This window comes from Peromyscus maniculatus, chromosome 21 (assembly GCF_049852395.1).
Source record: "Peromyscus maniculatus bairdii isolate BWxNUB_F1_BW_parent chromosome 21, HU_Pman_BW_mat_3.1, whole genome shotgun sequence".
NCBI classification, from domain to species: Eukaryota; Metazoa; Chordata; class Mammalia; order Rodentia; family Cricetidae; genus Peromyscus; species Peromyscus maniculatus.
In genome coordinates this window covers 35,723,582-35,845,015 of record NC_134872.1, presented here as the reverse complement: position 1 = coordinate 35,845,015, position 121,434 = coordinate 35,723,582, and the positions used below count along the sequence as shown (strand labels likewise).

At 42.6% G+C, this 121,434-nt stretch overlaps 1 protein-coding gene across 2 annotated transcripts; it reads left to right on the top strand.

Moving 5' to 3' along the window:
• Positions 1-19,952: 19,952 nt before the first annotated feature.
• Slc9a4 (solute carrier family 9 member A4) lies at positions 19,953-83,768 on the top strand. 2 transcript variants are annotated; one of them, XM_006980408.4, is made up of 12 exons: positions 19,953-21,062; positions 27,088-27,551; positions 44,692-44,951; positions 46,454-46,671; positions 50,240-50,442; positions 51,021-51,107; positions 53,446-53,516; positions 55,263-55,424; positions 69,435-69,531; positions 74,181-74,312; positions 75,074-75,161; positions 81,256-83,768. In XM_006980408.4, exons 1-12 carry the CDS (start codon positions 20,756-20,758, stop codon positions 81,612-81,614), a joined length of 2,448 nt encoding a protein of 815 aa, XP_006980470.3. In that variant the 5' UTR covers positions 19,953-20,755; the 3' UTR covers positions 81,615-83,768. The 2 variants fall into 2 exon arrangements, with proteins under 2 accessions (XP_006980470.3, XP_076413456.1); XM_076557341.1 differs by lacking the exon at positions 19,953-21,062 and adding an exon at positions 21,706-21,806.
• Positions 83,769-121,434: the final 37,666 nt, after the last annotated feature.

Genomic DNA, 121,434 nt, shown 5'->3' with positions numbered 1-121,434 from the left:
TGAGCCATTTGCCTGCTTAGGGTGGGTGATCCCTCTGCATGCACAGTGACTGAGCCGTCTTAGTTTCAGTCTTCCTTGATAACAAGATGCGCTTAAGGGCCAGCCCGTCGTTTTGGTTAGCAAGGCGAATATGATTCTCATAAGTTGGTCTGCAGCTAAAATAGGGTTCCAGTTTGGTGCAGATGTTTATGACCTTTGAACTCCACCTTCCCTGTCAGAACAGGGTGGCTGGTCATGGGGGCAGTAAAGGACAGCATCTCATGAACTGATTCACATGTCATGAGTCTCATCCACTGGGGACCGAATGAGATCCACATGCAGAGTGGGTCAGCTACTGCCATCTGGCCGCTTGGTGCCTATGTGAAATGGCTCTTCTGGTCCTTCTGCACAGGAGCACCACATCATAAGAACCACTGTGGCTTTGGCGCTAAGCAGCATCCTTGCTGGAAATCTCAGAGTTAGAGAGGAGCCAAAGGGTATAAATTATGCCGGGAGGAAGCTTCTTGTGGGAAGGATCCCGGTGGGGAGGAACCCACACTTGTTGAACCACTGTGCCCTGGCTATGGCCGCGTTTCCTGGGTTTCCTGCCAACCTCTTTCTGAGATCACAGACTCAGAAACCTCTTCTGGCCAGTGCAGCCAGGTTTATCTTGTTCCAAGATAACTGTGCTCCCAAGAATTCCAGAGCCTTCTCTGCCTTTGGCTTCACTGTGTCTCATGACTTGTACGTACACGAAAGCAGAAATACCCAGTCCTTGTTTATAGAATGTTCTCTTTCCCATAGCTAGGTCCAGTGAAGATTTGCAGTTACGACAAAAAGTTATTTACCTCATGCATATTAGACAAAATAAAGAGAATAATCAAAGCAGATTTCCTATGTAGGAGAGACCGCAGATGAGCATTGAGACTCAGGAGAGTGAGAGCAAAGCACTATTTTCTGACTCACCATGTAGACAAGGTGGCCATGTATCCTGCCCCTTGTTTTGTACATATTGAGCAAAGACAATGGTCACAATGCTTTCTTTCACTATAAAAGAGCATCCCTATTTAAATTCGGGTGCTGTCCCTCCAGGACACACTGCCAATCTGTCCTTATCCACCCTGTGTGGTCTTCCAGACAGTTCTCACAGACAGTTCTCAATAACCTATTATTCCCAGGTTGACATGTTGAGTAAGATGAAATAAACACATACAATCCTGACTGCTTGTTTTATGTCAGCTTGTTATAAGCTAAATCATTTTGGAAGAGGGGACCTCGACGGAGAACATGCCTCCATCAGATTGGCCTGTGCCAAAGCCTGTGGGGCGTTTCCTTGATTGATGATGGATAAGGGGAGGGCCCAGCTCACCCCTGGGCTGGTGGTCCTGGATGCTGTGAGGAAGCAATACCTCCTCACTGCTGTGCTTCAGTTCCTGCCTTTGGGTTCCTGGCTAGTACTTTCTGGACAATGGACCTGAGAATTGTAAGCTGGAATAAACCATTTCCTCCCCAATTTGTTTTTTGGTCATGGTGTCTCATCACAGCAATAGAACCCCTAACTGAGATACTATCCTTCCTGTTGCGGCCATAAAACCTGGAGACACGCCTAGAAAACTCACTTTGAGGGCTGCTGAGATGATGTAGTAGGTGACAGCACTCTTAGTGCACCCGATGACCCAACCTCAACCTCTGGAGCCCACATAAAGTCAGAAAGAGAGTCGATTCTCAGAAGTTGTCCTCTGACTTCCCTGCATGCTGTATCATAAGCATGTGTGCACACTCTTTCTCCCTCTCCCATACATTCACCCAACAAGGATAAATAAAATCACATTTCAAGAGGGTGAAAAATCAATTCCAGGGCTCTGAAAAGTAAACCAGAACAAGTGGGTTAGAAAAAATAAGTAATCCGAAGCTTATCAAAATCTCCCCCACCCCCACTTTTGGTATCTACTGATCTAGACCGTGAGTTGGTCCAAGACTTCTAAGTGTGTGAAGTCTAACCAAAGAGCTGCAGGTGAGGCTTGAAGACTGAAAAAGGATTCCTAGCCTTCTTTCCTCTTATATTTTCTCATCCCTTCCCTGGGTCACTGCCCAGAACTTAGAGAACCCAGTGTCTGAAACAGTGTCCTCAACAAAAGAGTGTCACTAGAGATACTCAGGCGCTTATTTCTCTAAGGACCGAGAACTGTCCCTGTAAGTATAAGGAGCTGGGGTCCCAACAGAGTGTAGTGAACTCATATTGATATTTTTTTCTCTGACTTTTTACAATGTGAGATGTGCATAGAAGGATGAGGTTAATAAAGCCCCATCCTGGCTAGAAAACTGCCAAGAGGTGAAGAGGGGACCCATGAAACTCAGAAAGAGTATAGATGTTTCAGACAGAAGCATAGGGAAGTAAAGCTACAAAACTGTTTATAATTCCAGGGATCATCAGCAAGCTGACGCTGCTGCTAAATGTGGTGCCATATCCATTGAGAACTGAGCCACAAGACTGCCACCCTTCCAGACAGGCCACTGGGACAGCATGTCATGCATGTCTTTGATCCTAGCACTCAGGAGGTAGAGACAGGTGACAGGTGGATCTGTGTGAGTTTGAGACCAGCCTGGTTTACATAGTGTGTTCTGGGAAAGCCAAGGCTAGAGAGTGAGATCTTGTCTCAAAAGGGGGGAGCATTGGAAGATGAGTATGGAAGGGGTGGTCCCACAACAGAAATACACTACAGCCACAGATTGGTTGAAGTTTGTGGCCTTCTTCCCAGTTTCCTGCCAAAATAACAACAAACTACTTGAAGTTGAAAAGCACAGTATAGTAAGGACAGTGCACAGAAAGTCCAGACAATCATGAGGGCATGGGGATATCTCAGCACACAGTGCTTGTCACACACGGGAGAAGACCAGTGTGGCGGATAGTCTTATGTCAACTTGACACAAGCTAGAGTTATCTGAAGGGGTGGAACCTCAATTGAGAAAATGTCTCTATAAGATCCAGCTACAAGGCATTTTCTTAATTAGTGATTGATGGGAGATGGCCAATCCCATTGTGGGTCATGCCATCATGAGTTGGTGGTCCTAGGTTCTATAAGAAAGCAGTCTGAGCAAGCCACGGGAAGCCAGCCAGTAAGCATCACCCTTCCACAGCCTCTGTGTCAGCTCCTGCCTCCAGGATCCTGTTCTGTTTGAGTTTCTGTCCTCCCTTCCTTCCATGATGGACTGCAATATGGAAATGATGCCCCATAAACCCTTCCCTCTCAACTTGTTTTTTTGGTCATGGTGTTTTGTCACAGCAATAGTAACCCTAAAGAAAGACAACCAGCATTCGAATAGCCAGCACCCATATAAAGGCTCGGGCACATATGGTAGCTACCTGTAATCCTAGCCCCCTGGAGACAGAGGATCTCAAACAAGCTGGTAGCCAGGCTAGCTGGGATCAGAAGGCTACAGATTCAAAGAGAGACAGCCTGCCTCAGAAAATTAAACAAACAAACAAACAAACAAACCAGAGATTATCAAGAAAGACTCTAAAGGAGAACTCTGAACCTTCACACACATATATGCACATATACACAAACGTACATAGGAACATGCATGCACATATGCCTGCACACATGTGTGTATGTATTATACAAATGTGAACATGTAAATAGACATGAAAAAAACAATTACGATATTTCTGAGAAGATTTTTCAATGTAGGTATAGATATTTAATTGTAACACAGAGGAGCCAGGGCAAGGCTCTATCTAGTTATAAGTTATATATATGTATCAGTTAATGTAGATGAAGCATTGACTTCAGTTAAACAGTTAAAGTGGTGAAGCATTGACTCTAAGGAGAATGAGAAAGTAATACTTTATTATGCTTTAATTCATTGGACAGCCACTAAAAGAAATCAACAAAAATCTGAATATTGCTAAAACATGACAGATGATGGGATGCTATTCGACCCACAAGGAAGGAATTTTGGCACTATATCACAACATGGATGAATACAGAGAGCATGTTAGGTAAACAACAAACAAACAAACAAACAAAACCAGGCATGAAAAGACAAACACTAAACACTTACATCACTTACATGAAGAATCTAAAGTGGTCAGATGCCTGGGATCAAAGGTTGGGATGGTAGGTACCAAGGCTTGGAGGCTTGGGTAGAAGAGGAGCCATTGAAAGGCCGGAATGCAGGGTCAGTCCAGCAGAAGGAATGACTTCTGGAGATGTGCTTTGCCATGATGCACATGTAGAAAGAAACAATGTCCGCACACCTGGATTTGGTCAGCTAGGTACAACTAGTGTTTAGTGTTCACACTGCAACAAATTGTAAAAGATTAAATAATAAAAATGTCCCCCAAAAAAACCAGAGGGAAAAAGAAAATAAGATGGGGAAAACAAGGAAAGAAACAAATACGGCCAGAAAAGGGAAGACAGAATTCATGAGTGCTAACATTTATATTAAATATTATGTGTCTACACAATAATTAAAAGGTATACTATTAATAAGACTTTTAATGAAACAATTTGATATTATTGTATGCTTTTCTTTATAATGAATAGGTGAAAAGATAGATGAAATATAAGAGGCTAGATATAAATATATGATAGATATAAACACATGATAGATATAAACACATGAACACGAACACATACTTGAAATGTCCACACTGACATCAGTTAGAAAATTTCTCAGGATACAGAAGGATGTGACATTATGAGAACAAGATAAAAACACAACAATATTAAACGTGATGCACCTAACAACTGTGTTTCAGAACACACAAGACAAAACAGTGACATGTCTGAAAAGAGGAGGGGGCAAATCAGCAGTTGTCATTGGAGACTGAAACTCCTCTCCTGAGTATCCACAGAACTGTAAAAAAGAAATCTTGTTGCAGACACAACCAGACAACAGAAGCGAACTGGCATTTTCATACATCGACTTGACAATTATAAAGCGCTCACTCAACTATAGCAGAAGGTACATTCTTTCAAGGTGCATGAAATCATTTTCCAAGGAAGGCCACATTCTAGACTGTAAAACAACGGTTACTAACAAGCCTGAAGAGCCAACTGAATACTAAGGCTAGGAATAGTGATGCATGTCTGCTAACCCAGCTCTGGGGAGGCAGAGACAGGTGGATCCCTGGAGCTTGCTGGTCAGATAGCCTAGCAAATCAGTAATCAAAAAATAAGGTGAGGAATGGCTGAAGAAGGCACCTAGCATTGACCATCACTTACAGGCAGGACCAGAAACAGACACAGACACACATAGACACACACAGACACACACAATTCACACAGACACAAACACACAGATACAGGCACACACACACACACATAGACAGACAGACACACACACACACACAGAGACATAGACAACACTGACACAGACAGACAGACACACATAGAGACATAAATATAGACACAGACATACACACACACACACAGGCACAGACATAGTGAAACACACAAATAATTAAAAAACTTGAAGTTATACTCTCTATGATTTTTTTTTTTTGGTTTTTCAAGACAGGGTTTCTCTGTGTAGCTTTGCGCCTTTCCTGGAACTCACTCTGTAGACCAGGCTGGCCTCGAACTCACAGAGATCCACTGCCTCTGCCTCCTGAGTGCTGGGATTAAAGGCATGGGCCACCACTGCCGGCATCTCTATGACATTTTTAAACTAGAAATTGTTAGCAGGAAGATGTCAGAAATATATCAAAGCACTTGAAATTAAACCATTTCTAAGAAATCTATAGAAAAAAGAGAATGGCTCATGGGAAATTCAGTATTACTTTCAAGTGAGGGAAAATGAAAATGCAGCATATCAAAATGTGAGACTATTTGGAGCTGGGCTGTATGTGTGTGGGAGTGTGTAGTATTAATGGTTCTTACTAGATATGAGAAATATGAGGCTGGAATGAGGCCTTTGCAACTAAGGTCACTTATTACTCTTGGAGAAGACCGGAGTGTGTCTCCCACTACTACAGTCAAACAGCTCATGACCACCCGTACCTCCAGCTCCAGGGCATCTGATGACCTCTTCTTGCCTTCGCAGACATCTCATTCACATGTAGGATCAACTGGATATCATCATTATATATTATATACAATGTATCCTGTATTGTAGCTGTGACATGCAAAGAAAGTAGATATTATATGATGAAATGACTCTCATTCCTCCTACAAAACTGAACTCAAAATGGACTATAGATCTCAAAAAAGGAAAAGAAAGAAACCAACCACAGATATATAAACTTTAGAAGAAACCCCACCTGTTCTTAGTCAAAGACCCCTTAGGTACGACACCAAATCATGCTTCATAAGACAAAAGAGGGATGCATCGGAGATTTCTACAAAACTGAACACTTTATTCTGAACTAATTGTGAAAAGGCAGACATCTTTGAAAATCATACACATACCAGAAGAACTGAATCCAGAATGTGTAGAGGTCTCTTGAAATTTACTCTTACTAAGAGAACTTCAATTTTCAAAAAGGAAGCCAAACCTTTAATGGCCACTTCACTGGAGGCAATTTCTGGATGGAAAGAAACATGTGAAAGGATGTATGACATGACCAGCAGAATGAAAAACCACCAGGACAGAAAAAATTCACACCACACAAATGGCTAATTTTGCAGGGGGTGTGGAGGAAGACCCCCTACAATGCTATTGTTCTTCTGCCAATGTCAAGTGCAAGTGAGGAGTGACAGGAGTGCATGGAACAGGCACTCTGCTCTGCAAAAACAGTTCAGAAAATCCTCTACTTAGCATATGACCCCCAAACCCACTCCTTAATATTTGCCATGAGGAACTAAAAACCTATGTTTAAAACACAAAGACATTCGTGGCAGCTTCCTTTCTAATCACCCAAACCTGAAATCACCTCCTTGACTGTTGTCTGGTATATAGAAGCTTATGTCCAACCAGGAGACAGAAATCACACAGCGGCCTGTGCTATAGTTCTTTGTCAACTTGTTGCAAGCTGGAGTCCACTAAGAAAAGGGAGCTTCAGCTAGGAAAATGTCCCCATCAGACTGTAGGCAAATCTCTGAGGGATTTCCCTGATTGATGATTGATGCAGGAATGTCTAGCCCACTGCGGGTGGTGCCCCCTCTGGGCAAATGGTCCTGGGTGCTATAAAAAAGCAAGCTGAGCAAGCCAGTGAGAGTGTTCCTGCATGGCCTCTGCTTCTGTTCCTGCCTCCAGGTTCCTGCCTTGAGTTCCAGCCCTGACTTCATTCAAAGACAGAACTGTGATGTGGGACTGTAAACTGAAACAAACCTGTTCCTCCTCCAGTGGCTTTTGGTAAAGGCGTTTTATCACAGCCACAGAGAGCAAACTAAGACTTACAGCAACTTAAAAATAGAAAGTTTTGATCTAAATAAATAGTTGTCTCCCAATGATAAGGAAGTGATTTTAAAAACAGAACCCCAAGGAGCACCTCAGGGCTGAAGGAGAATAGAAAAGCCAACTGGAAAGGGATCCCATCCCCAAGACCATCATGAACTGTGCTGTACATCCCAGCTAAGGACTGACATTCTGCTCTTCCAGCTGTTTCCCGTCTTCTGGATGACCTCCCATTTGTCAATAGTATCATCTGAAGGTCACACACCAGACATATCTTTGAACTTGAGCTAAAGGGTGAAAGGTCACTCTTCCCAAGCACCAGACAAAGCTAGTCTCTGTGAGATACCTCCAGGAAGCTCATAGACTCTCTTATATAGATCGCCAAGGGTAGTAACTGCTGGGCCAGTGTGTACCCTCAGCAAGTCTGGCAGGGGACATGGGGGTTGTCTACAGCCCTGTGATAACACAGAGGACTCCTGCCACACTTTGTTGTTAAATTTATGGCCTCTGTGAAAGCTCAATTTTCAACTGGAAGAGCCCTACTTAGCAACCGATTAAACTCTCCCCCAGGTAAGTGTGTGTGCTCTAGGGTCACTTCGAAGCCAGCCACCAACAGGTAGGTCTCTAAGTAGTTTGCACAGTTAAATATCACCCACTGGCTGGTCACACGATTCAACTCAAGTTCACTTCATACCTAAGAGTTCTCCACAAGGCTCTTTGCTGTAATCTGTTCTTTGAATAGGTAGATGTGGCTAAGCTATTTTAGGGAAACTGATTTTTCTTCCATCGTTCCCTCTCTGTGCTCCCGAGTAAACCTCCTTCACTGCCCAGGTTCAGATCCCATAAGCACCAACTATGTATGGGAGATGGGTTATTTAATCAGACATGGTAGAGACAGTAGCATGCACTCACCAAAACTATTTTGTATTTCTGGGCAGAACTATCCATTTCCAGCCTCCTTTGCTTCCTTGCGTGAGCCATTTCCTGCACCTTAACAAGTATCTGAGATAAATCAACTTACAAAGAGAAAAGTTCACAGTTTTGGAAGCTTCTGTCCACAATTACTTCATCTGATTGCTTCTGGGCCTGTGATGAAGTGACAAGATGTAGGAGTAAGAAAGGTGGCTCATCTCATGGCTGAGAAATGAAAAAGAGGACCAGGAAGGGCTGGGGTTCCACTACTCTCTTCAGGGGCCTTCTATAGATGTCCAGAAGTCAGTGTGACTCACCTTGGAAAGCATCTGTGTCATCAAGTTAGACCACAGCCTTCCCTCGTGGGCCTTTGGGAGATGGCAATCTCAGCCAACCACATGAATCACTCCCCAAACGTAGGTATAAGTGGCATGTAATTTCTAGACGAAAGCAACTTGGGACATTGTAACTTTTACACACCTTCTGCTGTGTCACTGTGACCTTGGCGGCCACATTGTGAAGGATGGCTTTCCAACCCTCACCGAATTGTAGCAAATGAGAAACTCTGCACCATTGGGTGTGCTGCAGTCTACACTGTCCAGACCCTCAAAAGAGAGATGTCTCTCCCCTCCCTTTACACGATGCACACTTACCCTAGGAAATTGCCACTGGGGACTCTCGAGCATTCCAGCTAAAGAAGTTCACATTGAAGCAGTTCTGTTTGAATTGTAGTTTGAATGTTTATCCTCTTCCACAGCTCATTCTGAAAATGGGGTCTTATTGTGGCAGTATCAGGAAGTGGAACTATCAGTGGATTCTTAGATGAAAAAGGTGTTTCCCTCATCCATAAACTGATACCATTAGAGCCAGTGGGTTCAGTGTGATCAGAGCTGGTGTATCTGTGTGTGTGTGTGTGTGTGTGTGTGTGTGTGTGTGTGTGTGTGTGTGTGTGTGAGCCCACGTGTTATATGCATGCATATGCAAGTAAGCAGGGGGTGAATTATCTGTACATGTCCATATGGAGACCAGAGATATATGCCAAGTACCTTCTATTTTAGCACATAGCATGGGATTGCAAACATGTTGCCCCACCTGGCATTTTACATGGGTTCTAGGCACCCGAACACAGGTCCTCAAGCTTGTATGCACAGCAAGCTCTTTCTTTACCAGCGAGCCAAGCCTCAGCCACTTGCCTTATCTCCTCTTGCTCTTTTCTTTGTCCTTCTTGGTCCACCATCAACTGTCTTCCAGATGTATAACGCAACAAGAAGGTCCGCACCAGCACCCTGATCTTGAGTTTGCAGATCCTAGACCTGTGAGCTAATTCATTTTGGCTCATTCTAAATTACTCAGCCAGTGATATTCTGATACAGCAACACAAAGTAGACCGAGATAATCACAGTATTTCCCGGCATCTCCTTAGCCTATCAGTTGCATTTATCCAAATATCACTTCTTCCGGGTAAACAATAGCCTCTCCCAAATGCCAGCGTATGTTGTCTACCACCTTAGTGAGAATCCACCCTTCTTGAACTCTAATGCCCATTATCACTTTGGGTGAATGGGGGCACAGAAAGATGAGGATAAATCATCTCAGAATCAGTAGAAGACCCATTTGACACTCCTAGCACGGGGGTCATGATGAAGGGTGAAATAAGAGGAAGAAGGGGAGGGCATCCACCCGGGAAGAGCAGCAAGATACAGTTCTGAACTCAGCCTTCTTGCTCAGGGTTCAGCTGTCTTTGTGACTTGATCTCTGAATGAGGGTAACTCATTCATCAGCCTGGTAACTATGTGAATGGGGAGAGTAAGGTGATAGGCTGCATTTGAAAGCCTTTGTACTTGCTGTTTTACTCCATTTCTCCAATAAATTGTGGTTTCATTGAGGACAACTTATTAGTTATAACAGCTTATTAGTGTGGTGATATTAAGGAATATAAAATGTCTACTTATATGGCATTTTTTTTGACAATGAATATTATGTTTGGGTTATACTTACTGTGGACCAAGGGTTTTTCCATGTTCTGTTATGCCACTTATCTACAGCCTATCTTCAAGATAGATGATACCACCACCACCAACACCAACACCACCACCACCACCGCTTCCACCATCATCACCATCATCATCAAAATGCAACCAAGACTAGAGAGATATTTAAAACATGCCTAATATCATATAGCTTCAAGTTCCTTTTTTAAAAAAATGCCAAGTGCTCTGGGGAGGTTGTCACATTAGACTTGTAAGAACATGGCATTAAAACCCTGGTGTGGAGCTGTGCCTCTTTTTCAGGACCATACTCATGTCCATCCTACCCACCTTGGTAGGTCCTCTTCTTTTCCTGCTGGGGTGTTTCTGAAGTTGGTTATCACCAAGTTCGTTTCTATCTGAACTGTGGAGGTTTGGCTTTGACTTTGGATGGCAGGGACAGAGTTCATCTTTTCTGTCCTGAAGGCAAGGTCAAAGCTATTGACTCCTCTCCAGTTTGGGATGAAGACTTTCAATTTAGGGAGATGATATACCAGACGTCGATCCAAGGCCACACAGTTTAATTGCTAGCTCAGGGCTTGGAAAGCAAATTATCTGGACAGAGCTAACCGGTTCTCTATCATGGCTCCTTCCCCCCTTTCTTCCTAAAAAAAGACTAGAAATTTCAGCTTCGACAAAGACACAAGAGCTCAGGGCCAATGTCCAATGCTTAGGCCCAGATACACATGGCTCAAATACATTCTGATGAAGCCACTGATGACTACTCACTGTGGTGAGGTGGGAAAAGGGGTGTTGGGGATTTTGTTGAAAGCTATTTTAGGAGAAATGTGCCTTTCAAGTTTATCACATGGTCATGAAGAAAATTATGGGAGGCTTGCTCATTTTTTTCTTTAGGAATGTCTCTGAAACAAAAGTCACCACTGGGTCTAAAAGTTAAGAAAATAAAAAAAAGGAAGACCCTCCCCCAAAATCACTGCTTGTCATTGTACAGCTGAAGCCCTGAAGGATGTGAAAGTTCCCCACATGGTATACCACGTTCAATTAGTACCATGAGGGTAGACAGGATATGGTAACCTAAATTATAAGATATGTAGCAGACAGGCAAGTCAGGCTTTTCCTTCTTCACCACTGGACCCCATGTGTAGACCAGTTTCCAACAGCATATGGCAAGGATCACAAGGACTCTTAAGACTGGCTCCCAATGGGGTCAGAAAGGGCAGGCTTTTACTACCAACAGAATTGTCTTCTTATGATTAGATTAGGCAATTTCAAAGCCTAGTGCAGCATCAAGGTTCAGATAGATATTTTATTTATCTGCTATGTACATGATTTTTTCCAGTCTCCTTCAAGTCAATCCTCATTGTCATTTTACCTGGATTTAGAATCACTTAGGAGACACACTTCTGGATACGTCTGTGAGGGTGTTTCCAGAGTTGTTTAAAGGAGGAATGAGAAGATCCACCCTGAATGTGAATGCCTTTATTCCATGGGCTTGGTTCCAGACTGGATGAAGAAGGGAAGAGAAGAAAGGGTGAAGCATTAGCATTCACCCCCTTCTTTCCTCTATAAAGGCACAATGAGACAGCTTCCATTTGCCCATCAAGAAGGACTGTACTCTCATACTATTACAGGACTTAACATCCAACAGAAAGAGACAGAAAAGGATAAAAGTTGCCCTTTCCATTGCCAAGGTGAAAGACACATTTTGTTCATCGGACATTGAGAAGTTGACAATGAAGAGGAAAGATTGAATGGTTACATGCATCTACTAGAATCACTTCACTCTGGGGACTTCATCTTTCCACTTCCAGTGACCTTAGCACCTTATGTCTCTATTTAGTGAAGCAGAGACTTTGCTTCTGACTCTTGAGAGAGATGCTTGGTAAATTACTCCACAACTGATGCACTTCAGGCTTTGCATTTCTTTTAGTTTGGAGCCCTGGTTAGTTTCTTTATGGACCACTTTGATGGTTTTGATGACTGGCTTTGTCTTTCAGAGTCCCGAGCCATTTGGATTACTTTTATTACAAGAAATTCTAACTTCTTGGGGGAGCGCTGTTTCAATCCTCTGATATCCAAAGGGAGGGCCACGGCATCTCTTTATAATGTCTGCATTCCTGCCCAGGTGGCTACAAGCTCATCCATAAGCTATCGCTTATATTACTGTAATTAGTGAGAAATCCCATCTAGGCTGCCATGTGTTGCCAGGGAGACTCCTGTCTCAGGATTCTTACTCTCATTAATAAAAGAGTTTAAGATCAGACACAGAAAAAAGTTCAAGAACAATTTTATTAAAAAGTTTAAAAGAAAAAATCACGGGTCAGGTATGCTAGAATCCCATCTGCTGGGGAAGGGAGGTGTGGAAAAGGAAGGAGGAAAGCCTTGGTTTTTGTCAGACATGACAGTTCAGCAAGCAGCCACATGGAAAGATGAGAGGTAGCTTCAGAGACAGTAAATAAGAAAGAGTAAAGATCGAGAAAGTGGATTTAGGATCGGGCCAGTATCTGAAGAAATGGAAAGAAAACAAGAAAAAGAAAAGGTTTTGTGTTTCTGAGTTAAGTCTTGAGACGTCAAGCCTGGCAGTGATGACATAACCTTTAATCCCAGCACTTGGGAGGGAGAGGCACCCAGTCTCTAGATTCAAAGCCAGTCCGGTCTACAGCTCGAGTTCCAGGACAATCAGAGCTACACAGAGAATCCCTGTCTTGAAAACTCAAAAACAAGCAAGCAAGCAAACACACAAACAAAAGACAACAAGACTTAGAAAGGCAGACAGGGCTTCAAGGCAGGTCCATAATCCCCAGGGTAGGATGTTGGGAAGGAAAAGTACTTCATCTTATTAAGGCGTAATTATTCCTCCCATCTCTTTAGCATATCTTTAGGCAAATTAGCCTCTCTGGGAAGTGGTCCTTTGTCTAGGTGATTGACAGACCCAGGTGGATTAACTCTTGTGTTTTTAGGAGCTTGGGATATTAGGTCTCCACCCAAGGCTGGAAATAGATTCCATTATCTTAACCAGTAGGGAATAGCTTTGCCTTAATGGGCATCAACAGAGCCCAATCAAGGCTACAATAACATTCCCTTTTTCAGAGGAGGTAACTCTAAAGTCATTTATGAAATTGGCTGAAATTGGAATAGATATATCCCTGTCTCCACAAAGAAAATCTGAAGATCTAATTCTAAAGCTGTTTATCAGGGGGTATTAGTGTCTGGACTGGAGTTTCAGTTATACCTTCACATATAGCCTCCAGGTGAAGTTACTCATTTAGGAAGATCAGAAATCAAAGCTCCCTTCTGGTATTTCTAACCTCAAGCAATGATACTCCTGAAGCCACTCCTTTTGGGTTCCTGGCCTTAAGCTGCCTAGTCAGATCCTGTCTAACACTACCAACACATACCATTTATGTGACAGGCTCCATCAAGTTGATGACTCTTCTATAAATTTGGTATTTATCAGGTCCAAAGGAAACTCCATTTCCCCAAATTCCAAAAGACAGAAAAGATAGATGTGGTATCTATTAGTATAGCAAACACATGCCTGCCTCCATGTTTCCCCAGTGTCATAAGCACCTGTTACACATTTCTTCAAAGTCCATGCTAGTTAGCATCCTAGCTCTTCTCATTTCCTCTCCTACCTTAAACTCCCTCCAGTGTATTGGCTTTCCTACCCACAGTGACTCATTCTCCTTATAACCCTGCTATTTCTTAACATACTTGCGGGGCGTTTACCCACCAACCCCACAGCTCCCCAGAGTTTTCTTGAGTGCGAGCAGCAGAAAATATTAGATAGAAGGATTTAGATTGTGGAGATAAACAGATAGAAAATAACTGATAGCCTCTAGAGGGCCTGGAACCTATTCCAACAAGCCCTGACTGTCTCTGCCCCCAGGGTATTTATAGAGATGCCAAGGGGTGGAGCAAAAGACACCCCCCCCCAGCACAGCCAAGTGTAGACTATCTCAGACACCTGCACTCAGGACCATGGTCCTAATCATCCTCTCTATGCGGACCTGCTGGGTAAAGCCATGAGGAACCTGAAAACGCACTACCATACATACTGTCCCCATCTCCCCCCACCCCCCAACTCTGCTCTTGCTTCTCTTCTGGCAAGATCCATTCTGCTGGTCATGTTCAGTCTACTTCTTTCTCTTTCTGCTCCAGATTCCTCCAGATGCCTCTGGCTGTTCTCTCCCTCACAATCGACAATAAAAACCTTCCTCCTAACCATACACCATGGAGTGGTCATGTTGATCATGTCATCGGTTTACACAGTGTTCTGTTTCTGTTGAACTATTTGGGTGGCTGCCGTAATAGGAAAGATTAAAATGTTTGCCCTTTTGTGGCTCTGTTGAGCCATGTCAGATAGAGAAACAGGGGTGCTAAAGAGACCTTGATTGTCATTTGGGTAACCAAGGAAAAATGTTACCTGCTATCTTAGTACTTCCCAGGGAGAATTCTGCCTAGTTATCCTTTTCTAAACTTCTGATGATTTCTAAAACAGCAAAAGGTAAATCTGCTTCTAGGGGTCCTGAAAAAAACAACCCTCAATAGCAAGCATCTGGCCACTTCATGTTTACATTTGTGTTTTGAACCTGTTGTGTAATAAAAATTACAATTCTTGACATGCCTAATTTGAAATGTGTGTGGTGGGGGAGCTTCAGGAAGTGCATACTGCTCTAGCAGAAGACCTGAGCTCTATTTCCAGCACCCAAGTTGGGTAGCTCTCTATTTACCTGTAACTCCAACTCCAGGAGATTGATACCTTCTTCTGGTTTCATTAGGAAACCTTCACTCCTTCATTCACCTGCACATACCCCTACACACACACACACACACACACACACAGAGAGAGAGAGAGAGAGAGAGAGAGAGAGAGAGAGAGAGAGAGAGAGAGAGAGAGAGGGAGAGAGAGAGAGAGAAATAAAATATACTTTAAAAAAGGTATAAAATGGAGGGGGTGGGGCTGGAGAGATTGCTTGGTGAATAAGAGTGCTTGCTGTGTAAACAAGGACCTGAGTTCTGGTACCTAGCACCCACATAAAAGCCAGATATGGCCACATAGGCCTATGCTCCTAGCATGGGGCAGCAACAGAAACAGGAGGATTGCTGGGACTTACTAGACAGCCAACCTACCTGAAATGCAACAAGCTCCAGGGTCAGTGACACACACTGTCAGGAGGGTCTAAGGCTGAGATGATGAAGCTGGCATTGGATGTACCTCTCTGGCTTCCAAGAAGGCCTGTGCCTCCCACATCCCCCTCACATGTATCACATGTTGTATGTGAATGTATGAAAACGTTTAGGGATGACCTGGGCTCTATGCTACTACATAGGGGCTGCTGCTTCTATTTTTTCTCTCTTCCTTTAATAAAGCTGTTTGCTTCTCACACTTGATCATTGATTATAAAGTTTGGAATTGAAGAAAAACTGAATGCACAGGACTTTGTCTCAGTCAAACTTGCTGAAAAGTCATCTTCACGCTCTTTTCCTGGTGGAATGGTTTAGTTCTGGAAACCCGAAAACAGGGTGAGAAAACAAGAGGTACCGGGGCTTCTAAAGCCACTATTTTAGAGAGATAATAAATATCTAAAATGCTACTGACAATACAGTTGGTTTATTTTAAACATTCATTAGAGTCGTAAGTTTTTTTTTAATTATAAAATTTATATGGACTGCATAGATTTTTAAGAATTGTCATGCAAAACACTTTCTTGATAGTCAGCATAACAAAAAATAAGTATATAACAATATCCTCAGAATATTTCTAACATGAACTTTACTAGATAAACTTAAAATGCAAATTTAAAGGATCAACCTTAGGATTAGCCTGTAGGCTGAGAAACTTCACAAGATTTCTGAATTTTAGCTCATATAAAATATGCATGAGTTTTATCAGCACTGAGATGTGCTGATTTTGTTAGGATAATTGCTGACAGATAATACATTTTGTTCTAAGTGATGCTGAGATCAGATATTTTAATACCTAAATTTGTTGTGTATGTGGACTGTAAAATTATCAGGAGTTTGTTTCTGAGATGATTACTTATGTTTTCTACTAATTTTTGTCAAGTTTTTGCCTACTTAGGGAACCATGTCTAACAAAATTGAGGTTCATTTAAGTTTTTGTTTATGTTGGCATCTTTTAAATGGCCACTTTTCAAGCAACTATCTTAAAATAGTTGTATTTTATTTTATTTCCTATGACTGGAAACATATAAAACTCTATGTCTAAACTTTATATATTTTGCAAAAGTTTGACATGTAAGTTTGTTTGTTTGTTTTTGGGAGAAGGTTTCACTTTGTAGTGTTGACTGGCCTATAACTTGCTATGTAGCCCAGATTAGTTCAGAGATCCATCTGCCTCTGCCTACTAAGTGCTGAGATTAAAGGTGTGTACCAGCATGCTGGTAATATGTAAGTTTAATACATGCAAAAAATACATGCTATTTATTCAGTATGCATCATGTTTAGACTGTCAACATATCAAATGAACAATAAATTCTTTTGACATTTCTGCTTTTTAAAAATCAGTACCAGTAAGACTCAAAACCTACCATTTGAGTAATCTTGCTACTTCAGACCTTGGGAATAACTTTAGAAGTAGGTGTCTGGATTTTCATGGTGGAAATGGGTTATATGTATCTTCCAGTCTCAATTGATCTACTAAATGATGTTTGGGTTACTTCTTCAGAGGGAAGGGTGTTACCGTGGTCCTGAAGGACATCAGGGCTCCGTTGAAGCCTAGCAAGACAAAACTATTTACTCCTGCTCAGAAGAATAGAATCTGCCTCCAGTCCTGAGTTAAGATAGGACATATCATTGTCATTGTCTTCTCCCTTAAGAGTTAATTTTGGGCTAGGCTCAGTAGTTAATGGTGCTTGCCTTCAAGTTTGAAGACCTGAGTTTGGTCCTATGTGATAAAAACAGAGAAGAGACTCAAATAAGTTGTCCTCTGTTCTCCACATGTGTGCAGTGCTGTATACACACGATCACTACTCTACACCATGCAAAATAAACAAATAAGTAAATGAATTAAAAATGTTATTTTAAAAAATTAATTTATCTGGGAGTATTAATCACTTGTCTAATCACCCACCCAATGGACCCTGTCTCAGAAAGACTAATTCACCTGAAGCCACGCTGAAGAGATGAGAGGAATAATTATTGCTTCCATGATACAATGGACTCTTCAGTTCCAGAGAAGGATAGTGGCCAACTTCCAGGCTTTCTCACTCTTTCTCAGAAGGAACCCCAGTCCCTTCCACTTTACCTGCTCGTCCGCCGTGGGGTTGTCTGCTGAACCCTGTTGCTGAACGTGGATGTCTAACTCAAAAGCATGGCTTCTCTCTTCCTGTTCTCCAACTCTCTTTTCTGGGCAGCTGCTAAGATCCCCAGCTTAACGCCCCCATTGCTTTTCTTTTAACCTCCTATCAATTTGATTTCTCCAGCTTCCTTCTTATTAATGTGACTAAGAACCCAGGGAACCATAATTTCCTTGGTAACATATGGCAACCCAGATAGGATTTCCTAAATTTTCTGGTAATTCTAATTCTGGTAGTTTCTAACTGTTGTTGGCTCTTTTATATGTATTTCTGCCTCTTGTATTATATAAATCCTCTGTTAGATTTCTGAGGCGGTGTATAAAGACAGAACGTAGAAAGGGACCAGAGTCTGACCTCAGCAAATGACACTGTTAATTTTAAACAAGGAAGCACATGGGATGGAGGTCCTGTGGAGAGAAAAACCTAGCTGAGACCCTTTATGGAGGTATGGGGGTTCTGGAAATGAGGAAGCAGATACAGCTTTGGGGGCTACCTGTGGGTCTCTCTGTGGTCTCTCTTTCCTGGAACTGTCAGCTTCAGGCAAGCCCATTTATCTTGGGAGAAAGGCCGTTGCTGCCAACTGTCCTTGCTGGGCTGAGCAAGGTCAGCTGCCATCTCATAGGGGCCCTGGTCTTACAAGGCAGCCTATCACCTTCTCCCACGCAAAGCACAGGAGCACACTTCTGATATTCAAGCTGAAACTGTTGGTGGGGGGTACGAAGCGTTTGCAGGCCTGTGTTTACGTGTTCCCACTTGTAGTATGATTAATCACACGAAGCATGTAGAGTGAGACAGGCCCTAACGTTGTGAACTCCAAGCAGTGCCTTAGAATAAATAATTAAAAGATATCGAACACTGGCTATGTAAGAAGTACATCTGTAATCAGGTATGAATTCGTAAGAGACAATTGTGCCTGTTTCCTTGGCTATCAGTCACTGGAATTTCCCCAGAAAGCTCAAACTGGGAGAAGAAAAAGGCTAAAGCCTGGTGCCAGGCAGAGGAGGAACTTGTTTCCAGGAAAAGAGATTTCACACCTCAGGCCACCTGCGGGGAGACAACTGACAGGTCAGTTATGGGCAAAGACTCCGCTGATGGGTACTGCTTAGTGATGAATCCCAACATCATGTCAGGACCCCAGAAGATGGATGTGGTGGGTGGGTGGGGATCACAGGACCACTTTGTCCTTTTCCCAACATGGCCATGTTGACTAAATCTTCTCTCCCGGCTTTTCAGTATTGCATATCTAATTGGCATAGTGAGGACAGGTGTCTGAGCCTACCTCTTCAAGGCTGCCAGGGCCCAGGAACTGGTTCTGATGACTCTGCTCACAAACTTCTTAAATAGATCTAACAGATTTTTAGTCAATTATTAATGATTTTCCATTTAAAAAGATTGCATCACAAGCACATAGAAGTAGTTTTACTTTCTCAAATCAACCCGGGTATTCCTTTCTTTATTGTTTAATTCCGCCGGATAGAACCTGCTTGGGGGTGTTGTAAGACCAGGGCAAAGTCTTTAGTTTTTGACCGAGAGGTAACCTGCTGCCTGGGAATGCTATCATTTCAAGGCATATCCCTCTACTCCCGTTTTTAATGTCTGTTTTAAAAATGAAAACATGTTGGCTTAGTCTCATATGTTTTGTGTCCGTTGAAATGATCTATATGACTTTGACCTTCATCCTACCACACTAAATGGTGTTGAAATTCATCCAATTTTTCTACCCGGAGTTAACCTTACTGTGTAAATCCATGCTTCAGATTGTTATGTATCTTCTTGAATGATTGACCTTCGCATTTCTCTAGTATACCGTCCCCCTTCTCCCCGCTTCCAGCAATGTTAGTTCCGCCAAAGCTGACCTTGGAGTTATTCGTAAAACGAATCCCCCTTTCCGTCCACGCTCTTGGTGTGCTATCTCCTCTTCCATTCTGTTGCTTTCTATATTCCATCTTAAAGAATTTCCATTTGTAAAGGAAATCAGAAGGTTGTTCCGTAAGGCGCACTGGACAAGAGAGGATGCTAACACGGTAAGACTCAAAGGGACACACACTGTGGCCCTAGGCACAGCTTGTTTGTTGTTTTTAACATCCTTGCTTCAGCTGTCTTTAGGAAAATACATAGTAAATCTGTGGGAAATTTTGGCTCTTTTCCAAGGTTTTCTCCTTATTTATCTTATTATTTATTGTCCTATCTGCTTTATGGAATGAATACAAGTAGGCACTCCCAGATAAAGAACCTTTGACAAAACCAGTTCTGAACCCTACAGACAGTCCATGCAGACACTTCTTTTGTACAGACAGACCACAATAACGAAACGGTTAACTGCAGGTTTGGGCATTCTAGAACATTTTCTCAACTGGGTTTTCCAATACATTCACCCAACTTCCTATTTTGTTTCTTCCTTTTGCAGAAACTGTCTATGAAGTTTATGAAGACTGGGAGCCTTGTTTCTTCCATACATTATTGGCCAGGAAGTTCAGCGTTCATTATCTTCCTGGTCCTTGCCTTGCTTCCGCCTCCCTTGTCTATGAAAACCGTCTGATAGGTCTTCCAGGACAGTCCCATTTTCTCCTCATGGCTTGGTTTGGATGCTAACTCCAAGGTCAGCAACTTGTCTTTACCAACTCGCAAAGGGTGCCATGCTGCAGGTGCCCACTAGGTGTCAGTAGCGTAGCCTGCCAAGGATCTTCAGAGCAAGCATTTCATCACAAAAATCAAATCAAAGCAAATAATTAAGTGTGGATCAAGAGCTACCTGCAGCTTTGACCGGTTCAAAACAGGTGAGACAGAAGCGGGAGGTGTGGAGGATCAGGTACACTACAGGTGACTCCTAGGATCCAATAGGGCAGGAAGGATTCCCTTCCTTATTAAAGGACTTCAGTGATTCACGGAATGAGTATCCTTTCCAATTTACACTCACAAGATGAAGCCGGTGTTCAGTGAGTGAGGAAACAGCTTTGAATTAAGAGGGATTTCTCTTCATAGATTTCTCTTCAATTCACAATCGGGTGAAGGTCCTGCAGGTAGATTCCCGTTGGAAGCCTACATTTATTTGATCGAGAAGCTGAGCTGCCTGAATTGACAGATATCACGAAGATTTGAAGGCATGTACCTGCAGAATCATCAAACTGGACTCGTTTGGGAATGACTTCTGGATTGCACATATATTACCTCTCATCTGGGTAATGCGGCTGGAAACCTGCCCTGCCTCAGATGTATGGCACACATCAGCTCCCAGGTGAATATAGTAAGAGACCCACAGGCATGGGTCTGGCATTGCATAAGGCTTTTCGTTCTTGGAGCTGGTTGCTATGGCTGATGGTCCTTGCATGTTCGGAAGCATCATCGTATGTGAATGAATCCTCAAATTCCACTGCCCAACAGGCACCTGATGCTCGGTTTGCTGCTTCCAGCTCAGACCCTGATGCAAGGATATCTGTGTTTGAACTGGATTATGACTATGTTCAAATTCCCTATGAGGTCACCCTCTGGATATTGCTTGCATCTCTTGCAAAGATCGGTAAGTGCTCAATATATATTTAAGGGGGGATTGTGTCTTACCTGAAGTATGACATATAAAACTCTCTTATAAATAGACCATGGGTTAAGTAGATATTAACTGTTACTTGTGGTGCATTAAAATTATATTCCCTGAAATCAAGAGAAAGTCATGGCTTTTTAATGCTTCAGGATTGTGTTGAAATTTAAATGCATACTTCTACGCCCTTCATTGTTTGGACTTTGTAATTCAAGAACACAACCATGTGACTTATCTGTCATGTAAAAATCTCATGCTCCATGTTTTAAAAAAAATATAAAATATAAAGTGTCCAGAGCTTGGGAAATGCCAGAGACTGAATAATATTTCTTCTTTTTTAAAATGATCTGCCTTCGTTCCTAGCCATGGACTGTGATTTGTTCCTTATTTAGCTTTAGTTATTTATTCCTTCTAAGAGACCCAGGTTTCTTTTGAAGTGACAGGAGAAAATAACCACAGGTAACTCTCACATCCCAGCAATGTGGAGTGGGGTATATGAGACAATACCTTTTTAGTAAAAGTATAGCTTTCCTCCTAGCTCAAATGGGGCTGCTGGCCACCTCTGCTTTCCTTTGTAAATGGAAGTGAGCCGAAGCAAATGGATTAAATTCAAGTCAGGTGCTCTTCATACAGCAGCCACAGCAGTGGTTCACATTCTATGACCAATCTGCCGCCCCTTCTCTCCTGAAAACAGCTTACTCCAATGAAGAAAATCCATACAATTTTGTGAGTTACTGCGTATAATGTTGCCTTTGTCTCCTCTATGATGAACTGTAGATAATTTGAGTGCACAGATTGTCTTATTGATGTAGAAACTTTCAAACATTTTTTATTTTCATATACATACATATATGCATATATATACATATATGTGACAGATGTGAAATGTAGATTGAGCCATGTGTAGTCTGTAGTGAATTTTTATGGGCTCTCGGCTATCTATGTAATAACTCCTTCCTTCCCGTGGACTGGGGGCCTCAGGTATACTCAGGTGCTTCTTTAAAGCAGCCTTGTATTTTAAGCTATGAAAATATTAAAATGGAATAGAAAGGGTTGGTTGGGAGAAATCTCTTGTGATTTGCTAAATGGTTAGCTTACACAAAGGATACATCATTTTAAAGGAGTATTTGAGGAAAACTGGCTCTGTAAGTCAATACTGTGCTCAGGCCAGAGCAGGGGCTAGCAACTTTCATTTAGCCAGACGAATAATGAGAATTTTCAAAGTTGTCTCCCATGATACTTTGGTGCCACTCGTAAACAATGGGGAGTATTATTTGTCTCCATTGATCCCTCTCCCACAGCTTTCCTTCCTCTGGATAGCAACAGCTGAAGTTGTCTGGGTACTTAGAACACAGACCTTTTGCTGACCAGCTGGCCCCTTTATCTATCGATAGACACCTAGAAGCAGAGGAGGGCCCAATTTATCTATTTTTTTTTTACATTTGCATAAGATGTTGGTTGTTATTTAGATGTATTGCACGTGCTCAGAATTCACTATCAGGAAATATGAGGAGACCATTGGGGACACTTTTGTTCAAGGGACTCTCAGTTAAATGTTAGTGATTTTCATGATGATGTAATTCAGTACAATTTCAGAAAGGAAAATTACTGTCAGAGATTATCAGTCGGAACATACTTATTCAAAAATGATTTTATAATGGTTAGCCTTAGGAATCTAGATAAGTCTGGACTCCATAAGCATTTGGGAAGTGAAAAGAAAAGATGTGTATTTATTAAATGCATGTTATGTGCCCAATATTGTGCCTGACATTCTGTATAATATGATGGCTTATTTACTGAGAGATAAATAGTAATAATAGTAAAGATGATGGTAACTATGGTGGTTTCTAAACTTTAACACTTAAGGAATGCCTATTAGTATTCAGATTATAAATTATGAATAATAACATAATTTTAAGCCTTATTATTGCCATCGTGTATTACTTCTCATTCTTTCGGGCACATTTGTGGAGTGCACATGCTGTACCTGGAAACAAGTGGGTTGGACCTTAAGGGACGTAGTTTAACAAGGATAAGAGGTGAACCTAGAACTCCCTAGTAGGCACTTTGATGGGAAAATATCAAAATGCTCTCCATTCCTTTTAAATACCTAACTCTGAACTATAACACACAGGTACTATAGAACAAAGGTAATTCAAGTCACTTCTGGCTTTGTGAGTTATCTTTTCGTTCCATCAAACTTCTTGGAATGTTATGGGAACCGTTCCTGGACCCACTGGGAAGACTAGCATTGAAGGTTGTCTCCCATTTCCCAGGACTTTAGTGTTTCTTTCCATTTCCTTTTCAAGCACTGGGATTGTAGAAGTTTAAAGTGACTGACTTTGGGATTCTGCTGTCCTTCATGAAAGGGCACAACTGATTTAAAGTGTAAAATGCATTAAGTCCTTCCTATTGCAGTGCAACAAGCATGTGTGGCCTGTTGGTGCCACAGCTCTGCAGGCCCATTTTACTTTAAGGCAGGTAGATCCATTTCACAAACCTCAGTTCAAGGGAACAGAGCCAGAATGGCAAACCATAGATCCGGAGAAAACACACAGGCTCTTCAACTTCCATGGCATAACTTAGAAGTTAAGTTTGATTAAACACTAAAGTGAAAGACAAAAATAAGGAAGGTGGAAATGAAAATGAGGAGGTCAAAAAAGCTGTGATTAGAAAACTGAGAATCCAGGCTTTAGAAGGCCTTGAACTGGTCTTGACACTAGTGAAGCCTAACTGGGAGTATGAGTGACATCCTTTGTGGATAACTATGCTCAACTGTATCAACCTGCATATATACATATATACATGCATATATATATGTATGTATATGTATAGATACATATATGTGTATACACATATATACATATATATACATATGAAATGATCTGCTGTATATATACATACATATATGTATATATACAGCAGATCATTTCAAAATAGTGCCGAGAAAACCCATATCTTCTTTTTATACGGCTAAATATAAAACGCTCCAAAGTGATATTCTCTGGTTCCCCATAGCCTCTGGAAAGAAATCTACCTCAGTTAATTTGAAAGTCAAGCTCTGTCTTATGTGATACAAAACTATCTTCCAGCTTTTACTCTTCCCAATTCAAACCTTGTTTAAGCCAGGTGACATCTCTCAATGAGGTAGCAAAGTGTCTCAAGTATCTGCTAGGATCATTTCTACCTTTTTATTCCCCTGGTCTTGACATTCCCCTCAACCTAAAATGTTCCTTATTTTATTATGTAACTATCCATATCTAAGCCATTTTCCAAGACACCCAGCTTCCTTCTATATGAAAAGCATCTCTGATGACCATTTAGCCCATTCATTCACTCATTCATTCATACACTTTTAGACCCAGCTATTATACAGATTTAGCTGTTGATATTTGTTAAGCAATGTAATGATGTAAATTGCTAAGCAATATAATGATGTAAATCATCTACTTAATTTTGGGGGCATTTACAGACTAATACAAATAAGTCATGTACAAAAGTGGGAGATAAGAATCACTGTTACTAAACAAGCGTTGTAGAGATAAATTGTTTGATAAGACATATTAATTTTTGAGGAAGACATATTAATTCCTCTGGTGGGAAATTGGAAAGGCTTAGCCTCAAATTCTGAGCAGGGCCTAGAGACAAAGAAAAAGGACGTTTTAAGCAGGGAAAACAGAGCAACAAGCCCGGAAAGGGGCCTGCTTGCAAAGGATTTTGATTGGCTCTATTGAAGGATGGATGCACTTGGGGAAGGAGGTGTGGCTTGAGGAACCCCATGATGATCCACTGAGTTCTGATGTCTTTGTAGTCTTTATAGACTACTTCATGTACATTTTACTGAAGTCTCATGTGTCATACTATTTCTGTCTTCTCATTTATTCGTGTCTTACTGTTAAAATTTTGCCAACAGCAGGAGATGCAGTATAATTCCTATCTTTGGCTTTCTACCTCATTAAATTCAGTAGTACACTGTTCTTGACAGAAGAGTGCTTAAATGCTGTTAGCTTAAAATCGGTACAGTGCTCCGAGTGCCTTCCACATCTTAGGTGGAACTGAGACGATACGATACCCAGGGCTGGAGAACACAGCTTCTTAAACAGTGGCTTGCAACCTCACCCATGGTCATACGGTGGAATGTAGGGTTATGAAAAATTTAGCAACAACCATAACCAAGAAGATTTCTGAAAAACCGGCCAACAATCAATCCAAAATTCAAATGTGTAACGAGGTCAGGGTGTTTTTGTCTGTGATTAACCGTGTTGCACCACAAGGCTTCCACGCAGCCTTGGTTGTGAGCACACAGTGTGTGCACAGCTGCTCACGTAGGGAACACTGCCCAGGATGCTTGGCTCTTACTGGAGACAGCTGTAATCGATGACGCACAGTGCTGTGCCTTACACATGGGAGGTTTCTGATCTTACAGAAATGCAATGATTTAGTATAGAAAACAAAGACTTGTGGTATTTTCCTACCATCATTCCTAAACACGTCAAATTCCTCCAGCTTTGAATTGTGTTGTGTTTGGATGCCTGACTTTAAAATTGCTGTTTGAGGTGTTAACATAAATTCTATATATGAAATAAAACTTAAATGCATTTTGGCTTAGGATCAGAGCAGAATTTACAGAGCAGAATTTATTACAGTTTCTGAAATATCCCTCCCTAAACATGCTTCTTCCCCGTTGTAGGACACATTTACACAAAGTGACATCAGAATTGATAATTATGATTTTCCCCATTTTTTTTTTTTTTTTTTGGTTTTTTGAGACAGGGTTTCTCTGTGTAGCTTTGTGCCTTTCCTGGAACTCACTTGGTAGCCCAGGCTGGCCTCAAACTCACAGAGATCCACCTGCCTCTGCCTCCCGAGTGCTGGGATTAAAGGCGTGTGCCACCACCGCCCGGCGATTTTCCCCATTTTATTTATTCTTTTAGTATTTATTGCATGAATGTATAGCATTTTGATCGTATTTACCTCCCCACTCACCTCTTCCAACTTTTTCTGGATACTCCTGAGACTGCTTCCCAACTTCATGTATTCTTTAAATTTTTTTTTCCCTTTTATAATCCACGGAGTCCAACTAGTGCGTAGGTCTGGGGCCACCACCTGGAGCCAGTCCACCAGGGCCCACACCCCTAAAGAAAACCAACTCCCCCTCTCCTAGCAGCCATTGACTTTTGATAGCTCCTCAGCTAGGAGCAGGTCTGGTGTGTCCCTCACCCACTGATGCTAGAATGTTGACTGGCTTGATCTTGGGCATGCCTTACGCCAGGAAGCACAGCTCTTGGGACTTTACAGGTGCAAAGGTGTTGTCAGTAAATGTCTACCTATAGCACGTCCTTAGACATGAGTAGATGAATAGATTTTGGAGGGACATTGAAGATCCAAACTATAGAAGAGTTAAAGAGAGCGATGCAACCAATAGCATGAGAAATGTAAGGACCCAAATAAAGGCCCTGAATGTAGAAACTCGGGAGAGGAAGGGATGGACTTTAGGGACGTTAATGAGAATAGTGATTGAGGAAATCTGGGTTGACTCCATGATTGGCCAAAGTGACCAGGGTCGTTCATGGGACTGTGACTCTATTGCCTTCTTCCATGGGTCCAGTTGGCAACATTACTAGTTAAGAAGGGGAGACAACATAAAGAAATTTTATCCCTGTGATGTGGAATAAGTATAGGGCAAGAAGAGATCTGGGGGCCAGACTGTGCCTGAGCTATGCACTGGGTTTTGCGTGAGTGCACACTTTTCACCCAGTCCTCTCCTTTTCCCTTGTGTGCCCTCTGGGACTCTTACGACAACCAGGAAGCAGGGAAGGAGGGAGCTTGTAAGCTGTGACTGGTGCTACTGATAGTCTTTGATCTTATGTGAAACCGCCAAGCTCCTGCAGCAGATGGGATGTGTGGCTTGGAGATGCCAGCCCCGTAACCACTATCCCAGCCTCCTGACTCTAGACCTAGCCCGGTTCATTGGCAAAGATGAACGTCCTGTCTTCTCTGTTCCCAGGTTTCCACCTTTACCACAAGCTACCCCACCTCATGCCAGAGAGCTGCCTCCTCATCATCGTGGGCGCGCTGGTGGGTAGCATCATCTTCGGCACCCATCACAAATCGCCTCCCGTCATGGATTCGAGCATTTACTTCCTGTACCTCCTTCCGCCCATCGTTCTCGAGAGCGGCTACTTCATGCCCACGAGGCCCTTCTTTGAGAACATCGGCTCCATCCTGTGGTGGGCGGGTCTGGGGGCCCTGATCAATGCCTTTGGCATTGGTCTCTCCCTCTACTTCATCTGCCAGATCAAGGCCTTCGGCCTTGGTGACATCAACCTGCTGCAGAATCTGCTGTTTGGCAGCCTGATCTCGGCGGTGGATCCTGTGGCGGTGCTGGCTGTGTTTGAGGAGGCGCGTGTGAATGAGCAGCTTTACATGATGATCTTTGGGGAGGCCCTGCTCAATGATGGAATCAGTGTGGTGAGTCCCCCAGATCGTGTTCCCGGAGGGGTGGAGCTGGGCTGGCCACAGAGGTCGGGGCTACTTCTGCTCTCCATGTCATGGTTGTGGCCCGAATTCTGGTAACATTCAGAACAATCCACTTTGTGTATCTAACTTCTCATTAGTTGATTTAAAGAGAGGAAAGGAATAAAAAACACGTAATTCAAACTTACATTTTAATTCAAGGATTTTTTTTTTTTATTTAGCATGGAGAAACTATTATTTATAGCCATTCTGGGTACTCAAGGTTATCAAGACAGTACCTTTGTTTCTAATATATGTCTCTATACATATTAAGCATACATACACATACACATACACACACATTCACACGTATATACATATATATCATGAGACATTAGATGAAGTTAAATAAAATTCCTCTGGCCATTGAGACATGACAGAGCAATTATAGAAATAAATCAGCTTGTATGGTGCTCAGTCACATATCATATGGAAAATGCTTAGAAATTCTCTAGAGAGAAGCAGAGGAGGATGAGTAGGCTAGAAAGAGCAAGGCTTAGCACCAAGCCCCAGGAAATGTTCACAGCCTGGGTTGTTGTAATATTCACCACAAGTCATGCTCAGTGATCAGTTGCACTAAAAACTACAGCATTTGCCAGCTGTTGGCCTATAAGAGGTGTGTACACCCTTTAATGGCCTTTCATTACTTAAAACTTACATTCCTGCACATAAGCAACACTAGAATACATTTCATTGTAAAGGAGCCAGATAGCACAGAGGTATGAGTCATAAACAGAAGCTTCCATTGCCTTCTTTCTCACTATTCTTTATGCAAAGAGCAAGCCCTTGAACTCATTTGCGCCTTTCTCTCCCTGTCTTCACTGTGTGCATTCACACACCTGCACAGCTGCAGATGCACCGTGTTTTGACAAACACTGAGGGATCATACCATATCTGTGGCTTAGCTGTAGCCACTTCAGGTCCTCCCACGTCTCCTCAGCGGTTACACATTATTTTGTAGATTAAGTTAATGCAATTTGTTTCACAATTTCCTCCATGGGTGGTTATTTCAGTGGTTTCTAATTTTTTTTTTTTTTATAAATAATGTTACAATAAACTATGCTTTCTTTTTTCTTCCTGGACCTGTTTTTGCATTTAAAAACAATATTTTGTTAGTAATGAAATGTCCAGGTAAAGCAATATATAGATTTAAAATTTGATACATGGGGCTATTTTAATCATTACTGGTTCACCCCATTGGTAAAGAAGAGGTTATCATCCTAGAGTTGTAGGGAATGAGCAAAGACATGATACCTGTGTCTTAGTTTCTTTTCTCTTGCTGTGACAATAGAACACCAAGACCAAGGGTATGTCGAAAAGAAAGTGTTTAATGGGGGCTGGAGTCCATGATGGCAGAGCAAAGGAAGCTGAGAGCTCACATCTTGATCCTCAAGAGGGAGACAGAGAAAATACTGAAAATGGTGCGAGTCTTTTGAGATCCCAAGGCCAACATCCAGTGACACACTTCCTCCACCAAGACCACACCTCTTAATCCTCCCCAAACTGTTCCACCAACTAGGGACCAAGCATTCCAACACATAACCAACCCTATGGGGGCCATTCTCATCCAAACCAATACAACCTGAAACCATACAGATGGCTCCAGCAGCAGGTCATTAGAACGTGTAAACACAGTTCAGAGGAGTGGGACATCAAATAACACCCAAACCATGTGGCGTGACCTAGAAAAAGAAAACACCAGCAGGGATTGAAGGGGTAGGCATGAGGCTTAGAGATTGAAGGGAGCAGGGTGGGGGATTGAAGAGGGCAGGCAGGAGGCTGGAGCAACCTTGGTCCTCAATGATGCTTTTGAATTGTGTGGAGAATTTTGCGGACTAGAAAGGGTAAGCAGGAGCACTGCCTGGTCATTTTGCTCAGGAGAATTATCTGGCTGGGGCTATTAAACCTAGAGCAATGGGGCTAAGAGGAATTTGCAGCTTGGCTGGGCACCTTTGAATTTTTCCAAATGCCAAGGTAACTCATGACATTGAACTTGGGTGACCTCAGCTGCTAAGCTTTTCCAGAAAGTCTTTATCGGCTCTTGCTTCTACAGATAGAGTTGACTTCTTTAATGTGCCCAGAACATTCGGTCTCTTTATCAGGCGCATAATCATGTGATATGCAGAAATTCTTGCTGAGAAATCATCTGTATTCATTACCAAAGCAAGTTCTTGCCTGCTGCTGCTGAGCGAGGATCAGCTCTCACCCTGAGGTTTCTCTTTAACAGTTTGTCTAGAGCAAACCCTATCGTGGTTTCCGGTGCCTATTCCATCACTGGTGACATTTGTTTGACTTTCTCAAGGCTAAATTGTGTCCATGGAGATGTTTCTAAAGAATGATCATTTCAAAATAAGATTGTAATTGCTGAGAGACTCTATCGTCTGCTGAGGGTGCTGCTGTGACCTCTGTTGGGCACCACTGCTGTTATATTGGCTCCGGTGAGGTTGCCCACATGTTCATCTTTGGTATCCCGCAGCACAGTGAGTATTAAGTGTGTGCTGGGACACCACTGGGTCCCTAAGTGAAACCAGAGAAGCCCAGGGCCAGATTTAGAAAGCAGCTGAAAGCAACTGGTACTTTCTGCCGTCCAATGGTATTTTGAGCTGAGGGCTTTGAGCTCACCCTTTCATTGAGCAAAGAGCCTGCCCAAGGGCAGCAGTCACAACCCCGCAGAAGGTCTGAGTCACCCAGAGGTGGCCTGTGGTTGAGGGTTACATGTGATGACAGTATAGATCTTACTTCTAGAACTGTTGAAATATCCATGAATCTGATTCACCAAGATTGAACCAAATCAAGGGTTCAGTTTGTGATTTCTCATTTATTCCTTCATTTTGCTGAATTTTCAGGTTATGGTATTGATAACTAGAACAGACCCTCAGTGGCTGACAAACAGGGCAGAAAGACAAGCCCTACCAAGTACTGCAATCTGCACTGGAGCTCTGTGGAAAGGTAGAGAGAGAGAGAGAGAGAGAGAGAGAGAGACAGAGAGAGACAGAGAGAGAGAGAGAGAGAGAGAGAGAGAGAGAGAGAGAGAGAGAGAGAGGAGGTAATTATTCTACAACAATTATTTCTACAGGATGTGCACATTAAAGATTTATAGATATTGTGTGACTTGAATATCTATAACTTTCTTTTTAAAAATAAAATATATTTCTAATATTACTAAAAAAAAATACCCTAAGATTACCTACATCCTCAGTGGAATCTCCTAGTTAAGATCCTAGAAGAAGGCAGAGACAGAGCTACCCATTCCTGGACCCATGATGGCCAGCTTTGCACTTACCACCTCATTAAATGCATGGATTTTATTATGAGGTGTGAAAGATACCCTCTATTCAAAAAATAAGAAAACCAGGCACAGCAAGTTAAAATCCTCTGGGTTATAGAGCAGACCTAGGTGCCCTGTTCTATTCCTTCCATTCCCTTTCCATTTTCTTCTTTCCTTTTGAAATTTCAACTCTGAACTGTAAAGGGGAGGAGAAAAACTTACCTATTCATGATTGGACTGGTCTTTAGCTCAGTGGCACAGCTGATCTTTCTCTTGTATAGAAATGGCAGACTTCATGGTTGCCACACAAGGCTTTAGGCAAGACTGTTCACTCATGTCTCTTCTTGCTGTAGAACTGGAATAAAGACATTCTTTGGCTCACAGGGTCCATGGAAAATTCATATTCAGCTTTAAGTACAGTAAGTTCCTGGACTGGAAAGGGCACTGAGTGGTTCCTATGTGTGTATCTGTGACTTTCACATCAGCTCATGAGCACTTCTGGATCAACATACCCGGACAGCTGATTTTAAATATGCCTCACTCCATGACTGTAGAATAGATGTTTTCCTATCTCTATGTATGTACGTATCTATCTATCTATCTATCCATCCATCCAACCAGTTGCCATACATCAACTTGCTGGATAAGCAACAGGTAATTCCATTCACATTTCTATCCACCCACCCCATCTCTCCTCATCTCTTACTTACTCTACATCCTCTGGAAGGATAAAGTTCCACGGGAGCAGGGCTGAGACTGGAACCCAGGCAATCTTCCTCTGTTTTCTCTGGACCACCTCACCACACCGTTTTGTCCACCTAACCCTCTCCTTCTGCTGCCTTTCCCCTGTGTTCCCATGCCCTCTCCAGGCATATCCCTAGGGCATCTTCTAGGAATGCCACTGCAGAGGGAGATGACCTACACTTGCCAAGCATCAGTCTTAACCAACTTTACCAATGAGTGCTTTATCAGATTTTTCCCATTCAAGCCTCATAGAACCTCACGAGGTGGAGAATCTTGTCTCACTTCATGAAGTGGTAGTCTGTAGTCGTTGAGGGTAGGGTGCCCCTAGGCCCAACCACTGAGGTCCATGGACCCATTCTGGTCATTCTTTTCAATATGTATACAAATTTCTTCATTGTCATTTATGACATGAAGACAGAATCCCAATGAAATCAAGCACATATTTACTGAATAGAATCTAGTTTGTGCAGTATAATATCCAGAAGACAGAGTGGCCATCTTCTTGCTCTGATCAGCCAGCCATTCCCTTTAGCTGAGGCAATCAGTGGAAATTTGTACTAGTGACCCTTGGCTTCTCTTTAAGTCTGTCATTTGATCCTCTCTGTGTACACATTCTATTGCTAGCACTAGATCCTCAATTCTCTGACCCCCATCTAGAGTTTGATGCCCCCCTTTTTTCCCTCATGTATTCCATAGTCCTTGCTTTGCTGAAGGGATTCCTGAGGCCCTCTTGATTGCTATTCCAACTAATTCTTTTGCCATCCATAAGACTCATCATCTAGTTTGGAGCAAGCAAAGGGTTCTCAAGTGTTCATCCTTTTAACATTACCATGGCGGAAGAGCAGTAACGTTCAGTAGACACTGGTTTTGAATGTGGGCCTTAAGGGGCTGGTGCAGTGTGCTACAGTCATGTTTCTGAGTATTGAACAGTAGCATTGAGCTGCCTTCCCAATTAAAATCCTGTCCATGAGAGGAAATTATTGACATTTTGCAGTGTTCTGGTATGCTGAGCTGGGCTAAGAGCTAGATGAAATGGATTCAGTGCACTTTAGCCATGATCTTTCCAGCTTGTGATGAGTTCATTGAGATGTGAGAGTCCATCCTATGTCAAGGTGTGCTTGACCAGTTCTTGCAAGAAACCGTATGAGAGTTGGTGCATGAGGGGATATGAACCTACACGCACATGATTTTTTGAGCAAGGATCTCAAGCCAGCTTCCTTACATATGAAATGAGAAAGACTTATTCAACCTGAGAGGGTGGTTGTGAGGTCACAAAATGGAACTTCTGAACATCTGACACATGGTAGGTGATGAATAAATATCCTTTTGTCCTCACAATCCAGAGGAAGATCCACACAAGAAATCCAACATTTTGGTGTCTATCAGGCACAGAAAGAAAGATAGAATCTCAGGCAAATAGAGTAGTGAACTCTTGGGTGGTCAGCTCACGAGTCTGTGACATGCCCAAAGTGCAAGGCCTTCCCAGGGCACTTCCAACCCACTGGAGGCTGGGGAGGAGTCAGACCTGCCTACCGTGATCCCAGCATTTGCCTTTAGAAATGTGCTGTCAGCCAAAGTATTTGGAGGTTTATCTGGTGAGCTTGTACTCTGACAGTGAGACATGGGATTAATGTGTGTGTGTGTGTGTGTGTGTGTGTGTGTGTGTGTGTGTGTGTGTGTGTGTAGTGCAGCAACTAGTAGCCAGTAGCCAGGTTAGAGAGGTGGAAGGTGGCAGGACCTAGCATAAGTGAGGACAGTCAGAGTTGCAGTCCCCAAGAGTGTGTTTCAGAGGACAGAGTTTTACTAACATGGGGAGATATTTCTAATCCAAAGTGGGTGACACCTTGCCTCCAATATATCTGGTGTCTAACTTATCGGCTCTCTGACAAGCAACTTGAAAGACTTACACCTTAGGGAGGAAAGCACCTAAATGGCATGCTAGAAACACATATTGTTAGATAGGGGCCGTCACCTGTGATTTCATAACAGTTCCCCAAATTTGACTCCTGAGCACACATTTGGACCATTTGCTTCTGCCTGAAGGAAGAGAAGAGTTGAGATTTGAATTGTACCAATTGATCTTTAACTAGAAGATGCTTAGGAGCCACTCGGGGTTATGGGCACCCACTTCAGTCACGAGGGTAGGCAACAAGGATGAAGTTTAGCTAGTCACCAAGCTGCCTTTTCTTTGTTGGGAGGTGGAGTTGAGCAGCTATAGGAATAGATTTGGAGGAGGAAGAACACTTAGGAGGAAAGTGATCACCCTTTAACTCTTTAGGGAAAGTGAGAGTGAGGACAGAAAACCTTAGAAACAATTCTGTCAATACCACTAAGGACCCTGAATCCCCCACCAACTGTGCCAAGTGCCTTAGATGTGAAAGCAAGCAAGTCTGTCTGCTGCCTTGTGTGCCCATGCCATAAGCCTTCAGAATCCTTCTTGCTAAGCTATTATTTTTAACCTACAACCGTGTGCTCACCTACTCTGCGTTTTCTTAGAACCTGTCCCAGCCACCAAGGTCCCGTAGGAGGTTATGTAATATTTTCATGGAAATTTCTGATGGGGGAGAACACCCCGGCATGCTAGATACAGCCAAGAAAACTTCCTGGTCCCATGGCTTTTGCCAGGCCACCCTCTACCAGCACCTGTCCTAATAATCTCAGTTGGGCATGTTGGGTTGCATTGTAGAAATAATAAGCTCAGTTTCATGTGGAAAAATCACACAAGGCAGATTATGGAAGGAGGGGTTTCTGGCGGACAAGTACTTTCCCTATAGCTTCCTTGGTAATTATACAAATGACCATCATCTCATAGAACTTGTTGGACAAGCCTGCACTGTACCATTAGGCTATGATTGGTGGGGGAGAAAGCCTTTGATTCTACCTCTAGGATATGATAATCTATGTGTTCTTCCTCCTCAGTACTCAGGACCAGCTTTGGCCTTAGTCATTTGGGGTTATTCTAAAAAAATGTCTGAATTTGATTAGGTTATGAATAGAAGAGTTGAGTTTGGCTCATTATTTGGGGGCTGAAAGTCTCAAGACATAATGCTACCTGACAAAAATAGTTTATCCATGTTATAATATGGCATGGGATAGAAAGTGAGCCTCTAATGATAAGAGCCATGTATGATTCAAGGGAAGAACCAGGGTCTCTAATCATTACTGTTATCAAAAAACTTCCAGTGAGAGTGAAAAAGCATTCCTCTAGGAAGAGTGTATCCCATCTGAGGGTGCCCCCACAGGCCTCATTACCTTCTAAGAGCACCCATTTCTTAAAGATTCCTTTAACTCTCCCATCACCACACTGGCACAATGCCTCTAGCAAATGAAAACTGTGTGACACAAACCACGCCCAAGTCAAAGTAGTGACTAATAGATTAAAACCACAAGAAAGAACTGAGACATCACGAAAGGCAACTTCTTAAAATGTTTTGTCTAAATTTCTTGAGAAGCTCGTACATGAACACTGTATTAACATCATCCCCACATCTTCCCCCACTACAATTCCTCCTGTGCTCCCTCATTTCCTCTCAAATTCATAAACTTTTCTTCAATAATTGTTGTCATATATGTATGTATATAAATGAAACCTACTGAGTGTAGCAAGTGTTGTTTATATGTATGTGTGTAGGGATGACCACTTGGAATTGGATAATCCTTTGAAGATCTTGTCTCTGGAGACAACTGAATCAATCTCTCTCTCTCTCTCTCTCTCTCTCTCTCTCTCTCTCTCTCTCTCTCAGCTTCCATCAATTGCCTACAGTTTTTAACCTAGTAATGGAGCCTTGTGTGATACCCTCCGTCCGAGGTAGCATGTCAACAATCGTCATTGTGCTGGTCTTGTTTAAGCAAATGTATTGTTGAGATTTTGTGGGTGCAGCTTCCCTGTCATATTCCGTGTCGTGACACTATATCTCAGCAGACTAGTCCTGTGGCTCTTACAGTCTTTCTGTTTCTTCTTCTATGGTGTTCTCAAAGCCTACGGCTGTGTTGTGGAAGTATCAGTTGAAGTTGGGTATCTCACAGTCAGTTGTTCTCTGCATTCTGACCAACTGTTGCAAAAAGAAAAAAAATAGATTTGTTTATTTATTATGTATACAGTGTTCTGCCTGCATGCCAGATTTCATTACAGATAGTTGTGAGCCACCATGTGGTTGCTGAGAATTGAATGCAGGACCTCTGGAAGAGCAACCAGTGCTCTTAACCTCTGAGTCATCTCTCTGGCGTCCCCCCCCCCCCCCCCGCAATTTTTTTTTTTTTGATGAGAGGTAAGAGCTATACTTATTTGTGTGTATAAGGATTATAATGCAGTTAGAAAGTATTTTGGTTTAGGAAAGTAGCAGTAGTAAGTTTTCCTCTAGAGTCTATGACCTCATCAGCCACAGGTAATTGGATAAGTTTATAGTACTAGGCATGGGTTCCTTTGTATTGAGGGGGACTTAAGTACAATTAGGCAGCTGTTGGTTACCCCAAGATGGAAGTACCACTATTGCATTTCTGTGTATGTCTTACCATGCTAGTCATTGTTGTCTTTCACAAGCTTTACATATGGGTAGGATTATTGATTGCTATTTTTTTTGGTCTTGGCAGCTTGCATAGCAGTTTCAGATACTGGAAGAGCTAGTCCTTAGGGAGGAGACTTCCTAGTCTGTTCCAACTTGAGTTTTCCAAGTCTTGAGTCTGAAGTGTGTTTTGTCTTTGGCAATAGCATCTTACTTTCAAGTTCTAGGAAGAAACTAAGGGCAACATCAATAGCCTATATGTTTCTGGGTGGGGGGAGTCTCTTGGACTCTCCTGACCAACAACTCAAAGAGAGGCTTCTTCCACTGGTAATGGAGATTTTGAGATAATGTTACCTCCAAAAATCCATAGACTACCCTTTGTATTTTTTAAAATTAAAATAAACTTAAATTATGTCTCTGTGTGTCTGTGTGTGGAAACATACTTGTGAATGCAAGTGCCTACAAAGGCCAAAAGAAGTCATCATATCCCCTGAAGTTGGAATTATTTTTAGTGGCTATGAGCATCTGGCTTGGGTTCTAGGAAAGAAACTTGGATCTTCCACAATCGTAGTATATGCTCTTAAACCATTAACCATCTCTTCAACCCAACACTTTTATTTTAATGATGTAGTTCAGTTGTCTTAGGTGGAGCCAGAGGTTCTGTGTCCTATATATTCATCCATCCATACATTTATTCATCCTTCCCTCCACCCATCCATCCACTACCTCATATCCAGTCACTCGTCTGTCCATCCAAAAACCACTACTGCACAGTTGCTTTATCAGATACTGCTCCTTCCAGGATGGTAAGAGTAACCTTTTAGGAAAAATGAACTTAAATGGACTGGTCACAGTTGATGTTTGCTTTTATGGCTGAAGAGGTAGTTGGGGTTTTAAATGACTCTTTGCATCATGTGGGTATGCTGATACCAGACAGCAAAAGATAGTATTTGGGGCATTTGCTTCAAGTTGGTGTAGAGTTGGTAAAGAGAAATGTTTGTGTAGATGGAACAATGATGGACTTCACACTTCCTTGGACAGCAGCAGAGGTGAGCAAAGGGGTTGGTAGGGAGTGGGTATATTCTTAAGTTAGTTTTGAACTACTCACTTTAAGTTCTGTGTTATAATAAGGTATATATAATTCAAGCTCAGAATTACATTCATCTTTTTTAAATAGAGGGGATTTCCTTAAAGGGCTCCTTCTCGTTTGCTTATTCATCAAGCGAGCTGCCACTCGGTTTCTCTCTGATACCTTTTTAATTTGCCAACTTGATCCTAGTTCTCTGAACTTATGAACAAACGCTAAAAGATGCCCACCCCAGGGGTTGGATCCCTTCTTAAGCTTTCTGCTCCTGGGTTGCAGGTCTGCATGCTTGGGGGCAGTGGAATTGTCTTTTCATGGTGGTTACCCAAGATCCTGGGCTCTTTAAATCTAAAGCAGCTTTTGAAGAGATCTCCTTTGCTGTGCCCTATCTCAACAATGGATACCTACAACATCTACCATATTGAATACCATGCCACAGGGAAAAGGATAGGGTCATATCAGGAAGTATGAGACCCATCCTGAAAATGACACATTCCTCATACTACCACACTCAAAACACAGCCAGAGAAACTGGTGATGACAGCCTCTAAAGGGCTGCAAGTGCAGTCCTAAAATGTGTCTATTAGAGGGAGAAACTCAGGAGTAAACAGTGCTGAGGGGCGTCACTCCAGAACGAACACGTTTGGTCATTCATTTACACTCTGCTGCAATAGATCTTCTCATTTCTCTTCTTCTAATCAGCTTTCATGCCACTGAGTTGCAAAAGAAGTGGACAAATAGCATAAGGATGCTGGTACAGTTGCATGCTCGTCAGATCAAATGGCTATAGCAAGAGAAAGTATTGCACAGGTGAAGACGAGCACATCCTCATGATGAAAATGCTATGTCATAAGGATACCCCAAATTCATACGTGCATATGAATCTACTTATAAGTGTCCCCTAAACATGAGATAAAATGTGACATATTCATAAGTAGGAAATGACTATTCTACAATCAGTGCAGAAGAGTCTATTAACTTAGTCTTAGAACAATACCTCCAAGACATGAAGGGTCTGCACCCTACCAACCACCTCGTTCTGGTTGCTATTTATGAGAACTATGCCGAACGACCCCAAATTAGACATTCTTTTTTAAGTGCACACTTACTGAAAATGACCAATGTTCAACCATAATAAAACCTCCATAAACTTAGAAACCTTCAGGCCATTCCAAGTGCTTTCAGTGTCCACCCATACCAGAGCAAAATGAAAATAAAACTTCCAATAAGTAGAAATTAGACAATACATTTCTTCATACTCTGTAGCTCAAAAAAGAAACCATGAAAGAAATTAGATAGCATTTTGATGAAATAATAAAAACACAACATTCATAATTTATGTGATATCTGCTTTAAGCAACATTTATAGCTTTAAAATCTCTTTATTAAAATCAAAATCAATGATACGAGGCTCTGTCTGTAACAAGAAAACTTAGAGCTAACTCAAAGGCAGAGATAGTGAGGCATTTGTAAGGATGGTAATTAATAATAATTTCTCATTTTAAAATGGTACCTTGTCTATACCCAAAAGGGAAATCATATGCACTCCTCATAAAATCTTTCAGATATAATGGAGAAAGGATCAATTTCCAACCTTATTATGTAGCCAACTTTGTCCTGACATCAAAACCAGACAAAGATATATTAAAGAAAGAAACCTACAGACCAATATCCATCATGATTACGGGCCAAGAAATTATTAATAAAATATTATAAAATCAAATTTAACAATATATAAAAGCACAAAAATTTATGACCACAGTGAATTATATCTGTGAATTCAGTTCATTACATAATTAAAATAAATTACTTCATTAACAAATGCGATCAATTATTTGACAGGATTCACCACTCATTTGTGATAAATACTTATGGCAATATGGGAGGAGCAAGCAACCTTTTAGATCTTTATTTTTTATTTTAAGAGGTTTTTGAAAATTGTATTTTATGTGTATGGATCTCTTACCTGTATATATGTTCCTGCACTGTATGTATCCATGGTGCTCACAGATTTTCTGGAACTGGAGTTACAGATGATTATGAACCACCATGAAGATGCTGGGAACTGAACCTAGTCATCTGCAAGAAAAACACACCCTTTTAACCACTGAGCCATCTCTCCAGACCCATTTTTTTTGGTCTTATAACATATATTGATGGAAAACTTACAGCTTGCATCATGTCAAAGGTTAAACATCAAACACTTTTCTCCTGAAATGAAGATAAGTATGAGGATAGCCATTCTCAAAACTTCTACTTCCTAGATTAAAGAGAAAAGCATGAAGCTAAGGTCACCAAGAGGGTAGTGTACAGTCAACAGATGGCATGATGGCTTATGAAGATCATTAGGCAGGCATCCATAACCCTACTAGAATAGAACTATCTTTGTGAACTTATCAGGGCTACAACATAGTAGTTACTCTGTGTCACTAAACACTGAGATGGTTAGCACTAAGGATGATTCATTCAAGCCCACATTTTCAGTTCATAGTCTCTGTCTATTCCCTAAAGTGTTTTTTATGGGTGTGTAGCGTGTCTAGGATCCACTCATTTCAGCAGTGTGTCCTATGGAAATCAATTCTCAACAAAGTTGCTAAGATGAAAAGAAGTATTCGCATTAGGAATTGACACTCCAGTTCTGAGTCTCAGTGGGTCAGCTGATGTACTTAGTTATTTCCTGAGGGGTTTTTGTACTGTATAGGCTTTATGAATGTTCACAATGGCTTCAGTTATAGTCATGGGTGGCTGGGAGCATTTGTCAAAGGTAGCATGACCCTTTCCTTGAGATAATAAGTCAAGAGGGACAAATGAGTCTTATTCTTCACGTGTCAGGGACCTTTGTAAGATTTGGTTTCTTTGTACATGAAAAAAATATATACATTTGAAATGAATAAAAAATCTTTTGTGATTATAATGACAACTAGACACTGATATTTTGAAAAGTAAAGACATTTTTTCACAGAGTAGTATTACATTTGGTGTAAATGTAGTCTATTATTTGTGTGGGTCACTTAGCTTCTAAAAGTCCCAAGTCATCTTTCTATACCTGTCACCTCTGGAATCCAAGGTCAAAATAGGTCCCGATGAATGTGTAGCCACTTGTAATCTGGAAATCTATGTAAAGGAGTTTGTGTTTGTGGCAACAATATACAAATTTTTGAGCTGCAATTATGCTCCATGGATTTCCTCTGGCTTTGAGAGTCAAATGAACGCCCACTTCACCTCATTCAAATCTACTTTCTATGGGTTTGTGGAACCATTTTTTGGCTCTGCTTTGCTCCTTTGTGAATCCAGCCCAAAGGAGCAACATCCAAAGTTCCAAAGACCCATGTGTGGATTGGTCCACGGTCAGCTAGAAAGTGATACGAGGCTAAGCTACTTCACTGGATACAAGCACAGTTTCTTCTGGAATTGCTCAAAACCATGAATCACACACTTCAAAAGCTTATCAAAACTCTTACCAAAACATGCATTAAAAATATTTGCTTGAACTCTATAGAGTAATTTTGTGAAACATGACTGGTGAATAAATCCTTCGATGGATATTGCTTAGCTCACCCATAGATCAAACCCTAGAGGGGATCAGCTATGCAATGTGTAATTAGGGAGGCTCTCATGTTGTGCAGCCAGGGAGCAGAGGCAGTCCATAAAGCCAGATGCAGACTGAACTGCATGAAACAGAGAGGAAAGAGGGAAACCGGCAGGAACGGTCTTGCTGACTTTTTCAGAGTTTACCTAGCCCTTGGGGAGCCCTCAGTCTGAGGACATCAGTCAGAGGAGTATCTGTCTTCCTGGAAAGGGCACCTCTTAGTGCCTGTGCCACCTCAGTCCTCACTGGAGAACAACTGATGGAAATGAAGTATAGGTGGTTGGTGAGTGTCCCTCTCTGCAGCCAGAGATCTGAGGGACTCTGAGTGCCACAGATACAGAAACTGATGATCCGCATCACGTAGACAGGAAAAACAGGACCACGAAAGACAAATTCATACTGTTTCCAGTGGTCTCTGCGGGAGGGATTATGAGCATGCAGGGAGGTCATCTGCCACACTCTCCTTTCTCATCATTTCTGTATTTTAGTGTACATTTTGTGTGTGTGTGTGTGTGTGTGTGTGTGTGTGTGTGTGTGTGTTAATCTGACTTAAAAGTTCTTAAGCAAACCTCCCATTTTTAAAGTCATTATTTTATTTCATAAATTCACTATATCTAGTCGTGTGTGTGTGTGTGTGTGTGTGTGTGTGTGTGTGTGTGTGTGAGAGAGAGAGAGAGAGAGAGAGAGAGAGAGAGAGAGAGAGAGAGAGAGAGCGCACACTGCTTCCAGCAAATCTGCATGGTATTTTCTCCTTCTCCATCATCCCCAGCCTTTTCTTCCCCTGATGAGTTTAAACTTCTCTTTGGGGAAAGTCAGAAAACCTTACCATAATCTCTTCATACTTCTATATCTGGCCAATCTTGCTACTAGCTGCTCATACCATTAAAATCAAACAGCCAGCATACACACTCAGTGTGTCCTGGGCTTTTCCCTGGTGTTTTCATTCTCCCATCAGCAGCCTGTGGTCAATGAGGCATATCAAATGAGGTCTGTTGACAGATACTTGAACTGCTTTGAGGAAAACCTGCTCTGCCAGATCACATTCTAAAGCTAAGGGCCATGCTGTAAATTTTTGATATGCCACAAATTTAGGTAGGAAAATAAGTGGGTACATACCATCTTAGTTAGAATTTCTATTGCTGTGGCCAAAACACCATGACCAAAATGCAAGTTGGGAAGGAAAGGGTTTGTTTGGCTTACACTTCCATATTGCTGTTCATCGTTGAAGGAACTCAAGACAGGAACTCAACAAGACAGGAACCTGGAGGCAGGAGCTGATGCAGAGGCCATGGAAGGGTGCTACTTACTGGTTTGTTCAACCTGCTTTCTTATAGAACCCAAAATCATCAGCTCAGGGATGGCACCACCCACAAAGGGCTGGGCCCTCCTCCAAGAATCACTAAGAAAATGCCCTATAGATGGATCTTATGGAGGCATTTTCTCAATTGAGGTTCCCTCCTTTCAGATAACTCTACCTTGTGTCAAGTTGACATAAGACTAGCCAGCACACATACATACACAAAATACTTATGTATGTACACACATGCATACATGCATACATACCACTTTACAGTCAAGGAAACAAGGTACATGGTGACTTCATGATCCTCAGAAAAGGAAATTCTCCTCATGGACCACTTGCTACTGTTTCTGCCCATATCCTTAGAAGGCTAGAAGGGGCATTGGTTTTCAATGTACTTTCCTTATTCATGATTACATGCATGGTAAGATATCAATCTAGAGATGACTTCAGAATGATTGCTTAGTGGTTAAGAGCACATACTATTCTTTCAGAGGACCTGGATTTGGTTTCCTGCACCCTCATCAAGTTTCTCTCTCTCTTACACACACACACACACACACACACACACACACACACACACACACACACACCTGTAACTCCAGCTCCAGGAAATATGATGCCCTTTTCTGGATCCCACATGTAGTTTCACTCATACATGCACATACCACACTCAGACAAACACATGTACACATAATTAATAATAAAATAATCAATCATCAGTAAATGATCATTAATTGCCAAGCTCTTTGTGTGTGAAATCAACAGAGGTGATTCATAGAAAAGATGCAGAGAGAACAGGATTGGGAAATCAGCTGTAAAGGAATGGCTGATGCAGCCAGCAGACCATGGTCGAGCTGCCAGCATCTGCAGAAGCATGTCATTCTGGCAAGCCCTGCAGGTAATGCCAAAGCCAGAGCTCAAAAGCTGTTAAGTTACAATGAAGAATAGAGGTACTCTGGCCTGATGGTGTATTCCCAGCTAAAAGGGAAGTAGAGGCAGGGGGATTACAAGTCTAAGGTCTATGAATTAGTTACTTTTCCCTTTGCTGCGACCAAATACCCAACAAGTAGCACCATAAGGGAGGAAGGGGTTATTCCTGTTAGAAGACATAGAGACTGTCCCAGTGGCAGGAGCTTGAGGCAGTGGATCACTCTGCATTTGCAACCCAGAAGCTGAGAGAGATGCATGTTCATGCCAAGGTCCTTTTCTCCTTCCTGTGCAGTCCTGGACTCACAGCCACTGAATGGTGTTTCCCAGATTTAGAGTGGGTCTTCCCACCTCAGTGAACTCAGTCTAGATGCTCCCTCACAGACATGCACAGAATTACTGTTTCCACGGGAATTCTAAATCCCACCCAGCTGACAATGAATAACCCAGCCTGCTTTGGCTACAAAATGAGTTTCAAGGCCAGATTGGGCAGCTTCTTAGGATCCCATCTCAAAATTAAATTAAATTAAACAAATTTAAAAAGGACTAGAGATATGCTAGATGAGCACTCAATAGTGGAGTACATACTTAGTATGTGTGAGACCCTATGTTCCTGGAGAGTCAATATAAGGAAGAATGCGAATGTAGCAACAAGCAGGAAGCTGGGGCCTGGAGAAGCCTAGCAGTGTGCAAAAGCCTGCACGGATTCTGGTGTCACTGGGGAAGATGTGGATTGACCAGTGGAGAGCAGAGACGTTGGCTGAGTCAGCCAAGCTAGAGCTGGCCAAGAGGGCCTGGGCAAATGAAAGGCCACTTTCTGAAAGGCTTGATGAAACCCTGATGCTGTGAAATTCTGGGTTCTAGAGTGGGCAGAGGGTCTTCAGAGGAGAAGACTGGACCCAGGGAAGAAGGTTGAACTGGGCTAGCAGAGGATGTGCTGCTTGGGTTAGACCCCAGCACATGGCCCATGCCGGGATTTTTGTAGAAAGCTTCGCAGCCGACTGAAGCTGCAAGGCTGCGGAGGAATTATTTTCAGGCCATGTGACTCAGGCAGGCTCTCCCGGAAGTCCTCATATTCACATGGGTGACTCCTCCCAGAGGGACTTAAAGAAAACTCAAGAGGTCCCTTTCCCCTGCAAGTGTCCCTTCTGCATTCTGCTGAGGGAGCTTAACCTTGTGCTCACTTTATGCTCACTTTAAAGGAAAGGCTGAAAGGAATCACGGGGTTTATGACGCAACATACTAGCAAGCGTATGCTCAAAGCAGAGGAGCAATACATTAACCGAATCTGGAATCACAGCCGAGAGACTGGCACACAGCGAGCATTCATTTGTTATTAGCACTTCCCTTTGCTAAAAGAGTTGCTCTTGTGCATGGGGTGGAACAATAACTCAATATGTGTGTACAATATGTAATAATCCAATTGAGATAGTTAGCATCCCCACCTCCTCAAACATTCATCATGCACTCAATTATTGAAATCCAAATACTTGCCTTTTGTTTTCAGTGAATCTGGATATGTCTAAACATGTTGGAGTGCATTTAAAAATTGGGTGGCTGTGTTAATATTTGTGCCATTTACTCTTGAACTCTGTTTAACTGAACGCAAAGTTGAGAGAGTCCACGTGTAACATATTCTAATGTCTATTTCATGTTTCTCTCATTTGTATTTTTCCAGGTCTTATACAACATACTAATTGCCTTCACTAAGATGCATAAATTTGAGGACATAGAACCTGTGGACATTTTGGCCGGCTGTGCCAGATTCGTCATCGTGGGGTGTGGGGGAGTATTTTTCGGCATCATTTTTGGATTCATTTCTGCATTTATCACACGCTTCACTCAGAATATCTCTGCAATTGAACCACTCATCGTTTTCATGTTCAGCTATCTGTCTTACTTAGCAGCTGAGACACTTTATCTCTCTGGCATCCTGGCGTGAGTACAATTGATGGATGGAGTCCCATGGGAATATATAGACAATTTAAGAGCTGTATGGCCTATGCATTTGGGAAAGGCCTGAAGCTAGTCCCCCGAGGCATCCCAGGGTTGAGGATTTCTTAACTTTCTGAAAACTGATTCTGGTCCTTTGCCAAACAAATGTTCTCTGCGACATTTGCCTGAGGAAAGTCTAGCAAACAGAATGTCAGTTTAAAATGTTCAGGAACGCTGGCTCGAAGAAGAGCTGGGAACGGTTCAAGCTTAAAGTCCATCTGAACAGTTTCTTTTCTTCCTCAAAAAATTCATTTTAAAGCCAGGCATGGTGGTGCACACCTTTACTCCCAGCACTCAGTAGGCAGAGGCAGGTGGAGCTCTGTGAGTTCCAGCCTGATCTAAATAGCAAGTTTCAGGACACCTGGGAGAGACCCTGTCTCAAAAAAAAGATAGTCATGATAATAATAATAATAATAATAATAATAATAATAATAATAATAATAACAATATTTTTGAAGTAGAAAGAAGGCCATGAGGAACTTCCATTCTGGGCTCTGTTTGTTGTTATTCTGCTCCAACCCCATCATAACTCACACTCCCCTCAGGAGAGAATAAAGCTGGGTTCATGGTGTTCAACCTCATATCCTTGTAACTTTGAAAGTTTTTCCTAGAATGAGGCTTCTCAGTTTGGCTTATTTGCTCTGGTCACTATCCAGGCAGAAAGTTTTAATTGTATTATATAGAAATCCATATGCCAATTAAATATAGTAATATGGACTTTAGGTACCATTATTTTTCCTCCTTAAAATGACCACAATTGCTACGACAAGAAAAGGGCCTTCTTTCCGCCATCCAAGGTAAATGGCTCCAGAAAAGAAAAACTTGAAATATTTAAATAACATGGTTGTAAGAAATACCACTTGGGAGCTGGATGGAGTATTATGTCAGGACAGCACTCAGGAGACAGAGGCAAGAAAAAAAATTGATTAAAAAAGAGAGCATACTGAGCGCTCTATCTGTTGAGCTGAATTAATTTGGTTTAAGGCAAAGTCAAGTATCCTCTAGCCAGAGTTAGGGCTCTGTGAGGAAAGAAAGGTCCAAATGCACTTTGCTTCTGATTTTCTTGAGTGAATGACATGTCAGTGTGTGTGCGCGCGTGCGTGCGTGCGTGCGTGCGTGCGTGAGTGCGTGAGTGCGTGCGTGCGTGCGTGCGTGCGTGCATGCATGTGTGTGTGTGTGTGCGCACGTGCACGCATGTGTTTGGTGTGAAGGCTATGTCACACCCACCTTTCCACTCCACTTGCTTTTTCCTGTACCTTATTGAAGAGGAAGGGACCAAATCTGTGCTCCACAGCCAGAGATGGACGGGTCCCCAGACTCGGGATGAGACACTGATTTTGGACAGAGGTGGGCTTCCACTCTATACAGCCTTGTTTTGCTCCGGGCAGGCAACCTTGGTGGTGTGACAAACGCTGTGTCTACCTGAGCCTCTGCTTCTTCTCTAGAATCACGGCTTGTGCGGTGACGATGAAAAAGTATGTGGAAGAGAACGTGTCCCAGACGTCCTATACGACCATCAAGTACTTCATGAAGATGCTGAGCAGCGTCAGCGAGACCTTGATCTTCATCTTCATGGGCGTGTCCACCGTTGGGAAGAACCACGAGTGGAACTGGGCGTTCATTTGCTTCACGCTGGTCTTCTGCCAGATCTGGAGAGCCATCAGTAAGAGACACCAGGGCTCCAACACTCTCCTGCCCAGCTTCCCACCCCAGCTTCCTTTTCCCTGCGTTGAACCAGGAGGGAACCGATGCTAACTGCTTCTCTTGCGCAGGGGCATGCAGACAGCTCCTCCTTACTGACCAGAAACAGTTTATTGCCCTCCTCAGTCGACTCAGAGCCACCAGCTGACTAGAGGTTCTCCTCAGAAGTGAGGATGGAGCAGGGAGTATTTTGTGTTTTGATAAGAGAGAGAGAGAAAGCACTTTCACATCTACACATTTAAAAATAGCTCAATAAACATATGTGTTGCTCCACTTCCCTGCCAGTTGGTAGCCTCTTCCATGTTAACTCAGATATAGATTATAAACTGCGGGTATTTACGCTTCTGATACAGGACAAGTGAGATCTTACAAACTGCACTCTATGTAAGGCAAACACTGTCAGGAAGCCTTGGCATAAACAGTATGGCTGGCCAAAGGGACAAGGGGGTGATGAATATACAGCCAGCAAACGATCAAGGAGGGAATTATTATTTTTAAGGTGCTCATTTTGGGGGACTGGGGAGATTGTTCAGTCAAGTAATGTTCTTGCTGCACTACAGTGAGGGCCCCATCCTCAAAACCAGGAATTGCTACCCATCCTGGGATTCCAGTGCTGGGGAGAGGGAGGCAGGAAGATCCCTGAGGCTTGTTTGTGGTCAGCCAGTCCAACCATTCGGTGAGTTTCAGTTTCAGAAAAAGCCTCTATCTCAAAAATGAGGCAAAGAAGAGATTAAGGAAGGCAATGACCTCTACCCACTCTGGCTCTGTGTACAAACACAGCACACACACACACACACACACACACACACACACACACACACACACGAACAGAGAGAGAGGGTGACCACTCTTAATTATCACATTAATTAGTAAAGAGAGCAATACTATAAATAACCTGACTTCTGGAAAAAATTCCCATTATAAGGAAAAAGATCCAATGACTGCTATGCACTCCTATTTCAGGAGCTAGAAAAGAACATTAGCACTGAGCTGAAATATATATGCTGCCCTTTTATGGAATAGTAAATATGATTCTACAAAAGGAGCAGAGGCTGAGATCAAAACAAGTATTTACTACACAAACGAAGCAAGGTTGTACGCATAGGAAGCCCATCTCTAATATATATTATATATAATATATTTGAGATAAGATCTTACTGTGTAGCCCGGGCTACCCTAAAACTCATTATATAAATCAGGTTGACTTCAAACTCATGGAGGTTAACCTACTGATAATGTGCTGAGTTCTGGAGTTAAAGCAAGTTGTGTACCACCAGACCCATAGGAATATGTGTGTGTGTGTGTGTGTGTGTGAGAGAGAGAGAGAGAGACAGAGACAGAGACAGAGACAGAGAGAGATTCTTATAGAAATTATATTTTAAACAATGTAGCCAATTGTTTTCAGCCAATTTTTAATATATATGCATTAAAATTAATTTATGATAGCTTTGAGGATGCAAAAATGAATGACAAGAGGGGTGGGATGGCTCAGCTATTAAGAGCACTGTCTACTCTTCCAGAGGACCTGGGTTTGAATCCCAGCACCCACATGATAGCTCACAGCCATCTGTAACTCCAGTGCCAGGTGATCCAGTGCTCTGTGGACACTGCACACGTGTTTTGCGCATACACGTGTATATGGGAGAAAACACTTATAAACATAAGATAAAATAAATATTAATTTTTTAAATGACAAGAATATAGAAATATTAAAATAGTAATAAGAGTAGCTAATATATGCTAATTTTTGGTGGAAAAATCAAAGCTGTTGTGATATAAACTGAAAATATCACATCAAATTTTGGTGTGATTTCTGACTCACTATTTGGAGCTGGACAGACATTTATCTATTTAAAGTCTTGCTCCTCAGCCTAAAAATAACAGGTTTGGATAAAAATTACCAATCTCTTCCTGTTATGATATTCAACAGATCTACAGGGAATCAGTACTAATGTCAAGAGAAGTGAAATGAGAAAAATTCAACCAAGCAAACAGGAAAATGAGCCATCTGGATAGAGGGGTTCTGTTACCCTTAGTGATTATCCAGTCCCTCACCACAGTCCTTTAACTGAGAGAATTCATGGACCACTGTTGAGAGAGTGCCTGGCTTGGGCAGGTCACCATGACTAAGAGCAAGTGTGAGAAAACAGATCATTGCCTACTCTCTCCATTCAAACTCATTGTCTCTAACCATAGCTAATGACTATGAAGGCTTATGGATATGAGGCAATGTTCTCTGTTATTTACGAGAATAGTGTTTGTTTAACTTTTCATCACCCTACTTAGGTAAGTACACTTGTTTTTCTGTGTCTGTGGGCTCTGCAGGTGTGATTTCAACCAATCACAAAACAATAATTTTGTGGAAAGAAAACACATCTGTATTGCACCTGTGCAGACTTTATTTCTTGTTATCATTTCCTAAACAATATAGCAGCCATGCTGTAAACAATCTAGAGACAGCTCCAAGTATCCAAGAGAATGTGTACAGGCTAGACCCAAATTCTTCATGCAATAGAAACAGACTTGGACATTCATGGACATGGGCATCTGTGAGAAATTGAGGGTTGACTGTGCTTTGTCTCTGGTATCTGATGATATGGGATGATGTGAAATTTTGCCCAAGGTCACATGACTAGCAGTTAAAGAGAAGCTCAGAGAGACCCCCCCCCTAAATAAAACAAACAAACAAACACACAAACAAAAAACACATGAATTCTGTTATCCCTTGTAGTCTAATATGCCTGATAGGAAACATGCTTTCTGGGATAGGAGCCCATGGGGACCTAAAGAGATGATACTTTTGGAAGGTCCACTCAAAGCTTTAGCACGGGAACCTTTCTTGCCCAGAACCAGTATGTCAGTGGTGGCTTTCATGTGGCACAAATAGCCAGGGCGAATCCGGATAGTGAAAAACACTTCTGTACTTTGCACAAGCTCCCTGCCTTCCACCCTCCTTTAATTACTACACAGAAGGACAGTAAGAAGTATCCCATGCCCATCTCCAACCCCAAACCCCTGCAAACTTTCTTGTTTGTTTACATGAACCTCAAGCACCAGGTCATCCAGAACGGATCTGCCCATCATGTACTGTCCACAGTCACTTATCTCCCTCACATTCAAACTACAGACCTCTTGGAGGTATCTCCGGAGAACACGAGATAAGAGCTTTTTATTCCACAGACATCCTTTCTTTAATTGGTTTTGAAAGGCACCACAAGTGTGGATAAAGTTTAGAAATATATACCCCATATTTATTTTAAATCAAGATTTTTTATTATTTTAAACACACACACACACACACACACACACACACACACACACACACACACGTACACACATACAAAATGCTTGGGCTGGGAAAACCTCTAACTGGAGGAACCAAAATATCCCACAAATGTAAAGCCTTAGGAGAGGGTCTGATTGAGATGAGTGATCTTGGGTGTGATAGAATCGGGCTACCTTGCTTAGTCTCTGCGTCGTGACCACTCCTGTCCCGCTGCCTGCTCTAATACGTATCTCCCCCTTTCCAGGCGTATTTGCTCTCTTCTATGTCAGTAACCAGTTTCGGACTTTTCCCTTCTCCATCAAGGACCAGTTCATAATCTTCTACAGTGGCGTGAGAGGCGCTGGAAGCTTTTCCCTTGCATTTTTGCTTCCTCTGTCCCTTTTTCCTAGGAAGAAATTATTTATTACTGCTACTTTAGTAGTTACATACTTTACTGTATTTTTTCAGGTTGGTAGACTTCTTTCATATTTAAATTATGTACATCTTTCACAGCTACATATTAAATTCGTAAGATGTAAATAAAGATGCTATATCTGGTGTTTAGAATTCCGATTCATCCTCTAAAATAGAGTCTAAATAGATTCTAACTTACTTAGAGGCTATGTTCATGGTAAAGCTTTAACTTCTGAAATACATTGTCTTTGAGTCAATCCAACATAGTGATAAAAATATTCCCAGGTGAGATGTGAACAACTGTTACTCTGTTTATCTTGGAAAATGTGACAGCAACTGGTACTCGCTAACACAATGTTTTGTTTTAGCGGAAGTTAGGTCTTAATGAGGCAATGAAGCTTTATTTTTAAAGACATCAAGATATTGTATTAACATAGATTATAACATATATTTTGTTGGTGTGTATAGAAGAACTAAGAATTAAAGTAAGTTTGATGCATTTAATCCCATAGAAAATAGAAACAAGCACATACAGATTGGGCATTTTATAGTTTTGATGATAAAATGGTTCTCTATAGTCACAGTATTCACCTCAGGAAAACCCTTTATTTTTTTTTTTATTTATGACTCAGGGAATCACAATTGGTCCACTGGTCAGGTACCTGGATGTCAGAAAGACCAATAAAAAAGAATCCATCAATGAAGAGCTTCACATCCGGGTAAGTCAATCCTGTCCTTTCTAATGAATGAGTAAAATGCTTCCCATATATCACTTTTGATAGTCATCTAGAGCTTCCAGGAGACTGTGTACATGTCAGGAGACTCGTAGACCCCTTTCCTTCCAGCTCCACTAAAAAGGACTGGACTTGTTTGCTATTGCTGCCTCAGGTAATTAATACAACTGTGGTGGCTTCTATCAAAGCAAGTGTGTTACCTTAGAGTTTTGGAGGAAGACAGTTGGAAATGGGTCCCACTAGTGGAGTTCAGTGCAATATCCCCTTCCAGGGGCTCTAGGGAAGGATCTCTTTGTCTCCTTCAGCCTCTATCAGCTTCCTACATTGTTGTGGTCACAGAGTGGAAGCTAGGGTCCTGCACATGGTAGGTAAATACTGTGTCACTGAACTGTGTCCCCAGCCCAACGCCTGGCATTCTTAACTAGAGAATCCTAAAATGCTTCTGATTTCAAGGTCTTTCAGCTGATCTAGTCAGGTCTCTTGGATTGTCTAGGATCCTTCTCCTGTTTAAAGCAACTGACGGTAAGCTCTACCTGCATCCACAGAATACAATCATAGCAACATACAAATTATCACTTGATTGGATAACTGGGGATTTGCCTAATCAAGTTAACCTCAGAAGGATGTCACACTGACTAACATTCAGTGTGGTCCTAGTGGCTGCTGAAGTAATTGTTTCATAAGAATATGGCTTCTACTTGTCTGCTTGAGTTCAGCATGGTATCTAAACTATGACATTCAGAATGACTCCCTTGAATAGAAACAAGAACTAGTGTGTGAAAGACATACGGGCACACCCTAGCATGCACACACCCATGCACTCATCCATGCACAAACTCATGCACACACACTCATGTACATACCCATGCACATACCCACGCACACTCAATGCACACATGTACAAACCCATGCGTACCTGCATGATCACACAAGCACACACAAAGTCTCCACCAAAATGGCTATGTACAAGTAACAACTGAGAAGCCCTGGCATCATAGCTGCTCCAGAGACTCAAGCTAAGTAGGATAACTTGACTAGAACCTTTTGTTTGTTTTAGTTTTACACCAAAGGAATCATATTTCTGATCAGTTTAATGCTGTAGAGATGCATGGAATCTTCATATGTTAGCCTTGAATTTCATACAAATAGATACCAGATGAAATAAAGTCATTTAAATTCCAGGAAATCAAAATAAAAAATTGCAAAATTATTTGAGAATATTTAACAGATTAGAAGACAGAATGTTAAAAAGCTATGTTAGTACCTTAAACTGATTGTACATTTTTGTCTTTACCCTTATCACCTTATTAAGAGAAATCAGCAACCTTCTTTAAATGGAAATTCAGTATTTCACCTCTTCCTCATTTATTTTTCCTTCTTACAAAGTTATGACTAAGGCCAACTCTGGAGGTTCAAGTCTTTGATCTAACACTTGAGGACCAGAGGCAGATGGATCTCTGTGAGTTTGAGGCCAGCCTGATCTACACAGAGAGACTCTGTCTCAAAAAATAAACGTTATGACTATCATTAGAAGACAGTAGATCAATTAAGGGTTTAAGTAATAATTTTGCATTTTTAATTTTTTTCAAAATAAAACAAACCATCATAAACATGCATAATTTTTAATTTGAATTATTTATAGACCTATTCATAGGATTTTAAGATTATATCTCCTCCAAAATTCTTATAAATCGTTATGAACAGAACAAACATAGTATAATTGACTTGTGTGTTGAACTGTAAATTCTGGGACTAAAGGATTTAATTTTAAAATGAAAATGAAGATCATATATTGGTTTATAAGTATAAAGATTGGGTGTTTATGCCCTTATCTCCCTCACTACCTGTCTCATGTGGAAAAAATGAAGACTGTGGACAAGTGTGCTTATTATTATAGTGGAATGTCTGAAGAATTCTATTTGGGAAACTATGCAAATTAGACATTCGATTTTCTTTTCACAACGAAGTAAAAGTAATACCTAATCATTATACTTTGCATCCATATGATTTCAATAATGAGAAATTTCTAGATCTTCCTAGAAAAGTATTATTCAAACCAAGTGCCAGGTATACTATTTTCACTCTATTTTATGGAAATTATCAAGATGTTTATCTTCAGAATCTTTCAATCACAAAGGGAAGGAATTACTATGAAAAGCATGTCATATTCTAGTGACATGACCAGAGTGCTAGGAAAGAGGTTATGTTTAAGTAAATTAAAGCCTTCCTTAGTTTCCAAAGCCTATAGTTTGTATGTGTATGTGTGTGCCTTTCAGAGTTCATATTTTACTAACATTTAATCTTCTCATGTTTGGTTTGGCAGCTGATGGATCATCTAAAGGCTGGGATTGAAGATGTGTGTGGGCAATGGAGTCACTACCAAGTGAGAGACAAGTAAGTAGGTTAGGGTTTCATTGCCTAACAATGGCTCCTTGAGGAAGAGGGAGCCAGGAAGATGAAGGACCAGAGTTGTACTATACAAGAAACACGCCTAGAATGGAAGATGAGAAGTGTTAGGACAGAGCTGTGGAGGTGGGGCAGGTTGCTTTGAAGAGGAATAGCACAAGTAGTCAATGAAAAGTAGAGAGTCATACTTAAGTTGGAGACAAAGACAACACCCCCATCCTCCTGACAACAGTAGCTCAACCATGTGATAATCAACTTCATGAAGTTGTGGAGGCATTCAGTGACTCATTAAGGGCTTGGAAAAATCCCAGTTGGAGACCTCTAAAAGTCATTCATATACAGCAATTCTTCTGAGAAGCCCAGAGCCTTCTTGCTCACCACATCCCACATTTCTGAATGGATTCTTTTAATCTCAACTGGAGGAATGTGGCTGGAGACAGATGGTATGGCATCATCAAGTAGTTAGCAGCTACATCGTGGGCATGTGTGGGATCTTATCAAAGGTGTGAAGAGGAAACAAACTGAACACAGGACTCAGAACTCCCTAGCTAGTGGAGCTGATGAGAAAGTGCAAGAGCAGATGAAGCCAGGGAGAAGTGACCAGAGAGGAAGGGAGTGAGGCAGGAGAGAACCAACATGGAAGGAATGACCTGGTATATCAAGAGACTTAAGTGGCTAACAGGGTCAGGGCAATGGCAGCCACATGAGTTGACAAGTTCAAGTCAAGATGGACTCAGCATCTTGAAATGTCAAATGCATTGTGAAGATAGGTTGTGGGGGAAGCTGATTACAATGGGTTGAGGAGAAATCACAGCATCTCATAACAAAGGGCAAAAGGCCAAGTGGTGATCTACTTTAAAAGAACAGGTGGGTCAAAGCCAAAAAGATGACAAAGCTCTGGAGGTCAGTCTGCCATACACAGAGAGGACTTAACTGTTGGTGTCTGTCAACCTCACCAACCAGGGAAACAAACACTAGACAATAAGCCAACATTCCAGGAAGTTATGTTCCCTATCAAAAAACAAAGCAGGCAGAAAACCACTCTTTGAATGTGAAATGATTAGAAGCATTGAAAATTGTGACTCCAGACAAGCTCCCAAGACATCATTGCATGTGTGCAGCTTAGGCTAATGGGTCGACCAGATGTTCGCAACAGTAGTCAGCTAGCTCTCCTTTATTAAGATTGTTGGGATGTTTGGTGGGGGCAGGGAGCAGTTCTTTTCCTTAGTTGGCAAGATTCAAAGTGATCTGCAACACAATGAGGCAAAACTACCCTAACTGGCAGCCAATTTAAACTTACTGGGTTCTGGCTGAATAGACCTATATTACTGTAAGTGAAGCAGCTGCTGTTCGGAGCCTTTAGGAAACAATGCTTGTTCAAAAGCCTCAGCCACTTCAATTCTGTTCTTACAGTTAGAGCTGAGTAGGGCTAGGCCCCCGCCCCCCGGGGACCTCCTCTTATGTGTACTTTCCACCCTAATTGCACCTTTTTTCTGTCTTTTTGTTTAGTTGATTTCATTGTATTCAAGCCACTAGGCCACTCTTTTTTATTAAAAACAAAACAAAACATAAATACTATGTTTTTTTCCGAGACAGGGTTTCTCTGTACAATGTGTTCAAATGTGATGCATTTTAGGCACCTGGTGTTCTTCAGAATGGAGTTCAGCTGTAATTTGTTTAAAGAAAAATCTGTGCTTCCACAATACCGATGGAGATGTTGGTTTTAATGTTTAGGTTCAAGAAGTTTGATCATAGATACTTACGGAAAATCCTAATCCGGAGGAACCTGCCGAAATCAAGCATCGTTTCTTTGTATAAGAAGCTTGAGATGAAACAGGCCATTGAGATGGTAGAGACCGGAATACTGACCTCAGCAGCTTTCCCCACACCTTATCGGTGAGTTCTGTCTGCTTTTTGATCTAGACCAGTGTTTCTCAACCTTCCTAATGGGGAGACCCTCTAATACGGTTCCTCTCGTTGTGGTGACCCCCAACCACAAAAATATTTTGTTGCTACTTCATAACTGTAATTTTGCTACTGTTATGAATTGTAATGTAAACATCCGTTATGTGACCCACACGGGGCTTGCAACCCACACATTGATCTAAACTTTCAATAACTGAATTTCAGGGCTAAGTCATGGCTCCATTTGAAAGAAGTAGCAGAAGGGAAGAGGCGGAAAGATGAGTGTGGCAATTAACATCCTGAACTGTAACAAACACTTGAAGATGGGGAAAAGTTTATCGGGGCTCACAGTAGGAGGCAAGTGGTTCAGTCCATGACTGGTTGGTGCTTTGGGGCCTGAGGTGAGGTGGCATATTATGGTCACCATTATGGCAAAGCATTCACCTCATGGAGGAGAAGCTGGACGTTCCAATGTCTCACTCAACAGCAGGTCCCCGAAGGCCTGAAGCCTTCCCCACTGGATACCATCTCATAGAGGTCCCCCATCTATAGAGGTGCTGTGTTCTGAGAACCAAACAATTATAACATGGGCTTCAGCTTTGAGGAAAGAATCATGGAATAATTTTGAGCTTTACTTCAGGCTTGACATGTTTCACCAGTGTGGGGGAATTGCTTTTTAACCCAGTTGCCTTCTTTACGTTATATGCCATCTTCCAAGCAAAGACATAGAATGGCAGGATTATTTTATAACATTTTTCTCCTTGGTTAAAAACATCTCTCCTACAAGCTCTGTTCACTTGGTTCTGTTCTTTCTCCTGTTGTATTTTGTGCAAACTGTGTTTCTCTTCCTATCTTCCATGGAGAGAGATATTAGGTGTCTGGGATGCCGACTTGGATTTGGGAGGCCCTCCTTTGTCACTATAATGAAATATATGAAGTAGGTTACTTGTGAAAGTACAAGGAGGTTAGGTAGGGCTCAGAGTTCTGGGGTTCAAGGCTAAAATCAAGTCTATGGTTCTTTGATAACAACAGAGTAGGAGAGGCATGCACCCTAGTGAAGGTGCATATTCTTAATCAAGGAGAGAAAGGAAGGATTAAGATGAGTCCTATAATCCCCATTTGAGATGACACTTCCAATGACCTAGAAACTTTCCCCTAGAATACACCATTCAAAAGCCCACAGAGACTTCCCAAGACTGCCACTGGAGACCAAGCTCTTACACATGGATCTCTGAGAAGGACTTCATCTAAACCAAGGCAGGGAGGAGATGAGGTATTAGTAAGAGGTGTGGTAGCCTATGGCTCTTTAAAGTTAAAGAGGGGTTTGCAATAGAAAGAGTGTATATGAGATTGTGAGATGTGTTGCAAATCCCTGAGACCAGCTTGGAACGGGACCAGAATGCTGGCTGGCTCCTAGGTGAAGAGAAGACTATACAGATTCAGTGTGGAGGCAAGGCATGGGGAGAGGCCTTATTTGGTGTGTGTCTTCCACCATCTGGTAACCAATTGTCCCCAGAGCTAGATAGATATTTTTAAAAACCGTTTTAATGGTCTGACATTTTACAGAAGCTTCCTTAGTATTTCAAGAATTAACTCCCAAAGACGCCCAGCTTTCTTCTAAGCGATGGCTTATAGGTTGCAAAAATTAATCACAGCATATATTTAGGGAAAGGACATGCCAGCTTCTCCATGCTGTCATCGTCTTCAGATAATGACACTTGATCATGAGCTTCAATTATGTCCTCACATCAGGGAAGCGAGTTGAGAACAGAGCTAAGAATAGGTACCAATAAAATTGGCACAAACTGGCTGAGTGTTATTTCACAGGTGACACCTTCCCCCCCCCCCTCGACCTGCTAATGAATCAGAAACACCAGCACCTTCTTCCATGACCCAGGAAGATGTAAACAAGTGTCCCTAAAGTCACTCAGTCTAAACAGAAAGCTTTGTGCCTTGTTTATCCCTGGGATTGTTTCAGTGGCCTGTTTGTCTGTGTTGCACTGCCCATTATGCAACTAAAAGGAGACGCCCAGTGCTAAAATGGGAATGTGCTATCAAATATTTATTGGCAATGGTGTCCAGAGCCACAGTGGAGCCAGAGGTGGCTGGAAAAACCAGGAATGCTGATTCTGTTTTCATTCAACATGTTCGTATTTTATCCATCGAAGTTTCTCTCCTTGTGTTTCATTTCACTTTTTAAAACAATGCATGCAAATCTTACTTTTGTCCAAGGTTTCTGGCTATCCCTTACACTATGTGCCTTAGCTCATGTCCTGCTTGCTTGGGCACCTAGTGCGTGTGTCCTAAACACACTGTGAAGACAGACATAAGTGCTGCCCTTCCAGATTCCAAACATGGACAAGGCATCCCATTAATAAAAGAGATCACACAGTGCCATATAATAAAGAATAGGAATCAATGTGATTGTAGGAGCAGTGTGTCACATGTGACCTCCTGCTGTGTGGCCTACTCATCAAAGGATGAATTGCAGTTAATGCAGAGATAGAGGAGGGCTGGACAGTTGTAGACAGAAACTACCTCCATCAGTTTGCTTGATACTTGTGAGCACTTGGTCTAGGAATGTGAGGGTGTTTAACTCTTATCTCAGACTAGAATCTCATCTATGTTTCAGTCTATTGGTCTAAAACGTATTTTGAACTTCTGTATAACATCACAATGTATTATTAGCCATAAGCAACTGCTTCAAATCTGACCACAAGGCAATTTTTAAACCAGTTTTATTTGGCACACTTCCCTGTTCACTTTGAGTCAATCATTTCTTCAGACATTGATTCAAGATTCCTAAGAGGCTTACAGGTAAGGGGTTTTTCCACCTCATATAGCCCTGTCAAGTAAGTTAACTGGAGTGAGAAAGATTTTTGTTAAAGCTGATGTTTAATACATTTTTAGTATTTAACTTAACATTTATTTGATCTTGCTGGAAATCTGTAGGACACCAAGACAAAAGGAATTCCTCTCCTAAGATCAAAGCAGCCAATTTTTTAAAACAAAACAAAACAAAATGCAAACCAAACCTTCATACAATAATAGGAAAAAGAACTGTGTACTCAGGTGCCTCTTAGCATTCAATATGAGATGGTAACAGCCAAATGCACATATAGTTCTGCTTTATGACTTTAAGCATTTGTTATACAACAGTTTAATTTCCAAATTCTTGGGCCTTTAGGAGAAGGTTACTGCCAGGGCTGACTCCCGTACAGCTGGGAGGACGTTGGAACTGTGGGATCCCATTGCTTTCCTCACGGCATAATATTTCCTAGTAGTACCTATTTGAATCCCCAGACCATCCTATGGGAGAGCTGGGATACGCATTTCTACTGTTATTTCAAATGTAGAGCGGTTCCTCTCACACAGGATGGGTAGTCTGTTAGACATTGTAAACAGATACTGATGGATAAGTGTTGAAATGAAGCTTATGGGCTTGTGCGATGGCTCTGGGGATGAAGGCACCTACTGCCAAGCCTAACAGCTTGAGTTTGATCCCCTGGACCCACATGGTGAAAGGAGAGAACCAACTCTTAACAAATTGTCCCCTCACCTCAAATGTGCACGGTTGCACGTGTGCACCAACACATACATCTGCACATACACAGCAGGCAAATAAATGGAACAATGTGTTCTTCTTACAGTTGGGTTAGGGCTGAGGATATAGCTCAGTTGTTAGAGTACCTGCCTGGCATGCATGAGGCCCTGAGTTTATTCCCAGCATAAACTGGGTATGGTGGTGGAACCTGTAATCTTAGAGCTTGGGAAGTGGAGGTAGGAAGAGAATAAGTTCAAAGCCAGCTTGATCTACACAAAACTTTATCTTAGTTATATATATATATATAAAATTTTATAGATATTAGTATTATAGTATTAAAAATAGCTATAAAATTATTGGATAACTACTACAGTTTTGTAATCTTAAATCATTTTATTTCTAAACTCTCAGGAGTTTGAGCATGTCATATTCTTTCCATTTTCTTTTTAAATTGTGTGTCTGTGTGAGTATCTGTATGTGGTCAGGTATACCTGAGTGCAGGTGCCCATCAAAACTAGAAGCATTTGATCTCCTTGGTGCTGATGTGAGTGCTGGGAACTGTACTCAGGTCTCCTGAAAAAGTAGTAATGTTCTATACTACCAAGTCCCCTCTCCAGCCCCCTTTGTTTATTTGTTTGTTTGTTTTTGATAATTAGGAAAATTCATTATAGTATAAAGTTTTTTAATCAATTTCACATTAATGAGGTTACATTCTTGTATTTGTATTCTGACAAGAAACTATAGGATGTAGTTTCTTTTGTAAATTCTGTGACTGAATGTGTGTCTCCTATAAACCACACTTCACTTATGTTAGATATGGACATTGCAGTGGCCTTTGAAAAAGATGCAAGACGGCCAGCCACACAGACAGAGTAACTGATGAGGAATACTGCATGCAGCCATGCAGACAGAGTAACTGATGAAGAATACTGTATGCAGCCATACAGACGGAGTAACTGATGAAGAATACTGCATGCAGCCATGCAGATGGAGTAACTGATGAGGAATACTGCATGCAGCCATGCAGATGGAGTAACTGATGAGGAATACTGCATGCAGCCATACAGATGGAGTAACTGATGAGGAATACTGCATGCAGCCATGCAGACAGAGTAACTGATGAAGAACACTGTATGTAGCCATGCAGATGGAGTATCTGATGAGGAATACTTCATGACTGGGATATTGAAAGATGTATTCTCAAAGAATTAGGGCACAGTAATAGATCTTTGGGTATTCTTACTGTGGTGTGAATATAGTGTTTATTAGGTTTTGTAATTCAATTAAAGTCTCTTTACATTAGTACAGCATTTCATGAAAGAAATAAAAGAAGGATGGAAACAGAAGGAGAGAATTTATGAGAAATGTAAACATTGTATTTAGATGCAATTGGATTTAGATTTTCCTGGTTTATGTTAGCACTAGAGATTCCCTTTCCCTGTAATAAATGAATGCTCCAGAGACAAGAGCTGTGCAGTTGACCCTCTGAATTACTGGCCCTAAAGATCTCCAGTAACACTGTCTTCTAAGGAATGTGTCTTTCTTGCACCTGTGATGTAAGTATTCCAGGGATGTCTATGTTCGTGAAGTGACATGAAGCCATTTCCAGGCACCTCCTGGTTCAGGCTACCCAGCACTTTTGTATAATTATAGCTGCCACTTCTTGGTGTGAGTCAGGGAGAGGCACAGCTTTGAGAGTCCTGTGTTACTCACTCTAGCCAGCAACCCAAGAGGACTTTAATTAAGCCTGGTCCTTCCTGGAGTGGTCAATTACACACTGGGGAAAATGCCAAGTCCGATCTGCTGCTATATCAAGTTTCACCTGCCATTTCCTTTATCAGTGGTTTTTTTCCTATTTGTTTTATATGAATGTAGAACATAGAAATGTTTGACTAGCTGGTGTTTCTGTTTAGTAATGCATTACACACACATACACACACATGTACACATACACACAATGACGGAATGTGTTCAGATTGTGTGAGCAGGTGTACCTAAATAAGAATAAATTTCATTTAGAGGACATTAGTACAATTACATGTATATAGTTCAGATCATCGAGGGTGGCATCCAAATATCAGTACAAGTGACATTTGCAACTTAAGACAGAAAAACTCTGATTTCGATCATTACGTAGAAAGGGCATCATTCTGCAGATAACAATTGCTAACTAAAGCCCTTGCATACCATGATACCTCATATAAAGGCTCTTTATTTTATCAATTGCACATTACATCCAAACAACTTTATTGTTAAATGGCTGTAAGGTTTTGGGGACAGTATTTTACATGTAGCTTGTATTGAAGTTATTGATTTATCCCTGTGACCCATCATCCTGACAACATGGCAAAGGAGATACTGAAACCTTTGGTGCCTTTATGCTTCCAAGAAACAGGCAGCACCATGAGCTATAGCATGGTGTTAGAAAGGTGACTATGTTGAAAGGAAGGTTGAGCTTTCAGTTCCTTTTTTATACCCAAGTTCTAGAGTGAATGTAAATTTCCAGTGTAATAAAAAGGTTTTCTCAATTACTGCTACTAGATTGCAATCAAATACATCTGTCACATGAGAATTCTTTTCATAGCAACGTCTTGGCTTTGAAATCCTAGGGGACAATTGGGCATTGATTGCTAACTTGGCCCTAAGGCTAAGTTTTAAGCTCTTTGGGTGCCCAGTGCCTCAGCTGGGTTGACCTCCATGGTACAGATAGTTTAATTCTGTTTAGAAAATGTGATTCCTATTTCTAGTTATTCCTCAACCATAAATAAGGCCCTGTCTTAGTTTGGTTACCATTGGTGTGATTTAAAAAAATACCCTGATTCAAGGCAATGTAGGGAGAAGGTGCTATCTTAACTCACAGTTCTAGATTATAGTCCCTCATTGTGGGGAAGTCAAGGCAGGAACCTAAATTAACTAGTGACACCACGGTCAAATCAGCAGAGAGAGAAGGGATGCATGCATGCCCAGTGTTCAGCCACCTTTGTCTACTCCTACACAGTCCAGCACCCCAAGCCAGGCAATGGGGCTTCCTCATTCAGTCTGGGTCCTCCTACAGCAGGAAAGACAGTCAAGACAATCTTCCAGGGATTTGTCTACAGGCCAACCTGATCTAGGCGATCCCTCATTCACACCCTCTTCTCGGGGGATTCTAGGTCATTTCAAGCTGACAATTAAAACTCACCCTCGCAGACCTCTGACTGCACAATTCCCAGAAAGCTTTCTTTGCTCCTGTAGCTTCAATAACTCAACGTACCAGTGGGGCTCAAAATGGAGTGGTGTGGATGGTGCTGGACTCTGAACGGTTTGTTGTCCATCTGCATGACACCGAGCACAGAACTAACAAAAAACTCTGAAACGTTGATTGAGTGTTTTTATTCCTATTAAATTTAACAGTCCAATCTTGGGATTGTATTTTATGGCATCTTTTCCAAAGAATAGATTTGTATTGTATTTTATAAATTAGTTGGTGCTCATGACCTGAACCCCTCACCCCTTTAAAAATGGGTTGCAATAATAACCATGTGGAAACTGAAAGACTCCCGAAGGCAGTCTTCCCTCTGGAGAGACCCTCGCCCAGAGATCACACGAGACCACAAGTCAGATGCAAACAGCAAGAGGCTTTATTCAGGAACACGGGTACCCGGGGCAACACAGTCCCTCAAGAAGCTCAAGAGACTGGCGCGCCCCCGGGCTGGAGCGGAGGGTTTTTATAGGGTCGGGCAGCAGGAGCACGAGGAGGGCGGGTTCAAACTCAGGGCAACTCATGGTTTACAGGGCTCTGATTGGACGATTCAAATGAGGCCGGGTTCAAACTCAGGGCAGCTCGTGGTTTTTCCCCGAGCTTGACACGCCTGCTGCCTGCTCCAAGTTGTTTTTCTGACCTTTAGTACCCTTTTCTGGGGCCAGGAGGCCGGCTGTAGACACCCTGCGCTTTTCAGACCTTACTTGAAATGGCGTTAGGCTAAGCTAGTATGCTGGGATCTTTCATTCCCCCATTTTCTTATCTCAGGGAATGGAATCCTCCATTCATGGGGAAGAATAGGGATGTGGCTCCATTTCCACCTGGTTGAGTCGTTGGTATTGTTGGGTCAATACCAAGGTCTGAACAATAGAAACACGTTCCCTGATAAATTGGTCCTTGTCCTGACACCTCGGAGATTGTAAGCTTATGCTGAGGTGTTGAGGCACATCCTGATGGGGGTGAAGAGGGATTGGTGAAACTTCCGACTACGGCCACCCCCTCATAATAGGGAGGTGTGGAAACTAGGCATAACCAGCACTCCTGAGTCCGATTTGGGCTGGTAACATTGAGGGCTGAGTAAGCGCCCTCTATAAGATTCAATAGCCGGTCTCCCGTACCGGGTCTGGGTGGTTGGAGGGTGACAGGGGTTACAGCGGCATTCGGAGCCGTGCTTGGGCGAATGACCGAATTGGGTCGGGTGGTAGCCCTCGGGGGTGCTGGAGCAGGTAAAGAGGGGCGCTTTTGGTCAGCGAGAACCTGGTTGGGGCCTATAGAGGCGGAGGGCTCCTCAATTTTAAGTTTAATCATAAAGGTAAATCCCTGGTCCTGTCCTGTCATGAAAAATCTAAGTCCCCATGTTTTTCCTTTAATCCAATCTTGTGCCGTCCCCCTTCCTTTCTGAGTAAAGGATATGTTTAGGGGGTTGCAGATGAAGTTTATACAGGGGCCCTCCCCCTCCCAGTATGTACTAAGCTCGCCTGGGAAACCCCAACAATGTGCTCGGGTGAGTGGGCGCCATGTGCGGCTTTCCCCTTGGGTAGTCCTTTTTACCCTAATGAGGTCCCAAGTGGACGAAGACTTCCAATAGGTATTGCCAGTTGTTTCACATCCCCATGCTTTACAGAAGTAACTTTCATAACCCCCACATTGGCTAATCAGCTTTCTGTCCCTACCATCCCGGGGGCAGACGTAGAAGGATAGTTGTGACAGGGCTGCCCTGGCTTCAGGGTGGCCACATCCGTATCTCCCGTCACTACATTTGCAAGTTCCCTTACCATCCTGACAGACGTCTGGTGCTCTGGGGTTCATGGGGTCAGTGGTAGGGATGTCCCAGTCCTCTGACCCTGCTGCTAATTGGCAGAGATCTGGATGTAAGTTAGGCCACCATGTAAAGGGGGTGTGAAAGGCGGTCGTTTGCCAGACCGTCTCCCCAGTTTGTGAGATGACCTGCCAAGTGAGCCTCTTAGCTAGGTGCGGGCTCTCTGCCGCCCTAGTCCCCTGGGGGTAGGTAGAGATTAAAAGGAGGGGGAGGAAGAGGAGCCGCGGGCGCAGCAATCCCGTCGACCTTGAGTGCAGTGGGGGTGGTCAGCAAGACAGTGTAGGGCCCCTTGCACCGTGATTCCAGGCTCTTGGTCTGGTGTTGTCGGACCCAAACGGAGTCCCCGATCTAGAAGGGGTGGGGCACCACCGGCTTGTCCAGCTGCTCCTGATAAGCCTTGGCCAGGGGCTTCCAGACCTCCTTCTGCACCAACTGGAGGGCTTGAAGATGTGCCTCTAAAGTAGGGGTGGTGACCAAAGAGGAAATATCAGGATGGAGAAAGTTTACAACAGGAGGTGGGGCCCCATATATGATCTCAAAAGGGGTTAGGCCGTGTGGGCCAGGAGTATTTCGGGCTCGATAGAGAGCCAAGGGAAGTAGGAGCACCCAATCTCTAGTGCCAGTTGCAAGCGTTAATTTGGTTAGAGTCTCCTTAATTGTCCTATTAGCTTGTTCTACCTGTCCTGAGCTCTGGGGGCGGTATGTACAATGGAGTTTCCAATCAACCCCCAATAGTTTGGCCACCTTCTGACTTACCTGGGAGACGAAGGCAGGCCCGTTATCCGACCCCAATATTTGAGGCATCCCATACCTGGGGAAGATTTCTTCCAACAGTTTCTTTGTTACCACGTTAGCCGTCTCATTCTTGGTTGGAAATGCCTCGATCCATCTAGAAAAGGTGTCCACGAAGACCAGGAGATAGAGTCCAGGTTTTACTTCTGTAAAGTCTATTTCCCAATGAACACCAGGACGATGGCCTCTTTGGCGGGCCCCCTTGTTTAGATGAACCTTTCCTGCATTGACTTGAGCACAGGCTGGGCAGGTGGAAGTTACCTGTTGGAGTACCTGATCCTGGTTCAGCAGCACTGCCCAGGTGTTTTCTCTGTCTAATAAGGTCTTCATCTTGTTTTGCTCAAATGGGTCAATGCATGGAGGAATCTCAGCATATATCGGGTATGGGAGGTTGGCATGACCATCCGGTCCCCTAGTATATATGCCTGTCTTCTTTGTTCCCAGTCCGCCCCCATTTTCTTTGCTAGCTCATGGTCTTCTGGGCTATAGGGCACGGGGTCTCTCTCAGGCTGTGGTCCCGAAATTTACCCGGTCTGAGTCCAGCAGTAAGGCCTGATAGTTAGTCATTCTGGCGTTAGAAAGCCATCTGTCCGGTGGTTGTCGGACCAAGGCCTCCACTGCATGGGAGGCCAGCACAGTCAATGGTTGTCCCAGAGTCAGTTTTCCGGCATCTTTGAGTAATATGACAATGGCTGCCACCATGCGGAAGCATGGAGGCCATCCTGTAGCCTGAGTTCTCATCCACAAACAGTTCAAAGGGCTTGGTTAGATCTGGCAGACCCAGAGCCGGGGCCTCGAGTAAGGCCTTTTTGATCTGTTGAAACGCTTTCCGATGTTTCTCTTCCCATTGGAACATGGTCCCTGGTTTAGTGAGGGGGTATAATGGGGCTGCCAGTTCGGCAAAGCCAGGAATCCAAAGGCGGCAGTACCCAGCCGTATCCAGGAATTCTCGAACTTGGTGGGGGTTCCGAGGAGGGGGGATGGAGATTATCGTCTCCTGTCCCCGGTTTCTTAACAGGCAAGAGAGGGGTGTTCCAAGGTGACTGGCAGGGCTTTAACACCCCTTGATCCAGGAGCCTCTGAATATGGGGCTTGATCCCCTCATGAGCTTCCCGTGACATTGAGTACTGTCTGATTGAAACGGGAGTCGCGGAGGCCTTTAGTGAGATCATCAGCGGTGGCTGATCGCGTGCCAACCCCAAGCCCCCAGTCTCTGCCCAGGCCTGAGGAAACTTCCTCAGCCAGTTCTGTAGCTCCTCAGGTGACTTCTCCGTGGGTTCTGCCTCAAACAAACGGTATTCTTCCTCTAAACTGAGGGCAAGGATTTGTAGGGGGTCTCCTTTAGGACCTGTGACTCTTGGTCCCTTCTTCTTACAGTAAGCACATTGATCTTTATCAAGGGGTGGCCTCCTTCGCTCTCCCAACCTATCTCCCTCTCTCTGCTGTCCCTGAGACACAACGGTGGCCAAAACCTTTTTCATCTCCCTATGTTGTTTTCTTGTCCCTTTCCTCACGTTTCTGCCATCTCCTTTCCTCACTCTCCTCAAGAGTTTCTCTCTTACTGAACACTTTCTCTGCTTCCTTCAATAAATCTGGCAAACCTAGCGCTTGCAAACTTTCCAACCGCTGCAATTTGGTTCGGATATCTGAGCTAGACTGGTATCTGGATCATACGGAGTGTACATCTTATAAGCCTCCTTCAGCTTCTCTAAAAATGCAGCGGGTGATTCTTCCTTTCCTTTCCTTTTCTTTTCTTTCCTTTTTCTTTTTCCTTTCCTGAGCCAAATTGGTAGGCCTTCTGGCGGCCGCTCGGAGACCCGCTAAGAGCAACTGGCGATAGAGACGTAGATGCTCCCTACCTTCAGGTGTATTGAAGTTCCAGTCTGGGCGGGTCAAGGGAAAGGCGGCATTGATGATATTTGGGAGTTGGGTTGGCCTCCCGTCATCGCCCGGAACCTGCTTCCAGGTCTCCAGGAAAACTCTCTGCTTTTCTTCTTCCTCCGAGTCCCCAGCGAGCGGGGTCATCATGGGGGGGGCGGCCGCCGGGAAGGTCGCGGCCGGCGCCGTGACAGGAGGCGCCGCGAGCGCAGCCGCTGAGGTGGTCGCGGCCGGCGCCGTGACAGGAGGCGCCGCGAGCGCAGCCGCTGAGGTGGTCGCGGCTGGCGCCTTGACAGGAGGCGCCGCGAGCGCAGCCGCCGGGGTCGCGGCTGGCGCCATGACAGGAGGCGCCGCGAGCGCAGCCGCCGGGATCGCGGCTGGCGCCATGACAGGAGGCGCCGAGAGCGCAGCCGCCGCGAGCGCAGCCGCCGGGGTCGCGGCTGGCGCTATGACAGGAGGCGCCGAGAGCGCAGCCGCCGCGAGCGTAGCCGCCGGGGTTGCGGCCGGCGCCGTGACAGGAGGCGCCGCGAGCGCAGCCGCCGGGATCGCAGCCGGCGCCATGACAGGAGGCGCCGTGAACGCAGCCGTTGGAAGGGCCGCGGCTGGCGCCATGACAGGAGGCGCCGCGAGCGCAGCCGCCGGGATCGCGGCTGGCGCCGTGACAGGAGGCGCCGCGAGCGCAGCCGCCGGGGTCGCGGCCGGCGCCATGACAGGAGGCGCCGCGAGCGCAGCCGCTGAGGTGGTCGCGGCCGGCGCCGTGACAGGAGGCGCCAGGAGCGCAGCCGCTGAGGTGGTCGCGGCTGGCGCCATGACAGGAGGCGCCAAGAGCGCAGCCGCTGAGGTGGTCGCGGCCGGCGCCGTGACAGGAGGCGCCGCGAGCGCAGCCGCCGGGATCGCGGCTGGCGCCGTGACAGGAGGCGCCGCGAGCGCAGCCGCCGGGGTCGCGGCCGGCGCCATGACAGGAGGCGCCGCGAGCGCAGCCGCTGAGGTGGTCGCGGCCGGCGCCGTGACAGGAGGCGCCAGGAGCGCAGCCGCTGAGGTGGTCGCGGCTGGCGCCATGACAGGAGGCGCCGCGAGCGCAGCCGCTGAGGTGGTCGCGGCCGGCGCCGTGACAGGAGGCGCCAGGAGCGCAGCCGCCGGGATCGCGGCAGGCGCTATGACAGGAGGCGCCGAGAGCGCAGCCGCCGCGAGCGCAGCCGCCGGGATCGCGGCCGGCGCCATGACAGGAGGCGCCGTGAACGCAGCCGTTGGAAGGGCCGCGGCTGGCGCCATGACAGGAGGCGCCGCGAGCGCAGCCGCTGAGGTGGTCGCGGCTGGCGCCATGACAGGAGGCGCCGCGAGCGCAGCCGCTGGGGTGGTCGCGGCCGGCGCTATGACAGGAGGCGCCGCGAGCGCAGCCGCTGAGGTGGTCGCGGCCGGCGCTGTGACAGGAGGCGCCGAGGGCGCAGCCGCTGAGGTGGTCGCGGCTGGCGCCGTGACAGGAGGCGCCGCGAGCGCAGCCGCTGAGGTGGTCGCAGCCGGCGCTATGACAGGAGGCGCCGAGCCTGGATGGAGAAGGATTAGACACAGAACGCAAAACAGACCGACACCACAAACAAGAAACAGTTTCGCTGCGCGGCTCCGGTGTAAAACCGAAAGCAAAAACTCAGATGGGGACACGGAGTGTTTGAATTCTCCGTCCCCTGCCAGCACCACGTATCCTTCTGATACGGGGGTGGCCCCGAAAAACCGTGCCCCTGAGGGGACTTCCCGTGCCCCCGAAGGGGACTTCCCGTGCCCCCGAAGGGGACTTCCCGTGCCCCCGAAGGGGACTTCCCGTGCCCCCGAAGGGGACTTCCCGTGCCCCCGAAGGGGACTTCAGAGACCCGTGGAACGTCTTCCAGGGTCGCAGTGGCGAAGTCCGAGCTCGTCAGCTCCTTCAGCCCCACTGACTCCAGACCGATTCAGGCGCGCAAACAGACAACACTCTGACAGGACAGAAACGACATACACCAAGGCCGGCTTACCTCCTGACAGTGGGTCGGTGGTCCCGAGGTGGGGGTCTCAGATCCCGGACGAGCCCCCAAATGAAAGACTCCCGAAGGCAGTCTTCCCTCTGGAGAGACCCTCGCCCAGAGATCACACGAGACCACAAGTCAGATGCAAACAGCAAGAGGCTTTATTCAGGAACACGGGTACCCGGGGCAACACAGTCCCTCAAGAAGCTCAAGAGACTGGCGCGCCCCCGGGCTGGAGCGGAGGGTTTTTATAGGGTCGGGCAGCAGGAGCACGAGGAGGGCGGGTTCAAACTCAGGGCAACTCATGGTTTACAGGGCTCTGATTGGACGATTCAAATGAGGCCGGGTTCAAACTCAGGGCAGCTCGTGGTTTTTCCCCGAGCTTGACACGCCTGCTGCCTGGCTCCAAGTTGTTTTTCTGACCTTTAGTACCCTTTTCTGGGGCCAGGAGGCCGGCTGTAGACACCCTGCGCTTTTCAGACCTTACTTGAAATGGCGTTAGGCTAAGCTAGTATGCTGGGATCTTTCAAAACCATGTAAGGGAGAAAATTTTTTAACGCTTTAAATCAAAACATATGTTTGGACCTGAAATTGATTTGCTAAGATGGCAGGAATGAGTATGCAAAAATCTGATCCTGGAATTTAGGAATTCCTCTAGGACAGGACAGGGCAAAGCCCCACTTCTTGCCCAAATAGAAAAATAATGGCTTTTCTCCAATAATGTTTCCAGGCCTGAGAGGATACAGGGAACCAAGCGGCTTTCCCCTGAAGACGTGGAGTCCATGCGGGACATTCTGACAAGAAACATGTACCAAGTTCGACAAAGAGTATGTGCGAGCCCTCTGGGCTGCCCTTTGCCCTGCCCTGCCTTGCGCTGCTCCCGCCAGGTCTTCAGGAGGCTGGTCTTACTCACAGTGTCCTCTCAAGTAGCTGCTCTGCTGGGTTTGGGGGACAGAAAGCTAGTGGTCAGCTGCCAGGTTGGCACCAGTGGCCTAAGAAAAAATGCAAATCCAATAGCTGGCTCTAGGGGTCAGGCTGTCCCAGCCCTGCAGCCAAAGCTTCCAGAACCCACAGGTCTCTATCCTCAAAGGAAAGACAGATGCAGCCATCCTCCTGTAGTGTAAGAAAAACATGGCACCAGGATGCTGATGGACCTCCAGTTGTCCACTGGGGTCGACTATGATGAAAGTCAACAAACAGCACTCATTGGGTTAGAACTATGAAGTTACAATACAGAAAAGCCAGAATAAAAAGAAATACTGGCGTCTTGGTCTGGACTCTTTCGTCATTAGTGTTTAGCAAAGGGTCCTTCAGAGACTCTGAGCTAATGACAGTTTAATCAGTGTCATCCCTGCAGAAGCCTTTTCAAGTTTGATGACTCGTTTGTCTGTCCTATTTCTTGGCTATGATTAAGTACGTCTCTCATGAGGATATTTGTTTTGGGTAATGACACAGATTACGCTTTTGATGGGATCAAGAAACCGTCTAGTCAAAGCTCTTCATTTTCTAGTAGCTGTTGGCATTAGCAAACTTGATGGTTGGATTTATTCAAGGTCATAAAGTAAATGTAAGTTAAGAGTTCTCTGCTGAGCACCTATCCAATGTTCTAAGACTCCAGACTTAAACAGCCGGTGAAGGTCTGTGGTCTCCTCTGCAGTTCTGGGTCAGAAAGGTTGATGATTAAGGAGCTTATGTCAGAAAAAGAAAAGGCTGAAGGAATATAGCTCAGCTCTGTGATAGTGTTCTTAGGGTAACTTTCATGACTTTCAAATCATTCCAAGTGAAACTATTCCAGTAAGGCGATCAGTTTTCACCTTCACTTAGTAGATAAGAACTTCCTGGTGGGACGAGTGGCTAGCTTAGGGAGAGCCAGGCCCACTGAATACCTGGTACTCAGTGTTTTCCCATCTTAATGATGCAGGGAAGGAGGTTGGGGTCCTGAAACTCCGATACATTCTGAAATGGTCCATTGCCCACATTCTCCATTCTCTTTTATTCCCTAGATGTAGATGCCCAGATAAGCACTTTGTTCTTTCATCTGGTCTTCAGCGTTCTCTCTTCTGAACTATGCAGCATCTCTCTTCCTTCCTCATTTTCTTTCCACATTTGAGTATGTTGGCCACTTTTCTTTAAAGGATTTCTTGCTAAGCATCAAGTGGGATCAAATCAGAGTTGGATCAATGAACTGAGTGCAGTGATAAGTTGCAGGGACATTTTTTTTTTTTGCCTCCACTTGTAGTTCATTGAAAATAAGGCTCACCAGTCCCCATTCCCTAGTATTCTAGTCAGATAAACACCATGACCAAAAGCAACTTGGAAGGACAGGGGTTGTTTGTCTTACTCTTCCCAATCACGGTCCATTACTGAGGGATGTCAGGGCAAGAACTAAGAGAAGCAGAGGTAGGAACCATGGAGGAGTGCTGCTTCCGGGCTTATTCCCTTGGCTTCCACAGCTTGCTTTCTAATACCACCCAGGACCACCTGTTCAGGGATGGCACCACCCACAGGGGGCTGGGCTCCTCCTACATCAATCATTAATCAAGAAAATGCCCACAAACATTTGATTCCAGGCAATATGATAAATGCAGTCCCTCAACTAAGATTTCTTCTTTCCAGATATCTCCAATTTGTATCAAGTTAACAAAACAAACAAAACAAAACAAACAAACAAAACCCACCTGTTTTTCCACCACCTCTAGTATTTCTATGGTTAAAAAAGTCTTCTACTACTCTTTCAAAGGAAAATCACTCCTGGAAATGCCACCCTGAACAATTGAACATCCACTGCTTATAGTGGACAGTCTACAGTTTGAAGGACTGATACAAAGCTTATATAGAAGTCATCTGCTGTCCTCAGGTCTGGACAAGAGGTGCAGAACTGATGGTTGGAGATATTTATCACTGCATATTCTAGAAGAGTCTGTCTTGGGACTTAGCAATCACTTTGGGGCAGGGCCAGGCAGAGTATAGGATCAGATTCTGGATGGTCCTAAGTTACAGTTGATATGAAATTGAGCTGGTCCACTGGGACTCTGGACACATCTTTTTGAAATACTTCCTCTTAGCATGTTCAGGATAGACTCTACATGGGTGGGGAGGTGAAGGACTAGCTTCTGGAGATTTCCAGTGCCCAAAATGCAGAGAAAACTCTGTACAACACAGTGGGATGGAGACACGAGACACATCCCAAGCTTATCAGAAAATACACCTCAGTTCAGGCTCTATTACTCTCAATGTTTCTAAGTACTTCCAAAGGAAGAGAGAAGTATATTTAACTGTGTTCTGTGCTGCTAATGATGTACATACATCAAGCATGTGCAAGGTTTAGGAACATTGTGAAGCCTTCTTTCTCCAGCAGAACTCAAGGTTTAGTGAGAATAAGCAGGCTTTCTCCAGACACTGATTCCTTCTCAAGCAGACGGAAAAGGAAGAAAGAGAGAGAAGACACTAGCATAGGACATTGTATGTGTAGAAACACCTGAGCTTGCCTTGTAGGATTGTGCTGTCTCCTGTGCAGAAGGCCAAATAGACATGGACAATGGTTTATCAGAGAAAATAGAAGCCTGGCTGTACAAATGTGACTTAAAGCCTCCTAGGCAATGGTGTAAGAATATATAAATAAATGTATTAAATGTGCTTAGGTTATACTCGTCTTTATATAAGATGGGCAAGAACCTTACATTGAACTGTATCTATAGTTATTTTCCCCAAAAATTATCAGAGCAGTAGACTTGTCCAAAGCAGTGGATAAGGAGCCTCTAGGTAGAGCAGAGTCATGTGCTGCCTAATTCTTCTTTGGCCTGGAGAACTCCTTCTTGGTAACTCTTTGTTTTAGGAAGATTGAGTTCATTAATAAATAGATAGTGAAAACCACCTCTCTGTGACCTAGGTGTCCAGTAGAGCACAGTAAAGTGAAATCCATTGAAACACACAAAGTCATTGCTCTCTTTTAGGAATACCCTCTCTATTCAGGCAGGAAACTGACTATATCACCTCTGGGTGGGTATGAACCTGGCTCATTACGAACCCATATATTATATACCATAAAACTAATTTCTTCTGCAGTGTTTGATAAGAAACAATAGAATGGGAGTATGTATGCCTATTTCTACTTCTTATCCCTAGGGATAAGTATGTTTCCCCAGCAGACATCTGGCTGGAAGACAGGGTCTTCACTCCTGGAAAGTGGGTGTGGTCTGTCATCAGCTCTCCTTGCTCATGCTCACTGTCTTTGAAGGCTGCGTTTCAGTCACACGATAAGAAAGTCACTGGTGGATTTTCCCCCGTGGTCCTCCCTACCATCCCTTCAAGCTGGTTAGCCATCCCGACCTTAGTCCTCACTCCCCTTCCATCTGCACTTGTCCCAGGAGAGTACCCATGAGGTGCTGTAGGCTCCGCTCAGTGCAGGAAGCCTGCTCCAGCCAAGCCTGGGTACGTGCCCTACTCCACACCTCCCAGATGATCCTAACAGTTTGTCTCACCTGAACGTACAAGCCAAAAACCTTGGTTAACTTGACTCTCCCAGATGGCTGTAGGCGTTTAGAAGACCTGAACTGACATTGTTTATTTTTAATCCCATGCTTGCTACAGCACCTAGTAGAATATTCATTTTTTTGTTATTGAATTGATTATCCTTTTTAAAGAAGCCACAATCCAGTAAGGATGGTACAGGCAGCTGTGACCGTCTTACCCAACATTGCTTTGCAGTGTATCCGCACACACAGTGTGTCACCTACCGACAGCAGGCAGTCTGGCATTCACTGAACTTGGAGTGAGCGGCTGTGGGACAAGAAGCTCCACTTAAGCATCTTTCAGACACACGTTTATGAATAGATGATGGCCTGCGGTCAATGACAGATTTCTACCGGTTTGAGGCCAAGGCAAGGAGGAAAAGTACTTTAAAGCTCAGTGGGTCCAGTTTGTCAAGATGTTCCTTCCTTGGCTCTGTTCTTTAAATGAAGCCTCTTCCTTTTTGAATTGATGAGACTCAGTTTCTCTCTCTCTCTCTCTCTCTCTCTCTCTCTCTCTCTCTCTCTCTCTCTGTGTGTGTGTGTGTGTGTGTGTGTGTGTGTGTGTAGGGAAATGTCTTTTATTGAAAATCAGAAATGTGGAAATTCTGAAATTTAATTTTAATATTTTTCTTACCCAATAACTCTGAGGGCCTAGCATGTAATAATGACCCGGGAAAGAACATACGTGTGCAGGGCAGCCACAGTCTGTGGGTGACTCCTGTGGGGGTGGGTGGAGGTGGTGTTAGGGCTGCTGCTGCAGGGATTACTGAAGGCACTGTCCACAGCCACAGCCAGGCCTGAGAGTCTGCTTGCAGGCTTTCCTCCCACGGAGGCTTTCTCAGTCATGCTAGAGGCAAAGCTGAGCACAGGCGCTGTGTCTACCCACTCTAGCAGTCTCCGGATGCTGCTGGAGCTCCCGGTAGCCCTGGATTTCATACCTGCCTATTTTTATGCTCTTCCTACAGACCCTGTCCTACAACAAATACAACCTCAAACCCCGAACAAGTGAGAAGCAGGCCAAGGAGATTCTGATCCGCCGCCAGAACACGCTGAGGGAGAGCATGCGGAAAGGCCAGAGTCTACCCTGGGGAAAGCCGGTATGTGGGGGCTGTCACCTAATAACTGGGACCATCCTTGGGGCAGAGCCTCATTAGCTGAGGGTAAATCACTATTAACATTTACTACATACTGAAAACCTCACATGATGCCAGAGAGATGAAAAAGCCATAGAGGGCAACATACCAAAGCAGCCCCCCACCACTAATCTGAGACTCCCAGGGCCTCGAGCATCTGTGAATGAAGTAGCCTCCCCTCTGGATCCAGGACTCCAGGGCCTTGGACATCTGTGAATTAAGTATAGCATTGAGATGCTTTCCAAGGTGACATTGAGTGATCCCTGAGCTGAGTCTAAATCCAGAACCCATGGTGGCCGAGTACTGAGCATCTCAGAACTCCTCCTCAGACCAAAGTTTCTAGGCCTCTCAGGATGTTGACTAGAAGGATTTACTTTTGCTTCATCTCTCAAGCCTCCTCGTCACATCACCAGTGAGCCCCTGACATCTTACTAGTTAAGGCTATAGAGTGCTCATCATGCAGGGACTGAGTCTAGAATAGACTCTGATTCTAAACCTGTTGGAGGCTATGAGAGTAACTTTGGAAGGTTCAAAGGGGTTCTTTCAGAGAGGGGGGGAGATTGAGAGTAGATATTGAGCTCCGAAGTGCTTTGCTTCCTTTAAACAAAAGTTATTAAATGTCAGTGAACTGCCCAGCCCGGGGCTGCATCCTTCCCTTTATCGTCTGTGGGCCAATAGAAACTGCAGTAGCCCCTTCTGCCTTTGTTTCTTCTTGTTACCCACAGGCAGGCACCAAGAACTTCCGCTACCTCTCCTTCCCTTACAGCAATCCTCAGGCAGCAAGGCGAGAGGCAAGGGCTGCTGAATCCACAGGTAACCCATGCTTGCCTGTGTTTCCTCCTGTGCAGGGTCAGATGGTGGAGATTTGGGGACTCCAGGGCCAAGAGGTACAATCAAGGCTATTATGTAGATACTCGGATGAGAAGAAAATGATAGCGTCCTTTATGAGTAAATTTCAGAGTTTCATTTATGGGCACAGAAATTTGACTTTATCACAGTTTTGTCATGCACCACTCTTCTGTTTTAAATTTCCCAGCCATTTAGAGTATATAGATGATTAGTAGGTCACATGATCTCATCGCTGGTGTCTTAAAGATGTGTAAAAGGATCACTTCAGGGCAGTTGTAAGATTTCAGTGCAACTTAAATATAAGGTTAACTTTTATTGGAGTGATTTAGTTATATTTACTGATTAACGGTTTCCCATATAACACATAACTGAGATTCTTAGGTATTGAAAATGCTCATTATTCTAATTAAAGCCAATTTGCTATGTTTTAAATACTTATATAAAATGATTTCTGTTAGAAAAGGGTAATATATAATATAATCAAGTGCCATGCTACCTGCTACTTAAACCTTCAAAATCACTTTGGATATTCAAATAAACTAAAGGCACAGGATCTTAAAATAATTATTTGTTAAAGGCAATATAACTATTCTTTGAAATTATGGGTTTTTTTTGCTATGTTTTTCTTGTTTATAGTGGCTTCATGTCAAACCCGACTCTGTCACTGGACAAACACAAGGAAGGGAGTTACACAGACTTTTAAAAACTCGGGGTAATCACCACAGAACATTCTAGTCAGCACTTTTCTGTGGGTCTCTCTGTGTTATCCTGACCTTCCCAGAGCCATTATCCTATACAGAGAACCATGTAATTACAGAACCATCCTACCATCCTAGACATAAAAATCAAACATTAGCCATATCTTTATCTTTTTTTACCCCTAAATTTCCTAGTTCAGTAGACAGATTTCTCATCTCAACAGACAGGAATTTAGTTCTCATTTTTAATGATAAAATACTAGTCAATTGCATAGAGTAAATCATTGTTTACTTACATTTCAACCCATCTTGAGCCTTTTCTTTGTATATGGAGTAAGACGGGTGTCCCCTTCAGATTGCTTGCTAGGACCATGCTCCTCCCGATACCATCTTCTCCTGTAAAATGAAAAGTCACCTTTATACTAAAGTCCTTCCTTCTGAAGAGGGCTTTGGACTAGTAATTTTGTTTCATCAATCTTGTTGTCTGTTCCTGATGACACTCTAGTAATTAATGTCATTTGATATGGTGAAGGCATTTCACAAACAAAAGTGAAGACAGTTAAAAAGAGATACACAGACATGGAACACACAACAGATTGGTTTTGAGATATCTTTCTTATTCTAGTATCTCAAGTTCAGTCTCATCATTTTACAGATTGGTTTTAAAATACCTTTCTTATTCTAAGAACTCAAGTGAAATCTCATCATTTAAGTGGATAGAAAACAAGAAAGTGCCACAGATCTCTTCTGGGGTGGTCATCAGTACTGCAGAATTCTAACAGGGGTGGCAGCAGAGCAGGTTCCTGGGGAACAGATGTCCAAATGTAAATTAGCGTTACATCAAATAGCTAAGTAGTCACTCCAGATACTTGCAAAGTGTGCTTTATTCCAGAAGGTAGGAGTTGTTGAGCATTTGGAAATATATTTATGTATTCATCAGATTTAATTGGCAAAAGGAGTCTAACATTTATCTTATGCCAATATTTTATTAACTCTTCATAAATTTCATACAATATATTTTGACCATATTTCCACTATTCTTTTCTATAAGTTCATACAGATCCTGCCTTGTACCACCATATACCCCCCAATTTCATATATTTTTTTTAAAGTAATTGATCAACTCCAATTTGTGATGTCCATATATTCCTGGGGGTAAGGCCATCCACTGGAGTTACAGTTGCCTTAACTGGAGCCACATCTTAAAGAAAACTGATTCTTCCTCCCTTAGAGGCCATTAACTGTCTATAACTCCCCAGCTGGGGTGGGGGCTCACAAACTCCTCCCCATTCTATGCTAGAATGCTGATTGGCTTGATCTTGTGCAGGAAACCTTAGCTTCAGTGAATTCATAAGTTTAGCTGTCCCTAACCCTTTAATAGGTTCCTTTAACAAATAGCATCTCAAGCATGTTTTCAGTAAAATCCATCAAAGCCTGAAAATTTTATGCATTGCTCACTTAGCATGTTTTTGTCATTGTTGCTAAACAGAACACCTAAGACCAAGCAATTTATAAAGAGGAGCTGTTTATTTGACTCATGGTTCTAGAGGCAGAGAAGTTCAAGATGGACTGGCCACATCAAGTGAGATTTTCATGAAATGTCATACCATGACTGATGACATCACATGGTAGCAATCTATGAGAAAGCTGGGCAGGTGCATGGATAAGAAGACAAGGCAGAGAGCTCTCCTATGTAATAACAACCTGTTTAGAGAGCAGTAATCAGTGTTCTGAGAACAAATCCTCTTAAATAGCTTCCAACTTCATTATATTCAATAATTATTGCTCAACAGAAGTTTATTGTGGGGACAAACTACAGCAAGAACATACAGGAAGAAAAAAGTAAACATCTATAGCTTCACTGCTGTTACCTTTGTAAAGGAATAATATTGGTAGCTTTCATCTACGACAGCATTGACTAGACATGAAGCTGGCCACAGAGACACAGGGTACACACATGAGCATGAATCATAAGGCTGTTAGAAGAGGCTTGTAGTCAACTATGCATGTGGGAAATACTATCCATGGTTGTTACTGATGAGGGAGGAAGATTTGACATGAGTGATACTCATATTCCTGGGAAGGAAAAGAACTCTCCAAAATGCTTACTTCCCATGAATTAATGCAGAGTTGGAGTAATATATTAATCTCTGAGGGTGTTTGTTTTCTTCTTTTTTCCTTTCTTTCTAATGTGTCAATTAGGTTCTAAATTTCATTCAGATGAAAGTGGTTGGACCAGAGAAGAAGGTAATGAAATTTAACTCACCAGTCACCCTTAAGTTTTAAAGGATTGTGGTAAATGTCGGAAGCAACACTCAGGAAGTCTCACTCATGAAGTCTCACTAACATAGCTGCCTAGCCATGATATGAACAGGATGACATCAATAGATAGGCTAGGGAACAGCACACCAATTAATTTTCCAATGCCAAATGCTCATCTCTGAAAACATATACATCTAGGTAAGATTAGCCAGACTGAGCAGGTTGTATTTATATATTTAGCAATATATATGTAACAACAATTAACAAAAATTAAGCCCCCCCCCCAAAAAAAGATTATAGAAGCAATCACAATGAAATGAAGAGAGTCCTCGATGTTTGGCTAACAGTTTGATTATCTGAGAGCACCTTCTGTCCAAATACCAAGAGAAGAGGGATATTCTAGCTTGAAGACCTTAGGCGGCATGGTTTCCTCAACCAGGTAGTCTGGCCAACCAATGTGAGTCCATGAAAACACTTTCCTGCCTAGCTCCATGCAGACCCACCAAGGCTTGCTTGACCCTGACAAGGGTGTCTTTGAATTCCATGATGGTTTTAGAGACCTGCATATTCTTTCAGGGCTCCTTTACCTTTGAGGTTCATGTTTTATTACAATTACGGGGATCCCCATCCTAAAACACCTTTTATGTGTGAGACAGCTCTAAACCTATGGAATTAGAGATTGATGGCAGTGAGAATTATACAGAAGCAGGAAAGCTCTTAGTGCCATTGAACTGTACTTGGAAATGGCTGAAATGTTTATATATATATATGTATATATATATATATGTGTGTGTGCGTGTGCATATATACATATGTGTATACATACATTTCATTTATATATAGAATATATTTTTAAATATATGTATATACCTCTACATCTTTGAAAATCCAGCAATAAGGAAGTACTGATCTCTGGGTCTGAGTCACTAGACAATGTACCTTGTATCAAATAGCTAATCCCCTGTGGGTTTGGCTCCACCCTGTCCCAAGCAGAAGTACTTTCTCTGTTGTCTCTTTTAGCTTTGGTAGTTAAGCCTGTTAGTCTGGTGGAAGGTTAGCATTCACATGTTGCTTGAGAGGTAGCCATTGTTCTTCCCTCAGACGGCAGGACTGGGTGCTCACCTGCAGGTAGACACGTGAAAGAGGGCCAAGTACAGTCCCCATCCTTTCTCATTCCACCTTCTGCATTACAGAAAGTTCTTTCCCATTTGGGGCAGAACTAGTCACTTACCTTGAGCTCAACTTTGCAAGTGGAGCCTCTTCTAAATGCTTCACTTTGCATTAACCTAAAAGGAGGTAGAGAGACCAGCTACACTTTCCACTCATGGGGAGTTCCAGTAGTCAGAAGGAGTGGGGAGAATGAAACAGGGACAAGATTTGTAGACAGAAGGAAGTGTCCACACCTCAGAGAGTCTCCCAAATGCCAAAGGATCTGGAGGAACTGAGGTTCAAACTCCACTCAGCACAAATTAAATGGTAATTGTGAAAGAAAATGGATTATGCTATCATCTTTACCTCCAGCAGAGCATCCCCTATGTTAGCCCCCAGCTCCCTGCCTATGATGATTTGGTTGCATTTTGGCAAAACATTTTTCAACAGGGATTTACACTTTTCTTGTGTCAGTAATATATGCACATTTTTGTCAAGTACAAACTTTTGGGCATACAGTATTAATTTTATGTGGTTTCTTTTGGCTCTGTTTTCTTTTTGCCTTTTTAGGGGGAGGGAATAGAATGTGGGAGAAAGAACAGTTTTCAGGTTTATAAATAAATACCTGAAAATATTGAAATTCTGAGGAGATGTAAGGGAAAAATAAATTCACCAGTCTAAATCTTGGAGGAAACATTAAATGACATTTATGAAAAAAGTCCTTTGTTGAAGTGGAGGAAAGGGCACTGTGTTTTAGGAATGGAAAAAAAACTTGAAATAACTCAAAAGCAGGGTATCACATGGATACCTGGTGGTCCTGTCCCCCATAACACAGCCTTAGCAACATATATGTGGTATGTACAGTTGTCTTCTGCATCTAAGTTGACTTTTTTCTCACCCCTTTCCACCCCAAAACACAATATAACAACTATTTGTGTAGCATTTACATTGTATTCTATATTATAAGTAGTTTAGAGATTATTTAAATTAAACTGTAGGATGTGTATAGGTTATATGCAAATACTGTGCAATTTTCTATGAGAGACTGGAGGATGTGTGAATTTTAGTATACCTCCTGAGGATACAAAAGAATGGCTCCAATCCCACTTTTACCAGCAATACCATGTTGAAAGTCACCTCATCTTGAAGAACAACTCTAGGCACTTTCCATATGATGTGAGGACAATAGTTTCACACATCTCATAGGGCCATTAAGTTGATTAAGTGGCATAAAATGTGCAAAATGAGTAGGACAGAGGCAGGCACATGGTCCCTCCCCCATGAGGGCAGACTCTCAGCCTCATTACATCATCATGTACTACTGCAGTCTGCTCATTATCTACTCCATTGACAGAGGAGCATCTGTCAATGTGGATCTCTGCCCCTCCCATCTCTGTTGTCCTCAAGGTTACATTTCCAAGGTCAAAGCCATGAAACTCAGTAGAAGAGCTTTTAGACAGCTGCCCATGAAGCATCAAACCAAGAGCCTGGCATGGGGCTCAGCCCTGTAATCTCAACACTTTGGAAGATAACACAAGGCCATCCTGCATGACAGGATGAGACCTTGTCTCAACAAAACAGAAACAAACAGGGTGAAAACCAACTATTTTTATGGAACTTTTAGTATAGCATTTACCTTTTAGAAGACATTTTTTTTTTAGTATATGCTTGATGTTATTATTAATCCACTATTGTGAAAAGGTACTCTGCTACTCATCTAGGGAGACTGGCTAGATGCACAGGTTTTTATGCATCCCCACTTATTTGTAGTAGTAAGCATATAGCACTGCCCTCCTGGTTCGCTGGGGTTGTGGTGTTGAAAGGGAAAGTCACGATGACCATAAAGCTAAGAGCAGGAGCTTCAGTCTTGAACATCCTTGCCGTCTGGGCACGAAGTCTTAACTCTGATTTCAAGTTTTCTTTCCCTTCCTGTCATCGTGTCTCCTTAGATGATGATGGTACGGATCCAGGATTCCTGCCCTTGATGTTCCGTGCACACTCACGAGCGGGGTCCCTTCAGGAAAGACGTCAGACTCCGGCGATGATCCCCATGAAGAGCTTACACAGAGGAGAGAAGGCGCTTAGCTTCAGCCACCGAAGAAGCAACACCAGCTGGGAGGAGCACGCCGGATGGGGCAGGAGGGATGTCATCCGGCCAAAGCCACTGTTCTATGCAGTGGATGAGGAGTATGAATCTGGAGAGCAGACAGAGGAGGAGACATCAGCAACCAGGTCCAGATGGATAGCTGAGCACAGACACAGCAGAGAACACTACAAATCCCACAGTCCTTTGCTCCATAGAAAATAGTTCACTGTTCTAAGGATGCTGGGTCATCCCAGAGTCCCTATTCCATTACCATAAAACAAAAATTCTCACAGTTGACAACAGAGCTATTGAGTTTGCATTTTTTTGAAGCTTTTGGACACCTATATATATAACAACAGGATGGCTTTTCACAGCAGACTTGAAGGCTGAACCACATACTTGTCTTGTGCCTTTGTGTGTAACAAAACTGAACTCCTTCTCAGAAGAGCCAGCCATATCTAAGGATTACAGAAATCTACCGAGCTCTCCTGGTTTTCTTCCAGACATTAAGGAGGTGGGAGTGGGGCAGTGCTGGGATTGAAGATATGTAATGATGGCAGCCATTAAGAAAACTCATTGTGAAAAAAAAACCCAAAGAACAAAGAATTAATCATTGAGAATTCATTTTAACCATCTGAGCTATGTCATATTTCAAGAACTGTTCATGATTGGTCAGTAATTCCTATCGGCTGTATGCATGTGCAACTTACAATCGATTAGAACTAGCAGGAATCTTTGAAGTCATTTGACTCTGTTCCTTGTGTTTTCAGATTGGGACACTTTGACAAAGATTCCATGGCATGTCAGCCACCTTGCAAATCGAATGCACTTGGCTTTGATTATTTTTTTTTAACAAACTCTTACTTTCAAAGGTACAATAATATACCTCAAATGAGAGGTAAAATTTGTTGCAACATTGTTATATTTAATCAGTGATATTAATAGATGTGATCTGCACTATAAAAGTCAATCTTTAAACAATGAATTTATACACTATTTTTATAATTAAAGTGTTAATTTAAAAATAAATTTTAGAAATATAAGAGCCACAGTGAATTAGCTTTGACATGAATGATAGTATTTATCTGCTGTGAATTCGTAGTTTGTGATGTTTTTGCCTTGGAATTTAGTAACTATTCTTCAGTTGAATTTTTCATGGTGATGATTCCAAAGCTGACCTTGAACATGACACTTCAGCTTGCCAATTTGACCAACCACTTTATCTCTCCTCCTTCCTTGCTCTTTCCCTCTTCTGTCTGGGCATCTACAGGTGAATGAGCATGTCTGGAATGTTACTAACTATGCCCGATAGCTACACATGGGATCATCAATCAGTTCAGTAAATATCCATTTGTCCTTACTGCTTCACCCACCTTCACTAGGCCCACCCGATGGAATCAAACACATCTTTAAAGGCCACCAGCAAACGCTCCCTGTTGCTGAGAATTTCTCGGACTCTCTTAAGCCCTAGGTGCCCCTGTGTTTCTTCGGGTGGGCCGGGAAACGTGCCTGTGAATCACGTGTACACATGGACATGTGTGTTTATTCTAATGGCTCAAAGGACAAGGGAGGATAGTTCAATCAGTTTACCTCTTGCCCATCTATTACTTGTGACTTTTTCCTCACTGTTTTCCTTCTTATTGTACTTACGTGGCTTTCACCAATTTCTTTTTTGGTTTTTCTAGGCAGGGTTTCTCTGTGTGGTTTTGGTGCCCGTCCTGGATCTCGCTCTGTAGACCAGGCTGGCCTCGAACTCACAGAAATCTGCCTGGCTCTGCCTCCCGAGTGCTGGATTAAAGGGCATGCGCCACAACCGCCTGGCAATTTTCTTTTCATTGGTTGTCGCGGTGTCTTCTACATGGATGAATACTTGTAAAAGTTGAACAGAAGACAGTATTTTTGAGCTGGGAGGGATATTAGAGAAGGTGTTGTCAACAGACATTACTGTTTTCCAGATGTCAAAAATCATGTCCTGAAGTATGACCTGAAGTCAGCACATGGTTTTTGCTTTTACTTGGGTGGCAGAAGGGGGAGGGTAAGGGTTTGTCCTTCAGCTTGACCTCTGGAAATCAGCTCTGACCATGTGACTGCTCCAGATTGCTGTGGGATGGTCTGTATGTCAAATTGCTCTGATTCGTCAATAAATAAAACACTGATTGGCCAGTGGCTAAGCAGGAAGTATAGGCGGGACTAACAGGAGAAAAGAAAGAACAGGAAGGCAGAAGGAGACACTGCCAGCCGCCACCATGACCAGCAGCATGTGAAAATGCCTGTAAGCCACGAGCCACGTGGCAAGGTATAGATTTATGGAAATGGATTAATTTAAGCTATAAGAACAGTTAGCAAGAAGCCTGCCACGGCAATACAGTTTGCAAGCAATGTAAGTCTCTGTGTTTACTTGGTCGGGTCTGAGCAGCTGTGGGACTGGCGGGTGATAGAGATTTGTCCTGACTGTAGGCAAGGCAGGAAAACTCTAGCTACACCAGATTTCCACTGTATGAGTGGTTTCACCCAGGTTCCTACGGTTAGGAGTAGAAATGAAAATCAAAGAAGTGTATTGTTCTATGTTCTTGGGAATCTGAACTAGAATTTGTTTTCTAAATCATACAATATCTTCATTTTAATAAAAACCATGCACTGTCAAGTGAACGTAATAAGCTCGGAGGGAGGAAGCACATGTAAAATTCAGGGAAGCAGTGATCAAAGGGAGAAAGACCTTTATGCTGCACAGGGAGGTGGTGAGTCAGTCTTTAATCAGCAGCTGGAGGTACAGAGGCAGAGAGGGATCGCCAGAATGCATTGGTGCAAAGCTATGTGATCAACCTATTCTTCAGAGACAGAAGATGCCACCTTTCTTTCTGGACTCCATCCATATAGCAACAGAAATCCAAGAAGCAAGGACTCCCTCCCAGAATAGCCAGTCATATTGAAGGATTGCAGGAATCCTTCAAACTTTCCTGGTTTTCTCCCAGACATCGATGCCATTTAGAAGGGAGGGGAGCTAGGATTTAGAGAGATATAATGGTGGAAGTTGTTAAGATAACTCATTGCTGAGCAGAGAACCACATTCTACAGGCAGAGTGCAACTTTAAAGCAAAGCAGAGGCAGAGCATCCAGGTTAATTGACAGGGAAACACTATCTATGATGTAACGCTGAGGACAAGAAGACAATGCTCAAAGGTGTAATGCATGTCTGTCCAACCTGTACTTTGTAGAGTTCTCTTATCTACAGGGGTCACATCTGGGACCCTGAGTATATGTCTGTACTTGCCTATAGTCCTCAAATCTATAAATACTAGATTTTTTTTTTTGCTACATAAACACAGCTACAATAAAGTAGACACAGTATATGAAGTAGGCCCAGTGAGATATTGGCTATAATAGTAAATAGAACAAGTGTGGTAATGTGTTATTAACAGTTATTTCAAATGTGAGAATCATTCATTTCTGCAGATTTCCATTTAGTAGTTTGGCAGTTGATCACATGTGATTAAAATTGTAGAAAGTGGAACTTGGGGACAGGGAGGCCCACTCTACCATGAAGAACAAAGATAAGTGAGAAACAGAAAAAAATGGCCCTGCTCAAGTGCTAAGCCATCTGCCTGCTTTCTTTACTCCTTTACTGCCCACTTACAGGGGTTGGCTGGGCTCTCTGACTGCTGGTGAACATCCTAGGGGAAAGATGTTTAGGATGGCTATAGTCACCTCAACCCTCTGGCCACTGAGTCCTGCAGGCCAACCGTCACACAAGCAGACTGTTTTAGTAGGTGTTGTCCTCTTGAGGCCATCTCCATAACTATACATCGGTTGGCTTTGGCCATTGGAGGCCGGAGGTGGCTCCAAAGTTCCTGACTAAATGGTCACTGTTGAGGGCCCTGTGACACTGGTGAGGCCGGTGGCTCTAATCAGTCTGGAAAGTGCATTGAGAAATGAGCTGTTTGGACATCCAGTAGGGTTTCTATGAGTGGTGTGACATTATTTTTCATGTTCTCCTTAGAGGCAGCTCATGCTAGGAAGGGGTTGAGGGTTAGCCAGTGTCTAAGAATGCTCCGGGTTGTGGGTTTCACTTAGTGAGTTTCTTCAGCAGGTGCCAAGCTGTACAGAAGAGGGAGTTTCCTCCTGGGTGTGGAGGACTGCTTGGCCTTTTCTCCTTATTCACTGAGAGGGAGGGAAATAACATGAGGATTCCTATCTGGGGCCTGGCTTCTCACCACAAGCTATCAACATTTCCCACCAGTGGCCCCAAAGAACTTAACATTTTATTTTTATTTTCAACCTAAAAAAAAGGAAGAAAAGAAAAAAGTAAACAGAAAATAGAAAAACAAAACAAACAACAACAAAAACAGATGTACAGCCCACAAATCCTAATTTCCTCCCATGAGTAATGGTTTTGTTTGGTTTTCACTCTCTGAAAACACTATTGTTAACATGACAAGTACCGGGTATCAGTGGGTGCTAAGGTTGAGTGAAATGTCATTTCCTTTAACCTCTCCTTTAGTTAACAGTTTTCACCTGAAAGACTTTTCTCTTCATTTGGTAAATGTTCTGGCCTTTCCTCTTCTGGTTTGACTTGAAGTCATAGTTGTTGGAATTCTGCCCTCATTCCAGCTACATGACTGCACATGCACAGTTCAGGAGCTAAGCAAAGGGTCTTGCATCTTATGTCACCTATGTGTGGTATGGTCACAATCTGTGCCTTAAAAATGCCAGATGCAGACCTCTCTCTTTCCCGTTCTACTCAGCTCTCTCTCCCCCAACTCCACCATCTTTCACTCTTTTTCCTCCCCAAGTCTGGTCCTTTGGTCCCTCCTCCTTATAAAGCTCTCTGCTACTAAGCAACCAGTTTCTGTTGTGACCATGGACTTTCTGCCAGTAACCAGCACCACCACCAGCCCTATTTATCATTCATTTCAATAGTTCCCTGTGCTGTCTTTGTCTACAAAGAGAGAAGCATTGGCCAAGGACAGGACCCTGTAACAGCAAAGTTGAGGAGGAGAGTCCAGGAACTTGATCATCTTCCCATCTCTATTTGCTTTCCCTCAGGGAGGCTGTATGCTTCCACACTTTCCATCTTGGACAAAGCTTATGTGTTTTAAGAGGTAGGGCTGGAGATACCACTTAACCCTGTGATGGAACTGCCATTCCTGCTTGAGGGATGCTTGCTCACCTAGGTGTGCAGGCAGATCTCGAGTCTTCAGCAAGGAATGCTAAATCCTATAAGGAAGCCCCTTGCACCTACCTTCTTTACCAACTCAGAAGCTCACTATGCCAGCATTTAGACATCAAATGAGTATAGTTAATTCGGAACTCAGGCTCTGAAGTCATACATTAGGTAAGTTAATTGCATCCCTAAGCTGGAATTTGCCAGCTGATTAAAAGGTAATCTCATAGAGTGAAATTGAGGATTAAATGGGATAATCAGTGTGATTTTCAGATTACTATCTGTCTTTGTAATAATAAGTATATTAATTTGCCGATTATTATTTAGGCTAACCATACATGGCCTTGTAACACAAGACACTCACTGATATAATGACCCCAAATGGTATAAACAACATGTGGGATTTGCTAAGATATCCTCTTGCTGGTGGAATGGTGGGTATTTAGGGGACGTTGGAGAGAGGTGTAACCTGTGTCACCATTCTGCTTGGTGTGTCTCATTCAGAGCCCACTGGTCATGAGCCGAAGCAGAGACAGCCTGGGAGTGGAGTCACAATGTTCAGTACAATCTCCACGTGCTTATTTTTAGCCAAATTTGGGGCAGTTGTCCTGGAATATAACTTCAGTCTTCATTTATCTTCAGATGAGTCTATCGGTCCCCATTTCAGCCTCTTGTGCTGGATAGCCAGTAACACCAAAATATCACCATCTTACAAATGTGGAGAGAAAAGATGAACATTGCAGCGTTTCCAGAATAAAAGAACTTCTAGTGTATGCCATGGTGCCCCAAAATTTCAGGCCAAGTGAAATTTAAAAATGTAAAAGTCAGTGATTCTGTTGATGTTGCTAAAGGGTTTTGTAAATACATTTTAGCCACTAATGAAATAGGTAGTTTCTTGCATGTTTTAATTTTTTTTCTGTGAAAACTTCGTCAACTATCTTATTTCTAATCCCCCAAGAAAACCAGGTGGTACCAATGGAAAGCTTCTCTTTTGGCTATCTGTCACAGCTGATTTTTTTTAAAGGGTCATTAGCCAAAAGGAATTAATGAGAATCCCACAGAGTGCTAGTCACTCACTCCTGTGATTCCCTTTCATCTGCGAATAAGTGGTTCCATAAATTCATTTACTTCCCAGAACTCTGCTGCATTCCCAAGCCAGGGGTGCATAAGTCACTGTAACAGGTCAGGGATAAAACTTTCCACGGCCCAGCCTTCTCCAAGCTAGGGTTCTTTCAAGAAAGGGCAAGACCAAGGTGGTGCCCACCGTGAGCTTCAAGACAGAGAAACAGGTATTGTCACACAAACTTCTCTGTCAGTCTGCGGTAGCTGACCTGCTAACTGCAGCTAACAGAAAGGCGATCTCCAGCAGAGGAAAGAGGAGGAGGAACCCCGGCTCCTTTTACATCAGGTTTTCGGCTTCTGTATTTTTATTCTCATTGGCTTTTCTCTTGCGCTCATGGCAACACTAGACGCAGAACCAATTGGACACATTTTAAATAGAGGCTGTCCTGGTGGCGTGGTCTCTGCCGGCTTAAAGGAAGGAAGGGCCTGGGGCGCCTCATTTAGTTTTGCTTCCTCGTAGGAGGTTTTCCGAGTAAACCGGGAACAGGCGAGCCCAACTCTGGGTTTCACCGGTGTTCTGTTTCAGGCTGAAGCAGCCCTTGTTTTGAGTTTGTGCTTCCCCTGGATCTCGTTCAGGAGTCAGCTCCATTATCTAACTGTGCCATCTCTAAAGGGGTTGCATGCACAGGGAGGGGAGGGAACATGTCACCAGAGTCCTTAACCTGCAAATTAAACCACCATTCAGAAAGTGGGATGCGGGGGATAAATATTCTGTCCTCCAAAAAGAAAATAGTCTTAGAAGAAAGGGGAAAAAGGGACTGATCCCAGGGTCCACCCATGGTACAAGGAGCCGCAGAGTCAGTCAGGGCAGACCAGCAGGGCTGAGGGCATGAGGTTTAATAAACAATACTTAGCATACCCCACCCATACCCTTGGAGCTGAAGTTCAAGTCTGCGAGTAGACAATGCACCTAGTATTCCTGTAGTTTCTCTCCACAGCATGAGGCATTTTAGGTAGGGCTCAGGCAAACACATTGCAACACTGTTTCCAGAAGGAAATTGAGAACTTAAAGAAACTGTATCTATGGTGACCACAGGTAATTAAATGCTCCCAGGGAGAAGGGACAGACAATAAGATATTGAGGGCTGCCTAGCAGTGGTTAGTTTCATGATGACTTAGGGAGAAGGGGGAGGAGTCGAGGGAGAAAGGATACTATTGTCATGCTGTCCTAAACGATAGAGTAGTAGGCGCAGGAAACTCTCAGAATGGGAAGACGGCTTTACCATTGAGAAGGTATTGACAAGTCTTAGAGTACAGCCTGGTGTTCTGGCTTAGCATTACGGTGTGGGTTCTGCAGGCTTCTGAATTCTCTCCAGGATTAGAGAGAACATACCCTGCAGCAGGTAACATCCTACTGTGAGCCACCACAGCATGATGCTGTAGATGCTCTATAGTCCCGTCCTCCCACCACACAGTCACGTGAAAGAATCCAGAAGCAGAAGATGTGAGTCCAGGCACTGGCTTCATCACTCTCTGTGTGACATCGACAGATCCCAATGATTACTCAAGTCAGTTCCTCATCACTACATGGGGCGTTGACATCTGCTCCACCGACCTCTTGAAGGGGATCTGAGATTCCAGTGAGATCTAGAGTTTAGCAAACTCTGAAGTGTAGAGTCCTTTGTGTGTCTGTGAAAGAATTTAGGAAATGCAAGAGTCAATGAGATGAAGAGCGGGAGTAAAACATGTCTGGACTTGAATCCTGCTCTGTGGTATTGCAAATACCTCACATAGGCAAGCACAGAGCTTGGCAGTCCTGTAGTAAATGTCTCAGTTAGGGTTTACACTGCTGTGATGAAACGCCATGGATAAAAAGCAACTTGGAGAGGAAGGGGTTTATTTGGTTTACATTTCCACATCACACACCATCATCACAGGAATTAAGGGCAAGAAATCAAACAGGGCAGGAACCTGGAAGCAGGAGCTGATATAGAGGCCATGGAGGAGTGCTACTTACTGTCTTGCTTCCATGGTTTGCTCAGCCTGCTTTCTTATAGAACCCAGGGCCACAAGTCCAGGGTTGGCCCCACCCATAGTTACCTAGGCCTTCCGGCCTTCCAACATCAATCATTAATTAGGAAATTGTACCACAGGCTTTTCCACAGGCCAGTCTGGTAGGGGCATTTTCTCTCAGGTTCCCTCTTCTAAAATAATGCTAGCTTGTGATAAGTTGACATTAAATTACTCAATGTGCTAAAGGAAAAAAAAAGTATTCATTGGCCCTTGCTGAAGCATGACAAAGACTATTAAGGACAATTGTGACAGCTATAGTGACTGCAGTGGGATCCTGTGAGAAGAAATTGGGGGGCAATCTCAATATGGCATGGACAAGCGAGAATATATAGAGCTGGTCAAGTGGGCAGGAGGTAACCAAAGGGAAGCCATAGGAGTCAAGGCGATTCTGGCTAAACTAACCTAACAGGATTCTTGCTGAAGAAAGGTCAGGTGACCAAGTATTTTGTGGGGGATGAAGGACATGGAGCCCAATCAGATATCAAAGCTGTGGATTCTTGCTGAACTCACTGAGCAGGGCTCTTTTCTATTGCATGGAAGTACACAGATTAGTCTGGAAGAAAGTTCATGTTTGACCAAGGAAAAAAATCTTGGTCATGTGTGGGCTGCAGAATCAGAGTATCTAGATCCTGTCAGAAGATAGGAAAACATAAAAGTAAAAAAAAAAAAAAAAAAAAAAAAAGTCTATATGAAATAGGGAAGGAAAACATGAATCTCAACTATAAATGACCATTTGTTAAATGACTGTTAATTCATCAATTGATGAAGGAATTAATACTATGGTTCAACCAATTTGAAGGAAAATTCAAAGTACCTTTTCTTTAGGCATTTGGGATATGAATTTAGAAGTAGATGAAAAAAGTGTTTAGATGGGGAGCAAAGAAATGAGTTGTCTCTTTTATCTAAAAAAATTTCTTATTTTTAGACAAAAATTATTTATAATTCTGTTAGTTTTGTACATTTTACAGAGCTGTCATTAACTGAAAGAAAACAATGTTTTTTTCTTTTTTCAAAACCCAAAATACTAAAACAACAGTGGTTGAAGAAGCTTAGAATTAAACTAGAGAATTGGGATGGTGAAAATCTTTTTAGTGTAATGAGAACCAAATTTTTACATCTGCTAAAACTAATGGGAACAGCTCTCATTCCCAGAAACATGATTTCTCTGGCCATATACAGATCATTGCCGCCTGCTGTTCAAACTTGTCTCCCATTCAAATCTCTCTTTTGTCTTATGTTTTCAATAGACTTGACATTAAAGAATCTTCTGATACAGCTGGTTCTCACGAGTGCCTTCCATTCATTCAGTCACTGTTAACTTTGTCAATGAATACCCTTGGAATACAACTCCATTTTCTTCTGCCATGAGTCGTCATTATATTTATTTGTAAGCTACAATCAGTGTTTGAAAGACTGCCTTAAAAGTCAACTTACAAAGCTCTTCCTTTTCATTATGCCAGCCATTTATTTTGATGTATTATAAACAATGGTTTAAGGAAGAAATTGGCATGGTCCAGATTACAGTTTTGTAACATACAATCCGTGAGATAGTTGACAAATTCCTGTAACCTTTTGTTGTGTAGCAATTTCCTCTAAATTGGGGCTAACTTAAACATTCTATCCTGGAGGGGAGCTAAGTAAGATTCAGGAAGTTCTGAAGCAAACAACTCACAAGTCTCAAGCAGTCCCTGAATCTTACCAGATTCACAAGGTCCCCAAAGCTATATAAGCCAAAAAGATAAATGAGGAAAGGAAACTGACTATTTAACTGCTTATAAGGCATATAGGGAGGTCCAGGTTCTGGTCATTACCCATGCTGGGTTAGAGTTTTCAGTAATGCATCTATCTTTGAGTCATTTCTGCTCCTTTAAGTAACCCCAATAAGCTCATTGGTTCAGCAGGTTGGACTTAGATATATTGTTATTTTGATCTGTTGTTGGTTTTCTATCTGCTATGAATAGATGTTTAGTTATGCCTCCCTAAGAATAGTGTCACACAACACAAATGATTCCTGAACAGGGACAAATAGTACCAAAGATGAGTTGTGGAGGAATGGCTGAATGACCTTCGAAGTGGGTGCTGTGAATGTGACAGTGGCTGATCTGCACGATGATGACCATGAGGAAGATGACAATATCATGTGGTATGGGGTGGTGTGACTTCTTGCTGTCATGGTGGTTGCTCCTCGTTGTGGGTAATCGGATACACAATCACAGCTCAGCTGTCTGAGCATGGAACTTCCATGGAGGAGAATCCTAGAATGACCATCTTCATCTACTTGACATGGGGTCATATGCTCCCTTGGTGAGGAGCATCTACTTCATAAGTACAGCGATGCCTCTCTCCAAGAGCTGATGAACTGAAGAAAGTGCTACAACCCATGAAAGTAACATGTATGAGGCATGATCATAACCAGGTTGTAGTATCAGTTTCATAGCTATTGTAGCTACTTTTGTGGGTGGTAGCCCATTCAACTAAGGCTCCACTATTTTCTCAGAAAGAAATTGCTCCACCTCTCCCCAGAGAATCTCTTTTCCTATAATATGTACACACACACACACACACACACACACACACACACACACACACACACACAATCTTTTAAGACCATTTAGTGCAGCAGTACTTATGTACATATGTTTAGGGCTGACCCTTTAGGAGTGGGGGTTCATCCCTAAAGAAGTTACCTGTTTAAGGGCGGATTTATAATGGAAAGAGGACACGTGGTTGCTAGCCTCTACATTAGCTTCTTGTCTTAGCTACTTAAACTATTGCTGTGATAAAACATCATGGCCAAAGGGAAAAGAAGCAGTTTATTAAAGCTTACATCTCATAATCCGTAACGAAGAAAAGTCAATGCAGGAGCTTAAGGCAGGAACCTAGAGGCAGGACCCAAAGCAGAGGCCAGAAGAAATAATGTTTGCTGACTTGCTCCACATAGCTTGCTCATTTTGCTTTCTTATATACCCTAGGACAACCGGTCCAGGGATGACACAGCCCATATGAGCTAGGCCCTCCCACATTATCACCAATTTAAAAAAAATGCCCTATGGTGAGGTAGCTGTTGCTTGTTCTGGCTCTTTGATCTTCCAGAGTTCACCCCAATACCTGGCTGGATTTGATTTTATTAATAAGAACTTTTAAGATTTATGCTACACTACGGACTTGCAGGTAGGCAATCTGACAGAGGCATTTTCTCAAGTGAGTTTCTCTCTTCTTAAATGCATCTAAGTTTGTGTCAGGTTGACAAAAACAGCCAGGAAAGCTCTTATTTGGAAAAAGTGGAAAAAAGAAAAAGATGAGATTGAGTCTCTTCTAATTGCTGGGATGGGGGCTCAAGGCAAAGAAAACACAACCACGCAACTTGGGTCTAGTTTAAGAGCCCTTCTCAAGATCCAAAAAGTTGCTGCCACAGGAAGAGCCAGCTAACAGAGCCAGCTAAAGCTGACAAAAGGAGCCCCCCATTTTTAAGACCCCCATCTGCATGCTGAATCATGGATTATCCCTTCCTCTGTATCAAAAGGTCAGACTAAATTCACTGGCTCATCAAGTTGGACTTGAGTGATATTGTTTCTTTGGTCTGTTGGTGTTTTATCTGGGGTGAGTAGATGTCTGTCTGCTAATGTCTCTCCCGGAATTATGCCACACACCTTTTGAGATTTTTTTATTGATCTTTGTTCTATTTATCTGAAAAATGATGAAATAATACAAACTTCAGTGATTAAAAAAGTAACTAAGATAATGCATTCAAATTCCCAAGAACGGCATCTATCGACCTTAATAAAAATTTAACTGCCTGGTGAGTAATTATGGAACTGGCATTATTTTATTTATATAATTAGTCCTCAGAACTCAGTTCTTTCTCAAATGACATTTCTTTGCATGTCCTTTGGCCCTGCTGTAACTTGGTATGAAAAGCAAACACTCAGACACCCCTCTCCCCCCACTTTTTATTTTCTAAGTGTGTATGTAGCATGTGCATGTATGTGTACGTGAATTCTTGTGTGTAAATATATGCATTCCATTATACATGTGTGAAGGTCAAGGAACAACCTTTGGTATTGGTCCTTACATTCTAAGGGACCTTCTATAGTTTTTTCCACTGCATACACTAGGCTAGCTGGCCATGAACTTCTAAGGATTCTTTTCTCTGTCCACTTCTCATCTCCTTGTAAGAGAAATGAGGTTACAAATGTCTACACTACAGCATCTCACCTTTACTTGGATTTGGGGGAATCTAATTCAGGTCCTCACAGATTTGCAGCGAATGCTTTTACTGCCATCGACCTGGCTCAGACAAGGCTTTGCATAACATGGGTGTTTAAATGCTGAGATAACTTACAGAACTGAAAAAGTGTTGTTCTGATTGTCTTCCAGTCCTTTTAGGATAAACCAAAACCTAAGCCCATTGCTGTAAGGACCCTAAATGAACTAGCCCCACTGGCCTGGTGTTCAATGAGAGCACTAATGCTTTATCTGAATGTGTGTGGAGCTGGGACCAAGAGTATATGCAGAGTGGGTCATCCACCTGCCACTACACATTCTTGGCATCACCACACAAGCTCAAGTCCTGCTTTGGTTGGCTTCAATCAATATATAAGCTTTCTATCATCAATTATAGTTCCTTCTGGGATTGCTGAAAAGCAAACCTTTTGAACTGAATAAAAAAAATCAGTGTTCATGGACATAGTGGTAAGATTATAAATTAACGTCTATAGGCAAACAGCAATTTCACTAGATAGTAGCTCATGGCCCATCTCATTTGCAGGGCCAACACACCCTGCTGCAATCCTGTTATGTGTTCCACAATAATACTTGCTTCCTTGGAGGTTGGTGAATACAAAGTAGGCAGGCTGCAGTTTGGGCAAGGAGGAACAAAACAGCTTTGTGAGTATCGGAGATCTTATGTAGCACATCTCAGTTTGCTTCATAGACTCCGGTTACCCAACCTTCAACTTCCAGATGAAGAATGCTATCAGGAAGAATGTACTAACAAGACATTCTTGCGGTAGCTTCTAAGTGCTGGTTATGCAGCTTTACTGATCATCCTAAGCCTTGTAGCTTTCTGGTAACTCACTGGAGATATCACCCTGATGCCCTGACACCTGTCAGTCAGGTGTCCTGACTGACTAGTCACACATAGCTTAACGTGTGAAAAGACCCTGCAGCAGCAAACTAAATTTTCAGAATGACTCATGCAGTGAATGAGGGCACCCAACAGCTGTTCATAACTTCTCCTTACCCCACTGTTTGCCGAAAACTCGAAGTCCTCTTTCCACTGATGGTGTGTGTTCAATTTCTAAAGGAGCTTGTATCTTGCAACTTAAAAAAAAAGAAACATTTTTAAAAACCTAACTCTTTAGGATTTCTTGGTTTACAGTCTCTAAAGTTTTTCTTTGACTGGGACCACAGTAAAAGAAACATACATGGACCTAAACTCTGTTTGGAGAACTAAAACAATCCTGACAGCAGGTAATGTATCAGTTTTAGTCCTATCTCCTTGCTCCCTACTCTGCCCCGTGGAGATCATTATCTTAAGCTCAGTTTCACTTTTCTGCACTTAAAGTTTTTCTCCAGACATGCTCCTTTCCATATGATACAGTATTGATTTATTTTCTTCCAAGAACTGTGTAAATTACACTGTGTCATGTAACCACGTGTGAAAATGACTGAACATAAATCTTAGTACTTTGCTGGTCTTCCTAGTCACTGTATGAACCAGGCCATTTGTGAAGCAGATTACTTGTTGATTTGGGAGAAGTCAAACCCCAAACACACTGTTGATATGTCCACCCCGTGGAATGTCCTGCCTAACATGTTCCTAGCTGAGATAGTCACATTCAGACACAACTGTTTTTAGAGGCTAGGCCACGCACCCATGTAGTCATAATCGACATAGTACTTTGATATGATTTGGGGATGTAACATACACAAGAATTCTCTTGTGCTGTTTCAGAGCCTTCAAGAGCACATTTGCAAATAGACTTATACATACCCAAGAGCTATGGAGGGAAGCATCTCTGAGAATAGATGGAGTGTTAGCAGGGATAACAGGAAAGGAATTCAGACCATCCTGCAGGATTTATAACTATGAAAACAGGGAAGAAATACATAGATAGAAAGAGCCTCAGATGATGGCCCAAGCCCGAGAAAATCTTCAGCAAGCAGGAATCTAACAGTAAGCAGGAATGGCTACTTCAAATAGCTCCTTTGGGTGGGAGTAGCCCAAGGGAAGCATAATGTGGTGTGTTAGCACAGGATGGGTATAATGCTTACCAGCAGAAGCAGTGAGTGAGCTGCTTCCCAGAACAACCGCTCCTCCATAATGACCCAATGTTTCAAATATGACAACATTCAAGGGTTGCTGACCTGCCATAAATTTGGGAGAATGAACTTGCACACTGCCACCCTCTGAGGCACTGAACATCTATATAATGCTTGTTCCAAAGGATCTGACAGTCATAGTTCATTATTTCTACATGATAACGTAACTTATTCTTATAGGTCCCAAGTTTGTTCTTAAACTGGAAAGAAATGATTGACAAGTAAAGATAGTCAGTGTCATCACAACAGAAAGAAAAAATATTTAAAGGTAAAATAATGGCAGCTGCAAAATATTTGCGTGGAGTATAGTAGAAACAAGAGCGAATGACTTGCCTGTCCTCGGCTCGCGGTTTGTTTATTTAGGTTACAGTAAACAAGGTCACAAACTGGTGACTGGCTAAGCCTACACACTACATATGAGCTAAGTCAGCAAGTCTATGTCTCCAGGGAGGCTCTGGAGCAGAGTTGTTGAGTAATTTTTCTTCTAGATATTAGGTAAATAGCAAACTAAGTAAATAAGCCTTGTTGGCTCTAGCATATGCTATTAACTTCTTTTGCTACAAGATGCAGTATTTTTTAAAACCTCCTAACTATCAACACAGGTAAGTTCATCAATGGTGTGGCTTCCAGAAGGATGTGAAGGAAGAGGAGTCAACATCCATTCAGAGTTGGTGGTCAAGGAACGGCAGAGGCAGGACCTCAAGCCTTTCAGGAGAGCAATAAGAACACCTACAGGGGCATCAAAATCAGCTTCAGGCCTCTGGGAAACAGACTCACATAAATCCTGAGGATAGAAGAGGAGAGAAGAGTTAATGAGGTGGCTGGAACAGGCTTTGTAATATTTAACATGACCTACTCCCGATTCCCTGAAGCTTCGTTCCTGTAGGAGTCTGTTGCTTGATCTGTTTTCCCTGTTCAAAAAGAGAATTCCTTTCTTAAAAATAATTTACATGTTTGTGTTTTTACTGCACATATGTCTGTGTAAGGGTGTTGAATTCACTGGAACTGGCATTGCGGACAGTGATGAGCTGCCATGTGGGTGCTGGGAATTGAACTTGGGTCTTTTGGAAGAGCAGCCAGTGCTCTCGATTGCTGAGCCATCTCTCCACCCCGAGGACAACTCCATCTATAGTGTGCTTGTCAGAAACAATGTGCAGTTGCTGCTCAGTATCACAGCCTCCCAGGACTTTTGCTTACCAGGGGAAGCAAACAAGAGCTGGTCCAAAGTTTGAGAGATCTGGGAAATGAGTTATTGGTAGAGGCTCTTAGAAGCAATTTCTGGATTTTTAGAAGGCTTCCTCACTATGACAGTGAGAGCCACAGTCACCTTTGGCTTTCTTCATACTAGCAGGATATCATACTAGCAGGAAATAGATGCTACGATAGACTTATAAATGGAGTATTGGAAGCTTTTGTTACATGGGAAGACTTACTGGCTGGAAGCATTTAAAGAAATCTCTTGTCTCTTATCACCTTCGTATCTACACATGACAGCAAATAGGGACACTACTTAATAAATCCAGAGATGTCAATAGACTAACTAGTATTTTTTAAAGCAAAGATAAAGATGGCACCAACAAAAAATCCTTGGAAGCGTTAGGATGATTTTTAGTACCACCATATCACCTATAATAACCGGCTTTCATCCAATAATTATTATGTATGCAAAGAATAAGAAAGTATAGCTTCTACCTAGAGAGAGCTATCAGTAATCTACCCATGAAGGGGCTCTCATAGTGGGCTTTAAATGTACTTAATATGCTTATACTCAATAGTCATAACCATATTCACAAAGGAGAAGAGATCATTTCTAAAGAATTAAGGGAACCAGATAGAAATTCTGGAATTGAAATTGTACTAATTGAAATGAAAAATTCACCATATCAGCTCAACAGCAATTTGAATTTTTAGAAGAAAGAATCAACAAATTTGAAGATAAATTACTTAGATTCTATATAATCTGGTTAAGTAAAACAATAAGTGAAATAAAATGAAACCTACAAAAAAAACTGAATCAAGGAAGCAAACTAATAACCATAAAACCAAAAAAGAAAGATTGATCAAATAATTGCTCAGAATATCCACACTTCAGTGAAAGACCTTAATCTTTGACCACATCAAATAAGGTCAAAGAACTCATGCATGGATATATCTATAAAAATCTATATTTGGAGATATCACAGCCAAGTTAATTAAAACAAAGAGGGACTTTCAAAAGCAGCAAGGAAAACAATGACTCATTTTATATATATGGGAATTCCACTAAAATCAGCAAACAATTTCTCTGTAGAAACCATAGAGTTTAAGCTGGGTTGGATGATACATGAATGTACCAAAAGAAAGCTGTGAACAGACAATTCTATGTCAGTCAAATTACTATTTAAAACTGAAGTATGAGCCATGCCCAGCACTGTGTATCAGTAAGCCCCACATTTGGAAGGTTGAATTAGGGGGATTGTAAGTTTAAGGACAGATTGGTCTATATAACAATACCCTGCCTCAAGAAAAAAAAATAGAAAGAGGATTTATAACATAATCAAGTAAAAAAAAGAAACCCAGAGTAACTGTCTTAAGTAAGAAAGGATGCCTGAACACAAAAGCACTGCACATGGAGTCCATTCCTCTTTCAAGGATAGCAAATCAGTTTCTTCTATAGTAACCTAGTTTGAGAGTAATAAGCTGGCCAGTCCTTAGGAATGAGTGCTCCAGACTGGGCACATTGGAACCATATTAACATCCCATCTCTGATGAAAAGTCACTTTCCATGAAGGAAAATAAGATACTGAAATAGCACATAACTCAGGTTTCTGCTTTCGTGAGTTTTAATTTTGTTTTGATTTAATAAATTACTAATGGCATGGGAAAGAGGTCTGATGGATATCTTAAATTTCAAGCAATTTTCAAGAGTATCTGAACTGAGGAATCTTCTTGAGTATTAATGTGAAGTTTGTTCTTTCAGCATAAGAGATCCATCCATATTCCTTTGTCTTTTATTTAGTTATCAACCAATCTAACAGTTTTCTCATTCTCTGTCCTTTAAGAAATCAGATATATGAGCAATAATTGGGTCACTGGCCATGTTTGTAATGTAGTTGATTAGGTAATCTAGTCTTCCAGAGAAAGGTGACAAATTGCTACAATCAGGACCATGCTCACCTGCAGCTGTAATGCTGAACTATTTTATTCCCCAATCCTGCCAGCATCCAATGCAAATCTACTTGTCTAGAGTTCAGCTGGCCTAGAGAACTTTTCATGTTTGAGATGGTATCTCATGTCTTCCAGGCTAGCCTCAAACTCTCTATGTAGCAAAGGATGACCTTGAACTTCTGATTCTTCTGCTTCTATCTCCCTAGTGCTGGGATAAATGAGTGTGCTGTCATGCTTCATTGATGTAGTTCTGGGAGTTAAATTTATGTCTTTGTGCATGATTGGTTAGTGCCCTACCAACTGACTTACTTCCACAGCCTAGTAGGAAATGTTTCATCAACAGAGTGAGCAAGAGATGGGCATTGATTGAGTGTGTGTAAATCACATACTTATGTACTTCACCCTTTAAATAAAGTTCCAGCAGAAGCCCAATATATACACAGGAAGTGGAAGATATATTCTCTAGGAATCCATGGGTACACTCTGTTTATAGCTGAGCATTGTGCTGTCTCTTATTCTCTGAACATTGGCCGGTTGTGGGTCTCTGTGTTAATCAACATCTACTATGAATAGAAGCTTCTCAGATGAGGGTTGAGAGATGCATTGACTATATGGATATAATGTCATTAGAAGTTAGTTTAAATCTATATCCAATTACCAGCATAATAGTATTAGGTTCCCTTTTAATATCTATAATCTGTCTAGGCATAAGCTCGTGTCCCAATAATGGTTTCAAGTATGGGTTGCATTGTATGGACTGGAACTAAAAACTAATTAGAAAGTGGTTGGTTACTTCTGTGATAATCATCCCACTATTGCTCCAGTGTACATGTCTTGCCAGGCCAGTGTTTGTTGTAGTTCAAGGAGTTCACAGCTAGGTATGACTGATGATTGCTTTTCTCCTCTAGTCACTTCCATAGCACATTTCAACACTGTGAAAGGCAGGAAGTAAGGATAAAACTTCCAAGTCAGTACCAGCTTGATTTCTCCATGTTCTGTGATGAAAGTATGTGGTACTGTCTTCCATATAGGGTCTTACCACTCAGTTATGGAGGGCAATCAAGAGGAAAATTCTTGAAGCCAGAAGCTTCCGGAACTTAAATATCTTCTGACCTCCAATGTTTGGATAGGCTTTAATAGTTGATTGTTCCCATTATGAAAATCAGAAAGCAAAAATGCTTTTCAGATCCCCCAAATGTTTTGAGCATTACCTTTGTGCTCAAAAATATTCAGATTTGAAGCATTTCAAACTTTGGATTTTGAGCTAGGGGATGTTCAATCTGTACTTTAATACATGGATCAAACAATAATATGTTTGATGTTTATCCTCTAGGTGATCCCTTGGGGATTCTACTAATACTTTCCTGACCACCCCTCATCTCTGTGTGTCTGTGTGTTTGGTAAGGACACAGTTGCAACAACTACAGGATTGAAAGAGCTTGCTTAGCATTAACTCAAAGGCACCAAGGACATGAGTCTAAGACATCTCATCAGGAAAGATGAGCAAGAGTTGGAAGGAATAGCCAACGATGTAAAGGGTAGATGATTGGTATTTGTTAACGTCTCAAGATGAGCTGCAGAATGAGGTACTTCCCAGTGAACTTCCTGTTGTCAGTATCCATCTGAATCTCACAGAAGCCATTCCTAGACATGATCAGTGTATTATCCAGTAGTGGTACCAAGATCAGGCTGTATTAGATTCTGCAGAGAACCACACATCCTTCAGTTTATTGACAGTCATTGTCTCACCTTCCACGAGGGTTGCCTGTTAACAGAAAAGGCCTTTCCCATAGCTTGCCATAGGTGATGATAAGGGCTTCGCCAAGATCTTCTCTTCCTTCACGGTGGTAAAATGGATCTAGAAACACATTCAGACAGTGTCTCCTACTCTCCTACCACACAGTTCAGAACATTTATTAATTCTCCTTCATAACTTTTTGTGGGGGTGGCTATGTCTCTGTGGCAGCCTGTTACAGTTTAACTTCTCTGAATGGCTAAAGTTACTTTCCTCAGAACTCATAATTGTTGCTCTTGATAAACTATCAAGTTAACTTTATGCACACAGACTTTCATATTAGAGATTGGTACCCTGGGGAACATGAACGAGTATTTAAAGAACTGATAAATTAACTCAAACATTTAAACATAAACTCTGGTGTTGAGTAATAGCTATTGAACTAGAAAATGCTTTCCTTTGTCTATTTCAAGAAGAGAACACTGATGTCAGTTTTCTTTTGCTTGGAATGGACAGGACTATACTTCTGCCATTTTGTTTTAGGCTGTCTAAATTAGTTGTTTTCCATATATTTGCTGCATGAACATTGGTTATTTTGCCATTCCCTTTGATACATTAGGTTGCATACTGGTGATGTGCGTGAATTCTAGCTTTCTTTCTACTAATGTGATAAACACCAAGACTAAGAGCAACTTGGACATAAAAAGGTTTATTTCATCTTACACGTTATAGTCTACCATGAGGGGGACTTGGGACAGGAACCAAAGCAGAGGAATGTCGCTTACTGTAGTTTCTCCAGACGTGCGTTTTTAATCTACCTTTCTTATACTCCTAGGACCATATGTCCAGGGAAGCAGTGGGGGAGGGGCCACCCACAGTGGCCTGGACCTTCCCATATCAATTATCAATCAAGAAAATCTCTCATAGACTTACATACAGGCTGCTTTTGCAGACATATTTTTCCCTGTTGAGGTTCTGTTTACCCAGACAACCCTAGCTTGTATCAAGTAGACAAAAAAACTAACCAGCACAACATATCGACAGGGTTCAGTAACCAGAAAACAGCAAGGAATATTGAAGCTTTGATCAGACACATGCATGAGAGAAAGGGTGCTCTATTCAACAGAAACAAGAGTTGTCCTAGAAAATACTTTTCAGAAGGCTGTCCTATGTCTGAAGCAGACTCTTTCTTCCCGTATTTCTTATCATTCATTCAGGAAACAGTGAGACATCCATTATCGATCATTAAGAATCACTAAATAAACATTCTGCTTAGAAAGGTAAAGATAATATTAGGATATCAATAAAGAACAGTGGAAATACCTTGTTGATGTCAGGTTATTGAAAGAGAAACAAAAGTGCTGGTGAAACAGCACTCCTGGTCTGAAGGAATCCAGAAATCTACTTGTACAATTTATTTTATCTCTTTGTCACTGCTCATATCTATTCCTAGATACGCCAATTTGAAGGGCTTTTGTTGTTGCTTCTTGAGTCAACTAAACTTATGGCTCGAGGTAGATTCTGAGAGGTCTCAGTTCATGCCCACTTTGTGTTTAATCATCAGATGCTACAAAAATCATAGATGCACACATCAGGTTGTTAAAACAGAATTCTCCTCTACAGTTGTCACGGCCTTGCATGAGAATTCTAGGTATTGATTTTGTGTACCTGCTACATTAACTTTCTCCTAAATTCCATGCCGTATCCTTTTCTTTTATACTCAGTACTGAATCAAAATGCCTCTGACGGCTCAGGCAGCAAGATCGCTAGCAACGTTTTCTGAAGCCATTGCAGAACGCTTTTCTATGGACTCCCATTCAAACCATGAAGCTTTCTATGTTGCTTCCCAACTAGATGGTAGTTATATTTACAAGTACAAAACAAACCGTCTCCAAATGCCCAAAGTTCTATGCCTGGACTTGTTTCCTTGCCTTGAGCTCATGAGAAGTGGAAGACGCAAACTTTACCTTCATCTTTATTTCACTATGCTCAATCTTTGTACTAAGAATGCTTCACTGATGTAGTAAGGCCCTCCTCTTTGAATTTTTCAACTACTTCTTGCATACATCTTAACAAGACCTCCAAAACAATTGAGAGTCCTTACTCAGGTAGGCCTGTAAGTATGGTGTGATTATATGTCAAATTTTTGAGGACCAAGTACCTTCTAGATATATTGCAACAGAGAGATGGAAAATTAGCATAGTACTGGAGTACAAAGATATATCCTTCTGTTTTTCTTTCTATTTATCTTTCCTGTTCTTTCTTTTTTTGCTATGAGAAGATGTGGAGGGGAGGAGAAATTTGACAGCTGCCACCATTAGGAATGAAATTAGTTGTGGAACTTTTTATAAACACCAGCTATCAGCTTAAATCATTCCCTTTCTAGTTTAAGAACTTTTATTGTGAATACCTATTTGCATGAAATGATTGATTAATATGTAGATAAAATAATCTCATCTGTTTTCTTCTTCGTTAATGGGGTAAAAATTAAAAAATCATTGACTTGATTTATGATATTTAACTATTCTTGCATTCCCAAAACAAATCTAACTAGTTTAGGATTTAATTTACCTACACAACTCTCTATTTTCGAATATTTGCTTGATTTCCTTCTTTGATTCCAGTCACACAATTTTTAGTGTATGATACTGTCTTCAAGTCTCTATAAAACATTCATTATATGTATGTATGTACGTATATACAAACCTATATTACACACACACACACACACACACACACACTTATATACTTATATAAAGTAGGCAGCCAATGATTAGATCGTAATCTTGCCCTCAGTTACACTCACTTAAACCCAATGTCTGCCTCAAACTGCTCTAGAACTTCCTATCTCTCTCATTAAATTGGCTTCTATTTCATTTAGTCAAAATGAATCATTTCCTCCTCTAAATAGCAATAGGACATTCAGTGATATTTTCGTTATATCACACCTCCTGTCTAGCATGTATAATATATTTGAGAACTATTTTTGTAAAAACAAAACTTCAGAATGCATGGAACTAAATATGAGCTCAGTATATCACATGCCCATCCTACACCTTCCTTTTTTTTCAATGGCTTCTCACTCATGGGTGCTTGTTGTTCGCCCGCGTTCCCTTTCTCTCCTTGCATGAGTTCAATGAGACTGACCTGCCTCCCTCAGCAAATTTCAAGTAATTAATTGTATTTATGATGAAACTGCTTATGGCCATTATATTACTGCAATCAGTACAAGCCAGGGCTGGCTTCACCACAGGTGAGCAGTTGGGAGCACTGTTCAAGAAGAGCCCTGGACTGGCACCTGGACTCCTCTGTACTGTTAGTCGAGTCTATCAGTAAAGTAGTTGGTATAATAAATACCAAAATTACTCTGCTCCTGCCTACTTCCTACTGACTGATCAGTCATCAGCCCGAACACAATGCTCCCCTTGACATGGTCTGCAATGGCCAATTATGCTGGGCAGGGGGAAGGTAGAACATTTTGGGGGAGTGTGTTTAGATTTGACTAGCAGCAGCCACAGGCAGGAATTCAGACCACAGGAAGCCATTCACTGAAAAGTTTTCTTGTTTTTTACTTTCGTGAAATGGCAAACTTCAATGGGAAACATTCAGGGGCAAATTGTTTTTGAAACCCCTGCAAGCTTAACTTCCTATACATGCTCATTTCAGGAGCTACCTCAGTATACTGTAGGCTGAAGTAGGTTAATTTGAATGGCTTCTCCAAGCTAACCAAACCCAGTTATCACACAAAGTCTACATGATATTTTCAACCTTTGCAAATTTCTTCTTCCATCAGTTTTTTTTTTAAACTCTTTGGTAGCAAATAACCTTTTAATTCTCTCTCTCTCCACCGGCTTTTTCTCATGTAGTGTGCATACTGTGGCCTATTGAACCACTTCAATAAGGCTGTTTTATAGCTGAAGAAAACTTGAGTGTCATCACTCAAGGACAAACTTTACCCAACAGGAATTGGTGAACTAAAAAAAAATTCTGTAGAATTCTTGCTTTGATTGTTTCTGTCTTACACTAAAAATTATCAGTTGAAAGGACCAAGCAGCTGTCATAAGAGGCTGCTCAGTCTTCTCTCAGAGATCAGGCATCATTTTCAGTTTCCTGAGACTTAAGCAAATAGTTTCTGGGAGGGCTATAAACAAAAGACATAGTCCTTGCAGCAGCTCCCTTTCTGCATGTACTCTGACTGCTCAAGGTTCAGTCAGTTGTTTACTGTCTGGGACCCCTCACCAACTTAGAGCTAAGTGCATGAGTCAATGTGAGAGCCTGGGCTACTGAGTCAGGCCCCACAGTCTAGGCCAGTCAGCCTCCACAGCAGTTCAAGGACAAATTTGAAAGGTGTTTGCAATAAAATGCAGAAAATATATTTCTTTTCTTTAAGGTAACATTGATAATTTATCCAAAATTATAACTACTATTCCAATAACAACAATAAACCTTATCTTGAAACATTTTTTTTCAATATTTATTGTTTGTTTAGGTGTATGCCTGTGTCCTACATGAGTTTTATGAAGCCAGAGGGCATCAGATCTCTCAGAACTGGAGTTATAAGTAGTAGTGATCTACCACATGGGCACTGGGAATGGAACCTGCATCCTCTTCCAGAGCAACAGACACTCACAAGTACTCAGTCTTCTCTCCAGTCTGTAATCGTTCTTATTTTCCTAAGTCTGTGACAAGTCCCAGGTTGTTTGGGAGGTGGGTGCAGTGGCAATTTTCCGATTATTACTTTCCTGTTGTGATAAAACACCATGATCAAAAGCACTTTATAAAAGGAAGAGTTGATTTGGGACTATAGGTCCAGAGGGAGGGTCCATTATGGTGGAGAGGCATGGTGGCAGGTTGTAGTGATATTTTTTGTGTGCTCTAACAAATAAAACTTGCCTGGGAATCAGAGGAAAAAGCCAACCCCTATATGAAACACAGAGATCAGGCAGTGGTAGCCCGCGCCTTTAATCCTATCACTCAGGAGGCAGAGATTTATCTGGATCTCTGTGAGTTCAAGGCCACACTGGGGACAGGGACAGGCCAGTGGTGGCACATGTCTTTAAGCCCAGCACTAGTTAACTATAGAGGTCTGGAGGTCTGTACAGACAGACAGGAAGTGATAGAGCTGGGTGGAAAGAGGAAATGATGTAGTGGGACAGAGAGAGGAAGTGAGATGGCAGGGCACAGGAAGGTATATAGGCATGAGGATACAGGAAATAGCTCTCTCTTGGGCTGAGGATTTCCTGGCAGTAAGAACGTGTGGCTGGCTTGTTTTATCCTTCTGATCTTTCAGCTTTCACCCCAATATCTGGCTCCAGGTTTTTTGTTTTGTTTTTTTTTTTATTAATAAGACCTTTTAAGATTTTTGTTACAGCAGGTTGTCTGAGCAGCAAGGTGAAAGATCACGTGTTCATGTGAAAATACAAAGCAGAGGGAACAAACTGTGTGTAAGGTGATGTTATGGATGCTCAGGGTCTGTCCCAGAAGGGGCTATATACAGGGCACTGTTTTTTAAAGGTGCATTTAACTATGTTTTGAGAGTTGAGCTGCATCCCACTAAACTCAGAGATTCATTCAGGAAAACAAACACGCAAACACCGGTTCCCAAAGCCCACAGCAGTGATGTACTCCCTCCAACGAGGCTGCCTCACCTCCCCGAACAGTGCCACCAACTGAGGACCACACACTGAAATACCTGAAGATTTCTCATTCAACCAACACTGCTGATATGCAGCAGAATGAGGATAGAATACAGGAACACAGGCCATCTGAACTCATGGCTAGTTTGGTTTGGGTTCCAGTTTTGGTTGACTGGAGTCTTATTCCTGTACATATTATATGCTAATACATATCATCATCCAGTTCTTCCCTGTTCCTGACTGTCACTTAAACTCAACTTTTCATAGACATCTATGACATAAGTCTGTTTCCAGTGGACTCTTCTTTTCAACTCCCTCGCTATTCAGAATACAGGATGCTTCATAACTGGCCTGTCTCTCATGTGCTCCTCATTATTATTCACTTCTGGCAACAGGGGAGGTGCTTCAGAAAATAATGACATCAAGCATCAGAAGGGGAAATGATTGTTTAATGCATCATGGGAAACTTGTTTAGCTGTTAGCAAAGGGCCTTGCTAGCCTATCGCCCGTGTATGTACCAAAGAGTCAGACCCAAGTAGATCTCTGGTTGGCCCCAGCATCTTCATTGACTAAATAAAGTTGTGCTCCAGTGCTCAGGTGAGGCCATGAGTGGAGAGTCATTGTTCAAGAAAACATTATCAGTAATAGGACAGCATAAGAATAAAGAAAATTAGATGAGCATTAAGAGTAAGGAAACAAGAATCCATATGGTGGTTCTGTTTCTACTCTAGACTGTGGATGTGATGGTTCCCACCTGGACTTCCATCCAACAGTGAACTGTCATCTGTAATTATAAGCCAAATTAATCTTCTTTCCCCAAAGCTGCCTTTAGTCAGGGTATTTTATCACCACAGAAATGAAACCAGATCAAATGGTTCTTCTGTGAATTTATTGCATGTTTATACTTCATCTTTGAGAACCATCTATTTATCTAGATGTCCATTTATTGATTTTTTCACTCTGAGTTTATCATTTGATTTCTTTATATATTCTGAATATATCTTCTGTTGGATAACTAGCTAGCAAAGTCATTCTCCCATTATCCAAAGTGTCTCCTCACTCTGGAAATAGCTTCCTTTTCTGTGCGGAAGCTTTTTAATTTCATGTAATCCCATCTGTTCAGTTCTTGATAGGAATTCCTGAGTTATGGGAGGGAAGGACAGAAAGCTATTGCCTGTGCCTGAGCTTTCAAGTGTCTCTGCTTTCCTCTGGTAGTTTCAAAGTTTTACATCTTACATGAAGATCTATGCTGATTCACTTTGAGAAATTTTGTTCAGTAGGAGAGTCAGGAAGACCAAGAAAACTTGCTTATCAAACAAAGAAAACTGGCAAATGGAAGAAGAAAAGGGAAGAAAAATGAAAGCAAGCTTAAAAAATAAAATGAAGTAGAATACTAAAATTGCAATAAAAAGAACAGTAAGCTGCTTTTTTTTTTTAAATAAAAAAAAAGTCATGAACTAGAGAAAGTTTCTTTCACTGATCTCTAGTATTAGAACCTCTAAAGCAAGGTGGAGGAGGCGGGGTCCCAGCTAAAGTCTATTGGAGTTCTTCTAGGTGGTCTTATAGGTAGGTTGAGCATTGAGACAGTCAAAACTCTGTTGTCCCAATGGGGACTTGTGCATGCAGGGCCACTGCTGGCTGAGCACTGAGAGAGTCAAGGCTCTGTTGTCACAATGGGGACTTGTGCGTGCAAGACCACTGCTGGCCTTGTGAGTTTGTTATCTGTGGGTTGGGCAGGTTGCTACTCACTTCACTGGCACCCAGGCTCTATACCCAATAGGAGCAAATGTCTCCGTGAAGAGGTATCTGCTAAGCGCATTGCAGAGCAGCTGAAGCAAGTAGGATGACCAGCTTTGCACTGCAAGAGGAGACCTAATGAAGATGGGTATTCTGCCCATGGTCTCGGCAATTTCAAACTCCTCCCAGCTACGAACCACCCAGCAGAGAGAGGAAGCTAAGGATGCAGAGACAGCCATTGGCCATGGCCTTGGAATTCTTAGCTCCCACTGCACTCCACTGGCAATGTAGCTCCCTCCACTCCATAGAGGGTGAAGATGCTCGTCAACCACCACCTCCACAATCCAAGCTTCCCACGGCCGGGACATCTCAGCAGGTCTCCGTCTGCCTCTACCTTTCTCTGTGATTGTTCTCACTTAGCTGTCTCCACAGAAACTGTGGCAGGGTACTCCTGGGCAGGCTGACCTGTGATTGCTCCTTGTTGGACGATCCCTAGAGCATCACCATCTGGAACAGTAGGCCCTCTCCCAAGATGGCATCTGGCTCTACCATTCTGAGACACCAGAAATAACAAAATGTATTTGTTTGTTCTCCGATGCTGGCCTGCATTAAAGGCAGCTGTGGCTTTTTCCTGGTGCTAGGTCTAGCAGTATGCTATCATCAAGGCTGTCAGGGTGACCCTGTGGTTGTAGATGAGGGCTGCCTTCCCTCTGGACTGCCTGGACTAGGCTGGTAGCTTTTTTCTGGGTTGCCTTTTATTTCTCTGTGTTTGGTTCTTCTGTCACCTCTTTCTTGATTTCCTTTTCTTCTGTTCTTTTTCCCACATTACACTTACACCATTGTTGCCTTGACTCTTCTTTCCTCCAGTATTCCCCCAGCACACTTCTTAGCTGCCATCCTACACTGGAGGTCCCAAAGTTCTTTAACATTAAGAAAATACATTTTAAAACTCCTCCCCTCCAACAGAGAGTCAAGGAAATACAAAGAAAATTAATCCTCTAGCACAGATGTTTCCCATATAATTAGTCTTAGAATAATCACTTGTGAGTCCAAGACTGCCTGATAACGTCCTCTGAATAAAACTGCATTGCAAGAAAGTCCAAATACACAGGACACCATCATCATTTCCTTAACGAATGAACATCTTTCAGTAGTTGGAAAACTTCAAACCAAATATTCAAATATTTGAGAGAACCAAGGACTGGCATTACTATCTCTGAAACAAGAAGTCTACCCAGGATTGCTCCTTTATATATCCAAATGATTTGACATTCTCAAGAGAGACGCTAGATTGCCCCACAATCCCAGTCCAAGGTAGGCATTCAAGCAATTGAAATAGACTCATGATTTTTTTTTATTTTGTTTTTTCGAGACAGGGTTTCTCTGTATAGTTTTGGTGCCAGTCCTGAACCTCACTCTGTAGACCAGGCTGGCCTTGAACTCACAGAGATCTGCCTGCCTCTGCCTCCCGAGTGTTGGGATTAAAGGCATGCGCCACTGCCACCTTGCTAGACTCATGATTTTTAAAGGTTACTTTTATTTTATGTGTAGAATTGTTTGCTTCCATGTATGCATGTGCACAAGATGCATGCATGGTTCCTGTGGGAACCAGAAAAGGGCAGCAGATCCCCCAGAACCAGAGTTATAGATGGTTATGTGATGTGGGTGCTGGGAATCATATTCACCCCTAGTCCTCTGGAAGAGCATAAAGTACTCTAAATTTATGAGCCATCTTTCTGGCTCCAGACCCATGAATTTTAAGTAGGTACCTTGTAGGTTAATGGTGGCAACTTGGAATGTTAAGTTTACTGATGTTTGACAGATCTGACAGTCAAGATCATATTTTCATTGGGAAAATTTTTGACATATTAATTAATCTCTAAAAGTCAGTTTGAAATGTTACAAGAGGCTGCTCTTTCCACATGGTGCAGATGGCCGTCGACTTAGGAAGGTTAACTCTTTTGTTTTGCTTTTGTGAGCCAGAGTCTTGCTATGTAGCCCAGGCTGACCTCAAATTCACAACCTCGCTGATTTTGCCTCCCAAGTCTAGGGCACACACAGGCATATGCCACCATGCCCATTTATTAGTTTGCAACTTTATGGTGGAGGTTGAGAGTACAAAGTGATTCACATAAAGTAGAATGAAACCACTTCAAATTTTCACTTTGGATCTTTCCTGAGGCTAGCAATATTTGGCACCTAGGTGGGGAACTAGGAGAGACTGGACTGCTTTCCCTCCACAATGCACTGTGCTGCCAGGGTACAATAGATGCAGGTTTTCAATATGTCACATGAGATTTTTCAACACTGTAAAAGAGGGCTTTGTCTAACTCATGTAAGTGTTCAGGGTACATTTAATGTAGGCAAGGCTGAGCTATGATGGTTGCATGTGTTAACTTCGCTGTCAATTGCATGACATTTTCAAGTAAACACAATGCTGATTGAGATGTAAACCCATTATAAATCGAGGGTGATCTATGGACAAAACATTAGCTAAAATGACTCTTAAAGTCAGCTGTTGGTGGCACATGCCTTTAATCGCAGCACACAGAAAGTAGAGGCACTTGGATCTCTGTGATTTTATATCTGTATACTGATCTGTGCACATTTCCCAGGCTGTATATCCCAGCCTGCTCTATAGAGCTAGTTCCAGGACATCCAGGACTACACAGAGAAACCCTGTCTTGAAAAACAAAAACAAAAAAGTCTTAAAAATGACTGATAAACTTTACTAGAACTATGTGCTCTTTAAATTCGAGCTGGAAACTGTAAGTTGAGCAGGGTGTTGGAATGTGTGACATCAATCACTGTCACTGACTTTTTAAAGAGGTGAGAAACTTCTCTCTACAGAGTTTTCTCCATATACTAGCCAACCCTGTGAAAGTCACATATTTAAGCTGAACCTATCTCATGGTAAGTTTTCTGTGTACTAACTTCCTATTTGCCTGTTTCATATCCTCCTAGACAATCCCTTCAGGCCTGGGCATGGCAACGTGGGAATTTGAATAGAATAATAGGAGACATGTGTCTAAAGACCACAGAGTTATAGCTAGGTGTGTGCTGGCAGCAGCCTCAGAGAGAGCCAGAGCAGCCTTTGGGAGTCATCAGACAATTTCCAAGAGACAAGTGACCCCTGTCTACAACTTGAAGAACACCAGCTCTACATCCGAGAACAGGCTGCACCTTTCTACCTGAGGATCCAGGGCCTAGTGTTTGGTCTTGTTATCATCTGTGATATGGAATTAGGACTCAGGGCATGTTTGTCTCTGAAAGCCAACGTGACCAGTGTTCCTGAGATTAACTTTTGTCAGTCTTTGCTCTCGGGGTTTTGTCTTTCCTTAAGGGCAAATTCCCTGGCACCGTGGTCCACTCCTGTTCCACGTGGTGCTTTAGCTGGCACAAGAACTGAGGTTGAAATAGGAGATTGGCTTTATGGGTGAGGTTCCTGTTTGTTCAAAGCCACCTCCTATCTTTCCCCTCTGAAGCCACCAAAGAAAACTCTGGAAATCCTGAAGTGACCCTTAATTAGCTCAGAGCGGGAGGAGGTACAGAGTAGCAAAAATAGAATGCCTTGCTTGGATTTCTTTTTTGTGTAGCATATAGTGTCATTGGGGCAGAAAGGCTTTCTGGACAAATCAGCCTGCTGAGCTTCACCTAGAGGGCCAGGTGTTGAACAAGAGATGTCTTTAGCTCCAGTTTCTTGCTTCTTGGGGTATGTGGTCATCAGCTTCAAATGGCTGTTTCCTTCCTACTGGAAGGGTATGGGTCCAATAGCAGAGGTGAACCTGGGGGAAGAACAGAAGAGTTGATGTTGTCTGATGTGATCCAGACTTACTCCTCTGCACACCCCTCCCTAGACACCTTTGCCCCCTTACTCTATCAAAAAACAGGGATGTTCAGAATAAACACTAGAGTCCTTAGAAGTTCCTCGAGCACTAGCATTTGAATAATTTTTATTTTGAGAAAATGTTTTTCAGCCACCAATGTGGTAGAAAGAACTTTTAGGCCAGAGAGGGACTCCCTTGCCATCCCAAGAAGAACGTTCCTAAAAGAAAATGGGAAATGTGCACAGATCAGTAAGACTGGCCAGAACTAGTATTTTAGCTGAATTTGAACTGAAAGGGAACAGCCATGCTGATCCCAAACATTTGAAATAAAAACTGGAGAAGAACTCAGTCTCACTAGATGAGTCTCTAGAGGCAACCGGGAAGTGTAATTCAAAGAATTATGAAATCTATGGTTGTGATTTTCCTACACATTTTTAGACTGCCCCCTATCCTTTGGAGGGCTTTTAATTGAATCTGCTGGGCAAATAGAAAGGATTGAAGGCTATCGTGGAGATATACTAAGTATTGTCTTAGTAGCAAGGTATTGCTAATGTCCTTCTGTTGCCGTGACAGACGCCATGGCCAAAAGTCATTGAGAGGAAGAAAGGGGTTATTTCAGCTTATACTTCTAGGTCACAATCCCTTATGCATCAGACTCAGCCAGAGGATTTGTTAAGGTTTTTGCAGCTTGCTGCTTTCCCTCTGGTTTCCTCCAAGCAAGCCATCATGTCTGTGTTGAGGCTCTGGGACACCTATTGTGAGAAATATACACGGCACTTGCTGTAGGTAAAGCAGAGAATTTTACTTTAACTTAATCTTCATTTAACACAGCTAGACCTTGTTTGAAGACACCCCCCCCCTTTTCCTGGTCTTCCTTGTTGTGAGTGCCTCCAGTCTCTCCCCATCTTGGCCTGCCTTGCCTCTTTCCAGGGAAGCAATGCTCCATGGGACCCTGTTTCCTGGGTGCCCAGTTTAAGTCCTGATGGTGCTATGTATCCCCAGGGCAGATGATGGTCCTGTGGGAAACAAGTTCTTGTTGTGCCTGTGTCGCAAGACCCTTGAGCAAGACCACCACAGAGCCGATACCTGATGAAAAAGAAAGAGGGGTGTTATTGATAACACTCAAGCCCGGGCTTGGTCTGTGTCCAACACTCGGACACAGCAGGTGGAGGAGGACAGCCCTGAGCTCTCAGAATGAGGGGTTTTTAAAGGGAAAAACCATAAGCAGGGTGGTACAAGCCTTTGTGTCATATGATTGGGTGAGGGTGTGTAACCCTTGAATTTACTGGTTGGGGGTTACAGTTATCATTTGGAGCAGGCCTGGACAAGTCCCAGGCTCTGTCCTTGAGGTGCCATGGAGGATGACTGGCCTAGCATGTACTGACTGTGGGGGCTGACTCAGTGGCCCAGGCTCTGTCCTTGACTCATACACATAGCTCTAAGTTGGTGAGGGGTCCCAGACAGTAAACAACTGGCTGAACCTTGAACAGCCAGAGTACGTGCAGAAAGGGAGCTACTGCAAGGACTATGTCTTTTGTTCATGGCCCTCCCAGAGACTGCTTGCTCAAGTCTCAGGAAACAGAAATTGAGGCCTGATCTCTGAGAGAAGACTGAGCAGTTGGTCCTTTCAGTTCTCATTCATTACAGCTTCAGTTACACTACACGAGGATACTTTTTTTTTTTTTTTTTTTTTTTTTTTTTTTTTTGGTTTTTCGAGACAGGGTTTCTCTGTGTAGCTTTGCGCCTTTCCTGGAACTCACTTGGTAGCCCAGGCTGGCCTCGAACTCACAGAGATCCGCCTGCCTCTGCCTCCCGAGTGCTGGGATTAAAGGCGTGCGCCACCACCGCCCGGCTAGAGGATACTTTTTATACCTTATACACTAACCCATTTATACTTTACCTATCTGTAAATCATGTGAACATGGTTATCTCATTTTATGAAAAGTGTATCTCAGAAAGAAGCCGTGTGATGAAAGTGAAGACTTCACATAGGAAGAACAAAAGGTGGGAATCTGTGGATAAGGAAAGTTAAAACTTTCCTGAAGATAAGACCCCAGTTGCAGACAGATTAACACAGTCACGTGGTGTAGTGGGAAAATGATGTGCTAGCCTCTTACTCTTACTGGAAACACAGGGAGCTCAAAGACACTCTAACCTTAACTTCTCATGAAACCAAACAAAACATGACCCTTCAAGACTGAATCTAGAGACCTTTAGGAAACTTGAAGAAATACTGTGAATAACAAATTACAGATTAAACACAGGCAACTTATCATTAGAAAGTAAATCATGTAAACATTTAGGGTTTGCAACTTATTTAACTAGTGCATAAAAATAAAAATTATACATATGAGTGAATGATGGGGAGTTCAGACATGTGTGTGTCATATAGGATTTAAATTAAGATAAAATATTTATCTCTCCAGACTATTGTTTACCTGTGATTAAAAAATAAATCTTCCAAATCCTGGTATGGTGGTTTGAAAGAAAATGGCCTGCAAAGAGAGTAGCACTATTAAAAACTCAAATCAAGACAGGAGTTGGCACCATAAATGGGGTATTGCTGTGATGGGCCTGACCATAGTTTTGTTTGGAGGAATTTGGAGTTTGGTACTTTGGATTAGGAAAGCAGTGGGATATTTTAAGCACTGTTTAATGGGCCATACTAGTAGAAGCATGGAAGACAATGGTGCTGAGAATGATCTGAACTGTGGGAATCAAGATGTTCCAAAGGAGAAGAATATTAATATGTGGCCTAGAGACCATATGTCTTGTAATATTTTGGTGAGGAATGTGGCTGCTTCTTGCCCTTGTCCAAAAAGTCTGCCTAAGGCTAATATGAAGAGTTTTGGAATAATTCCATTGGCAGAGGAAATCTCAAAAACAGCCGAGTGGTTATTAGTGTTAACGCTGATGAAGATTTATATAATGAAAACAAGAAAGCTGAGCAACTAGAAATACAAAATGTATAGATTGAGAAAGTGGATACCAGGAAATAGAATAGAGCTGAAGCCTATGTTCAAGGAGATAACAGATTGAGAAATGGAATAAAAAAAGTGGTTGCATCAGGGTAAGATCCCACCCAGCTAAGTTTCCAACTTATGAAAAGGAATTAAAGAAAAGCTCAGAGCTGGGTAGTAGTGGAACATACCTTTAATCCCACAACTTGGGAGGCAGAGGCAGTGGATCTCTGTAAGTTTGAGGCCAGCCTAGTTTATAGAGCAAGTTCAAGAACAGCCAAGCTTAGGCAGTGAAAATAAGCATCAAACCCAGAAAGCTGGTGAAGATGTCATTGAACAAGGGGCCATGTTCCAGCCTCAGCAAGCAGCAGAACTTGGCAACTTCAGCCACATGGTTTTAGAGTTAAGGATAGAAGAAAGGGGCTATGGAATTTGCCTCTGTGTCTAAGGAAAGCTGCTGAGGCCAGGTGTGTGTCAAGGGTGTCTCTGAATGGAAGTCTAGAGAGGTCATTGTGTGAAGCTGTGAATTTGAAGCCTGCATTGCCTTGGAGACCCCAAGATATTGGAGACACCAGAGCCATGGGATACCTGCTGAGGAAAGCCACTAACAGGGAATGGAAACGGTCCAAGAGAAAGAACTGTGATGCAGTCAACAAAACACAATGGAGTAGAGATGTGAAGAACATTTTGACATCAAATAGAGATGCAGTTTCGAGTTCGCCCAGTCGGTTTTGGTCTTTCTTTGGTCCAGCATTTCCTCACTATGCTCCCTTCCCTGTGTTTTGGAAAGCTAATGTAGATCTTATGCCATTATATGTTGGAAGCATGGGATCTGCTTTTTGATTTTTATTTTATAGGGGATTTCAGTTAAGAGATTGCATGAATCTCAGAAGAGACTTTGAATCTTGGACTTTTAAACACTGTTGAGACTGTGATAGACTATGGGGACTTTTGAAGTTGGACTAAATGCATTTTTGCATTATGATATGGCTACAATATTTTGGGAGCCAGGGAATGGAATGTGGTGGTTTGAAAGAAAATGGCCCCCAAAGTGGCACTATTAGGTGGTATGGCCTTGTTGAAGTAGATGTGGCCTTGTTGGAGAAAGTATGTCATTGTGGGGGTGGGCTTTTAGATTTCTTTTGCTCAAGCTTCCCTCCATATGACATTCAGTCTACTTCCTGTTGCCTGCATATTAACATGAAGCAGCTCCTTCTCCAGAACCATGTCTGCCTTCATGCTCCCTGCCATGATGAGAATGGATGGACTAAAACCTCTGAAAATTTAAGCTGCCACCTCAATGAAATGTTTCCTTTATAAGAGTGGCCATGGCCATGGTGTCTCTTCACAGCAATAGAAACTCTAACTAAGACATCTGGCTATGTGACATGTTGTTACAATTGTCACTCCACCAAATGAATTGAAGGAGGCCTGCCATAAGACTTCTATGTCATAGACTTGTCATGGCCATTAAATCCAATAATAAACACTTGGGGGCTTTGTCCTTCTGTGTTAATTCTTTTCATACACATGTATCAATCTGACACTCACTTCTTTTCTGATTCATGCTTTATACCCATAAGCACAGTATAGTTACTCAATATTAAAAGTGTATACCTGGAACCATGTGATCAGTGTAGCTGTTGAAAGATACTGGCTGATTTGAATGAGTGTAAACATCAGCTCTGTGATGTAACAGCTTAGAGACTGTTAGCTTCTTCCTCCTCTTTACCAGGCCTTGAGTAACTCATCTTTATTCCTGAACTTTAATTTTCTCATGCTCCTTCAGAGATAAATTTCAAAGGACTCAAACAATGGTTTTACTATGCAAAATACCATCTTAATAATGTGGGTAAATAGATTTATACCATGTGTAAATTTACAGTCATACAGAATTAATTATATTCTGAATGATCTTGTTAATAGTTAAATAAATGTATACTCATTCCTTGCCTTCTAATTTGAATGATAAGAACATTATAATTTTTCATGGATTTCTTCTGCAATTGCAAATAATTCTTTTTTATTTTGTTTGAGACAGGGTTCTACTTTGTAGCCTAGGTGGGCCTAGAATTCACTCTAAAGCTAGGTCGAGCCTTGAACTCTTGACAATCCTTCTGCTTATAGGCATGAACCACCACATTTGGCTTAGTTCTATAATTTTTAATATTGTTTCTTTCTTACTATGTTGAATCAAATATTACAAGCACTTCATACTAGCAACACATTACTGGTTGCTGTTGCTTAGGGTTTGAGTTCCTTAAGGCTGCTGTAACTACTATTAAATTTATTTCCCAACCATTTTCTGCCCAATTTTTTTGGTCATCAGTATCAGCTATACATAGAGTTTCTGCTTATATGTTCATCAATAGTGGCCATTTGAGCTTTAAAATAATTTACTAGAAGAAAAGGAAGTTTTTTTTCATCTGCATCATTTAGTATGAATGAGGATGAATCTGTTTCCCCTTGCTTACACATTTTTATTTTCTTGTATATATGTGTGTGTGTATGTATGGTATATGTGTATGTGCATATTCCTATGTTCCTGTGTGTGCATGTGTACAGGTATGTGTACATATGTGGAGGCTAAACGTCTATTCATGGTATCTTCCTCGCCCATTCTCTACTCTTTCTTCTTCTTTCTTTCTTTCTTTCTTTCTTTCTTTCTTTCTTTCTTTCTTTCTTTCTTTCTTTCTTTCTTTCTTTCTTTCTTCCTTCCTTCCTTCCTTCCTTCCTTCCTTCCTTCCTTCCTTCCTTTCTTTCTTTCTCTCTCTCGTTCTTTGTTCTGTTCTTTTTTTTTCTTAACAAGAGAATCTCACTATGTTGCTTTGGCTGGCCTGAAACTCTCTATGTAGACCAGAATGGTCAGGAGCTCCTTATTATTTTTATTTATTTTATTTACTTATTTTTAGTAATATTCATTATTTGCCTGCTCCGCCTTATATTTTGAGATAGGGTCTCTCACTGAGTCTGTGAACCTGGGGCTCTCTGATTCAGCTGGACTGGTTAGCTAGTGCTTTCTGGAGATAGCTAGCCTGAGACTGCCCAGATAGCTCGGTGGGAAGAGGAGCAGTTTCATTCAAGAAGGAAGTTGTAAAGTCAGGTCATTCACCTGCACTTGTAATGAGAACCATGACTGTGCCGGATAGAGACTTGCCTGTCACAATCAGTGCTTGTTATCAATTGTAAACCAGGGTGGGGAGGCAGAGGCAGTTTCTGTTCTGGGCCAAACCTCTGAGAGGGAGGTCATTTATCTCAGTGGAACCCAAGGCTAATCAAACTCCCATTGGTTCTGTTTGCTCAGTTAATCGGGCGAAAGAAGTTAGCCACTGCAAATGTAGCTTAGCTTCAAGTCTATTGACATTAAAGGTCTCATTCTCATTCTCATGACCCACGGATAATTGCTGGCAGTGTTTATCTGGAACTACTCCATTTCCTTAAAAGGAATCACCAGCATGCTCTTTATATTCAGTCCATGTAATTTGTTTTAAAACCAAATGATGCTTCTGTTTGTCAAGCAGTTTCCCTGACATATACTTTCATAAACCATCCATAAAACTCCATTTTCAGTGCTGGGATCCAAGTGATGGTCACAGCTGAAGACAGTATAGAGTGATGGGTCTTGATCACGGCTGTAGATTTAGCTCTGTGGGAGAATCAAAGGATGTCACCAGCTATCCAACTGCCCCTGCCCTGTCCCACAGTGTTGGGTTGCATCAGTTGACATTTTCACTATATCCCCAAATCTGGCTGAGAAACAGCTGCTGCTCTGGGGACCATAGGTGGGATTTGACCATTGATTGCTTCAGGGAATCCCATCCATAAAGACTAATAACACCATGTTAGCTCATTTCTCAAAAATGAGGTTCATGATGATTTATTCTCCTATATGGTTCTGAGAAAAAAATTCCTGTGATGCATTTAGAAATATGGAGAGGATTCAAATGACTCAAGTTAATCAGATACTGTTTTCTTGGTTTTGGAGACAGAGTGCCTGTAACCGATGACCCCCACCTTAATCTCCTGAGTGCTGGGATTACAGGTGCTGCCAGGGCCAGCGCTGAGGTTTGTTTGAGATTCACATAGATTCTGTTAAAGTTACGCACTGTTAAGTGTACAGAGTCTGAATAGGATGTTGATGCTTTCGCCAAGGATCTCACCTGTACTTCTTCTTTTAGTATGTGTAACCCTCTCTTCTTTTCCTTCCTCCTCTTTAGACTGCCTCCTCCATATACGTCCTTATCCCTGCAGCTTGGTAGTGGTATTTCATGACATGCAATAGATGGTTGTTGACTGACTAAATACATGGTTCCATTGTTTGGCTGGCTGGGTAGACTGGTAGCAGCAATAGTGCCACAGTGACCCCTGTTGGTTGAACCAGAAAGTGCAATGTGCAGACTGATTTTAATGACAGTGGTATTCACACTGAAATATGAGCTCTGGTCAACCTAGAATTCAATAGGAAAGGACGTCAAAGGTAGGTCAGCATTTGAAAAGGAGAAGGAACAGCACCATTAGCCTCTCTGTGTGAGAGCACAGCTCAGCATGCTTCCTTGTTTGAGTTTTTTTTTTCTTTCTGTGACCTCATTCAGGGCCCAAGCATCGATTCAGTACTGTAAATGACCTTACGCTCTTGCTGTTATTCGAAGAATTCAACATGTTATGCTGCAGGTTGATTTGAGTTATGATAGTTAGCACACTCTATATCTTGATTATTCATTTCACACATGTACATTTTCAGGCATGTTCGTGTGTGTGTGTGTGTGTGTGTGTGTGTGTGTGTGTGTGTGTGTGTGTGTATGTACGCGCGCACGTGCACGCGTGCTTATGAGTTTTGAGTTTGGAGGCCAGAGTTTGACATGAGGTGTTCTCTGTAAGTCCCCACTTTTGGAGACAGTCTCCCACTGAACCTAGAGCTTGCCCACTAGGGATCCTAATGGTCTCTGTCTCTCTAGCACCGGGATTCCAGGCATGCATCCAGATTTTTGCATAGGTCTTGGAGGATTTGAGCTCAGGTCTTCATAATTTCATATCAAGCACTTTGCCAACTGAGTCATCTCCTCAGACCTTTACTCTACGTGTGAACAGAAAAGGGCATTGTGACACTTTAGATTTCCAAGCCGTTGTTGTTGTTATTATTATTATTATTATTATTATTATCATTATTATTATTATTTACTAGTTATAAACTGATGGATGGAATAATTAATGGGGTTCCCACCTCTCCAACTTTCTTTTTTCCCCCACATAATCACATTAATTGGTGTAAACTTAGGAGAAATGAAGGAGAGTGCCTTTGATTGCATATTTAAAGTGATAATTCTTTTAGAAATGGAGCTCAAGAACGCTTGATCCTATGAGGGGAGTAAAGAGAGGGATGTTGCCACCACATCATAAACCCTGGTGCTAGAGATGGCTGAGGAGCTGAGAGCCTTGAGATGCTTCAAACTCAACATTCTGCCTTCAACCTTTAACTGAACTGGTTAACTTTCTGCACAATTGACTTGATTTCCAGGCTGCACTGAACACAAAATATCCCACATGGGCTGTGATCCTGTTTCCCCATCGAACAAGGAAATACAAAGTTGCTTATCTGCATACTGATAACACTTAAAAGAAAAGGAAAAAGAAAACCAGGAGATGAGATATTTGTTTGAATATAGATGACATCTTAATACTAAAGTTATCTAAACAAAATGAGGATGATTTTAGAGGTGGTGGTAGAGAGCATAGAAAGGGAAGCATTAGGAAGTGTCCCCTGTAGAATTAAAACATGCTTTCCTCTGAGTGAGGAACGAAAACACACTGGTCCTCACTTCCCTGTCCTTGGTGAGGCTTTGTCTCTGTGAATACCACCAAGCCCTGCTGTGGTCCTCCAGGCTGTGCTGTGCTCCTCCAGGCTGTGCTGTGTTCCTCCAGGCTGTGCTGTGGTCCTCCAGGCTGTGCTGTGGTCCTCCAGGCTGTGCTGTGGTCCTCCAGGCTGTGCTGTGGTCCTCCAGGCTGTGCTGTGCTCCTCCAGGCTGTGCTGTGGTCCTCCAGGCTGTGCTGTGGTCCTCCAGGCTGTGCTGTGCTCCTCCAGGCTGTGCTGTGCTCCTCCAGGCTGGGCTGTGCTCCTCCAGGCTGTGCTGTGCTCCTCCAAGCAGCAAGATGCAGACCTTTGAGCTGCAAACCATTGTAGCTGGAATTCAAAACACTTGCTTCCAGATCAAATTACCACGCTATTTTTGTAGGACTGCAGGCTTTGTCTGTTTATTTTCCTTACACACCTTCTCCCCCAAACTTTTAAAGAGTGCTAAAAATGATACGGAACCAAAGAAGATAACAATAATAAAGCAGAAGCCCCAGGAGGAAGGAAACCAAAAGAAAACAGAGGCACAGAG

Coding starts and splice junctions, on each gene's coding strand:
- Slc9a4 (XM_006980408.4), top strand. CDS start 20,756: ATGTATGGCACACATCAGCTCCCAGGTGAATATAGTAAGAGACCCACA. Junction 74,313..75,073: donor GTCTACCCTGGGGAAAGCCG/GTATGTGGGGGC, acceptor TGTTACCCACAG/GCAGGCACCAAGAACTTCCG. Junction 75,162..81,255: donor AAGGGCTGCTGAATCCACAG/GTAACCCATGCT, acceptor GTGTCTCCTTAG/ATGATGATGGTACGGATCCA.